At 38.6% G+C, this 144,179-nt stretch overlaps 7 protein-coding genes across 10 annotated transcripts in view; 3 read left to right on the top strand and 4 right to left on the bottom strand.

Moving 5' to 3' along the window:
* The window catches only part of LOC104215852 (protein NETWORKED 4A-like), a 4,353-nt gene extending 4,006 nt beyond the window's left edge, over positions 1 to 347 (top strand). Inside the window, exon 2 of the mRNA XM_009765777.2 lies at positions 1 to 347. This exon is cut by the window's left edge and continues 1,453 nt beyond it. Within this exon, the coding sequence (XP_009764079.1) occupies positions 1 to 190 (190 nt within the window). The 3' untranslated portion in view covers positions 191 to 347.
* A 21,768-nt stretch (positions 348 to 22,115) lies between these two features.
* Positions 22,116 to 27,644, top strand: LOC104211590 (protein ENHANCED DISEASE RESISTANCE 4-like). The gene is made up of 3 exons (XM_009760668.2): positions 22,116 to 22,464; positions 24,159 to 24,306; positions 24,744 to 27,644. The coding sequence occupies exons 2-3, from the start codon at positions 24,186 to 24,188 to the stop codon at positions 27,212 to 27,214; spliced, it is 2,592 nt and encodes an 863-aa protein (XP_009758970.1). The 5' UTR covers positions 22,116 to 22,464; positions 24,159 to 24,185; the 3' UTR covers positions 27,215 to 27,644.
* A 4,331-nt stretch (positions 27,645 to 31,975) lies between these two features.
* On the bottom strand, positions 31,976 to 38,327 carry LOC104211589 (uncharacterized aarF domain-containing protein kinase At5g05200, chloroplastic). Its single transcript, XM_009760667.2, has 11 exons — positions 38,175 to 38,327; positions 37,967 to 38,093; positions 36,956 to 37,098; positions 35,824 to 35,937; positions 35,356 to 35,544; positions 35,088 to 35,243; positions 34,231 to 34,496; positions 34,043 to 34,140; positions 33,081 to 33,259; positions 32,687 to 32,803; positions 31,976 to 32,358 (listed from the first exon to the last, which is right to left on the bottom strand). The coding sequence occupies exons 1-11, from the start codon at positions 38,238 to 38,240 to the stop codon at positions 32,185 to 32,187; spliced, it is 1,629 nt and encodes a 542-aa protein (XP_009758969.1). The 5' UTR covers positions 38,241 to 38,327; the 3' UTR covers positions 31,976 to 32,184.
* A 14,852-nt stretch (positions 38,328 to 53,179) lies between these two features.
* Positions 53,180 to 57,119, bottom strand: LOC138887827 (uncharacterized). Its single transcript, XM_070169615.1, has 4 exons — positions 57,030 to 57,119; positions 55,763 to 56,189; positions 55,473 to 55,690; positions 53,180 to 53,221 (listed from the first exon to the last, which is right to left on the bottom strand). Exons 1-4 carry the CDS (start codon positions 57,117 to 57,119, stop codon positions 53,180 to 53,182), a joined length of 777 nt encoding a protein of 258 aa, XP_070025716.1.
* Positions 57,120 to 78,839: 21,720 nt separating this feature from the next.
* LOC104230920 (uncharacterized) lies at positions 78,840 to 80,663 on the bottom strand. Its single transcript, XM_009783835.1, has 2 exons — positions 80,654 to 80,663; positions 78,840 to 79,264 (listed from the first exon to the last, which is right to left on the bottom strand). Exons 1-2 carry the CDS (start codon positions 80,661 to 80,663, stop codon positions 78,840 to 78,842), a joined length of 435 nt encoding a protein of 144 aa, XP_009782137.1.
* A 1,129-nt stretch (positions 80,664 to 81,792) lies between these two features.
* On the bottom strand, positions 81,793 to 83,617 carry LOC104230918 (uncharacterized). The gene is made up of 4 exons (XM_009783829.2): positions 83,406 to 83,617; positions 83,208 to 83,283; positions 82,945 to 83,071; positions 81,793 to 82,198 (listed from the first exon to the last, which is right to left on the bottom strand). The coding sequence occupies exons 1-4, from the start codon at positions 83,517 to 83,519 to the stop codon at positions 82,009 to 82,011; spliced, it is 507 nt and encodes a 168-aa protein (XP_009782131.1). The 5' UTR covers positions 83,520 to 83,617; the 3' UTR covers positions 81,793 to 82,008.
* Positions 83,618 to 84,676: 1,059 nt separating this feature from the next.
* LOC104230919 (uncharacterized) lies at positions 84,677 to 126,766 on the top strand. 4 transcript variants are annotated; one of them, XM_070170931.1, is made up of 20 exons: positions 84,677 to 84,762; positions 85,077 to 85,881; positions 85,969 to 86,175; positions 86,720 to 86,781; positions 87,374 to 87,863; positions 90,142 to 90,342; positions 103,090 to 103,345; positions 103,488 to 103,728; positions 103,801 to 103,970; positions 104,057 to 104,629; positions 105,916 to 106,082; positions 110,304 to 110,520; positions 110,672 to 110,875; positions 111,628 to 111,744; positions 111,926 to 112,168; positions 113,136 to 113,340; positions 115,558 to 115,763; positions 116,470 to 116,621; positions 125,394 to 125,658; positions 126,112 to 126,766. In XM_070170931.1, the coding sequence occupies exons 2-20, from the start codon at positions 85,079 to 85,081 to the stop codon at positions 126,373 to 126,375; spliced, it is 5,043 nt and encodes a 1,680-aa protein (XP_070027032.1). In that variant the 5' UTR covers positions 84,677 to 84,762; positions 85,077 to 85,078; the 3' UTR covers positions 126,376 to 126,766. The 4 variants fall into 4 exon arrangements, with proteins under 4 accessions (XP_070027032.1, XP_070027034.1, XP_070027035.1 ...); XM_070170932.1 differs by lacking the exon at positions 84,677 to 84,762 and adding an exon at positions 84,825 to 84,924; XM_070170933.1 differs by lacking the exon at positions 90,142 to 90,342.
* Positions 126,767 to 144,179: the final 17,413 nt, after the last annotated feature.

Below are 144,179 nucleotides of genomic sequence, written 5' to 3'. Positions count from 1 at the left end.
GGAATTAAGGCTAAGAGTGGAGGAGTTGCAGAAGGAAGTGGAGAGACAAACATTGGTAATCTCAGATAGAGCTGAGGAGAAAAGGGAGGCTATACGGCAACTATGTTTCTCACTGGAGCATTACAGAAGTGGATATCAAGAACTCCATGATTATTTGCAGCGTAGAAGGCATGCAATTATAGCTGCATAATTCACTTAATAGCCTCATTATTTGTTTACACCTTTATGCTTAAGAGTTTGGATTGTTTACATTTTATTATAGTTACCTTTGATGCATCGTGTTGTATTTATTATATGGGATGATTTTGTATTAATTATTAGATCAAATGTGGATGCTTCTTATAGTATTTAACTGAAAGTTCATGTCACTACTCGCTACCAGGGGGCACATTGTCATTGAGGGTAGAGTAAAGCAGAAATTTGAAGTTCCAAAATGCAAAACATACTAGAGCTGGAGCTGAATATATCATTTCTTCTCCTGTTTGCCTTTTCATATGTTGGTGGTGCTAACTGATCTGATAGTAATATACCTCAGCTTAGAGTACCGTACCCCTTAAATTAAGAATTACACGAGTTTTAACATATATCATGCTCCTATTAGCTATGCCAAAAAAAATTCTAGAGAGAAAATCATGATAAGTTTTTCGCCTTCTGTTGGTTTCCAGCAGCAAATAGAGTTGAATATATCATTGACTAAAGTGTTTTGTGTCTGTTTTAGGTTTGCTTGGCTCCCACTAGTCAAATTTTCTTCCAAAAAATAATCAGCTAGTGCTTGAACCAGAATTTTTGCAAGGGTGTTGACTTAGACTTTCTTGGTAGAAAAGACAATTTCTGTTTTAAGGGTTGACTAATTCCTTACTGAGTTTCATTCCTAAGGTGGTGTTTGACCATTTCAAGAAGTACATAGTCAACACGCTCCAATAATAACTCCAAGTAATTTGAGCATTAAATTGGTGGGAGAGTAGGTTCCTTTGGCTTCACCTTAATTATGTAGCAATATTTGCCACTGACAGATATTCAGTATGAAAATAAATGAATGATTGCTACTTGGAGGAGGAGAGGGATTTCTATATGAATTCTGCAGCTCAAATTTCGTGAACCAAAACAACTTGAGGCTCAAGTCTGCTTACTGTGGTCCATATATTTCGTTGTTATCAAAATAAATAAAAGAAGAAAAGGATAAACAAAGAAGCGAAGTGAACTTGAGCATTTGGAGAAAAAGATATATACGATCTATTCATGCCAAGTGTATGCAAATCTGTACACCAAAACTTTAGTTTATTTTTCTTAAGAATGTCTCTTGTTATAATTAACTACTCTTAAATCCAATATTCTCATTTACCCTTGATGACACAATTCTATAGGAAAGGCAAAATATGTTTAGGATCACAAGATTCAAAGGTACTTTTGAGTTTTGATATGTTATAGTATATATATTTAGTGTAAAATCACAAATTTAAAAGTTTTATTTACATTATTAAATTTGATGCGCAGTCAAACTAAAACATATAAAATAGAATGAAGGAGTATAATAGAGTATTGATTACCAATTAAGAAGACAATGAAAACAAATCCATCGAAATCAAGATGGGATTACGACATCAGAAAAGAGCTTAGTACTTGCAAACATAGGGTGATGTTATTAATGGAAAGAAAGACGGATTGATCATTTGTGTGTAGCCATTTGGAAATTTGTGCCATTCGAGTCCAAACGCTAAATTTGGAGGACAGTCAAAACTGAGAAAGGGGGTGAACTAGCTTCATCAAAAATTCAAAAGAGACGAAAATGTCGATGTTAATCATGTCTTGTTTCTTGTCTTTTTCGCCTTTCCTCGGTCGATTAGGGTGACAAATAACATGGGAAGTGTATGAGTCCAAATTTGACAACCACGACCATTACCAAGTAGGACAAGGAACGAGGTTATCATGATGCACCGTCTGGTGGTCGTCGTGGTGAAAGGCAACGATTGAGGGCAGTCAATCAATGCATAACATCCACAACAGTGTAAACTTAGTGGGAGACAGCAAGAATATGCCTTTCGAATATTCTCTATTTTGTACTTTCTAGGGTTTTTTGGGAGATTGTCCCTTATAAATAGGAAGAGTGAGTAAAGAAAAAGGAGAGACGGGAAAAAAGAAAAAAGAACACTTTGTAAAAGAATCCTCTGAGAGTGAATACAAAAGCAGTCTTGTTTATTTGAGAAGATAAAAAGATTCCCCAATCATCTCATATTTATTCCCTCTTTAACGCCGATTGCACCTTTCAAGCTTGATTGTGCATTTAAGTCTTCACATTTACGAGCATTCATTTGATTCCAACATATTTGTTACATCATTCATTTTGCTTACTCTCTCCATCGCTTGATCTAGATTTTATTGTGTTTAACTAAGATTGACCCCATCTTTATCATTATTTGTTTTAATCATAAAGGTTTTGACATCTTTCGGTCAAACAATTTGGCGCCGTCTGTGGGGATTTCTTTAGTTGAAATCATAGTTTCATATAGATCATAGAAAGGAATACATAGCCATCTTTTCCTAGCTTTGCATAAACTAACAATGGCAGGGAAAGGAGATGCGAGATTGAAAGTGATAGCAGATGTCACCGCCAACATTTTGAATACTATCAATGAAGACGACAGGGAGGACAATGAAAATGTGACGCCAAGCACTACGCTTAGGCGAAATGCTTCCCCCCCGAAAGCGTTATTGTTTCACGTGAAAAGAAAGCCTCCACGTCATTGACAGAAGAGGCTCCACTGGTGGTGAAAGGGTTACTGGAAGAATGGCTAACAAGCACTTGGAACAACATACTTGACAAACCCACCCAAAGGGAGAACAGGGATGTTGCACACGTAGAAATCACGACAGACACTGACGAGCAAGATGCCCTCCGAACTGGTAACACCCATACTATTGTTGATGCAGGTAGTGACGCGCTCACATCCATTCTAAAGAAAGTGGAGGAAATGGAAAATGAAAATAAGGCACTCCGTGACCAGCTGAAGGAGCATCAAGAAAGGGTTGATAAGATACCAGGCGCCCCAAAGTTGTTACCAAAACGAGACGTTGGCCGATTCATCGAACAACCATACAATGAGGAAGAAGCCCCCCATGCCATTCCTAAAACCTTCAAAATGCCACTGTACCTGAAGATATACGATGGTACTACAGACCCAGAAGATCATATCGTTCACTACGTCACAACGGTAAAAGGCAACAATCTTTCGAGAAAGCAAGTACTGTCGGTGCTACTGAAAAAGTTTGGCGAAACCCTGACAGGGGGAGCCCTAACCTGGCACTCACAACTACCGGCACGGTCAATAGCAACGTTCGAAGAAATGGTAGACAAGTTTATCACCGCCCATGCAGGGGCCAAAAAGGCAGAAGCCAGGGTAAACGACATATTCACCGTCAGGCAGACACCTGGCGAGGGACTCAGGGACTTCCTAGCCCGGTTTAACAGGGTGAGAATGAGCCTACCGAATGTATCGGAAGGGATGACGGTAGTAGCCTTTCAGAACAGATTGAGCAGAAACGGGTCAAGAGCAACCAGAAAGCTAGTAAGCAGATTCATGAAATATCCTCCCACCACTTGGGAAGAAATTCACAACGTCTATTGCGCCGAGGTGAGAGCCGATAAGGACGATCTTAATGGCCCAAACCAACGGCTGACATCAGTTCAAGTAGAGGCAAGGAAAGATCGACGCAATGATGGTCGAAGGGACCAACTGGGTCCCCGTCTCGATCGAGAGAGACACCAGCCCTACATCAGAGGAACCATCACCCCCCCCCCCCCCCCGTGGCACATGGATGGCCCTCCTCGACATACCACGACACCGCGAAATGAAAGAGGTGCTTCTACTTTTATCTGCTCACAATTTTTGTGTTTCTCCTTCAGAAATAGTGTATGCACTAGAGAAGCTCGACGTGAAGGTACAATGGCCGCAGAAGATGAAGTCCAATCTAAGTACTCGAAAATTAAATTACCTCTATGAATTTCACCGGGAACGGGGTCATAAAACTGAGGACTGCATAGGTCTACGGAAGGAGGTGGTGAGGATGCTAAATCAGGGACACCTGAGAGAACTGATGAGCGACCGAGGTCGAGCCAATTTCGCCCGCAGACGCGAGCAACACCAGGGACCTCCAGAACCACCTTCTCCAGCTCGCACCATACAAATGATCATTGGTGGAGGTGACGGGACAACAATCAACCATGTGAAATTCACCACTACACGCAAACTTAAATGGTCGATCACTTACGAACGGTATGACAACCTCGAAGATAGTATTGTCTTCGATAAGTTAGATACCGACGGTTTGTCTTTCCCCCACTACGATGCTTTAGTTATTACTTTATGCGTTGCAGATAGTGATGTAAAAAGAATAATGGTGGACGAAGGACGCGGCACGTGTATTATCCATCCTCGAGTCCTCGTACAGATAGGGCTCGAAGGTAAAATAATACCGCGCTTCATAACACTAACAAGTTTTAATAATGCAGTCAAATGAGCTTCAGGAGAAATAATGTTACCTGTCCTATCTAGGGGAGTCACCCTGGAAACAACGTTTCACATCATGGACTAAGACACAACCTACAACGCCATTATAGGGCAACTATGAATACACGTCATGCGAGCCATCCCGTCAAGTCTCTACCAGGTAATCAAGTTCCCTACTCCATGGGGAATATTTAACATACGAGGCGAACAACGCACCGCGCAAGAATGTTATCGCATCGCCCAAGATTGCGCACACACCCATCAACTAAAGGGAGCAAACGCGGAAGCATAACAATTAGCAGCGTCAGGAACCAAACCCGACGCGCAAACAGATGTTATCAAAGATCCTAAAATCATAGAGGCCGCCGACTCTACCATCGAGGATCTTGACCTCGTCTAACTAGATAGCAACGATTGCAAAAAAAAGGCCTATATCGGACATAATCTCTCAGAACCAGGTATATTCCATAAATTTTTAACTAACAATGCCGACATGTTTGCCTTCTCCCATTCAGATATGCTAGGCATTCCGAATGACATCGCCACGCATAAGCTGAATATCAACCCACTATATTTGTCGGTGCGACAGATGAGGAGAAAATTCAATACCGCAATAAATGAGACTGTCAGCGCTGAAGTCGATAAGCTACTCATCAACGGTTCTATCCGAGAATCGAAATATCCCCAATGGGTTACAGATGTAGTCATGGTAAAAAAGAAAAACGGGAAATGGCGGGTGTGCGTTGATTTCACAGACCTAAATAAGGCCTTCCCGAAAGATTCTTTTCCATTGCCCTATATCGACCAACTCATCGATGCAACAGCAGGGCACGAACTGCTAAGCTTTCTAGATTCGTATTTGGGTTACAACCAAATCCTCATGGAGAAAGAAGACCAGGAAAAAATCACTTTCATCACCCACCAGGGAACATACTGCTACAGAGTCATGCCATTCGGATTGAAGAATGGGGGGAAACATACCAGAGATTGATCACCAAAATGTTTAAAAACCAACTCGGCAAGAACGATGAAGGTTTACATCGATGATATGTTAGTCAAATCCAAAAAGAAAGAGGACCATATTGACTACCTTACAGAGGCCTTCAGCATATTAAGGTGGTATGAAATGAAGCTAAATCTCGAAAAATGAACCTTCGGCGTAACCTCGGCCAAATTCCTTGGTTTCTTGGTGTCACAGAGAGGCATTGAGGTCAATCCAGACCAGATCAAAGCCATCGAAGGAATACCCAAAATACTAACCAGCAAAAAACAGGTGCAAAAATTGACGGGCCGGATAGCCGCCCTGTCAAGGTGTTTATCACGGTCATCCAAAAAATGCCATAAATTCTTTAACGTACTAAGGAAGGACAACGGGCTTCAGTGGAATTCAGATTGCATCGAGACCTTGATAAAGCTAAAAGCGTACTTGTCCTCACCGCCACTACTCGCTAAAGCAGACCCCGGCGAACGTTTTCTGATCTACCTGGCCATCTCAGAGGTCGCAGTGAGTGTAGTTCTGGTCTGCGAAAACAAAGGAACACAATCCCCGATTTATTATATTAGCAAAACCTTGATTGACGCCGAAATGAGGTACCCCCACCTCGAGAAACTGACTCTGGCATTGTTCGTAGCTTCATGAAAGCTTAGACCATATTTTCAATGTCACCCTATATCGGTGGTGACAACCTTTCCCCTTAGAAGTATCTTGCATAAGCCCGAGCTGTCGGGAAGATTGGCCAAATAGGCCATAGAATTAAGTGAGCATGATATCACCTATCAACGGCGAACAACGATAAAATTGTAGGTGCTCGCTGACTTCGTCGCCGACTTCAGTGCCGAAATGCTACCCGAGGTCGAGCAAGAAGTGCTCCGCACCTCTCCTGATCAACCCGACCTCTGGGTCCTCTACACCGATGTCGTATCTAATGCGTCGGGATCTGGACTGGGACTCGTACTCGAAGTCCCTACGGGTGAAGTAATTTGTCAGTCCATACGGTGCCCTGATATGACTAACAACGAGGCCGAGTATGAGTCCGTAATTGCAGGATTGAAATTGGCCCTCAAATACGGTGCACGATGAGTCGTCCTCAGGTGCGACTCACAACTCATCGTTAATCAAGTTATTGGGACTTTCCAAATCAAGGAATAAAGGCTACAGAAATACCAAGCAGAAATCCATAAGCTACTACCAGAATTCGACGAATGCCAACTCGATCAGATACTGCGGGCACAGAACATCGAAGCAGATGGCCTCGCGAAACTAGCAGCAACAACCAAAACATCACCAAGGAAAATGTGTCACCATCCTCCACTCGTAAATAGACTAATTAGAGGTACATTCTATAGATTTAACTTGGGATTGGCGCAACCGTATCATGACATACTTGCAGGAAGGAACACAGTCCCACCAAACAAAAAGGAAGCCAAAAAGCTTCGAATGCAGGCAGCCAAATACAGTCTCATAAACAACGATCTTTACAAAAGGACGTTCGGCGACCCTTTGGCCAAGTGCCTGTGACCAAATCAAACAAGGCGTGTTCTCGAAGAAGTACACGAAGGTCATTGCGGTGCCCACATAGGCAACTAGGCCCTCGTTAGATGCCACATTCGGGCAGGATACTACTGGCCCACTATGAAAAAAGAAGCAGCGGAGTACATCAAGAAGTGTGAGCAATGCCAAAAGTATGCACCAATGATACACCAAGCGGGCGAGCTCCTACACTCCGTCACCTCACCATGGTCGTTCATCAAATGGGAAATAGACATTGTCAGACCTCTCCCGATGGGTCGAGGTAAGACACGTTTCCTTTTGGTTTTAACTGACTACTTTTCCAAATGGGTGGAAGCAGGTGCATTCGCCCAAATACGTGAACAGGAAGTCACCTCCTTCATATGGAAAAATATCATATGTCGTTTCGGCATCCCCAAAGAAATCAGCTGCGACAATGGACCTCAGTTCGTCAGAAGAAAGACGACCCAGTTCTTTGACAAATGGCGCATCAAGCAGATACTCTCCACGCCATACCATCCAGCTAGCAACGGTCAGGAAGAATCCTCCAACAAAATAATATTGAATATACTAAAGAAGAAGCTCGAGGACGCCAAAGGATTATGGCCGGAATTGCTACCGGAAGTATTATGGGCCTACCACACCATGTCTAAGACCAACACAGGTGAAATGCCATACTCATTAGTCTACGGGATTGACACCGTTATACCCGTTGAAATCGGAGAACCTAGCCTAAGATACTCCAACGAAAGTGGATCAAGCAACAACGAAAACAGAATATAGGACCTCGACAAAGTAGAGGAACAGAGAGATATGGTTCATGTAAGAATGGTCGCCCAAAAACAACAGGCGGAAAGGTACTACAACAAGAAAGCCAAAATACGTCCGCTCAAAGTCGGAGACTACGTCCTCAAGGCCAAAACACAAGCAGCCAAAGACCCAAAAGAAGGAAAATTGGGAACCAACTGGGACGGACCATATAAAATTACAGCGGCGACAAGTAAAAGGGAATTCCAACTAGAAACAATGGAGGAAAAACTACTACAGAACAACTGGAATATCACCCACCTCAAATATTTCCACTTCTGAAAAATGACGCCACCTAAGTCGTACTCTTTTTCCCTCACCTGGGTTTTGTCCTAATCGGGTTTTCACGGGGAGGATTTTAACGAGGCAATGAAGGGGACGTCTCAAAGTTCAAAGTATAATTTATCGCCCCGCCTGCCGATAATATCTCCAGGCCGAACAATGAAAGGACTAGATACAAGGAAACTTCTCCGATGTGTATGAAACTGACATGTACAATACTCCAATAAATGAAATAATGCAACATTTTAATCGAGCATTTCACTCTCCATTGATCTCCGCTCAAAATGAAGAGTTCAACCTCGTTCGAACTACAATGGGTTAACATTTCGACCAGCTCGAAATAACACCCCTACGGCCAACGGCCATCGCCAAAATGAAGAGTTCGACCTCGTTTGAACTATGACGGGTTAACATTTCGACCAGCTCAAAATAACACCCCTACATCCAAAGGCCATCGCCAAAATGAAGAGTTCGACCTCGTTCGAACTATGGCGGGTTAACATTTCGACCAGCTCAAAATAATACCTCTACGGCCAAGGGCCATCGCCAAAATGAAGAGTTCGACCTCGCTCTAACTACGACGGCTTAACATTTCGACCAGCTCGAAATAACACCCCTACGACAAAGGGCCATTGCCAAAATGGAGAGTTCAACCTCGTTCGAACTACGACGAGTAAACATTTCGACCAACTCAAAATAACACCCATACGTCCAAGGGCCATTACAAAAATGAAGAGTTCGATCTCGTTCGAACTACGACAGGTTAACATTTTAACCAACTTGAAATAACACCCCTACGGCCAAGGGTCATCACCATAGATATAAGTCTGTCTTCACTTGAACCACGACAGGATAACACTTCGACATTAGCTCGAAAATAACATCCCTATGGCTAAGGCCGTTACTAAAGGAAAAAGTTTGACATAAGTTCGACATCGCTCGAAACGCAATGGGTTAACATTTCGACAACTCAAGATAAGTACGACTATGACAAAGGTCATCGTCAAATAAACAAACACAACAAGAAAATGATTCAGAGGTACACAATAAAAAGTAACTGCTCTATTACAACTGTTATATTATAAAAGTTTTTACAAAGGGCTCAAGAACATCCCCACAAAAATAGCAAAGCAAAATAAATAAAACCAAGCCCTATGTCACATCACCCCTTGTGGCATACTCCTCAATGTACCAAGAATCGGAGGCGAGCTTGTCCGCATCACCGAAATCGACTTCGTCTCCGCCAGGCTTGCCGGGGTCATAACCACACGCCTCTTGAGCAGCACGTGCTTTAATACGAACCTTTCGGAGTTCTGCCTCAGATACTTTCCCATCAGCGTGAAAAGACTTATATACGTCAAGCTGGGCTTCGGCATAGACCCATAGCTCATATAATTCTCGAGGTACGACAGGGTCGGCCGAAGGATGGGAAGTAGAGGGTTGTGACTGTCATCGCACGTCCTCCGCCTTCATAGCAGCAACTTGTTCATTTAATGCGGACAACTCCACCTCCAGAACCGTTACCATCAACGTGTATGACGCCTTCAACGGCAGATGAAGCGCCACCCTCGACAGAGCGCGCAGATCCTCCTTCTTGGTATATTCCTTCGGTTCGGGGAGACCGTCCTGCCAAAATGGTATACGCCATAAAAATAGGCACCAGTGCCGTCTCTAATGCACCACTTCTGCTCTTTCCAGCATCAGTGGCAACTTTCTTCCCGAGTTCTACCCTCCTCTTTTTTCTCGATGGAGATTCATCCCCATTAGAGGGCTCATCCACGAGATGACAGACTGGTCGGGAGGATATCTCATCCCAAACAATCATGTCATGAGAAGGGTCTCTGGCCTGTATGGGTTGCACACGACCCCCTCGGACGGACTCAGCCAAGGTAAATTGCATCCCTGCTGATGCGATGACCTGGCAAAATGCAGGGACTGGGGCTGTCTTCCTGGAAGCCCTACGACATGTCACCACAAAGAGTCGTATCAATAAACGGCGACAAACGGCCAAAGGTCAGAACAAAAAAACATTTACCGGATGGAACCCTCGACCCAAAGCGTTTCATGTGTGCGCCTTGTAGCTGCATAGAAAGGTTACAAATAAGCACAAAGTTGGAAAGAATGAAAGTAAACGACAAATACCAACACCTACGGTTATGATTCCACCATTCCTGGAATCCGGTGGGGTCCAACACCAGATGCTCAATTCTAAAGAAGAAGTATTTATGCCAATATTTGCGACTTTCCCGGTCATCTGTCCCGACCACCAGCCCCTTGGTCCCACGATGCCTTGTGTATCATATCATAGTACCCCTGTGAAAACTATGGGAAAACAAGTGTAAAAGGTGATGAAGGCCGACTTCACACCCCGCCAACTCTGCGTACTTTGTCAATACCAGAAACATCTTGTACGTATACAGAGATAGCTGCACCGGGCAGACTTCATATAATCGATTGAATTCCTCTGCTAACGAAGAAGAAGGAAGGAATTGCTGATCACAAAAGGGTACACGTAAAAAGCACAATACCCCGGTCTGTGGACATCCACGAAGCCCCTCCCAGCCGGAACTAACTCGATATGAGAGGGAACGTTATACGTAGATCGTAGGTCATCTATGTGAGCCTGTTCAGTCTCGGAAACCACTGGAGCAGGAGAAGGGACGGGTTCCTTAAGAAAATCTTTTCGAGACATGGGGTTTCTCGGTAATATCTCCTCCATGATGGGAAAACTGTCCCCTTCTTCTATTGCCATATCTTTACCACCAGAGGGAGGTGCCATAAATAGCGGGGTGACTTCGGAAATATCTTTATATGACCGATGTGCTCTAGGCATCTCAATGGCAGAAGGTATATTGATAAAACACAGAGCAAAGAACGGTGAACGGAAAAAATGAGAAGAAAGATTACGAAAACAGAGCTGGAGATACGAAAAGAAATAGCTAAAGAAGACAACACATACACTATAGAGGAAATGACCAAAAGTTCTTGAAAGAACCAAACCTTCGTCTATTTATAAGGTTGTGTGGTGCCAGAATCGTATAGAAAAGCTGCCAGAGGCACCAAAACCAAAGTGGCAAGCCAATTGGTCTCTACCTCAAGAAGACGCGCAATGATGACGCACGTGGGAGTGGCATCATCTCCCGATATGTTATACTATCTGGAATACAGTGGAATGCATCACTCTTTCGTTAGTGATCAAACCATTACAACCTAACCACCAAATTTCTCCGCGGGTATGGGCGACGTTCGCTTATCAAGGACGCACAAGGCCGGGACCTCAAAAAGTAGAGGGACTAACTGTATGGGTCCAGATTTAGCAACCACGACCATGACCAAGTAGGACAAGGAACGAGGTTATCATAATGCACCGTCTGGTGGTCGTCGTGGTGAAAGGCAACGATTGAGGGCGGTCAGTCAATGCATGACATCCACAACAGTGTAAACTTAGTGGGAGACAACAAGAATATGCCTTTCGAATATTCTCTATGTTGTACTTTCTAGGGTTTTTTGGGAAATTGTCCCTTATAAATAGGAAGGGTGAGTAAGGAAAAGGGGGAAACGGGAAAAAAAAAGAACACTTTGTAAAAGAATCCTCTGAGAGTGAATACAAAAGAAGTCTTGTTCATTTGAGAAGATAAAAAGATTCGCCAATCATCTCATATTTATTCCCTCTTTAACGCCGATTGCACCTTTCAAGCTTGATTATGCATTTAAGTCTTCACATTTATGAGCATTCATTTGATTCAATCCGAAAGATATAACCCAAAAAGTGGTTTTCAAGGTCTAAGTAATAATTTTATATGACGGGCCACAAGCAACCGATTCAATCCGAAAGATATAAAATTTTGTTAATACAACGTGATAGAGAGGTGGAAAATAAATTCAATGACAGATAATATAATAAAAATAAATCAGAGAAGAAAGAATTCTTATTGAATGATCCTTGATAGGATAATGAGCCGAACAGAGCTTGAAGGGCCGAATTATGGCTAACTTGGGAGCAAGATGCTATGAATTACAATGTATAGAATTGTAGAGAAGAAAATTAGATTTTCCTGATGGTAGTAAAAGTATGTCTATTTATAGGGCTAAATCTAAGTAACTAACCTCCTTGAATTATGGGTCCATTATGAGCATTTACTCAATCCATCCATTACTTTTGGAAGACTTGTAACAGCTGTGTAAATGCTGGAATTCCGTAACTGATGAGTTAATTCCATAATTGATGAGTTAATTCCGTAATTAATGAGTCAATCGCGCGCCTGTTGAGTCAATCTTGTGCCTGTTGAGTCAATCCCATGCCTGTTGAGTCAATCTCATGCCTGTTGAGTCAATCTTGTGCATGTTGAGTCAATCTCGTAATTGATTGCCTTGTTCTGATCGTTACAATCATTTATTGTATTTATTAATAATTGATTTGTAACTGATGGTGTAATGATGGTAAATCCTATATAATCCGGGATTAATTTATTCCTTACTCATTTGTAATTATGAGATATTCTCCCGCGCCTGATCTGGACTATTTCATAATGATCAGTTTCGGGACTAACAGGCACGGTATGAGTATGTTCGGTCCCGGGGGTGTTTCACATATCATATTTACATGTCATTCTTCACTTTTCTTCAAACTTTACTAACACGTGTCGCCATTTAATAGACACACATGGCGAGTCTAATTTTCACTAATACAGATAGTCCTCCCACTTTCCGGTTACTCACTATGATGTGACCGGGAAGTGGAAGATTTTATCCTTTTCATCCTTGCCTCTGCCTCATTAAAAACCTTGCCAGAAAACCCAATAGGGACAAAAACCGGACAAAGGAAAAAAGAGTGCAGAATTTAGATATTCAGATGATAACCCCACCGCTTATATTCCTTTCGTCAATAATCGGTTGATTTACCCCTGTCTTGTTTCTGGGTTTGAAGACAAATCTTTGCCTTATGTTTGCAAAGTTTGATATATATATATATTCGGCTTTATTTTCTGCCTATTTTAATGTTTGGGTTTTGTTTCACCCTTTAACTTTGCATTAAAAATGCCTCAATGCTCCGTGACTTTTTTGAATAAGCACGAATTATAAAAGAGGGCCCTTTTATGAATGACACTTAATGAAGAAGACGTCTCAACTTTATAATGGTGTAAATATACAAAAGAGAGATAGGAATTTTCACATGTTTTCCTTTAACAATGTTTTGAAGAAAGTTTTTACATTTAACTTTCATAACATTTCACATGTGTTTGTGTATTGTCTATAACTCATTTTGCAACTGTTTTTTCTTTTAACAAATTCGATATAAGCTTGCACTCGTAAGTGTTTTTCTTTTGCAACAGTTTTTTTTGAATTAGTACAAGGAGATAACTATTTTTGTTTACAACAGTTTTAAAAATAAGGGTATGAATTTTTACCCATAACTATTTTTATTGATAACAGTTTTCAAATGAATACAAGGGTAATGCTTTTTCATCCGTAACTGTTTTCAGTTACAATAGTTTTTGAGTAATTACAAAGATGTGCATTTTTACCCGTAACTAATATTCTGCCTTTAACCTTTTTTGAAACATTCGTTTATATTTACGAATATGTTTTCAAAGGTTTTCGAGTCATGCTTGTGTTTTTGGCTCGTGACTTTGCTCTTAACTTTCGATTTGTTGGGTAGACCTTAGGCTTGACTTGAATTTTGATTTTTCTAGTCTTCTTTGCCTTCCATATATATAGTCCCCAAGTGTTAGAGCTTTGAAGTATGAAATCTCGAGCATTTGATTATTCCTTCCACGTGGTCCATTTCCTGAAAAGGAAAACATACGGGACTCGGAGGTATATATTTAGATGATGACTGCTTAACCCTCCCTCCCTTTTTTTTACCAAAAGGGTTGTAACCTAGACCGGTATTAATACAGTGTTCCTCGTGTCTTTCGAGTCTAATATCATCATTTGGTATTTTAGAGAATTTATCCGAGTACCAATTTTTTCTTGGCACTTTAAAAAAATTATTTGAGTGCTCATACTTAGTCTTTTAGACTTAAAATATATATTTGGATGCATCATTACATGTGCGATGTCTTAATGTTGCACCTTTGGGTGTCTAACTTTTATATGAAAGAGAGCTCTTTTATATACTTTAAACGCTATGAAGAGGACGTCTCCTTTTCAATCAGGCATAAAATAGGATCGATTGATCCGAGTAGACTTAGTCTGAGGGAATATTAATCCCGGTAGGATTTATAAGAGTATTGACCCCATTAAAATTTATGGGAGTATTGACCCCGGTAAGACATTGAGTTTGAGGGAGTATTGATCCCAAATAAATATATATCTTAGTAGATTTGTCCTGAAGAGACATTTAATCTGATTGGATTTTAAATCTAAATTGGAGTATATGAACATACTTCTAAGTAGAGAGGGACACATGTCCGAAATAATATTTGAGATTTACGGGATAATTGATCCGAGTCATAATACAATCAGCCATTAAGAAAGGCTTAGATATTTAGCTCAATTTTCTTGGGCTGCATAGTTTTCTTGGATTTGATCAATCGTTAAATCAATATTTTGCTCTGAGTCCCCAAGCTAATTTAAGCCCTGTAGCATATGCTTCATACTCGGCTTTGTTATTAGTAATAAAATAACTTTTATGAATTATCTAACTACTTTCCCTGGTAGGAATTAAGCATTTCCCCTAACTCGGGAAGTTTAGTACTTGTGGACCTAATTGTGTAGAAGGTCCAGATCCCGAGAATTATCCCAGAAATAACATGTTCGGGTAATATGTTCGAGCTAAAATTAATCATGAAATCTGCTAAATTTGTGATTTTATAGTCGTACGTGGTTGATAAACAATATCATATTCACTTAGTTCGACTACTCATTTAGCTAGCCTTCCTGACAGTTCATGTTTATGCAAAATATTGCGTAATGAAAATATAGTGACTATGGGAATTGAATGACATTAAAAATAAGGCCTTAGATTTAGGGAAACTACAATTAATGCCAACTTATCAAAATGTAGATATGTAGTTTCCGTATATAAGAGCATTTTATAATAGATAAGAGAATGTGTACCTTTATCTTCTTGAATTAAAATTGCATTTACCGAGACATCCGAGACAATTTGGTGTACTGGCAATCATCTTTCTCCTTGGAATTTTGAAAGTAATGATGCGTTGTTGTTAGATAGCAAGTTCAAATGATTCGACATTTCGAAATAAACCGATCTTTCAAAGATCTGTAATTTTATCTTTTATGATTTGACTCTAGTTTCTTCTTTTGCTTGGCCGGATTATACCGCGGGTCAATATTGAGCATATAAAACTTTTCCTCCGGTGGTACACCTGCTATGTTAGCATGGAGGCAAGCAAAGCAATTTTTGTTAGCATGTAAAAGTTTAATCACCTTACCTTTAAATTCGGTGTCGAGTCTCGACCAATGTAAACCTTCCTATTTGGGAAGTCAATGATAATTTCTAGTTCTTAAGCATTTGATCTCGTGGCTTTTGATGCCTTCGGTTCAATGATTGCTTCCGAAAATATTTGTATAATTGTCCAAGGTTATTAATGAACCTTCCTTCCTCGTGTCTATTCCATCCCGCAGTTATCTCTTCTTTTTCAGTTGTTAGGTGTGGTGTCTTTGTAAGCAATCTCGTGGGTGTTTTACCCATGTTCTTCCTATTCTTCATTCTTCTCCTGTGAAAATTTTCAATTTAGCAAGGTAATTCCTTGCTTGTTCGGGTAGAGCCGGATCTTTTCCAGCCCGTGAAGAAAATCTCGTATCTCTTTGCTCAGACCTGTTTTTAGATTTTTGCATTTAGATTCGAATCACCCAAGAATCACATCCACTTGATCCCGGACCTGTTTTGACTTTCAATTGAATGAACGTGTCTTCCTCTATTCGAAGCTTTGTATAATATCGAATGTAAAATTTTACTCCTCAGTTCCGGAAAGGTCCGACATTATTCTTTTGACTCCTTCAATCATATCTGGAATCACCTCAGTTTGGTTTTCGAACATGTTTTTGGACACTTATTACTGTCGATTTGACTTACCGTGTCTTCTTCTATTTAAATTCCGGTGTTGCAACGGTTATGCATATCATTCTTGCAGGATATATAGGAATTCCCGGAGGTGTTCTATCCGCTCGTTCCGTTCCTTGATCTGTTTCTGTAAGGTTAGAACTAAATTTTGCAAATTAAAATTACCTGGTGTATCTGAACCTCCTGTTTCGGAACTGTTTCGTACAGATCCGTTATAATCAGCTCTGGTACAGATAGTTGCGGTACCAATATATCGATGTACATTCTCTATTTTTCTCTGCTTGTTACTTACATATCATTATCATGGATATTCTTCCCTTTTTATTTTGCATGGTACGCCATCTCCAACTTGGTTGTCCTCAACTGTGTTGATTGGTAATTTTGGCCATGATGAAAGTTTAAATTGAAAACAAGCGAATATTAACAAAATTTGTTACTATCTTTGGATGAATAGCAAATTTGCTTGAGTTCCCGGTAACGGAACCAAACTGTTTAACCCAAAAAATGGTTTTCAAGGTCAAAACAATAATTTTATATGACGAGCCACAAGCAACCGATTTAATCCGAAAGATATAAAATTTTGTTAATACAACGTGATAGAGAGGTGGAAAATAAATTCAATGATAGATAATATAATAAAAATAAAGCAGAGAAGAAAGAATTCTTATTGAATGATCCTTGATAGGATAATGAGCCGAACAGAGCTTGAAGGGCCGAATTATGGCTAACTTGGGAGCAAGATGCTATGAATTACAATGTATAAAATTGTAGAGAAGAAAATTAGATTTCCCTGATGGTAGTAAAAGTATGTCTATTTATAGGGCTAAATCTAAGTAACTAGTCTCCTTGAATTATGGGTCCATTATGAGCATTTACTCAATCCATCCATTACTTTTGGAAGACTTGTAACAGCTGTGTAAATGCTGGAATTCCATAACTTATGAGTTAATTCCATAATTGATGAGTTAATTCCATAACTGATGAGTTAATTCCGTAATTAATGAGTTAATCGCGCGCCTGTTGAGTCAATCTCGTGCCTGTTGAGTCAATCCCGTGCCTGTTGAGTCAATCTCATACATGTTGAGTCAATCTTGTGCATGTTGAGTCAATCTCGTAATTGATTGCCTTGTTCAGACCGTTACAATCATTTATTGCATTTATTAATAATTGATTTTTAACTGATGGTGTAATGATGGTAAATCCCATATAATCCGGGATTAATTTATTCCTTACTCATTTGTAATTATGAGATATTCTCCCGCGTCTGATCTGGGCTATTTCATGATGATTAGTTTCGGGGCTAACAGGCACGGTATGAGTATGTTCGGTCCCGAGGGTGTTTCACATATCATATTTACATGTCATTCTTCACTTTTCTTCAAACTTTACTGATACGTGTCGCCATTTAATAGACCCACATGGCGAGTCTAATATTCACTAATACACTTTCTCCATCTCTTGATCTAGATTTTATTGTGTTTAACTAAGATTGACCTCATCTTTATCATTATTTGTTTTAATCATAAAGGTTTGACATCTTTTGTTCAAACAGGAAGAAAAAAGGTGTTCATTTGTCACCAATATGATTTTAACTGCATACAAATTGGATATGCCAATATTATTATAACTTACTAATTACTTAAATCTTAACAATGGGAGTAATAACTCATGTTAATGCCTAACTATTAAGCATGAGATTAACACCCTCGTTAAAAACCTCTTATTAAAATTCACAGTTCTACGACTAATAGCCCGTTTGGCCAAGCTGCAAAAATCAGCTTATTTTGAGAAGTGTTTTTTTCAAAAGTGCTTTTCTCAAAAGTACTTTTGGTGAGAAGCAGTTTGTGTTTGGCTAATTAGTTTGAAAAGCACTTCTGAGTAGCAATTAGTGTTTGACCAAGTTTTAAAAACTGCTTCTAAGTGTATTTTTCTCAAAAGTGCTTCTCAAAAAGTGCTTTTGGAGAGAAGCTACTTTTTTCTGCTTCTCCAAAACTGCTTCTGCTTCTCCTCAAAAATACTTTTTTTCCTCCTAGAAGCTTGGCCAAATACCTCAAATTGAGGCCAAAAGTGCTTTTGGCAAAAAAAAAAAAAATACTTTTGGCCAAAAATAAGCTTGGCCAAACAGGCTATAAATCTACTTATTTCCTATGATATTGAGTCCAAGTTGAGGTTAAGATTAAATGAGTGGGAAACAAAAATCAAGTTGTTTGGGTGACAATTAAAAAACACATAAAAATATTATGAATACCTAATGCATTAATCCTTTCAAACATCGTGCTTCAAAAGTTTTTATCCATAATATCCTCTAATAAGATCTCCATATATATACTAAAAGGTTGGACTACAACTCTACAGGAGACAAAGAAAAGCATGGAGCACTAATTCAATTACTTTAGTTATGTAACCATTTGAATCCAGTACTCTTAACGTGAAGCATAAATTTAGTATAAAAATTTACAGAAAAAAGCATAAAATTTACTAAAATTATACCAATAAAATAATAAATATAAACTCATAACATTAAAAATATAATATATTTAATATTAAGAGTATTAAATAATGAGCCAATAAAGTTTATATCTTGAATCCTCATCTCCTCTGATTAACCATTAAACAAGTAATTATCCTAACTTAATCTTGCCCCCAAAGTCAATTAAGTGGACAAGGATCGTCATGACAGCAAAAGCATGCTGTCATCCTCAAACTCTCATTTCTCTTGGCCAGACGGCAGAATCTTATTGGTTGAACTACATTCCAGGCTGGAGGTCGTTGGCTCAAACGCAGAGTCCCATTTACTGCTCACCGCTCTTTTTAAATTTTGGCCCCGTCCTATCAATTGGCTCGCCAAGTGGGGTCCATTTCTGTGGGATCCATTGCTGAGAGACCAAAAGTCGAAAAACTGTAAAAGATTAAGGCTGAATACACGTGGAGACACTTAAAGTTGGCACGATTTTTCATTTAGACACTTGAATTTATGGGTGTTTTTAATGAGCACGTACATTACATGAACTTTGTTCAAATTAGGAACTTCTTGCTGAGTTGGCATATAAAGTGAGTTTCACCCAATACAGGCACTTGAAGAGCCCAAAAAAAAGATTTTTTCTTCCTTTTTTTTTGTCTTTTTATTTTCCTTCTTCTTCTTCTTTATGTCCACCACCATTTCCACAATTTCCTCCTCCACTTTCACCATTTCCTTCTTTATCAGTATCACTACTCATATCCAATTGAAGACTCTCAGTTACCAGCTAGCTTAGGGATAGAACTCCAGGAGACACCAAATTTGTGATATAGTTACACAATTTCTCATTTTCTTTTGGTGACCATAATCCTTTCCTTAGCTTCTGCTTCACACAACAAGAATGACGCCCCATTTATTTGACTGTTGCAGCCTTAGAGTATTTCTGCATCTAGCTTTCAACAGTTACTACTTGTCTTATAGCTGAAAATTTCATCGCCACAAAATCCTCCGCCACCCTCCTCTTTAACCCCCATCGCCGAACCCTTCTTCTTCACCCTTTCCATCTCCAGCCGTCACTCTTCTCCAAGAGCAGCCCCCTATTGATTAAAATTAAAATGAGTCCGAGTTCTTTATTTCAAATCGAAACACCATTAATGGGGTCTTTAAAAAGCTTGAAGGTTTAAAATGAGTTACTTGATTTGATGAAAGTTTGTGAAATTAATGTTGGGGTTGCCTTCGGGTTGTATTGGGGAATCTTTAGATCAAGTTATAACAAATTTGGAGGAGTTTCTCTTAAAAGTTTGGATTAAAATCTTGGTTGGAACAAGAACATACATGAAGATAGTGAAGAACACCAAGAACACACATTAAATAGATTTAACATAGTTTTTTCTTTCTTTTTTAACTCAAAAAGATATATGTCCTCATTTTATTCGTCATTCGCCACATCAGTAGCGAGTGTATTGCACACACTTTGTAAGATTCACTAATAGTCAAAAGTGTGTCTAATTGAAACAAAGTTCGTGTAATGTACGTGCTCATTAGGAACACTCCTAAGTTCGGGTATCTAAATGAAAAATCGTGTCAACTTTAAGTGTCTCCGTATGCATTCAATGTGAAAAGGAAAAGGCAAAAGAGAAACTACTGTGAGCTTTACAGCTAGCGCTGGTTGGACCAACGACCGCCACGTGTAAAATTCAGGTTGCAAGATTTTAGCGCTTCGTCAACGACCATTTCATGCCGAGTTTTTATGAATTCCTCGCCGAGTTGGAACGTTGACTCAGTTGCAAAGCCTTCTCTTATCCTTACTTTTGTCCTTCCCCTCATTCTCTCTCTCTTTCTTATTTTTTGTGGGTTTCCAACACATGTTAGATATTCCTATTAGGCCCGTTTAAATCTAAATTATGCCGAAAAGTTTTATATTAGGGGTAAAATATTTCTTAACAAAATCGATTTTATACTCATGGTTCGAACCCGAAATTTTTGATTAAGGATGAAAGAATGCTTATCACTCCACCAAAACCATTTGTTGATCTCATTCTCTTATCGTTAACAAAGTAATTTCTTTCTCATTTTAATTTTTTCATTTGGAATTTGAGTTCTTTATTTAATGACTTGCTAAAAATATATAGATTAGCATTATAATCATATTGGCAGAAAAAACCTTCTTTTGTAGGCATTTGATTGGTAGATTTTAGCTTCTTGTTGATTTTTGGGTTCCAAAATTTTTATACCATCCACAAAATAGAAATTGAATAATAATTCCATGAAAATGAGGTGGTCCTAACACAGAGTTTTGCCAATTGTGGTATATATTTGTTTAGTTAATTAATAATGCAATCTTTAGATGAAACGAAAATGACTTGAGAGGCTATTTTCTAAATTAGGCCCTACACTCCCAAACAACACGTAGAAAAGTTGAATTAGGGCTCTTCTTAGCATTAATTTCTTCATTTTTCATTGACTGGATTTGGTGAAAAAGAAAAACATTACTATAACAATCATCTTTTAACTTTTAACTTAGCTAGCGCAAATATAAGAAAATTACTATTAATAAAGATGGGTATTAAAATTAGCGCAGAGAGATGGCTGATAAAAAATGTATATAAGTTATCTATAAATTAAAAATGGATTTCATTAATCAATATTTATAAATTTATCAGTGTAGATTTTTTTCTTTTAAAATCTTTTCGATCTTAAAGACATAAATTATGGCAATTCTTAAGTGCGAATGTGCAATGACCTCAAGCATGCATGATAAGAAAACATGGAATGATGGCTTTATTATAGCATCTCAATTTCTGATTAAAATAGGAAAAATGACATTGTATAGCCGCTGTAAAAATAATAGCCAAAAAAATATATATTGTATGTTTTATACAAAAATTAGACAAGTTTTATACACTTTTTCGGCTACAAGATGTAAATAGTTTCTGGCAAGGACTAAAAGTGATAATACCCCATTAAAATACTGGTCCATAACTACTTTTTTAGCTACAAAACCAAAAAGAAAATTAAGGAAAAGGAAGAAGTTGATCTTTTTGTTGTTAATTTTCTTTTATACACTGTTCAGTATCTATTTAGAACCTGATTAATTCAGATTCACGCCAACCTATTAAAGAGGAAAATATTTGTGACTAAAAAAATTATATTCCCACGATTCGAATCAGGAACTTCTAACGGAAGAGTTTGATCTTGAAATAAAAATTATTCTCTTTGTTCATTTTTAGTTGTCCACTTTTGACTTTGTATTCTCTTAAAGAAAAATAAATGAAATACATATTTTACAATTTTATTCATAATAATGATAGCATTTTTAAAAAAATTTAAAAAATAATTTGAGGAATGAATAGTTAATGATAATGGTAAAATATGAAAAATATATTTTTAATATAGTAAACAAGCAAAAGGGACGAAAAAAGTAAGTAATAAAAATAACTATGAAATGAAATAAAAATAAGAGGAAGGTCGTGGTATTATTATGTGTATAATAACATGGCACTTCACCTGTCTTACTATTCGGCTTTAAATATTTCATGAAACTAGGCGCCGACTCCAACTTCCTCTTTCCTTTATCTGTTATCTTGTTTCTTCTGTTCACAACAAAGAATTACTATTATACTTATGATTTTGCATACACACAGAAAGAAGAAAGATTTAAGTATTGGACAACAAAGGAAGAGAAAAACAGCGTCATATAAACGACTCGAGAATTGGACTTACGGGTTGACAAGCTTCTCTTACACGGCAGGGTAGACTTTTCTCTCCTCCCACAAAAGAAAAAGAAGAAAAGAAGAAGAAGGGTATTGATAATATTACAAGTAGAGCAATACTAAAGATCTACATAAATTTCTTACACCCAATTTCTTGCTAGGTTCGTATATCTCATTCCTCTGACTCATTTCTCTAATTCCCATCTTTGGTTTTTTAATATAATTAGTTTATGAGCAAAGTATATGAAATGGGTTGGGTATATGTGTTTTTTTTCACAATTTGTTTTGCTGCTGTTAAGCTTTTTCTAACTGTGGAGAAAAGGTATATATGTCTTGTTAATGAAGCCATTATTATGTGGCTTGGTGAGTTTCAGTTTTTATGATCTGGTAATGGTCTTTAATAGAGTGGCCTTCAATTGAATTTTGTGTGTGTGCGCGGTTTGCTCTACAAGCAATTTTGATCCTTGTAGATTACTAAGCTTGAATTTTCCTTCATAATTAGCTGCTATTAATTTTTTTTTGGGTTTAATTAAGAGTTTATAATAATCTGCATATATCATTCTTTTGTTTTGTTGAAAGTTGGTTTTATATCTTCTTTCTTCTTGAGTGCGAAGAGAAGGTACTATCACAGAGTAGCATATGCTGGTATAAATGTGAGCTATAAACCATCTATAGTACTATAGTAGTAGTATATATTAATCCTTGCTTTTCAACTTTATTAATTACCTGGTATCCTAGATTAATCAGGACCTTCACTTAACCAAAATGATCTCTGGTGTTGTATATTATTGTTTTAGCACGGTATTAACAACGGACTTTTCGAAAAAATTGAGCAGCTAATATTTTTAGGACTAAAATCTATTTGACAAATTGGGCTTTTCTTTAATCCATTATATCTTTCTGGTTAAAATCTTACAAAATGACTTCAGTTTATGGGTGCGATTGATTGTAAGAATTGATATGTTATTGGTTCATATTTATCAGATAAAATAACAGGAAGTTATGTTCAAACTTGCAGGATGTACTCGATGAATTTACATATTTTTCATTTTGTGTTGTCCTTGTCTCTGCTGTCCCTTTTAGCTAAAGAGTGACCATGTTGGTAATTACTATGTAGTTCCTCTGCACTCTCAAGAATCTCTTACTTGCTAGTACTATTTATGCCTCGTTAATATCTTGAAGACGGGCTTGTTTGTGTTTACAACTACAACATTAGGCATAGATGGAACATTATACCTGAAACTATGCGTACTGCCTATAAGGAAAAGGAGAAAATAAGAGAACCTTCTTCTCCTTGATATATTTGGGTTAAACAAGGTGTCTGACTTTTTTCTGTTTCATGAGAATGAGAGTTTTTCTGGATGCATAATGGCTAGCCTCTATTCTTTTTTTTTACCTATTTATTGAATTCAAAATGTTCCCTCGAGCTTTTTGCTGCTATATGCTACCATTTAATTTTCTGGATACTTGCAAGATCCATTCCTCCACTTTAATGAAATATTAGCTAATCGGTCCAAGTTATGGACTGTGTATTAGTCTGGTATTCTTGTTCTTATAGAAATTACTGAGTTCCTCTATCACTTTTTAGATGTATCTTCCAATCCCAGAAAAGGAAATTTGAAATATGAATCAACAATTTGAAAAAATTGAATTATTGCTAGTCTTCTGGGTTTATCTTGAACAGTAACACAATCATAATATCTATGACTCATAAAGTATTTGCTAAGAGCAAGAAAAAGAATGATCCAAGTCATTTCATTTGTCTGATTGTGTATCACAGTAACAATTCAAGTGGTTTCAGCTATGAGTGTTTACATTATGTGACAGATCTCTGATTCTCTACCACGTCTTGCAGTTTTGGTTGCTGCTAAACAGGAGTGATATGAGTAGTCAAATGAACACTAAAGTTCGGTTGGTTAGATGTCCCAAATGCCAGTTAGTTCTTCCGGAGTTAGCAGAGGTTCCTGTCTACAAGTGTGGGGGATGTGGCACAATTCTCCAAGGTAATTTTTCTTTCCATGTATATTTACAATTTTATTTGTTAATCGCAGTTCGGTAAGCTCCTATTATGTGATGGGTCCAGGAAAGAGTTAGACCATATTGGGTCTATTGTGTCAACCTTAGCTTGCATTTTTTACAGAAATTGCTTCCACGGCTTGAACCTACATGGCGACAACTCTTACATTGTCCAAGGTTATCATTCTATGTAAATACATATGGCGTCAGGAAAAGATCTAGTCACATATTCGCGCATCTCTTCTTTTCTTTTTCATTTATTTACTATTTTAGGGAGGGTGTGTTAGGTTTGCGTTAGGTTTGTGTTAGTTACGTCAATAGAATTAAATAACTAAATTTTACATGAGTGATTAATTCTCAAAAAAAGATGAGTGATTATGGTTTAAGTTGAAATGACTTTCTCACAAATTTATCTTGGATGCAGCTAAGAACAGGAAAAGAGCTCCAATAAAGAACAACGGACTTGATCAGAAAGAAATAAGCAGCGCAAGTGAAGAAGCTTCTCCTCCTTCGAATGGAGATGCTTCACTGAACGAGTCCGATCAAAGGGGTGCTGAAGACTGTAACAAGGATCTACCTCGACTGATAAATTCCCCCAATGAGCTTCCACGCTCTTCTGGGCTTAGCTGTCTTGAGAATGAAGATTCTTTATCCAAATCTGAAGAACATAAAAGAGATGAACACAGTTGTGCTTTGGACGAAAAGACAGAACGATATGAACACCAAAAAGAGTTCTCAGGAGGAGAAAACTTTTCCAATAGACTTTCTAGCTCAGGTCAACTTACTTGTGATGAATTGGGAAGTCCGATCGTTGAAGCCAAAGAAGATGCAGAGTGTTCAGCCATTGAAGAGAGAGAGCAACTGGAGCTGGATAAAGACACTGGATGTCCAACCCCTGAAACCAAACAAGATGCCGAAGGTTTAGCCCTTGAAGCGACGGAACAACTGGAATTGGATGAAGACAACTTCCTTGTGGATCACTGCACTGTAAATGATCAAAATGAAAGTGGAGTTAACCAAAAGAGGCTCAACTCCATGAGTTCTACTTATTTTGAATGTATCAACCACAGAGATGAGTTAGCCCGTGATGGCATTGAGAAGCAGTTATCTGTATGCTCTGACATGTACCAAAGTCTTTTGAATGAAAGCATCATAACAGACACTTTGATGTCTACTGATCATGAGCAGTTAGAGCAATTTCAAAAAGAGATTCCCTCAGGTTTTGACCGTATAAGCTCTATGGATACGTTAGAAAATTCTGAGCCTCCTGTTAATCTCAGAAATATGATCAAATCTCCAACACACAGAAGTTACTATGCTTACGATGGCAGTGCATCTTCATGTGATGAGGATGATCATTTACTTAATCAGTTCCATCAGCAACCTAAAAGAAAGTTTAGCTCTAGCGAGTTTCATTTGGATGATAGATGCCGAGTAAACAACACAATGAGCAGCGAGTCAAAGATAGTACAGAATGCGATGAACTTGTCCACAGCATTACCAGGAAGGAGACATCACGCTACAGCAGGGAGCAACTGGAGTCCTGACAAATGGCCTCCATCTAGGAAACATGGTCAGGCCTCCGGAAGTAGGATGAGATTGGACAAGGATGAGCAAACCACAGCATTTCCGTTTATTCCAACCAGTTCTCACACAGGACATAACCTTGGAAACCCTTCAAATTATCGGAATAATATGGCCCACAATTCTAGTCTTCATCCATCCAGAATTCCCTCAAATTCAGAACCAGACAAAATAGAATTGTTGAGAATGGTTTATGAACTTGAAGATCAATTGCGCCAGACACGCATTACTAAAAGTATGGCCAACAGACGGTTTTCTGCAGAGGTAACGAGGGCTGAAGAGTATACCCCCTTATACTATGATCAGTTTTTGGCAGATGGTGAAGTAAGTGCTGATTTGAACTATTCGAGATATCCTGTAAGATGCAGTCATGGAAAAGGCTGGCCGCAACAACGTAAAAGCTCCAGAATACCTTTTTCTGCAGAGGCTGCACATTACAGGCACCAAGCTGATTGCCTGTGTTTACACTGCTCCCCTCAGGTCCGGCATAGCTCAGAACAGTTGCATCCTTCAGTTTGCTATAACAAAGGTCGCCGGGTTGCCTATTCCAGCTGTAACTGTTGCAATCACCTCCAGTCTACTTCTTCAAGTCCTCAGCATTACTCAAGCTCCGAGTATTCCCGATGGGACCATGAGACAAAATCTGATGATAGGAGGTACAAAGATCATGAGATGAAGAAACTATACCTGCGAGAAAAATACTCAAAGATGCGTCATCTCCGACCAGTAGCTGGTGGAGCGCCAATAATTGCTTGTTACTATTGCAGCGAACTCCTACAGCTGCCTGCGGACTTTCTTTTTTCCAAAAGGAGATGCCATCAGCTTAGATGCAATTCTTGTAGAAAGGTTTTGAAGTTTTCTCTCCAAAACCAAACACATGTAGTCCCATTCTATGCAGAGGCTTTAGCTCCTCCACCAAGTGAGGTTGATGACAACACTGATGCTGTTGATCGACAGAATCTGGCATCCGCATATCATTTTAATTCTTGTCCGCATACTGATCCGATATCTTGTTCTGATGATTTGGGACCGTCTTTCTGCAGAAGTTGCTCTACTGAAGGGGAGTCTTCGTTACCTCCAATTCAACCTCTTGTAAGGAAATCTTTCAACAGAGAGATATCCTCTAGCAGTTCAGGTAGAAAAATGAAATCTGTTTTGAGGGAACCTCACAGGGAATCACCAGGGCGTTCGGCTAAGATGTCTAAGTGGGGAAAAGGAACTTCAGAAATTAAGGAAGTTCAACCATCTGGAGGCTCTCCCCTTCATCGGCTAATGGGTTATTCTTCGGCAAGTGAGGTCATACATTGGTGACTGGCTCAACTTTCAGGAAATGAACCAAGATTCAAAAAGAAAGATGCAGGTCATTAGGCAACAAAGTGCAAAAGATCCAGCAACTTTTATTAGATACTTAAATGTGAAGGGGTTTTCTTGGAACAGGTTTCTTGGTGGTAAAGATATACCTACAGAAGATGTTGAAACACAAACAATATTCCATTTAGGCTCATCCGTGTGAATATCCTGAGCAAGGAGATTATATCATTTCCTTATAGTTTTTATTTTTTAGTTTTTCACTTTCCACACTGTGTACAGGTGAACCAAAGTGGCAGCTTGTTGGTTATATAGCAATTTGAGGTGTTCATGGATAGAAGAGTCTGGTACTTTTTGATTTCCAGTTATTTGTGTGATGATAATGAATATGTATTTAGAATAAAGGACATATTCCTGAGTTTTTTTTTCTTTAGTTCTTTTTATCTTTAAGATTGCTTTCTTTTCCACTCCTCACCTTATTCTTTTGTAACTACAAAATGAGCTCGCAAAGACTTACTGGTTTGAATGTGAATTGTAGTAGGTTGCAGTTTGTCTCGTCTATAATTAATGATGGATCGCAGTCAGGTTTGGTGGTTCTTAGTTAGGACTGCCTGCCTAATTGGAACTGGATTTAGGACCAAATGGTTAAAAAATCATGGAAAACTCATAACATGCCATTTTTTGGGGGTTTTTCACTTTTAGCCCGCGCCAGAAACTATTTACATTTGGTAGCCGAAAAAGTGTATAAAATTTGTATAATTTTTAAATATAACATACAGTGTGTGTATATATATATATGAGATTCTTGAGCTTGTCAAATCATACCAGTTGAGTACTTTCATTACAAAAGTGGGTCATTCTTTTATCTTAGTTCCAAAATTTAGTTGATGTTTGATATAGGTAGTTGCATAACACCTTTGTCCTCTGTCGACCTGAACCATGATTACATGATACTCGAGCGATGGCTAGACAGCCTAGATATTACGCAGTTAGACTGCATTTCTCTAGTGAAACCAATGTGCTTAAGTGAACTAAAAATATAGTCTCATCTTATATTCCCGTGGCATGTCAAATTTGCTAGTTTGCCTCTGTGTAATTCTAGAAAAAATTGAATATTTAGCACTAGCTCCGTTTCTGTATGTGACACACTTTAATTTTTCAAGATCCAATATGTTCATATTTTTAGGATACCTGACTTCCTCATTGAAAATGAACCCTTGTGTTTGTGATTTAACACGATTGTAGGCATACAAAATTTATTGAATTTAAATTCAATAAGTAATTTGGATTATATTTTAAATATATTAGTCCAAATAAATATTTTGGGCTAATATAATTGGATTAATTATATATAAGTCCAATATTGTTGGGCTAGCCCATTTAATTGGGGTAAAGTGATGAACCCACTTCATTAAACCCAAGATGTCATCTTCCTAGAGGCACAGTTTGGTGCCACGTGTCAAATGATGTGGCGCGCCAAGTCAAGCGGAAGAGCCAATAGGACCATGCCACGTGTCAAAATGACAAGGCATGCCCAGTCACACTGAAAGGCCAATGAAATCGCGCCACGTGTGCAAGTGAATGTCCTGGCCAATCAAATGCGGCCATGTCACACTTCAATTTGATCGGAAATAGTTTGTTTTTATCATGACTCCTCCCTTCCACAACTATAAATAGGGGTCTTCGTAACTCAGAAAAGACACCAAAAGTTATAACAAGAAGCAAGAGGGAGCTCGTGGATCAAACGCTGCAGATTTCTCTAAAAGCTACAAGCATTCAAGTGTTCTAAAGATTAAAAGATCAAGACGGAGATTCAAGAACAAGCTTCAAGCCCTTGGATTAAAATACGTCAACATTCAAGAACAAGCTGCAAGCCCTTGGATTAAAAATACGTCAAGATCAAGATCAGGCCTCAAGCACTTAGATTAAAATAAAATAAAATTCAAGATCAAGCTCAAAGGCCCATGAATTTATTTATTATTGAAAAGAAGAATCAGAGGATTTATAGAGGTTGTAACACTCAAATATTTGAAATAAAATACTACAATTGTTGCGATATTTTCGGTCTTGATTTTATTTTCTCGACGCAAATTTATTTTGTTTGCAACAAATTTATGCAGAGAAAAATAAAACTGCAATCACAAATAACTATAAAGAAAAAAGGATTTTATTGATAAACATTGCAGGTTACAGCTCTATTTATCCCTTGATTCTTTCCTTCGATTTTTATTCCACGTGATTCGAGGGCCTTAACAGCGTATTTCTCGAACGTAGGACTTTTAGCAAGACTTATTTGGCATGTCTTTGATCTCTTAATGAATATTCCGAGATATTCATGGAATTTTGGAGATCTCACATCTGATCTCTTTGTGCATATTCCGAGAGTTTATGGAATTGTTGAGATCCTCTTTGAAGGACATATGTAGCCTTATTTATAGGCATGAATTAGGGTTTGGGTGGAGTAGCCACTAAGTAACCCTAATAGACTCCTAATATTTCAAGAGTTATCTTGAATTTAGGATTTTTCTTGATCTGTTAAAATTTCAGTATCTACAAATGCACCTTACTTCAAGGTTTGTCGAGGTGTAGGCTTGCTAAAACTTGAAGACGACACTTGAAGTACCCAACCATCACAATAGATAATCTTGCAACTTGAAGTTTTTGATTTGCAGGAGGAAGAGATGAAGGGCATGACTGGTCCCACTGGGCGTGCCAATTTGTTTGTAACAAATTTATGCAGAGAAAAATAAAACTGCAATCACAAGCAACTATAAAGAAAAAAGGATTTTATTGATAAACATTGTAGGTTACACCTCTGTTTATCCCTTGATTCTTCCCTCCGATTTATTCCACGTGATTCGAGGGCCTTAACGGCGTATTTCTCGAACGTAGGACTTTTAGCAAGACATATTCGACATGTCTTTGATCTCTTAATGAATATTCCAAGAATTTCATGGAATTTCGGAGATCTCACATTTGATCTCTTTGTGCATATTCCGAGAGTTTATGGAATTGTTGAGATCCTCTTTGAAGGACATATGTAGCCTTATTTATAGGCATGAATTAGGATTTGGGTGGAGTAGCCACTAAGTAATTCTAATAGATTCCTAATATTTCAAGAGTTGTCTTGAATTTAGGATTTCTCTTGATCTGTTAAAATTTCAGTATCTACAACGATATAATCGTTTTTCGGAAGTAAGATACAGAGATTCACACAACTAGGAAATTAAAATGCAAGGGATTGATGAAAGTTTAAAATTATTTCCAAAGATTGGCAAATTCTTAGAAATTGTGGTAAAATAGACAATCTTTGTCTAGAAAGCAGCAAGTGGCGTGGCTTAAAATGAGGGCAATGTAGCATATGTGGAATTGAGGCATCAAGCTCCATTGGTCTAATGTTTTCAAACAGGTAGTTGTTATGAAGTTCTCTTTCAATCTGTTTGTCGAGTTCTTGAAATTTCTAATATCAGTATTGGTATTGATTAAGGGCATGTTTTATAGAGCGGTAGTTAGACCGGTCATGTTATATAGGGTTGAGTGTTGGCCAGTCAAGAATTCTCATATCCAGAATATGAAAGTACTAGAGATGAGAATGCTGAGATGGATGTGTGGGCACACTAGACTAGATAAGATTAGGAATAAAGATATTCGGGAGAAGATGGGCGTGGCTCCAATAGAAGACAAGATGCGGGAAGCGAGGCTTAGATGGTTTCGGCACGTGCGGAGGAGAAGTCAAGATGCCCCGGTTAGGAGGTGACGGTTGGCTTTGACGGGTACGAGAAGAGGTAGAGGGCGACCTAAGAAGTATTGGGGTGAGGTGATCAGGCAAGACATGACGCGACTTCAGATTTCCGAGGACATGGCTCTAGATAGAAAGGTGTGGAGGTCGAATATTAGGGTTGATGGTTAGGAGGGAGTCGAGTGTTTTTCTTTCTTCGTATCGGGGGTGGGGCTAGCCTGTTAGAGTGTTGTCTTTGATTATTAGTGGTGCAAGTTTGTGTCCACACTATTTTTCCCTTTTTTTATATAGTACAGTGGCTCTATTACTGGTTGTTGTTGTTGTTTTTCCATCTAGTTTCTGTTTCCTACGATGCTTATATTATCTTTATGATTTTTGTTGTTGTCACAAATTCTATTGTCTATTTTCGTCTTCTTGAGCTGAGGGTCTATCGGAAACAGCCTATCTACCCCTCCGGGGTAGGGGTGTACATTCTACCCTCTCCAGACCCCACTTGTGGGATTCTACTGGGTTGTTGTTGTTGTGTGTGTGTATACATATATTTTTCGGCTATTATTTTGAGAACGGCTATGCAGTGTCATTTTTCTCTCTTTTTTTTTCTTTTTCTTAGCCCGGTGCACTAAGCTCCCACCATGTGCGGAGTCCGGGGAAGGGCCGGACCACGATGGTCTATTGTACGCAGTCTTACCCTGCATTTTTGCAAGAGGTTGTTTCCACTGCTTGAACTCGTGACCTCCTGGTCACATGGAAATAACATGGCAATAACTTTACAAGTTACGCCATGACTCCCCTTCCATAACCTGCCATTATAAAAAATAAAAATAAAAATTATATAAAGAACAAACAACCTTGTAAGCTACATTCGCATCATCTTGAGGCACTTTCATCAAAAACCATGGAAGTTAACCGATTGGTAATGCAAGGATATCTGAATATGAAATGTCCTTGTTGCAAAGAAACCGAAGGGACTTAATATAGAACTGACAACCGTTCACTGTCCGTTGAAAAGGTCTAAATGTTTAGAGTTGATCAGTAACATTAGTGTATCAGCTTCTTTCATCCCCAAAAAGAGGGTATATGTCAACCAGCAGTTTACACGATGCTATTAAAATATGATAGATACAATGATTTTGTCCTCTATTGTGTAAAGTTGGTGTCAAAGTTTGGTATTATATACAGTATACTATAAAATCTCAGGACGTGCAACAATTTCTTGGGTTGCGACTTACAATTATCATTGGTATATGTTCCTTTGTCTTCGATCAGAGACAAGCTTTATCCTCCGATCTCGGTACATGTTCATATTTGGAGCTAACAATCTGGTGTATCGGTCAAAATAGAGAAGTTGCTTCAACAGAAGTGCAAACTCACGAGGAAATTTCAATCCGTAAGATTCACTAACTCTAACCTGCAAATATTGAAGAGAAAGGATCAGCTTTACAAAGACTAGGTGGGAAATAACAGCAAAAAAGTTTCTAGAATAAGAAATGAAACTCTTTTTCATTTCACATCCGATCAACTTAGTATTAGGACATTCTTGAGTACCAGAGAAAGAAGAAGAATAGGAGGGTATTGATCGTTCTAGACATAAGGCAGTTCCATGATTTTTATTAATCACGCAAACACAGAAAAGTGATAGGGTTTCTGATTTTAGTTATGTCATAATTTTGAAGCACAATGCCACAACTGTAGAAACGAAAATGTATAGTTTAATACTAGAGCTAAAATTGCTTTACCACGTCCACAAATAGAGCATTCATCTGCCTCTCATCAAATACTACATTGGCAGCGACAGCGGTTGCATTTGTATTTGTGTCCCTTGCAGCAGCAACAATGATTTCTGTATCCAAATCCTGTGTAGAAATAAAATATGGGTCAGAAAATGAAGCTCAGTCCAATGAAATCAAGATTTTGTAAGACTAATAACTTCTATTTCCCAGAAGAGCTTCCTCTCTCTTATCTTTTTACTTGTCAAGGATTTCTAACAAAGAGAGTTCTATAACAAGACAGCCATCCTATCCGAACCCAAGGACAAGTATATACAGGAACCTTAAGAGTAGACAAGTCAAACAGCAGTATCTACAACTTTCATCAGAATCTACAGAATTTATACTGGATATCATATTTTACCTGAATTGACAAAAATATTTTCTCCAAGTCGCTCGCAAAAGCCTTTGAATCCACATCCTTTCCAGTAGCACCCATGTCAATTAGAGCAGATGCCATCGACTCATAATCTTCAATTGCTATAGATTGCAGAAATACTTCCATAGCAGCCCATGTCTTTGGAGATATACGACCAACAATTCCTGCATTGAAAATCCTTAATTATTTTATATTTCCATTTGATTGGAAAAACTGTTAACAGGGAAGTTCTAACTCACTTGGAATGCCCATTTTTCGATATTTAACTTAAATTAGCATCCCACAACCCGACCATAGGAAAAACTTAATGTAGAGTCAGCACAAGATCAAGTGGTTAAATAAATCAAACTAGGTGGAAATAACATTCTCATTGGAAAACTAGAGCTAAATAACCTATTAAAGCTTGATCAGAAAAGAGACACAACGCAAGTTTTCTGAATCCTTAATTAAGAAAAAGAACACACGACAACCAGTCAGCAGTTTCTCAATCAGCAAATGAGTCAGAAATTGCTTTGCTATCCAAGTTGATAAACTATTTGCAGCAAAAGTAGTTGGTGCTCCTAAGACTGCATTTCATTTATAGAGATATAAGCTTTTACAAAACATAACGTAGATAATAATATAGTAAGAACTTTGTGCAAAAATGGGTGTCTTGCTACATGGCAATTTAAACAATTATCCACTTAACTAAGCAGAATATCCGCTAGGTCATAAGTTCTATTTCTAGTGCATTTTCCTTCTTGCCTTTATCTGACAACTATTCTCTTGCACTTTATTTCTTTTAAATGATTCTCACGATGGCCTTGGGCTCAGATTAAAAAAAAAAAAAAGAATTATATATACTAGGAAGAAACACATAAAATTATGAAGTAGCTGACAACATTTGCCAAACCTAGTAGCCAAAAATGCCCAAAAGAAGGAAGGAAAGAGACGAGATGTATGGGTACCGAAGTCAAGGAACCCAATACGCCCATCACGTAGTTGCCACAAATTGCCAGCATGTACATCTGCGTGGAAGGATTCACAGGCGAGCAGACTTCCGAACCTGCATATGGGCCAAAGAAATCGAACTCTGCTGGTCAGAATAAACTGAACAAAAAAGCCAAACAGACTAAAACAAGAAAAGAAGTCTTACCAAACATTTAGGGCAGTAATAAGACTGGTCTCAGGACTAGAAACCAGTGACTTAATGGAGTCTAAGTCCGTCAAAGGAACTCCATATAGCCTCTCCATTGTCAGAACACGCTTAGTACTACATAGAGGGTAGACTTTTGGAGCAGTGGCCTGCTTAGTAAGTCCCATGGCTTCTAAATACCTCTTGAATGACTCAACATTTGCAGCCTCCTTCTTGAAGTCAACTTCTTCTAGCATTGATTCTCGTATATCTTTGACAATGGCAACCTGTATAAAAGTTGCATGTTAGGAAACAAAAGCTTGACGCCATTACTTTGGGGCGGGATGGTGAGGAAGAGAGACAAATACAAAAGCAAAAATGTTATTTATACGGAAACATGCTCCAGTGTCCACAAGTTCACAACAACTAGTCATCAAAATTGAAATAGAGCAGCAAAGCAATAAATAACAATTAGAACCACAAAGAAGTATGATTCGAAAAATAGTAGTATGAAAGAAATAGATGCAACAGAACCATAGCTTCGACCTATTGGCAAAATCTATAGAACATTGCAATATGACAATGTATAATCCGACCAATGAGCTAAAAGGATTTAAATTGGACAGGTTTAAATTTGAGTTATGATGTCAGAGATGCCCATTGCTTTAGTTTAAGAAGCTTTGCCAGAAAGTAGTATATGTGTTTCAAGAACCACTGCTCCAAAATCTAAAAGATGGTTGCAGGGGAGTGCTTCTTAAGAAGTTCAGAATTAGTTTTATGTATTAATCAAAAGATAACTAGAGTACAAATTCTAGAGGAAAAAATAATCATATCAGCAGCCCCAGTAAATTGTTAAAAACTTATATGCATTATTATACCAGAGATGCACGGCTTAGATCAGGACTCAAAAACTCCAGGATACGTGCTACAATGTACACAAAGTTCAGATCTGCTACCAAAATATCTTCGATTCCAGGTTTCAAAACCTTTATCACTACATCCTCTCCTGTGCCTCTTATCCTTGCACCATGCACCTGGAGATTTAGCATAGTTGAGCCATTTAAGAGATCAACTGATAAAACATTGTAGGAATGGAATCATCAAATGTAATAAAATGCAAGATACTGAAGGAAAAAAATCATGAACCTGAGCAATTGATGCAGAGGCAAGTGGTGTGGGATCAATATACTCAAACACGGTATCAATTGGTCTGCCTAGTTCCTCACGCAAGATTGTTTGGATCTCTTCAAAAGGAACTGCAGGAGCCCTGTCAAAACAGTACTGGAATTCTTGAACATACTCTGGTGGAAACAACGTGGGTGCGGAGGCAATAAACTGCAAATGGTATGATAATATGTTAAAAATATAAGCCGTGTGTCATAGTCATGTAAATGAAAGAGTATGACAATACGTGAGTGGGTGTAATTTCAATAAAGGAATAACTTTAGCATCGCTATAAAAATAACGAAGGCACACCCAGAGAGAGAGAGAGAGAGAGAGAGAGAGAGAGAGAGCTAACTTTTTACATCACAGGGACCTCATTAAAGTAATGTTCAGTTGCAATAAACACTTCTCACCTCAAAGGGAACTAAGATGATCTTGTGTCATGCTTACCTGACCTAATTTGATGTAAGTTGCACCCATGCGTTCAAACAATTTCCTCAAATATAGGGGAGATAATAGCCCAAGCTGCAGCTGAGTTGGTAGTCCCGTGGATGAGTTTGCTGTCTAAAAAGTAAAACAAAATTAAATTAAAGAAAATGGCACCTGTTAAGAGTCTAAATCTATGGAAGCACTTAGGGGTCGTTTGGTAGGAGGTATTAGAAAAAATAATGCAAACATTAGCTTTATGCATTACTAATACTTTGTTTGGTACATTTTTTCAACATGTGTATAACTAATACTTGTATTAGTTATACATCATACTTGGTATTATCCTATGTATAAGTAATGCATAGAAAACCATGGTATTAGTAATATCAAGGCTATTAATACATGCATTAGTATGGTTAAAGACAAAATTGTCCTTAAAGTCCCTTAAGGCTAGAGAATATGGAGGGCATTTTTGTAAACAACTATTTTTCTTACAAATTATGCAATACATTATAATTTTAATACACCACACCAAACAATAGATAAGAAATAATATCTGCATAACTAATGCTTGCATTACTAACACATGCATTACTAATACACCTTATTCCGCACTATTCTTATACACCCTACCAAACGACCCCTTAGTGTATTAGATTATTGGGAAAGACAAGTCAAAGAGAACAAGCAAATTCTCTTTTTTCCCTTTTTGTTGTGGAGATATCTGGTAACTCTAAAACAAACCCCAGCAACTTTAGTAAATAAATTTTGGATGTCCTCTGACCAGTAGGATAACTGCAATGCAAAGTCACCAAAATCTGGAAATGATAAACTTTTCTTAAAAGTATTAGGTACAAGTTGCCTTAGTGTGGTTCTGAAAGCTCAAGGAGTTTGACCAGAGAAGCTTCGCAATAGAAATGACTACGACCAGAGCTGGTACATGATTTTACCACACAAGTCTAAAAGTATTATACATTTAATAGTGATTTAGTTCAGAACACCATGCACCATATTGAGACTTGGGAAACAGCATACATTCAACTGTGAATTACCCCTCGTTGACAAAACAAAACAACACCATAAAATCCTTTTACTAATTACTTATATTAAAATGTTTTTATCAACTATTAGGGCAGAGTATATCAGCTGTTACCTTAGATACGTCTTGCAGCCACTCGCTGCCTACTCCAACTACAGCTTGGACACCCTGAGCTAGCCTTAAGACTCCACGAGGACCTGTGTTTAGAGATGTTTGGACAATATCCTCCACAAGTTTGGGCAAGTTCTCTAGACGATCTACCAGATAAGGGGGGAAAAAACAATTTGAGTTAAGCTCAATAATGACAGAAATTACCAAATTATATAACTAAGCTATTTAAGAATACTTGAAATGCAAAGCATCTTCCAAATGCTCGCTGTCTTCATAGCCTATAAGAAAGGTGCCAAACTGATGTCGTTTTCTTAATGATAGCCGAGTTATAACACCTAAAAACTTTGCCAAAATCAAAAGTCGGAACAATCCCAAACAAAAGGCATCAGGACTGACTACTGCAAATTAATAGAGTAAAGTAGCAAAGTTCAATATATCATACTCTCTTTCTTTTAGGGTAATTCTTTCTATGATAATTGACAACATAATCCCAATCAAGAAACTCATAAACTCGTACTTTCTTATGTAATTTTGCCCCTCAATTACAAAGATGCCAGCAGCTTCATCATGCAACTGCCTTAGGGCTCGTTTGGTACGAGGGATAATTAATCCAAGGATTAAATTTGAGATGAGTTCATCCCATGTTTGGTTGGGATAAAATCGCGGCATAACTAATACCGGGATTATAGTGTTAATTTTATCCCTATGGGAGGATGGGATAACAATCATGGGACAATTAACCCTGGGATAACTTGTTTCTCAACCAAATGACCCCTTAGAGTCCCATTAAATAAAGAGAGAAGCTTTTTGACAGAAACTTGTAATTCTGCTACTAATCAATTGGGCAAAATCCCTCTTTTGATCATACTAACTGTATTCATTATCATTATTTAGATAGCATGCTTGACTAATGACTTGATTATATTTTTTTTTTCCTTGTGGGAATTGGAAAGGGAATTGAACAGCTTATAAAATGAAATAGGGGAAAAATCAAGAGAGCAGAAAAAGAAGTACCTTGAAGACGAGTGGTAAATAGATCCTGAGCCTGTGAATAACGAGCATAAATTCGCAAAAAATTGGGACGATGATTCCCATAATAACCAATGTTTCTTGGTCTACCTGTGACGCTTACAATTGGCAACTGCAACAAAATTCAATTTTTATTCTCAAGAATAGTGAGACTCAAAATCTTGAGGATACCCACATGGTAAAAGAAGCAAACCTGAGAGTGGGGGAGTAGTGGTAAGCGGCCATGAGAGACGCCCCTTAACACTGTAACTACTGCCATTTCCCCTTTTCCTTGGAACTCGATCTTCACAATTCTTTGTTAGCTAATTAATTAGTACAAGTAAATTACTTATTACGTGGGAAAATGATGTAGTATGTGATAACTTACTGTACACAATTTTTTCATAGTTTACGTCCTGTAAATATCTGGGATAGAAACAGTGAAAGATAGGAGGCCACGTAGCATTTCCTCACAGGTTTAACACCTGATTTTTGTTTTCTCTTTCCTATTTTTTAATTTTGTACCTAGGGGTATTTACGGTTGACTATTGGTTCAATTTTTACCCAAAAAAATTTGTGTCGGTTTGTTAAAAATATGCAACCTTATAATCTTATAGGCTTTTTTTTGTTTAGCTTGTAAAGTTGATGTCATGTGATCGGAAGGTCACGGGCAGAGGCGGACCCAGGATTTAAGCGTCGCAGGGGCACTACCGCCTTTAGATATGTCATTATCAGCGGCAAAGTTTGACGTGCTAATTCTTTGAAAATATAATGACTATGATACATATCATGAAAATACAAATTCAATATTTACTAACATAACTAATTTGGTACTAACATAACATTATCCGCTCATATTTGAACTCGTTGTATTTGTATATGCAAACCGTGCAAAGTTTGAACTTAAATGTGTAAATTCTTGTATAGAATATCCCAATGTGAATCTAGCTAATTAGATTTAATTAGTTAAATGATTAGGTATCACTAATTAGATTTGAGAAAGTATATATCTTGATGATGCATAGAAAATCGTAAGCCACATGCAAATTTCCATATGGAAAACACATAAGAAATTATCCAAGTTATTTTGCATTTTATCATGAAAAGGTGAACTTTATTGATAATTATGGGGATCCAACTATACTCTCATTCTTGTAAAAAACAAGGGATATGTTTAACTTCCCCTCCATGCGTAGTTCTTTAATTTACCTCTTTAGATTTTCCTAATAAATGAATAGGAGATAAACTTTTAAAGAAAGAGAAAGTTCTAAGCAAGGAGGAATTTTAAAAAGAATAAATAAATTAATACTACACTAATTCAAAAAAGATAAAAGAAAAAAAAATAAACTAGTTGACTACTAATGGAGTAATAGTGTTTAACCAAAAAATAAAATTTTAGTCAAAGCTAGAATTTAGAAGAACACGAGTTACTGATAATCAAAAGAATGTATAAAAGGAAGTAATTTAGGTAGCAAGAGAGTAATCAAGAGAAAAACAAGTAAACCAAAGTTTATTTCAATAGTGTTCTGTGTCCTTACAATTGATTAGATATCTCCCTTTTATAAATATCTTGGAGATATACGTTTTGCCCAAATCATAATGAGGTTATTATGAGTAATTAAAGACATTGAATGCTATGTTACATAATCATTACATTCAATACAAATTCTCTAACGTATTCCACATTTAATGCTTATTAAATGCCGTATCTGCACTCTTTTCTATTGTTAGATTCATTCCTTTTGATTCTCGGACATAAATGACTTAGATAGGTAGGGGCGCTGAGTTATTTGAATAACTGTCCGTGCCTCTTCCTCTGTCATTTGTTCGTATCTGTTGCAACTCGTGCCTCTTGGCTAGTTGTAATTCTTTGACCATTTGACTAGTCTACGTGTCTCGACACGTCACCTTTATAATTAAATACTCCTTCCGTTTCAATTTATGTGAACCCATTTGACTGGACACGGAGTTTAAGAAAAGAGAGAAGACTTTTGAATTTGTGGTGTAAAATGAGGCACATATATTTTGTGTGGCTATAAATCATTGCATAAAAGTAAATTGTTTCCAAATAAGGAAAGGGGTCATTCTTTTTGGCACGGGCCAAAAAGGAAATAGGTTCACATAAATTGAAACGGAGGGAGTACAATTTTTTCCAATACAGATAGTCCCCTCACTTTCTATTTATTCATCAGTTGAATATTTGGGAAGTGGATTTCATTAAAAGAGAATTTTTGTCACCATTAATGCTATAACAAAATTGACGCTTCAATTGTCGCTTCCATTTAATGCTCCGTACACGTGTCATTTTTCCATTGGTTCTGTAGTTTTGCAACCCTTTTCAAGGCTTTTTTTACAGCTTCACTATTCACAAAGTGCCAGTTATCATTATTATGGTCCTTCCATTACTGCACTTTTACCTTTGGTGGTTGCTTATTAATATAAATATAACTTCTTTCCTTGTCTTTTACCACATAAAGCTTATTGAACACTTAATTCCTCAAATCTCAGTTCACTTCTTCCTCGCATTATTCTTCTTTGTCATGTCTTCACCAAACCCTAACCCTAGGAGAGTTCTCATTGTTGATACCTTCCCCAATTCCCCCATTAGGCATAGAAGGGGAGGTAGGCTTCGTAGCTTAGGGTCTACTCGTGGTGGTGGTTCGTCTATACTTTCTCCTAGTTCTGGTCCTTCTTCTAGAACCAGAGGTTCCCTTTCTCACAAATCTTCTTCTAGGGGTAAAGAACCTTCTGAACCATTACGTGAGCCTTTAGTGGAGGAGATAGTCCCTGCAGAACTATCTTTTTATCATGATAGGGAATCTCTTAGAAACCAGGTTTCCGCTTTAGATTGTGTTGATGCTTACCCCACTCAAATTACAGAAGTTTTGACTCTTGTAGTTCGCAAAGATTGCCATTGGAGTAATGATTTTCCCATTATTATCCCTAATCCAAATCAGAGAATTACTTCTTACTTGACTGGGTTCTCTTTTGTTTATACATACTCTTTCACTTTAGGGTTCAAACCAGCTATTGACCCAGTCATTCTTGAATTTTTCCATTTCTTTAATGTCTGTTTGGGTTAAATTAGCCCAATCATGTGGAGGATTGTTGCCTATTTGAGGCATTTAACCAATATGGCTGACGTTTCCTTTACTTTCCCTCACATGATTCATCTTTACTCCCCTAGGCTTTTCCGTAATGGCGTTTTTACCCTAGTGGCCAGGAGTAAGAGGGTTTTGGTGAGCCCTGAAGATGACAAGGACCGTGGCTGGTATGCCCGATTTGTTGTTGCCCCCCACTGTTGGCTTAGTGGGTGAGGATAACGTTTCCTTCCCTGAGAAGTGGAATTTTGCAGGTAAGTCTTTTATCCTTCTCGTGCCTTTTTTCTTCAAGTTTATCAACTTCTCTAATTTTGCCCTTTTTTTAGCAACCATGGGAGTTGTGGAGGATATTCCCAATTTTCGTGGTTGGGTAGATAAATTGTTGAAAACCGCATCAATAGATGGTAGGTCTTGGAGAACACTTTCTAACCGTTACGGTTGGAAAGTAAAGAATCATGGTAAGAGTTTTTATTTCATCTTTCACGCATATATATATATATATATATATATATATATATATTTCTTTATTGCTCTAACTCCCATCCTTCTTTTTATCAGAATTTGCTATTCGAGGAGTTACTGCTGAAGCAGTTGCGGCCTCTCGTGTCTCTTCGGGAACCCATACTCCTTTGGGGACCCGTATCTCTTTAGAAAGAGCCCGAGAAATAGTCTTGGGTTCTTCTTCTGCGAAAAGGAAAGCTGTTGAAGAGGAAGACTCTGAAGAAGAGGAAGATGGGGGCTCCCTAGTGATGAGGCCACGAGCTAGGAGACGCATCGTCTCTGATGATGAAGCTGGAGTTTCCCCTCGTCTTTCTATTTCTCTTACCGAACCTGTTGAAACCCCAGTAATAATTCCTGACGATGACGTCACTCCTCATGATACCCGTGAGTCTATTGATCAACTTTTCATCAGTGGTTTTGGTAGTGGAAGTTTAGGGCCTGTTTTAGATGAAATACCCTTATCTTCTTTTTCAACTCTCGTGCCTGTGATTCCTTCCTTACCAGGCCCAGCTGTTTCTGTTCCTTCTTCTACTGTTCCTCCTTTGACAATTCCCCCTCCTATCGTTCATCATACGGAAGTGGGCTCTTCAAGTAGAAGTGTCGCTATGAGGAGGGTAACTATTGAAGTTCCTGCTAATAGTAGCCTTTTGAGGAAGTCAGGTCAGGCAGATGTATGGCTGGAGCCTTTAATTGGCCCAATTGAAAAAGCAAAGCTGGAGAGCCATAGTTCCCTGACTCTAATGAATGATATCGTGCATGCCACTTTGAAGGTATTTTCCTTCTCTCCCTTCTTTACTTTGTAAATTTTTTTTATCTTTGGGATTTTTATTTCCCTTCCTTTTTTAGGCCAATCTTATCGACAGAGAAATGATGAACAGAATCCCCCTCTTGGAGAAGGTAGCACATGATTCAGAGAAGATAGCACGTGATTCTCAGTTAGAGGCGATCAATTGGAAGGAATAATTTGAGAGTGCACAAATTGATATGGAATATTTACAAGAGAGCAAGAGTACATTAGAGCAAAAGGTGCGGGCTTTAACTTCAGAGTTAGCGATTGTAAAAGCTTCCTCAAGCCAAGCAGAAAAAGAAAAAGAACGTTTCGAATCCTCCTTCTCAGAGCAACTATCTAAGGCCAGTGAAGAGAACAGAGAGTTGAAGGCTCTTTTGAGTCAAAAGAAGTTTACGCTGGGGAGCTCGTGCAAAGCTTAACTCAAGCACAAGAAGACCTTCGAGTCTCTACTGATAAGGTGTGTGCTTTAGAGAGCTCCCATGCCTCTCTTCAAGCTTTTTATAACTCCGCCTTGGCTGAAAATGAAGAGCTAAAGAATGAGATTGCTGATTGGGAAAAGGATTATGAGATCCTTGAAGAAACATCTGTTGTTGAGGTAAGTTGGGCATTTTTGAATTCACGTCGTGATACCCTAATTGAAGCTGGCCAAGAAAACTTCAACCTGGAGTCGGAGTTAGCTAAGATCAATGAAACCATTGAAAAAGCTCAGCAAAAGCATGACTTCCCTTCTCCCGTGGTTGAAGTTCCCGTGAATGTTGAAGCTGATACGGGTATCCCAATTCTTTCAAGCCCAATCGAGCCTGTTGCTGCAAGTAAAGTTGAAACCGTATCTGTTGATGTACCTGCCCAAATTGAGCCCGCTGCTATTGATGCTCCTGCTTCAGTTCCACAAACTTCTCAGTGACCAGTTTTAATCATTTGAATGATTTTGTTTTTGTTTTTATTTTGAAAAATTGTAATCAAACCTTTAGCTTCATTTGAGGGTTGGTTTTGGAAACGCAAGTCCCCAAGTCTTTTATGGAGCAATTTGTATAAACAATTTCATAGTTTTATGACTAAGTTCGTACTTAGTCTTCAGTTTTTAAGTATTAAGAAGTTTTTCATGTTATTATCTTAAACTTCTGTCTGCTTTATTCTTGCCTTTATTTTTAAGGACTTATAGAATAATTTGCATTTTTGTTCTTCGAAAATGCTTCTGTTAATCTCATGACTAACTAATTTAAACATGAGTTTTATAAAAGAGGGCCCTTTTATATTTCAACACTTAATGAAGAAGACGTCTCAACTTCATAATGGTGTTATCATACGATAAAAGAAATAGGAACACACATGTTTCTTTGAAATAACTTTGACAAGTTTTGAATAATACTTTACATGTATTTGAATTACATCTATAACTTTCTCGTAACTATTTTTCTTGTAACAGATTTTTACAAAAGAAGAATAATAGACACGGGGTTTTTCTTTATAACCCGTTTTAGTACATAGCCTTTACCCTAACTATAGTGAGGTTTTTCTTTGGCCATAGCTCGTGGCTCCATCTCGTGACTTTGTGACTTTTACTCTGCACTTGACTCTTTTAGGATTGATTTTTCTTCAATCTTCTTTGCCTTCTTTATACACATGTCTGTGTATATTATGTAGTCCCCCAAGTGTTTGAGTGTTGAAGTATGAAGCCTCGAGCACTTGATAGTTTCTCTCATTTGGTCCTTTTCCTGAAAAGGAAAAACATACGGGACTCGGAGGTGCGATTATAGATGAAGACTGCTTAACCCATTTGAATTTCTATCAAAATAATTGTAACCCTAGGCCAGGAATTTTAGGTTATTCCGTGTGCCTTATAGGTCGTGATTCATCATTTAGTACGGATTAGCTTTTTGCCTATCATCTAAAATCATTAGTAAAATTTTAACAATTTAAAAATTAAATTTAAAATGGTGACCTGACCGTGGGTATTCCTTAGAAATAGTATCTCTTCAAATGAACAACATTCCAATGTGAAGGTAGTATCTTGCCATCCATTGTCTCCAGTTTATATGCTCCCTTTCCTGCAATATCACGAACTCTATAGGGTCCTTCCCATGTTGGACTTAATTTACCCGCGTTAGCTGCCTTTGTAGATTGAAAAACCTTTTTAAGCACGAAGTCCCCCACTTTGAAGAATTTGAGGCGTGCTTTTCGGTTGTAATATCGTTCTATGACTTGCTTTTGTGCTGCCATTCTTATTAATGCAGCTTCTCTCCTCCCCTCGAGTAAATCTAGATTGACCCGCATCTCCTCGTCATTTGATTCTTGTGTCGCTTGTGTGAACCGTGTACTTGGTTCCCCTATCTCAACTGGAATTAAAGCCTCAGCTCCATAAACCAATGAAAACGGTGTTTCTCTTGTACTTGTTTTTGCAGTTGTGCGATATGCTCATAAAACTCTAGGTAACACTTCAGGCCAGTTACCTTTTTATTCCTCTAATTATTTCTTTAAATTATTAATAATAACCTTGTTTGTTGATTCTGCTTGCCCATTACCCACCGGATGATAAGGTGTAGACGTAATCCTTTTAATTTGCCAACTTTGAAAGAATTCTGTGATTTGAGCTCCAATAATTTGAGGGCCATTATCACACACGATCTCCTTTGGTACACCGAATCGGCATATGATATTCCGCAAATAAAATCTTTGACTTCCTTTTCTCACACCTGTTTAAATGCTCCTGCCTCCACCCATTTAGTAAAATAATCAGTGAGTACGAGCAGAAACTTTACCTGTCCTTTTGCTTGTTATAATGGACCCACGATATCCATTTCCCATTTCATAAATGGCCATGGCGCAATGACCGGATGTAATAACTCCGCAGGTCTATGCATATTGTTACCGTACCTTTGACATTTATCACATTTGACCACGAAAATTTCTGCTTCTTCTTCCATTTTAGGCCAGTAATAACCTGCCATAATTAAGGTTCTTACCAATGACCTTCCTCCTACGTGATTACCGCAATGTCCCTCGTGTATTTCTTTCATTACATACTCCATTTGCGAAGGTCTGAGGCATCTTGCTAAGGGACCACCGAACATTTTACGATATAAATTGCCTTGCTTTAAGAAGTACTGAACAGCCTTCTTTCGAAGCGCATGAGCTTTTTTCTTATCATCAGGGACGGTACCATACTGCAAAAAATCAACAATCTCGTTCCTCCAATCCCAAGTTAAATTATTAAAATTTACCTCATTCTTATCAGGATCGATAACTGAATGAAATAAATGTATAACTGAGGTGTTTGCATCGCTTGCCACATCAGCTGCAGATGCGAGATTAGCTAGGGCGTCCGCTTCAACATTTTCATCCCTTGGTATTTGTATAACTTTCCAGGTTTGAAATTGCTTTATCAATTCACGTACCTTTTCTAAGTATTGTTGCATCCTTGCTTCCCTAGCTGTATAAGTCCCCAGCATTTGATTAACCACAAGTTGCGAATCACTCTTGATTATAATCTGATTTATGCCAAGCTCTCGTGTCAATTCTAGACCTGCAATCACAACCTCATACTCCGCTTTATTGTTAGTTATGGAGTGACATTTAATAGCTTGTCGAATGGTTTCACCCGTAGGTAGTACCAAGACAATCCCTAAACCTGCACCTTTTACATTAGATGAGCCATCAGTGAATAAAGTCCAAGTTCTCGGGTTAGCTCCATTGAATACCTGTAATTCTTTTTCTGCTTCTAATTGCATCCCCTGGCTAAAATCAGCCACGAAATCAGCTAACACTTGTGTTTTATAGCAGTTCTAGTTGGTATGTGATTTCGTATTCACTTAACTCTATTGCCCACTTAGCTAACCTACTTGATAACTCATGCTTATGTAATATATTACGTAACGGGTAGGCAGTTACTACAACGATAGGATGACACTGAAAGTAAGGTCTTAACTTTCTAGATGTCATGATTAATGCAAGTGCAATTTTTTCTAACTGAGGATACTGCGTCTCTGTATCTAACAAAGATTTACTAACATAATAGATAGGGGATTGTTTACCTTGTTCTTTTCGGACCAAAACAGCGCTTATCGCAACTTCCAAAACAGCAAGATAAATGAGTAGTCTTTCCCCAGCCTTTGGTTTTGCCAACAAAGGTGGATTTGATAAGTACATTTTCAAATTCCTGAGTGCCTGTTGACATTCCTCATTCCATTCAAAATGATCCGGCTTCTTAAGGGCTGAGAAGAATTTAAAACACTTCTCTAATGATTTAGAAATGAATCTTCCCAAGGCTGCAATTCTCCATGTTAATCTTTGAACTACTTTCTTGTTTGAAAGTATATCAGGGATTTCTTCAATGGCCTTAATCTATGCAGGATTCACTTCAATACCACGGTTAGAAACAAGAAAACCCAAAAACTTACCTGATGCAACGCCAAATGCACATTTTTCGGGATTTAACTTCATATTAAATTTGCGTAAAATTGAAAATGTGTCAGATAAGTGTGATATGTGATCTTTTGAATACTGAGTTTTAACAAGCATATCATCTATATATACCTCCATAGTCTTTTCTAAATGCTCTTGAAACATTTTGGTAACTAACCTCTGATACGTTGCACGTGCATTCTTTAGACCAAAGGGCATTACTTTAAAACAGTAAGTCCCCCTATCTGTTATGAATGAAGTTTTTCCTTCATCTCCTGGATCCATTTTAATCTGATTATAACCTGAATATGCATCTAAAAAACTTAATAGTTCGTGACCTGCAGTTGCATCAATCAATTGATCTATGTGTGGTAGTAGAAAAGAATCTTTAGGGTAGGCTTTATTAAGATCTGTGTAATCTACACAAACCCTCCACTTACCGTTGTTCTTTGGAATGACAATAGTGTCACCTAACCAGTTAGGATACTTTACCTCACGAATGGAACCAATTTTTAGCAATTTTTGGACTTCTTCTTGAATCACCTGATTCTTGAAAGTTCCTTGCTTTCTTTTCTTTTGCTTGATAGGAGGGTATTATGAACCTTCATATAGTTCATGAGTCATCACCTCTGGTGGTATTCCTGTCATGTCATAGTGGGACCAAGTAAAGCAGTCCACGTTAGTTTTCAAAAATTCAATTAACTTACCTCTCATACCTTGGCTAAGATTGGCTCCAACATAGACTTTTTTATCAGGCCATTGAGCAAATAACACGACAGGCTCTAATTCTTCTATTGTTGTTTTGATATTTTCATTCTCTTCTAGTTCTTAAATGGTATCAAGCCTTGAATCTACACCTGTTTGCCCTTCTTCAGTTGAGGTTTGTGTTGTGGTGTCCTCAACTTCCTTCTGTGATTGCTATTTACCTTTATTTCTCGTGCTTGTATCTGCAACAGAGTTGATAGCCCTGGCTGTATGTGGATCTCCACGAATTTGACAGATTCCCCATGGCGATGGAAATTTAATAACTTGATACAAGGTTGAAGGAACAACATCCATTTCGTGGATCCATGGTCTCCCAAGAATCATGTTGTAAGCTATCTCCATATCTACCACCTGGAACTTTGTATCTTTGACGACTCCTTCAGCGAATGTGGTGAGTGTTACCTCTCCTTTCATGAGGACACTAGAATTATCAAATCCAGATAGAGTATGCGCCTTTGGTAACACTTTATCTTCAGCTTGTATCTCACGTAATACTCTTAGCAAAATAATGTTCACGGAACTACCTGGATCAATCAAAACTCGTTTCACATTAGTATCATGTACAATTAAAGATATTACCAGTGCGTCGTTATGAGAGGTTAATACGACATCTGCATTTGCGTCATTGAATGTAATGTTGTCTTCCTCTAAAACATTCTGCATCCGTTTCCATTGGGTAATTGTTACTTTGGAAATTGTGTTAGCTGCGGTATATGATATACCATTGACGTCTTTACCCCCACTTATAACGTTGACAGTTCTTTTGAGAGAAGGTGGTTTTGGAGGTTCCTGCCTATTCTTCATGTAAGCTTGCTTGCCTTTCTCACTGAACAACTCAGTAAGATATCCTTGTTTTAATAAATGATCAACGTCACTTTGTAAAAATCAGCAATCTGTTGTTTTGTGTCCGTGGTCATTATGAAACTCGCACCAATGGTCAGGGTTGCGCCTGTTTAGATTCAATCTCATTTCCTTTGGCCATCGAACCTTATCTCCCATGCTTCTCAAAACAACTACGAGCTCGGAGGTGCTGACGTTAAAGTTGTAACCACCAAATCTCGCTTTTAAAATTCTATCATCATCTCGTGACTCATAGTTGTTTCGCTCGTTCCTGAATCTTGATGAAGAACCTGATTCTCTGTTTCTTGATCTATGATCGTACCTATTATCCTGCTTTGACCATGAGTCCTTTCCCGCAGGTCCCATGTAAGGCTCGTACCTGTTTTTACCAGATCTTTTTTCGGTCTCCGCACGTCTCGAACTTACCTTTTCTTCTTTTTGAAATCGTGGAACAGTATCTTCCTCAATCCTCAGCTTCGTGCTATACCTATTATAAACATCATTCCACGTTGTAGCTGGGAATTCTCGAAGGCTTTCCTTGAGTCTCCTCGTAGCTTCCGAGCTTTTTTCATTCAAATTACTTGTGAATGTTGCCCCGTTGTCAGGTACACATGGCAATGTCATTCTTTCACGTTGAAATCTGTCCACAAATTCTCTAAGCAGTTCCGAGTTCCCTTGATTGATTTTGAAATATCCTCCATTCTTTTCTCTACTTTTTGAGCTCCCGAGTGTGTTTTGATGAAAGAATCTGCAAGCTCAGCAAAACAATTTATAAAATTTTCGGGTAAAAGAGAATACTATCACACCTCCTTTTTCCTAACACCCCGGGAAGGGTGTATATAAGGGAGTTTTTACAATTAAAGTGACAATCGGAACGGGATTATTTATCAAAAATTCTTTTTTTTTCTTTTATCAAAAATTCAGAGTCGCCACTTGGGATAATTTTATGGTGTCCCAAGTCACCAGTTCAAATCCCGAACCGAGGAAAAGATTGACTCTGTATTACAGTCCGCGAACACAGAAATCCAGGTAAGGAATTCTGTTAACCCGGGGGAAGGTGTTAGGCATCCCTGGATTCCGTAGTTCTAGCACGGTCGCTTAACTATTATCATTTGCCTATTATCTGATTTTAATATATTTTGAACCTATGTGCATTTTAACTTTAAAACCGCTTTTTATTATTTTAAGGAAGATTTCAACATCATCTAGAACGCGTCTTTGGACCTCGCCACATGAAATGCACCCGCAGTCCGAGACACATTTTGTTCAACGTTATTAAATTTGGATTTGGGTCACATGAAATGCACACCCGAGTTTAGGAAGGTAAGTTATTAAAGTAACACACCTAAAGCAACTATGCGTTTGCAAATTTGCAAAGGCCATGGAAATTTACTAAATGTCTCGCCTCGAATTCTAAGGATCAACACAAGATTAATTAAATGAGGGCCATGCAATTGAGATTTTGTTCGGCATGGCACACCTCGAATAACCCAAAGGTTTCTAAATTAAAACAAGAGGGCCATAAACTCTTTTTGTTTTACATGGCACACCTCCAATAATTAAACTAACTAAATAAGACTTAAAGAAATTATAATTAGTCCTAAGTTAATGCTCAAACTCAAATTATTAATCACAGGGCCAACATTAAGTGAGGCCCAATCTATTTTTCAATTTTTTTTTCAAAGCTTGGGCTTGCAGCAGCAGATCAACAACCAGATCCAATGGAACAGTAACCCAGAAAACCAAACAGCTTCAAACCAGGCTCTTAAATCCCCAGAATCAAACCATTTTCAGCTAGGTGTAGGGATTTGAAATGCTTCAAGAACTCTAGCTAACAGAGAAGATCAGGAACCCTAGACTAGGTAGGATTTGAGCTATTTTAAACAGAGAAATGTCAAGAATCTGAATGTTAATTCAGAGTTTTTCAAGTCTTTCATCCGTTTCAGTTTTTGCAGGATTTTTTTATCTTTTCCTCTCCGCCTTGAATAGCAAGTCTTGGTGATTTTATAGGCAAGACATTAGGGCAGCTTAAAGATATCAGTCTTTGCATTTTGCCCCTTTTCAATTTTGGTTTTAGCTCACATACCCTAATATAAAATTCAGAATTTCAAAATAGTCCCAAACCCCCTTTCCTGGAAGCTTCCTATTCAGCTACTACGTATTCCCTCACCTAGATATCCTAATTTGACCCTCGAAACTCTGTTAATTACCCCCCAGTAACTCAAATGGGTTATGGGTCAAGTTGACCCAATGGTTTAACTAGGTTAACAAGCTGCCCTTCTTTTGCAAATGGGTCAGACCTAGAGCCCAAACAGCTAAATAAACTCAACCCAATCAGTAACAAAAGAAAACACAAATGATTTCCAAAACCTAAACTAACTGACTGATTATCTAACACAAACATGCAAGGAATCAGCTAAATTATTAAATCAGAATAACCTAATTATACTAATGAGGCTAACATAAAAAGGGAGTCAGAAACTTAACTATAACATTGATAAAAACTCAACAAGAAAACATTAATAAGTTTTCAACCAGAGAAAAGGAGAAGAAAAGAAGAGGAATGAAAAGTGAATAAAATCCACGAATGGACACAAAGATAGATAGAAACTCACCAATCGAACTCGAAGTTACACTTGATGCCCTGATTCACACGAAACTGATGCTAATCACTTGTTCTCTGTTAAGAACAAACGAACAACATCAGTTTTGTAGTGAATCAACCTTTTAGTCATGAAAAACAAAGGCTTGAGTCGATGCATGCCACCAGATTTGACAGGAATTGGTTTTGAACTTTTAGGGCTCGAACTCGGATTTAAAATTTGAGACGTTCTAGAAAGATTCGAGGGAAGTGGGGATTTGGAACAAGGGGTCATGGTGGTTATGTGGTGTAAAGATGGGGTGGTTTGGGAACGACGCCGCCGGCAACCAGCGGTGGAAATTAGGGCGGCGTCTCTAGGGTTTGGTTGTAGACTAAGAGGCTGAGGGGGTTCTGAGGGGGTAGGGTCAATTTCGGACAGTTATATATGGAGAGTGGGCGAGTTGGGGTCCATTGGATCGAAAAACATCGACGGCTTGGATTGAAGCTAACATGAACGGTGTCGTTTTGGGTTGAGAGGTGGGGGATCGGGTAATAGGGCGGGTTTGGGCCGGATTGGGGCAGGTTTGGACGGGTTTTGCATTGGGCCTGGGAAGGATCAATTACTTAGCCCAAAATTCTTCATTCTTTCCTTTTTCTTATTTCAAATCAATTTTCCAAAACTTCTTTTCTTCTTCATTTTTTCCAAAATTAAATTAAAATCTAAATTAAATCCTAAAACCTAATTAACCTATCACAAACACTAATTAAACCTAAATACTAATTATTACAATTAATTAAATAAGCAAAAATTAAAAGAAAAACTACTCAAAAATCAAAATCAAAATTAAAAAGCAAATTAAACTATTTTTTGTGATTTTTTCTATTTCTATGAAACCATTAATTACTAACAAATGCAAAGTCAAATGCTAAATGCAAATGCAACCTATATTTTTGTATTTTTTATTAATTTAAATAAAAATAAACACGCACAAACAAATACAAACAATTAACAGAAAATGCCCCAAAAAATCCACAAAATTGCAAACAATGGAAAGATTATTTTGTTTTGAATTTATGGGAGTAATTCTTATAGGGCAAAAATCACGTGCTCACAGCTGCCCCTCTTTGCTCGGAAACACGTAGAGTTTTCGTGCAAAGATAAAGTGAGCGAATACGAGCAATTTTTGCCGGTTTGAATACTCCGTGTGAAGCATTTTTTGAAAGATTTGATCGCACCCTGCTTCTGAGGTTGCCTACATATCCCTGATTATAAAGGAATCAGGTCAGTGTAGTTCGGGAAGTTTTGGTAGTTGGGACTACCATGAAGCTGTGATTTCACTGTTGTTGTTGCTGCTACTACTGCTTACTGAACCCCTTATTACACCATGACAAAATAAAAGGAAGCTAGACTAAACTATGATCTATGAATTACAAAAATCCTATCTATATCTTCAAACTTGATCTTGTGATTCTTGTTGCCTTGCTGACTTGTATTCTCCCGGTGAAGTCCCTTTGTTGCCGATTTGAATTGTAATCTAAGATGCTTTCCCTTTTCTCCAGGTGGACGCCTGATTGCTAAACTTTGAACTGTATTCCCGTGCTCTCCAGGTGGGCGCCTGATTCCTGAACTTGAATTGTATTCCCGTGCTCTCCAGATGGGCGCCTGACTGCTGAACTTGAATTGTATTCCCTTGATCACCAGGTGGGCGCCTGATTGCTGAACTTGAATTGTATTCCCGTGCTCTCCAGGTGGGCGCCTGATTGTTGAACTTGAATTGTATTCCTGTGCTCTCCAGGTGGGCGCCTGACTGCTGAACTTGAACTGATTCCTGTGCTCTCCAGGTGGGCGCTTGACTGTTGAACTTGAATTGTATTCTCTATGTTCTCCAAGTGGGTACCCGATTTCAACAAAAAATAGACAAAACAAAGAAAATTTTCTGCCCAGTTTGGTAGCTGGGCATATATGTGAGTGTTAAACTGAATCATGTTACCAAACATTATCAAGAATTTAAAAGCTAGATCCCGTTATCCAGGAGGGACCTGACAACTCCTATTTAAACGACAATTTTAAAGCTAAATTATGTCTTCTGAAGGTATATCTTATTCTAAGTCTTGTTATCCTAGCAAGTTTTAAAACTACATCCCATTATCCAGGAGGACCCTGAAAACTCTTAATTAAACGACAATTTTAAATCTAAGTTATATCTTCTGGAGGTATTACTTCAACTACATCTTGTTATCTAAGAAAGTATTAAAGCTACATCCCATTCTCCAGGAGGGTCCTGAAAATCAAAAATCAAGTTTTATCCTAAGAGTGACAATTTTTAAGGCTGAATTATACTTCCTTATAGTAGAACTTACGTTAAATCTTGTTATTTAGAGGAAACCTTAAAACCACATCCCATTATCCAGGAGGGTCCTGAAAATCAAAATCAAGTCTTATTTTAAGCGTGACAATTTTTACGGCTGAATTATACCACCCTACAACAGAACTTACGTCAAATCTTATTATCTAATGGAAATCTTAAAGTTAGGTCCCATTATTCAAGAGGGTCCTGAAAACTCTTAATTGAATCCTATCTCCAATATGCGAACTTTAAAACCATTTTATATTCTTTGGGGTACATTTATGCTAGATTTTGCTACTCATGATTGTTTTGAATTTTAAACTAGGGCCCATTTTTTAGGAGGGTCCTGAAAATTTACAGTCAAACCTGTCTGATGCTTGCCTTTTCTTACGGTAGGTTTCTCCAAACAATCGAAATTTTCTGCCCCTGTTTCAATCAAAGAAAAATCTTGTCAGTTTAAAATGTGGTGGTTAGTTTGTGGCATTCTTGATGAAAATGACCTCCCCGCTGTCGTGCTTTGTTTTGACTGACTTCTCCTGAACTGGCCAAGAACCGCTTGATTTCCCGACTAACTTTCAAACCCCATGACATTGGATGACCCGAGTGTTCTTTACCCAAACCGTTGTGTTACATCTCTACCCCATCTGTTTGAACCTCTGCATTTCCCACGAAATTGCCAAACCATTTCACCGATGGAACTCCCTCTGACCTTTATACCCCATTTCATATCATACTATCTCCAGCAATGCCTTGGCCGCCTTGTGCCTTGTGCAACTTTGGAAGTTGGGAGTAAGCTTTGAAATTCCTTCTTATTTGCTTAAACAAAACTGACATTGGGAACATCTTAGAGAAATAAACCCAAAAGAAATGAAATGCAATGACCCTGAGAGTTAAGGATAAAGAAAAATCCAAAACTGGATGACTTGCTAGAAAGGAAAAAAAGGAAAGAGACTTATCTGAGTGGAACGGCTGGTACCAATGATCATGACATGCATTTCGGATTAATCGACCCAATCTGTCCCACCAATCAATTTTCAGTTTCCATACTTTGTTCCGAGATCTTCAAAACCCAATTTCTTTGCCAAAACCCTGACCTTGTTTGACCTGCGGTGCCCTGAAGGGTTTTCACCGACAGACCTCTCTCATTTGTTCATATCTCAACTCACTTTCGCCTCAAGGTGTCCGTGGAGGTTTTCACCAATAAGACTCTCTCATTATTATTTCTCTCATCTCCCGTCGCCTTACGGTGCCCGTGAGGGTTTTCACCAATAAGACTCTCTCATTTTTCATTTTCTTGCTTGGACCAGAGTGTTGCCCCTGATATGAATCACCTCTACTTGCTCGATTTGGCATCTCTAGAAGACTGATCAGAAGGTCTTTCTTTGGACCGTAACATGGGCTTTTGGATAGGGTTAAAAAGAAAGGATATCAAAGGCTCAAAAAAATTCATATGGGTTCAAAATTACAACTTTTGGGAACCAAATTTTCTCACAACAATCACAAATTCTGCCCCAGTTTCCTTGCTTGGGGACTTTTAGATTTTTGTTTTGATGAGACCGAACCATGAGGCTGCCTACGTATCCTTAAAAGGAATCAGGTCGAACGTAGTTCATGACATAGAAATTGCTTTGTTGTTATGATTTTCTCTTTTCTCTTTCTTTTCTCTTCCTTTTATTCCTTTCTTTTCTCTTTTTTTTTCTTTCTGTTGTTTTTTTTATTCTTTTCGCTTCTCTTTTTTTTCCTTTTTCTTTTTCATTCTTTTCTTTATTTTTTCATTCTTTTCTTTTACTTATCTTTTGCCCTCGCGTTTCTGAATTTTGTCACTGATTCCAAAAGAGGGGCATGAAAGGAAATAAATAAGGCTCAAAGGGGTAACAAAGGATAAAATGTTTAGATAGCAGAACAAAATGCCTTCGTCATTCCAATCTTTAAAACATGCCAAGTACAAACAAACACAATTTAACCAAAGAAATCATACATAATATCTTTTGACCGCATCAGAATTGATGGCCATTTCTACATATTTGTCTTCTACATCTGTTAAATACAAATCACCATTGGACAACACTCTCGTCACGATGAACGACCCCTGCCAATTTGGGGCGAACTTATCTTTTGCTTCAGCCTGATGTGGAAGGATACGTTTCAATACTTGCTGACCCAGTTCAAACTTTCGTGGACGCACCTTCTTGTCATATGCTCTATCAATTCTTTGTTGGTACAACTGGCCATGACACACTTCCGCCAATCTTTTCTCATCAATCAAGCTCAATTGCTCCAGGAAAGTTTTGACCCATTCATCATCATCAATTCCGGCCTCAGTGACAATCCGAAAGGACGGGATTTCAACTTCCACGGGTATTACTACTTCAGTGATATATACTAATAAATAAGGAGTTGCCCCTGCTGAAGTACGAACAGTAGTGCGATAACCCAACAATGCAAAAGGCAGCTTCTCATGCCATGGCCTGGAACCTTCCACCATTTTCCGAAGTATCTTCTTTATATTCTTGTTGGCCGCCTCAACTGCTCTGTTTGCCTTGGGGCAGTAAGGGGTGGAATTGCGATGTGTAATCTTGAACTGCTGACATACCTCTTTCATCAGATGACTATTAAGATTAGCCCCATTGTCTGTAATGATCACCTTTGGTATCCCAAATCGACAAATGATATTTGAGTGCACAAAATCAACCACCTCTTTCTTAGTTACAGATTTGAATGTTTTAGCCTCTATCCACTTGGTGAAATAGTCGATGGCCACTAGAATGAACCTGTGCCCATTTGATGCTGATGGCTCAATTGACCCAATGACATCCATGCCCCACGTAACAAAAGGACACGGTACAGACATTGTGTGCAATTCAGATGGTGGAGAATGAATCAAATCTCCATGCACTTGGCACTGATGACATTTGCGCACGAAACTGATACAATCTCGCTCCATAGTGAGCCAATAATAACCTGCTCGGAGAATCTTCTTTGCCAGCACGTACCCACTCATATGCGATCCACAGACTCCAGAATGTACTTCGGTCATGATAGTTGTGGCCTGCCTAACATCTATGCATCTCAACAATTCAAGATCCGGAGTCCTTTTGTATAAAACCCCTCCGCTGAAGAACAATCTGCTCGCCAACCGCCGAATTGTTCTCTTTTGATCGCCTGTGGCTTGTACCGGATACACCCCCATCCTGATATATTCCTTGATATCATGAAACCAAGGCTCTCCATCAAGTTCTTCTTCTACCACATTACAGTAAGCATGCTGATCATGGACCTGAATATGCAACGGGTCAACATAAGCCTTATCCGAATGATGTAACATTGATGCCAAGGTAGACAAAGCATCGGCAACTTCGTTATGGATCCTTGGAATATGCCTGAACTTTACTGATCGAAACCATTGACAAAGATCATGCAAACATTGTCAGTACGGTATGAGTTTCAAATCTCGTGTTTCCTATTCCCCTTGAATCTGGTGCACCAGAAGGTCCGAGTCCCCCAAGACCAAAACTTCCTGGACACCCATGTCTACAGCTAACCTCAAGCCTAAAATGCATGCCTCGTACTTAGACATGTTGTTAGTACAGTAGAAACGAAGCTGAGCCGTAACAGGGTAGTGATGTCCTGTTTCAGAAATCAATACAGCTCCTATCCCAACACCTTTGATGTTAGCATCTCCATCAAAGAAAAATTTCCAACCTGGCTATCCAACTTGTTCCAACTCGTCAATGTGCATTACCTCTTCATCGGGGAAGTAAGTCTTCAAAGGCTCATATTCTTCATCCACTGGGTTCTCAGCCAAATAGTCGGCCAATGCCTGGGCTTTCATCGTAGTCCGGGTCACATAAACGATGTCAAATTCTGTGAGCAGAATATGCCACTTTACGAGCCTTCCTGTGGGCATAGGCTTCTGAAAGATATACTTTAATGGATCCAAACGAGAGATGAGGTAAGTAGTGTAAGATGACAAATAATGCTTCAGCTTCTGTGCCACCTAAGTTAGGGCACAACATGTCCTTTCCAGGTGAGTGTTCTTAACCTCGTAAGATGTGAACTTCTTGCTGAGATAATAGATGGCCTGCTCTTTCCTGCCGGTGATATCATGCTGACCTAACACGCAACCAAACGAATTATCCAAAACCGTCAAATATAGAATCAAAGGTCTCCCCGGTTCTGGTGGCACCAACACATGTGGGTTTGACAAATACCCCTTTATCTTATCAAATGCTTCTTGACACTCATCTGTCCACTTGACCGCAGCATCTTTCTTCAACAGTTTGAAGATAGGCTCACAAGTTGTCGTAGGCTGAGCAATAAACCTGCTGATGTAATTCAACCTCCCTAATAGACTCATTACTTCAGTCTTGTTCCTTGGAGGTGGTAATTCTTGGATAACTTTAATCTTTCATGGGTCCAATTCAATACCTCGGTGGCTGACTATGAATCCCAATAATTTTCTAGATGGCACATCGAATGCGCATTTTGCAGGATTGAGCTTAAGATTGTACTTGCAAAGCCTTTGGAAGAATTTTCTCAAATAACTAACATGATCAGACTGCTTTCTAGACTTTATGATTACATCATCCACATAAACCTCGATCTCCTTGTGTATCATGTCGTGGAATATGATTGTCATTGCCCTCATGTAAGTTGCCCCAGCATTTTTCAAACCGAAAGGCATGACCCTATAGCAGTATGTTCTCCATGGTGTGATGAATGTCGTATTCTCCGCATCTTCCTCATCCATTAAGATCTGATGATAGCCCGCATGACATTCCACAAAAGCCCAAGCTCATGTTTGGCACAATTGTCAATCAGAATGTGGATATTTGGAAGTGGGAAGTTGTCCTTGGGACTCGCCTTGTTGAGATCACGGTAATCAACACACAATCTGGTCTTGCCATCCTTATTTGGCACAGGTACTACATTATCTAACCAAGTGGGATATTAAGTGACCCGAATGACCTTTGCATCGAACTGCTTGGTGACCTCTTCTTTGATCTTCACACTCATATCAGTTTTTAATTTCCTCAACTTCTGCTTGACAGGAGGGAATGCCGCGTTAGTAGACAATTTGTGAACCACCAAGTCAGTGCTTAAACCCGGCATATCGTCATATGACCATGCAAAGAGGTCTTTGTACTCAAGTAACGCTTTAATTATCTCCTCCCTGAGTTGAGGTTCAAGATGGACACTTATCTTAGTTTCTCTGATATTATCTAGGTCCCCCAAATTGATTGCTTCTGTATCACTCAGGTTAGGCTTGGGTTTTTCTTCAAAATGGCTTAATTCTTTACTAATCTCTTCAAAGACCTCATCCTTATCATATTCCGATTCATCATCACACTCTGTTTCTTGAATTACTATTTCAGAATTAGATTGGCTTTTAAGACCGGGTCGAAGATTCCTCATGCATGTCATGTTATTGAAACCAGCATAAAAAGAACTGTACAAAGAAGAAAAGAAAACAAAAATAAAACTGTCAGGAGTGAGGAAAAAGGGAAATTGCATTTCATTGAAATTAAAAGATAACAAGGTTTATACATCCAAACGGACGGAACATAGAATCTGAATTACAACCCTAGAATAATCTAGATAAACTGAAAGAAAATCAAAGCAAACTACCAAAACTCCTTCCTGGTGGGGAGAGGAGTAGCTTCTCAATTGTTAATCTTTGCATTTGGCTCAACAAATTGCACATCCGCCTTGCTAGAACCCTCTCCAGCTTCCACCATGGTCACATCATCGAATAACTTCTCGAACCTTTCAATCAACTCTTTATCAGGACCAACCACAGAACTGGGAACTGTTGTTACTGGGCGTTTCTTGGTGCCAGGCCTGACAAATGATCTGGAGAGCCGTGGGATGGGCTTTGGGAGGACCCATGCCCTCTGTTTCAACTTTCTGGCTCTTTTTATGTCCGCAATTGTGGGATTGAACCCCAAACCAAATGTATCCAAGTTTTTAGGGAGAGACACCGGCTGTATGATACCTTGAAGAGATGCACCCAAACCTTTGCCCGGTACAAAACCATTTTTCAACATTTCAACGGCTACTATGACTGATGCAGCAGCTACCCTCGGAGTTGGAACGCACTTCCCTTATGGAATTTTCTCTACCGATACCGTGTCAAAAACCTGATAAACCCATGGCCCCTTGTCGTCTTCAAACTCTATGAATGGAACAATGGCATAACTGAGAACACATAAATTGTCTTCGCCGTGCACAACAATTTCCTGTCTATCCCATTCAAACTTGACCATTTGATGCAGAGTAGACGAGACCGCTTTGGCAGCATGAATCCAGGGTCGACCTAACAGCAGATTGTAAGAAACAGCCACATCGAGCACCTGGAATTCCATGGTAAATTCAATTGGCCCTATTGTAAGATCAAACACTATGTCCCCGACTGAATCTTTGCCTCCGCCATCAAATCCCCGAACGCAGATATTGTTCTTGTGAATTCTCTCATCCTCCACTTTCAACTTGTTTAAGGTGGAGAGAGGGAAAATGTTGGCGTTGGAACCATTGTTGATCAACACTCGAGTAACCACGGAATCTTCGCACTTTACCGTAAGATAAAGGGCCCTAGTGTGCTCAGTGCCCTCTACGGGCAAACTCATCATCAGTAAAAGTGACTCGGTTTACCTCAAATATCTTGTTAGCTATCTTTTCCAAGTGGTTTACTGAGATTTTGCCAGGAACATGGGCCTCATTCAGGATCTTCATCAAAGCCCAACAGTGCTCGTCTGAATGGATCAATAATGACAATAGTGAAATCTGATCCACTGTCTTCCTCAACTACTCCACAATGGAATAGTCCTACACTTTCATCTTTCTCAAAAATTCCTCTACTTCTTCCTCGGTCACAGCTTTCTTCACCAGCACTGGGTTATCTTTGGAAATCTTAGCTTTTTTCAACTCTTCGGGGGCAAAGCATCTCCCCGATCGAGTCAAACCATGGGTCTCACAAACTTCTTCTTTAACCTCCTTCCCTTTGTAAGTCACTGTCACTCGTTCATAATTCCACGGGACAGCTTTGCTATTGACTATTGGTAATTGGGTGACAGGTTTGATAATTACAAGATCTGTGCGAGCACCCTCTACAATTATGACAGGCTTGTTCGCCACCCCTGGTACCACCACTTTTGCTCTTTCTTGTTTTATTGACATATCACTTGGGGTCCCCTTCTTGGCTACTGCAGATGGTTCACTGTTTGCCCTGCTCAACCGGATCACTGATTTCTCACTTGTTGGTTTTTCAACCGGCTTGACTTCACTGGACCGAATCATTATGACAGTCTGTGAAGGCTTCTTGGGCTCCCCTCCCCTATGCACTATCTTGATCATATTAGTCTCGGTATGGGCCGAAAATGGGTTCTGGTTGATATTGGGCGCCTCCGGAGCTTGGACCTCAATCCGATTAGTATCAATGAGCTCTTGAATAGCTGTTTTCAATTGCATGCACTTCTATGTGTCATGCCCTGGAGCACCAGAACAATATTCGCAACTCACAGAGTGATCAAGATTCCTCGGGGGAGGGTTTGGTAGTTTTGGCTCGATCGGACTCAGCATACCCAATTGTCTCAACCTATGGAACAAACTGGTATAGGATTCTCCCAATGGAGTGAAAGTTTTCTTCTTTTGCAACCTCTCGTTCTTAAATGCTTGGTTGGGCCGGAAACCTGATCCAAGAGGGTTCTGGTAGGCTCTTAGGGGTGGATAGGCATTTTGTAGAGCTGGGTATGTATTTTGTGGGACTGGCGCACGCCATTGTGCGTGGGCCGGAAGTTGGTTGTATGTTTGTGCATGGTGGACAGAAAAATAAGGGTCTGGTGGTGGGTAGTAGTATTGGGGTGGATTATACGGGGTATGGGGGTAGGTTTGGTGGTGGGAACGAGGCTGATGATAGTGGTGAGGTGAACCCCTGGGTCCGAACCAAGCTCCTGAATCAATCATTGCTACATCCTCTTTCTTCTTCTTTCCAATTACCCCTAGTTCCGCTTTGAATGGCCTGGGTGGTTTCCTTAATACCGAATAGCTCATGATTTTGTTTGTCTTGAGCCCTTCTTCTACCATACCGCCCATCTTTACCACTTCATTGAAGGACTTTCCTATAGTTGATACCAGATGACCGTAATAAGTAGGTTCTAAGGCCTACATAAAATAATCCACCATTTCACTTTCTTTCATTGGAGGGTCAACCCTTGCTGCCTGCTCTCTCCACCTAAAACCATACTCCCTGAAACTCTCATTGTGCTTTTTCTCAAGTTTCTTCAAAGACAGATGATCCGAAATAATCTCGAGATTGTACTGGAAGTGGCAAGCAAATGCCTGGGCTAGATCATCCCATGTGTACCATCTTCCGTGATCCTGCCGAGTGTACCACTCCAGCGCCGAACCACTCAGACTTTGACTGAAATATGCCATTAGCAACTCATCTTTCCCGCCAGCTCCTCTTATTTTGCTACAGAAACCTCTCAAATGCGCCACTGGATCACTATGCCCATCATACAAATTAAACTTGGGCATCTTAAACCCTGCCGACAATTGCACGTCTGGAAATAGACATAGATCTTTGTAAGCCACACTTACTTGACCTCCCAACCCCCGCATGTCTCTGAATGACTGTTCCAGGCTTTTAACTTTCCTGAACATCTCCTCCTGTTCGGGATTTTTAGATGGTTTTTCTGTTTCTATAGGGAGGTCAAAATGAGGAGTGTAGGAATAGGGTTCGGGAACCTTGAAAGTGGGCTCCGGGGAGTAATATTGGTTATTGTGAGTCTGGAATAGAGGCTCACTGGAGGATCGGTGTAATGCAGCAGGTGGGGGTGCCACAAAAACATGAGTGACTGGTGGAGGAGGGTACAAGACTTGTTTGGGTGGTGGAGCTTGCGATGTATGGGAAGTGGTGTCGTAACATTGTTGGTAGAGGGAAAAGGCCGGAGATGAGTTCACAGTGGGAAGTTCCTGGGTTTGAGCCAATAGTGGGATAAAAGCAGGGTTGGTGGGGTAAACTGGCGGTGGGTGCCCTTTTGCACATGCTTGGTACATTTCAGCCATCTGCTGCTTCAGCTTATACAACTCATCTTTCAGATTAACCTCCGATTCTTCCATCTCTTTTGACGGATCAACAATACTTGCCTCAAGTTCCTGGTTGGCCATGTTCAACTTGTTTTTGGACCGGGTGTTGTAGGAGTGAGTTGCCAGAATGCCAATCAAACTAACCACCTACCTGAACTATTATTTCATCAATAACAAACTTGTTAGCGATTAGGGCTTTAACAGATAAGCAACCGCACATTTGAGGAGTGAATGCACCTAAGCAGTTAACCATTTCTATTATGCATTTGATCGGCTGCTTGCGTCATCCCGGCTTTTCCTTATTTCCATTTGCAACTTCTCTTTTCTCTTTTTTTTTTCTCTTTTTCATTCTTGCCTTTCCTTGCTTGGTCTCTCTTTGTTTTTATTCTTTCATGTCTTTTTCTTGTTCTGCCATTGTTCCCTCCCTATGGTTTCTTATTTTTCTCTCTTTTCTTTTCTTGTTTTTCCTCTTTTTTTTTTCTTTTGGTTATGGTCGAATCCTATGGATATTGCCTACGTATCATGACCCCGCATGAATCAAACCGAGCGTAGTTCTTGGAGATAAGTGTAAAAATAAGTAATGAAATATTTTGGGATTTTCAAATCTTTTCCATAAAATAAAATAGTTTTGATTACAAACATTCATTCTACCAAATTATAAAATTAACAGACTGGAAAAGGAAAATTAACAGACTCTGACTCAAAACAAGACCAACAGACTCTGACAGAAAGGTGAAAACAACAGACTCGAGAACCAACTAACAGACTCCAATAAAAGAAACTATAGACTCGCAAACAGACTAACAGACTCCAATGAAAATCATGAATACATTAATGCCTCAAATGCTCATGGGGCCCGCGGGACATCATTCGGTCTCGCCATGGGCCTATATGCAAGATCCCTTTGAAGACTTTCCAAATCAGTCATTATCTGTCGGACAAATGTCATCACTGCCGCGAAGAAAGTGGTGCGAGTCATATCCTCACATGCTTGGCATTTCACAACAATGTAGTAGGCAATGGCTCTGACACGCTCTCGGATTCTACCCTTTTCCTGAAGCAGACGCCCGACCTATTGATTCCGGGCTTCTAACAGCTGAGTGTCATGGAAATGTTGATTTTGCAACTGTTACATTTCTTCCTCCATCCGAGCCATCAAATTATAACAATGTTCCCTATCAGCTTTAAAGTCCTTGGCCTGCTTGGCTGCCTCATTCTCGAGGGTAGTCATTTTTCTCTTCAGGATGGTGATTGTCCCTTCATACTTTCTTTTCATTTGTTGTACAAACTGTGCTCGCTCTCCCACCTTCTTTGCCCATTGTGCCCGAACTTTTGCTAGACTGGCCTCAGACTTTTCCAGGTCATCTTGACACTCAAGGGCTTTCTTTTTCAGACTGCTTATAAGCCTTTCATCCGCTCGACTTCTTTCTGGGCTTCTAGCAGCAATTTTCATCTTCCGGATTTGAGCTTTGAGGGCTTCATTTTCCTGAGTTAGTTTTTTCTTTTTCCCCTCATCTGCGACGGCTTGCAAACTATTTTCAAACTAAAGGTCCATGACTTGCCTTTCCAGCCTGCTTATGGTGGCTCGGTACTCATTTTCTTTGGTCAACCAGTCCCATTGCACCTGTGCTTCGTCGGTAAATTCTTGGACATGGGGTTTCTTTGCGGGCCTTTCGGGCTCATGATGAACATGGGATCTTTTACCATACCAAGCAGTATAACTAGGTTCCATCTCGCCTCTGGATAAATCTCGTACTTGAGTTCTAGGCTCTAAGAATCTGCACTGATGCCAAATCCGACGCACTTTTTCTTCTAGAAAAGCGGCTTTTGGTTCCAACTCAATAACCTGCCGACTCAAATCCTCATCGTGTGGGATGGTCTGCTATCGGCCTAACTGACGTAGAACTCGATGCGGAGCATAAGGCTGGATACTCCGAAGACCCATTAACAGCAGAAAACAGACCTCAGCCGACATATAAATTGCTTCACTGTCCGAGAGCCACCCGAATGTCCATTCAATCTTATTTGCAGTCAAAGATCTCAAATAAGCATGCCATGCTTCCGTACCATCCAGGAACTCATAACCCTCTACCTGTTTTTCATGTTTTTCAATGCACTCGAGGCCAGTCATACCACAATTCAAGTATCCAGGACGGTGGCAAAGGTGTTCCTCCATCCATAATTGTAACAGCATATTGCACCCTTCGAAGAACTTTCCCCCTTCTCGACAAAGGGTCAGAGCTCGGTAAATTTCTGCCAAAATCATTAGCACTATGGTCCCATTTACCTTTTTCATCATAAAGTCGGCTATCCCTACGAGTCCCTACTCTATGTTCCCGTCTTTTCTGGGGCAAATCAAAGTACCCAGGAACGCCATTATAAAAGCTAATACTCTCCAAGATTCCCACTTGTCTTGGTTTCCCGTGTGAGTAAGACCGGTATCTGGCGTCTCGAAGTCACGGGAATTCCCGTAACATCGGTACAAAAAATAGAAGGTACAGAATCCTTTGGCCAAATTTCCGTCTCGGATGTCCCGACTGATGCTTAACAAGTCCAAAAATTTGTGAGGGGTTACTGTTCTAGGTGCTACCAGGTATTGATTTCTAAGATTCCCCTCGAAACCGGCGTAGCTTGCTATCTCTTCCAGTGTAGGAGTTACCTCAAAATCGGCAAAGTGGAATACATTATGTGTTGGGTCCCAAAATGGTATCAAGGCCTCAATTATGTCCTTTCTCGGCTTAACCTTCAAGAGCCCGACAAGACCACCCAATGCTTTTGTCACAACTTTTCTGCTATTGTCCCCCAAATCATGCCACCATATATGTAACTCCAACGAGATCTCTTCACGGACTGAGAAAGGTTCATTTTGAATTGTGCTCATCCTGCACATTTATTAAGGTGATTTTAATTAAAAAACAAATTATGACTCAAGAAAAATGGCCATTTTTTTTTTCAAAATTTTCACAAAAATATCCGCCTTTACCAATACGGCCTTTAGCACTCCGAAAATGAAGATTTTAAGGCTGTGTTCGCTAACCAGCAAAAACCTTAAAAAATGACCAAAGGTGGCTTTTCTTGCAAAAACGGCCTTCCGGCGCCCTTTGGGGGACATTCGGCTATTTTAGACAAGAATGGCATCACCTTACTTATTTGCAATAAAATTAAAATTTTTGTTCTTTTGGGCTATTTTTGCAAAAGGAAAGTTGGACCCGATGGGGGTTGCCTATGTATCTCACACCCTGTGAGAATCAAACTGGCGTAGTTCGGGCAAATAAAATAAAATAAAACCAACTATTTTTCAAAACAAAACCTTTTTTTTTTCATTTTTCTCAAAAATTTCGGTAGAGTTTCAGTACCATTTGAACATTGGTTTTTCCAAAACAGGTTATTTAACTCACTTAACCCTCACATTGCTATTCTCTTTTTCCAACTTTCTCCCATTATTCAAAAGCCGGTCAACATACAAATCCAAATCAAATAAATGCACAAGTAGCAAGTAAGATGCACCAGGATGGTATTTTCATTTTTTTGGTACACCTATCCTAGATAGACCCAACCCCTGTGTTGAGTCTCTAAAGTCAAATGCACGTGATGCAAGCAAACGTTCCTACTAGGGATACGACATGAAGTCTTGTTATACTAGGTTTGAAACCTGAGTTTATTGTTCTAGACCTGGCTTACCCGAGCGGACAACTCGAGCCGAGGGGCAGCGTACCGGGAATACAGAAGCTTCACCGGCTTTGCAACTTGTCCGAACCTCGTTCTAAAATTTGGGATATGACTCTAGCAGAAGAGAAGTCACACGAAGTGCACACTTCTCCATGATTTAGAAGACTCATAGAGAGGAAGGGTTTCGTAGCAGTTTATATACAGTTCATAGAATATCAAAGCGGTAAAGCAATATTTAGCACATTAGGGCCAAACATGTAACAAAATCAGATAATAAATGAAGCCAACTATAACAATTCATCTAAGCTTGAATTCTGAACCCTGAACCAGAGATTCTGGGTTCTGTTCCCCAGCAGAGTCGCTAGAGCTGTCACACCTCCTTTTTCCTACCACCCCGGGAAGGGTGTATATAAGGGAGTTTTTCCAATTAAAGTGACAATCGAAACGGGATTCTTTATCAAAAATTCAGAGTCGCCACTTGGGATAATTTTATGGTGTCCCAAGCCACCAGTTCAAATCCCGAACCGAGGAAAAGATTGACTCTGTATTACAGTCCGCAAACATAGAAATCCGGGTAAGGAATTCTGTTAACCCGGGGGAAGATGTTAGGCATCCCTGGATTCCGTGGTTCTATCATGGTCGCTTAACTGTTATCATTGGCCTATTATCTGATTTTAATACATTTTGAACCTATGTGCATTTTAACTTTAAAACCGCTTTTTATTATTTTAAGGAATATTTCAACGTCATCTAAAACGCGTCTTTGGACCTCGCCACATGAAATGCACTCGCAGTCCGAGACACATTTTGTTCAACGTTATTAAGATTTGGATTTGGGTCACATGAAATTCACACCCGAGTTTAGGAAGGTACGTTATTAAAGTAACACACCTAAAGCAACTACTCGTTTGCAACTTTGCGAAGGCCATGGAAATTTGCTAAATGGCCCGCCTCGAATTCTAAGGATCAACACAAGATTAATTAAATGAGGGTCATGCAATTGAGATTTTGTTCGGCATGACACACCTCAAATAACCCAAAGGTTTCTAAATTAAAACAAGAGGGCCATAAACTATTTCTGTTTAACATGGCACACCTCCAATAATTAAACTAACTAAATAAGACTTAAAGAAATTATAATTAGTCCTAAGTTAATGCTCAAACTCAAATTATTAATCTCAGGGCCAGCATTAAGCGAGGCCCAATCTATTTTTCAATTTTTTTTCAAAGCTTGGGCCTAGCTCAAGGCCCAATAACCAACTGCCAAGACAAGCGTGGGGGGGGGCATGGTTGGGCTTTCCATGAAGCCCAAATTGAGAGCTTAACGCAAAAGAAGAAGCTTGGTGCATATGGCTCCATGCTGATAGCCACCTTAATGCTATTACATTTGAGGTAACAATTCCTCATCCATACAATTTCCGGCTTTGAAACAAATATTGACACTCATGGTGCATATGCGAATCACGTTCGGAGGTCAAAACATGCATTAAAATTCCCAATTACGTTAATAAAGCCTTTGTACAAGTTGCCCATCATTTTGACAAGACTACATGGCCCTGAACTTTCTAAGAAAACCAAGTGCAAACATTAAAACCAAACTCAAAGGTTCTCAAATCTGATTTTAATCTCAAGTTTTGTTTAGAACCTTTCAAACGTTAAGGATCCTATGCATGAATATGGACAGTACTAAGTTATGAGCTCCCTAAAATCAATAGACCAAGTTTCAAGCTATGCTTAAGTGAATTTAAACACATGATGTATGGAAAACTAGACCCAACCGAGATTTCAACAATCCCAAACATAAATGATCTGAACTAACAGACATACAAATCATGGCCACACTCAAATCCCAACCAACTTACAATCAAGCTAAAGCACCAAAGCCTTTGGTTAATACGCATACCTAACATCTAATACATTGCTGAATTGAATACATTCAAAACAGAACCCACATTTAATCTTAAGATATAAGTGTATTACTGATTACATGATTAGCTACACATAAGAAAACTTGGCTAGAAGGAGGCAAGAAACACAATGCAACAAACTTAAAGGAGAGAAACTGATAGAGCCACAGAAAAATCCCTTTCGTCAACTGGAATTCACATCTTCATACAATAGCCTAAAATAGACATCAATTCCATTCATGGTTCAAATGAAATACCTGGGAAACAAAAGGAGACAAGGAGAAATGAGGATTCAATAAAATAGCAGCAGCAGATCAACAACCAGATCCAATGGAACAGTAACCCAGACCAAACAACTTCAAACCAGGCTCTTAAATCCCCAGAATCAAACCATTTTCAGCTAGGTATAGGAATTTGAAATGCTTCAAGAACTCTAGCTAACATAGATGATCAGGAACCCTAGACTAGGCAGGATTTGAGCTATTTTAAACAGAGAAATGTCAAGAATCTGAATGTTAATTCATAGTTTTTCAAGTCTTCCAGCCGTTTCAGTTTTTGCAGGATTTTTTTATCTCTTCCTCTCCGCCTTAAATAGCAAGTCTTGGTGCCTTTATAGGCAAGGCATTAGGGCAGCTTAAAGATACCAGTCTTTGCATTTTACCCCCTTTTCAATTTTGGTTTTAGCTCACATACCCCTAATATAAAATTCAGAATTTCAAAATAGTCCCAAACCCCCTTTCCCGGAAGCTTCCTATTCAGCTACTATAGATTCCCTCACCTAGATATCCTAATTTGACCCTCAAAACTCTGTTAATTACCCCCTAGGAACTCAAATGGGTTATGGGTCAAGTTGACCTAATGGTTTAACTAGGTTAACGGGCTACCCTTCTTTTGCAAATGGGTCAGACCTAGAGCCCAAACAGCTAAATAAACTCAACCCAATTAGTAACAAAAGAAAACACAAACTATTTCCAAAACCTAAACTAACTGACTGATTAACTAACACAAACAAGCAAGGAATCAGCTAAATTATTAAATCAGAATAACCTAATTATACTAATGAGGCTAACATAAAAAGGGAGATACTCAGAAACTTAACTATAACATTGATAAAAACTCGACAAGAAAACATTAATAAGTTTTCAACCAGAGAAAAGAAGAAGAAAAGAAGAGGGATGAAAAGTGAATAAAAACCACGAATGGACACAAAGATAGAGAGAAACTCACCAATCGAACTCGAAGTTACACTTGATGCCCTGATTCACACGAAACCGATGCTAATCACTTGTTTTCTGTTAAGAACAAACGAACAACATCAGTTTTGTAGTGAATCAACCTTTTAGTCATGAAAAACAAAGGCTTGAGTCGATGCATGCCACCAGATTTGACAGGAATTGGTTTTGAACTTTTAGGGCTCGAACTCAGATTTACAATTTGAGACGTTCTAGCAAGATTCGAGAGAAACGGAGTGGGGATTTGGAACAAGGGGGTCATGGTGGTTATGTGGTGTAAAGATGGGGTGGTTTGGGAACGGCGTCGCCGACATCCAGTGGTGGAAACTAGGGCGGCGTCTCTAGGGTTTGGTTGTAGATGAAGAGACTGAGGGGGTTCTGAGGGGGTAGGGTCCGTTTTGGACAGTTATATACGGAGAGTGGGCGAGTTGGGGTCCGTTGGATCGAAGAACATCGACGGCCTGGATTGAAGCTAACATGAACAGTGTCGTTTTGGGTTGAGAGGTGGGGGACCGGGTAATGGGGCGGGTTTGGGCCGGATTGGGGCAGGTTTGGATGGGTTTTGCATTGGGCCTGGGGAAGGATCAATTACTTAGCCCAAAATTCTTCATTCTTTCCTTTTTCTTATTTCAAATCAATTTTCCAAAATGTCTTTTCTTCTTCATTTTTTTCCAAAATTAAATTAAAATCTAAATTAAATCCTAAAACCTAATTAACCTATCACAAACACTAATTAAACCTAAATACTAATTATCACAATTAATTAAATAAGCAAAATTAAAAGAAAAACTACTCAAAAATCAAAATCAAAATTAAAAAGCAAATTAAACTATTTTTTGTGATTTTCCCCATTTCTATGAAACCATTAATTACTAAAAAATGCAAAGTCAAATCCTAAATGCAAATGCAACTTATATTTTTGTATTTTTCATTAATTTAAATAAAAATAAACACGCACAAACAAATGCAAACAATTGACAGAAAATGCCCCAAAAAATCCACAAAATTGCAAACAATGGAAAAATTATTTTGTTTTGAATTTATGAGAGTAATTCTTATAGGGCAAAAATCACGTGCTCACAAATACCATGTTAGCGCTCCTTTGGTGAGCGTTTCACCAAATGTTTTGACTAATACTGATTCAATCTCCTGCTTAGTCAAATCGTTGCCTTTTACGCCCGTTGTGAATGCAGTCACATGATCTCGTGAGTCTATTGTTCCATCATATTTTGGAATATCAGGCATTTTGAACTTTTTTAGAATTGGGAGTGGAGCAGCACTTGGCTTCCAGGGTTGTTGCGAATATCTATCCATATCTACCCTTTTTATTATGGGCGACACCCCGGGTATCTGCTCTATGCGCTCACTTTGCTCCTTGAGTTGTTTCTTCAAGGTTAGTACTAAATTTTGTAAATCAGAATTAATTACATTACCTGGTTCTCTCTCCTGTGATTCACTGGGAGTTCCACCACTGCCTGAGTTAATTAGCCCGGAATGAGGGTTTTCCAAAGTATTATTATTTGGAGTAGGTGTGGGTGTTGCAACAGGTAACTGGTTAACAAGTGTCTCAACAGCTTTGTTGACCTGATCATCAATTAATTTCTGCAAAGCTTTATCAACAGCTTCAGCATTTTCAAATTGAGCATGCTCGTTTATTTGAGACCCATCAGAAGTACCCTCACGAGATTGTCGTGGAGTAGGAACTTGAGTATTAATATTCTGTGGATCTCCCTGATTTTGTTGGTTTCCTTGAGTGTTGTCATTGGTGTTCGACATAATTGATGCAACAAGGAAAGTTAAATGAAAAGAAAATAGATTATCAGTTTTTCGGTAACGGAACCAATTTGTTTAACCAAAAAATAAAATTTTAGTCAAAGCTAGAATTTAGAAGAACACGAGTTACTGATAATCAAAAGAATGTATAAAAGGAAGTAATTTAGGTAGCAAGAGAGTAATCAAGAGAAAAACAAGTAAACCAAAGTTTATTCCAATAGTGTTCCGTGTCCTTACAATTGATCATATATCTCCCTTTTATAGATATCTTGGAGATATACGTTTTGCCCAAATCATAATGAGGCTATTATGAGTAATTAAAGACATTGAATGCTACGTTACATAATCATTACATTCAATACAAATTCTCTAACGTATTCCACATTTAATGCCTATTAAATGTCGTATCTGCACTCTTTTCTATTGTCAGATTCATTCCTTTTGATTCTCGGACATAAATGACTTAGATAGGTACGGACGCTGAGTTATTTGAATAACTACCCGTGCCTTTTCCTCTGCCATTTGTTCGTATCTGTTGCAACTCGTGCCTCTTGGCTAGTTGTAATTCTTTGACCATTTGACCAGTCTACGTGTCTCGACACGTCACCTTTATATTTAAATACAATTTTTCTCAATACAAATAGTAAGGTAACAAAAAGGAAGTAGTAAGTATCGATGAATTAAGAATAAGTAACCAAAAAAAGAAGAAGAAACAAAGAAGAATTTTTAAAAAAAGGTACTTTGCAGCAGATAAGGTTCGACCCCAGGTACATAGGCACAGGAGCAAACTTCCACTGTCTGCTAATACCAGTACGCCCGCGCAACATTTCTGTTTTTAGGGGGGGCCAAGGGAAATATATAAGGAGTCCTCACCATATAGATAAATGTATATTATACATATATACATGGTTTTTGCAGAGGCTAACGGGGTCCCGTGACTCTTCAACCCCTAATGTAGGTTCGCCTCTACTCACGGGTTCAAGTCGTGGAAACTGTTTCTTGCAGAAATGCAAGGTAAGGTTGCGTACTATAGACCCTTGTGGTCCGACCCTTCCCCGGACCCTGAGCATAGCAGAAGCTTAGTGCACCGGGCTGCCCTTTATATTGCTTTCAAACTCATCTAACATTTGATTTGTTGGAATTTATTAAGAGAGTGATTCAAAATTTAATGTGTCAATTGATAAGGTGCAACTCTTTTGTGAAAAGATGCATCTAATATTTTAGGACAAATCTTAAAAGATGTATCTAATCCTTTTAAAAGGATGCATCTCTTTGTGAAAAGGTATATTCACTCTCTATAGATACCTATCCTATTTGCAGCAAATCAATCACTTTAAACCCTTAATTCTTTGGCTTATCATTTGTTCTTCCAAAGTCTCATGTTAGTATTTTACTGAATTCCTACAAAGCAGCTGAAAAATTTAAAAGTTTGCACGTTATAAGATTTTCTGAGTGATTCGTTGTATATTAGGAGTAGAACGTCACTTTGCTATTTGCACAAATATAGTGACGGACGGAGATCTACTCTCGTGCCTCGAACCAACATTCTATCTCTTTCTTTGTTATGTTATTAATTGTTACGTCTTTTAGTTGATTAAATGTTCTTCTTCTTAGAGTTTCCATCTCTAATAATTTCCAACATGATTGTCTTGAATTATGAAAAATGTTCTTTTCAAAAGAAATATTGTCATCTACTTTGTACAACTACTACGTCACATAGTTTTATACTCAAGAAAACACTGAAGAATGATTCAAAGAATGACTCTTCAATATAAAACATTTGCTATGAATATTTTGTTTTCCATAAAAACATTTTCCTCCATATATACCAAAGTACCTGTAAAAGTATGAAACAACGTTGTAAAATAGGACGCTTTGAAAAACTCCTAGAGAAAATGTTCTCCCGACACCTAAATTTCTTATTAGCATCGTCGATCCTCAAAGTTCGATATGCAATTCTGGATTCCTGAAAAGTTCTTTTTGTTGAAATTCGAATACATGTACAGAGCCAGCGCAGCGAAAATTAAACAAGGAACGTACCTTCAACCATAATTGTTCAAGTGTTGTGGAATCGCCTTGTAAAAGCTTTGACAGAAAACCTAGGGAGCCTTCTAGCCTGTGTCTAGCGTAGGATGCCAGACTGATGGAGTCACAAGCATATTTATAGGTAGGCTAGGGACTCTTAGGCAAATACTTTAGCCCTAGGGACTTATCCTAGGGACTCCTAATATATGGTAATTTCTTTCCATCAAAGAAACTACCATATATGCATAACTACAGAATATTATCTGATATATTATTTCCTTTGGGAGACAAGGTAAATAATTTATTACCTTATATGTGGTTCACGCTAGAAGTCTCTAGAAGAGGCGGTTATTTCTAACATTCTCTCACTTGGCCCACATACTAAAATCAGATAATCCTTTATGAGAGATAAACATATAATATGGTCATAAACTTTATCATTCAACTAAAAGTTATGCAACAACCACTTTAACTAGAATATATTATTACACGAATCATGGCGGTCATGTTTTTTAAACAAACACTTCCTTCCATGTATTATAATGCACAATATATTCTAACAAAGCGTCTAACAACTTTACGAATGAACCTAATATAAGTCATTCAGAGTCCAACTTTATTGATCCAATGATCATAAGTAATACATGAACCAAAAATGTGCATTGTCATGTATATCAAAATAAACATAATGTCTAGACAAACTGTTAGAGAGCAAAGCAAGACTAAATTGAGCTACTAAGCCCCATATGGGTTACATGATCCTTGAAAATATTAGCCGGCAGACCTTTAGTCATAGGATCAGCAATCATTAAAGTAGTACTAACATGCTCAAAATTCACATCTAGCTTCTTCACATAGTCTCTAACCATCAAGTACTTTATGCATATGTGCTTGCTTCGGCTGCCACTTCTATTATTCTTAGAAAATAAAACTGCAGCTGAATTGTCACAAAAAATTCTCAATGGCCTTGAAATGGAATCGACAATCCTATGACCGGAAATAAAGTTTTTCAACCATAATGCCAGTGATGTAGCTTCATACATGCTATAAATTCAGCTTCCATTGTGGATGTTGCAACAATGGTCTGCTTGACACTTCTCCAAGACACAGCACCTCCAGCAAGAAGGAAAATGTATCCTGAAGTAGATTTACCAGTGTCTTTGCATCCACCCAGATCAGAGTCTGAATATCCAATCACATCCAATGAGTCAGAACATTTGTATGTGAGCTTAAAATCCTTGGTTCCTTGCAAATATCTCAAGACCCTTTTACCAGCTTTTTAATGGTCAAAACCAGGGTTACTTTGATATCTGCCAAGCATTCCTACCGCAAAAGCAATATCAGGTCTAGTACAGACCTGAGCATACATAAGACTCCCAACAAGGGAAGCATAGGGAATGTCTTTCATTTGCTCCTTTTCCAATGCATTTTGTGGACATTGATTCAATGAGAATTTGTCACCTTTAATTATGGGTGCTGCTATAGGTGAACAGTTCTTTATCCCGAATCTTTCCAGAATTCTTTCAATGTATGTAGGCCTTTTGAGACAGTCCAAGTAATCTTTGAGATCTGTCTCTGTGAATCTCTATGTCAATGACATAAGAGGCTTCACCCATATCCTTCATCTCAAAATTCTGGATAAGGAACTGTTTAGTCTCGTGCAACAATCTCAAATCACTACTTGCAAGCAAAATATCATCCACATATAGGACTAGAAAAATATATTTGCTCCCACGTATCTTAAGGTATATACACTGATCAATGATATTCTCCGTAAATCCAAATGAAGAAACAACATTATGAACTTTAATATACCATTGGAGGGAAGCCTGCTTTAGCCCATAAATGGATTTATTCAACTTGCAAACAATGTGACTTTTGTCCTTATCACAAAATCCTTCAGGCTGACTCATGTATACTTCCTCTTCAAGATCTCCATTCAGTAAAACAGTTTTCACATCCATTTGATGTAACTCTAAATCAAAATGAGCTACTAATGCCATGATTATTCTCAATGAATCCTTCTTTGATACTGGAGAGAAGGTTTTATGGTAATCAATGCCTTCCCTTTGAGTAAAACCCTTGGCTACATGACTTTATATCGTTCGATATTACCCGATGAGTCTCTTTTAGTTTTAAAGACCCACTTGGAACCTATGGTGGAGGATCCCTTTGGTAATTCGACGAGATCCCAGACTTTGTTTTTAGCCATAAATTCTAACTCTTCTTTCATGACATCGTACCAAAGTGTGGAGTTTTCTCCACTCATGGCTTGTGAAAACAAGCATGGATCATCTTTTAGTGCAATATCATAATCAGACTCTTGGAGATATACAACATAGTCGCTAGAAATTGCTGATTTTCGAATTCTTGAGGATTTTCTCACTCCCACTGGTTCAGACACTTCTTCAGTAGGTTCAGGTAAAGCGGGTTGATCTTCATGTGGCTCTTCAAATGGTGGTGGCTCTTGAACTTATTGTTGTTCAGATAATTCATGAGAATTTTTCTGAGCAACATTCAAGTTCCCAATGTATAAAGGTATCACAGGTGGTTCCCTTATTTCTTCCAATTCCACCCTTTGAGTCAAACCACTCCCACTTTCTTCATATTCCCCAAGAAATTTAGCGTTTCTAGCTTCAATAATTTTAGGAGAATGAGAAGGACAATAAAACCTAAATCCCTTAGAGTTAACTGCATAGCCTATAAAATAACCGCTTATTATTCTTTCATCCAACTTTTTTAGTTGTGGGTTATAACCCCTCACTTCAGTTGGACATCCCCAAACGTGTAAATGATTTAAACTAGGTTTCCATTCTTTCCATAACTCAAAAGGCGTCTTGGGGACAACCTTGGATAGAACCCTATCTAAAATATACACAACGATTTTTAAGGTTTCACTCCATGAGGATAAAGGTAAAACTTGATATGCTAATCATGCTTCTTACCATGTCCATTAATGTCCGATTCCTTCTTTCTACTACACCATTTTGTTGTGGTGTTCCTGGCATGGTATATTGAGCAATTATACCTTCACTTTCAAGGAACTCAGCAAATGGACCCTTAACTTGTCCTTTATCTGTGTACCTACCATAATATTTTCCACCCCTATTAGATCTTAAAATTTTGATCTGAGCACCAGTTTGTTTCTCTTCTTCTGTTTTTGTAAACTTTAAAAGCATCAAGTGCTTCTGATTTGTTAAACAGAAAATAGAGATACATATATCTTGAATATTCATCAATAAACGAGATAAAATATTTCTCACCATTCAAGCAAGGGGTAGGAAAAGGTTCACATATATCTGTATGTATGATCTCAAGTAATTGAAAACTCCTTTTGGCACCTTTAGTTGATTTGTTGGTCTGCTTACCCTTTATGCAGTCCACACAAGTCCCAAAATCAGAAAAATCAAGAGCTTTTAGAACTCCGTCATTAACCAACCTTTTGACTCTATCAATAAAGATGTGTCCCAATCTCTTGTGCCAAAGACTAGATGAGTTCTCATTGATAATACATCGCTTAATGCCAATTTCTTTATCATGTAAAGTTAAAACATTGCATTCAAATGTGGGGTCTAGATCAAGTTTATAAAAATTTCCATTCAAATTTCCAAAATCAATAACTTTATTATCTTTCAAAAGTTTCACAGAAGGATAATGAAAATTCAAATCATATCCACTAATCGATAGTCTTGAAAGAGAAATTAAATTTCTAGAATATTTTGGAACATAAAAAGTATTTTCTAAATCTAAGTGAAAACCATCCATCAAAATGAGCTTATAAGTCCCCGCGTCTTCCACACGTGAACGCGTCCTATTGCCAGAATAGACATATTGTTCACTTCCTATCGGCTTCCTCTGAGTTAGAAAGCCCTGCATGATTTTGGCAATGTGAATTGTATCACCAGAATCAATTCACCATGTATTATCAGAAACTTCAGTAAAATTAGATTCATAACATACAAAGGTAAAATTACCTTTCTTCTCAAGCCATTTCTTGTATTTCAGGCAATCATTCTTCCAGTGTCCCTTCTTCTTACAGAAACGACAAGCATCTTTGTCAAAGGTGCTTTTCTTCTTCATGGGAACACTTTTGCCCTTCTTTGTATTTCTCTTACCATGAGTCACCATATTAACACTTTCAGGTATCTCATGCTTCAACCTCTCTTCTTCTTGAACACACATGGTCAAAAGTTTATTGATTGACCATTTATCCTTATGTGTGTTGTAAGAAATCTTGAACGGACCATAATCCGCAGGAAGGGAGTTGAGAATGAAATGCACAAGAAATGGTTCAGACATATCCACCTCAAGGGACTTGAAATTAGCAGCAATGTCTCTCATCTCCATAATGTGCTCACGCACTGTACGACTGATAACTTAGGGTTTTTACGTGTTTATGCCCCTACTTGCCTATGCTTTGAGTATAAATTGATACAAAGTAGTCCCAAAATGCTCACAAGTTGTGCTTGATTACAGGTTTGATCGACAAAGTGACGAAATGTCAAAGATCGGCTCAAAAAGGAGTGAAACCTGCTCAAGTATCAAAGACCAAGAGAATTGAAGAAGAAAGGGCCTAGTGCGGACCGCGTAACAGTGACCGCGGCCGCACTAGGAGGTTCAGAAACATGACATATTCTGGCTTAAATTCACGCGGCCGCGGTAGGATTTTTGCGGTCCACGGTGAAGCTTCGCGGCCGCACTCCTGCTTTGTGCGGTCCGCGTTCATAAGGTTCAGAGAAGGGCACTTTTGATCACGCGGTCCGCGGTCACGACTGCGCGGATCGCGCCAGTTGCCATTGCGGCCGCGGTACACTTCCACGCGGTTCGCGTCCCCTAGTTCAAGTTATCAAACAGTTGAAGTCCAAGAGCCAGTGCGGCCGCAGTCCGTTCTGTGCGGCCCGCACTGACCCCGCAGGGGTATTTTTGTCCAATTTTTTCAGCCTAGTATAAATAGAACATTATACTATTATTAGGTATCAGTTTTTATCTGGGAACTGGAGACGAAAGCTGCGTTTGGTGTTGTAGCCATTTTTGGCATATTTTGCTTCCCATTAACAATAGATTAGTGTAGTTTCTTCTTAGTAGTTAATTAATATGTTTAGTTCTTCATCTATTTCTTCAGTTTCTTCTTTAATTATGTGTAGCTAAACCCATTAGCTAGGGTTGTGGCTCAACCCTAGTGTGGGTAATTGATGGGGTTGCCATCTAGGGTTAGATTGATATTGAGCGTTTGCTATTTGGGTTGATTTTATGTTTTTATTCAAGAATTGGTGGTTGCAAACGCTGATTCAAGCTTAGTGGGTTTAACTCTTCTTGAGAAAGAGAGTCTATGACCCCAAAATTGACTCAACAAGAAATTGGGATGGACCCATGAGAAATGGTAGTCCCAATTAACGGGTTAAATTTCGAGAGAATAATCACCCTACTTGAACCCTAGTTGCTTGGTCTCATTGGCCTATCCAATTGGTCTCGAGAGAGTCAATTGGACAAAATCACTCTCTCTACTGAGAGGTGTGAGAGTGAGTGCAATTGTGCAACGGTTTCAGCATAATCCCCAAATATGTCAGTCTATCCTTAGTAACATCTACCCGTTAATTAGCCACCTAGGTGATACTACGACCCTAGTGCTCTTCTTCCCATTAATTACAACTTACCAATATTCTCCTAGCATAATTTAGCTTTAATCCTTAGTTTTATAATAGTGGTTATAAATACAAAAACTCAAAAAATGTTTGAAGTGACATTAGAAGCACAACCGCAACTCTAGGCTAGACAGAAAATACAACTCTACTACTAGCTCCCAGTGGAAATTCGATCTCGGACCTCTATTCGGGTAAAAGCTATTGCGACCCGCTCTTCCTACCATAGTGTAGTGTCGAGTCGGCAACGATCACGACTTCTGTCGAAAGTCATACTTGAGAGCCTCTTCGTAAGGGTGCTGACGAATGCCTTGTCAGAGCTTACGAATTGTTCATCAATAAACTTCATGTAAGCTTTGACCTTATCGCTATTAGGGATAAAACCCCTAATGCTTTGTCTTATATGAGATTTTATGAGCATTAAACTTAAGCGATTAAATCGCTCCCACCGCTCATAATTAGCCTTAGCAACTGGCGTACTTGATTCCGTAGGAATAGGTGGTTCATCCACACGGAGTGCCAGGTCTAGATTCGAGCACCCCAAAGTGAGAAGGACTTTCTCCTTCCATTCAGTATAATTGTCACCAGAAAGCATTGGAATTCGAGCATTCTCATTAAAAATAGCGGTAGGAAAAGCTGTAAATACTGCAAAACAAGGATAAACATACATAAGCTATGAAGTACAATCCATCAAAGGTGAATCGCGTAAAATACCGATTCTAAGTAAATTTTAGACCCTCCTGTGGGCAAAGGTTGCAACCCATGCATAGAATTTACTTTATTTTATTAGACTAGTAAACCATGATATACAAAAATTAATCCGTACTTGTGGGCATAAGATTATTTTCAACTTAAAGGTTTACTATCTCATTTCAATTAATCTCAACAAAATAGTTACCTCCATGTAGGGCTGAGTTACTATTTTAATAAGATAACTAGACTAAAAAAATGTCATTGTAACTTTTAATCACTAAACTTTATGTGATTAAATAACTTAATTTCTTTTATATTAAGTACTCAAGATGCTGTGGCCACTCCTAAGTACATCACATAAAAGAAAACTCAAATGACATCTCAAAATAATTAACTGTAATTAATCAACTTAAACAAGATGTTGATTAGCTTTTGAATAGGCATACTGGATATAACCATAGCGTTATATAATACTCCAAGGTAAATTCTTATAATTAATATTATAAGAACATAAAACAGTAGTATAGTCGTATAACATAATTTTGTTTAAATTATGTAACTACTCCCTTTCTCATAATTTAAAGACAAAAACCAAACAGATCTGGTAAAATATATGAGATGGGAACCTTCCGTGCATTAGATAGAATCATGGGCTTTATAACGTACACAAACGTGATAACCAAAAGCATTTATGATCATCATAACTTTTAGTGTAACAAGGTACGAAAACTTATAGTAAGCACTAACTTGAACCAGACTCTGTTACTATAAACACAAAACATCCCATTATATTTTGGTTACCAATGAATTAAATATTCTTCTTAATTGATTAGAGAATATATATGAAACTCCATGATATTACAAATCGGCAAGGTAAACGTCAGAAACGACACAACCTGCAAAAACCATTATTAGAAAAATAGTGGTTGATATTATCACTTCAAAATAGGAAAGGACAAAATTAGAATTCAAGGTTTCAAGGATTGAACAAAAGTTCAATATTCTTTTAAAGAGATGTTCTGTGTCTGTGTTGTATCAACGCCGACTAACATCGTTACATTACAATGCAAACCCAAAAACACATGATGCGATGCAGATTCAAGTCTTAAGTTAAAATTTCGAACAACAGATCCTTATCGAACTTCTAATGTGTTTTTCTTAAATACCACAGACGACACGCAAACAACAATCCGCCGGCAGATATACATAGAATTCAAATATTTTCGTAATCAAGAGCAATAAATACCGAACAACACGGCTAAAGGTAAACTCTGATACCACATGTTGAAATTCGAATACATATACAGAGCCAGCGCAGCGGAAATTAAACAAGGAACGTACCTTCAGCCATAATTGTTCACGTGTTGTGGAATCACCTTGTAAAAGCTTTGACAGAAAACTTAGGAGCCTTCTAGCCTGTGCCTATCGTGGGATGCCAGACTGATGGAGTCACAAGCGTATTTATAGGCATGCTAGGGATTCTTAGGCAAATACTTTAGCCCCAGGGACTTCTCCATAAATTATAATTACCCTAGGGACTCCTAATATATGGTAATTTCTTTTCATCAAAGAAACTACCATATATGCATAACTACAAAATATATCATTTCCTTTAGGAGACAAGGTAAATAATTTATTACCTTATATGTGGGCCACACTAGAAGTTTCTAGAAGAGACGGTTATTTCTAACAATTTTAACTAATACTAATGTAAGTTTGAGAATCTGCTACTTACATTCAAGGCATAATCTTTCTTTTATTTTTATTAATAATTTCATGGAAGATCCAGGATTCCAGGCTAAAGCACGTAAACAACCAGTCATGAAGAAAATCTGGAAAAATATATTTCCGTGTCCTTTTCTTTAACTTTCCAGTTTCCACTTGGCCAAGGATTAGATTGGACATAATTCTTAAGATTAAACAGAACTCAAGGATGTTGTAAAATTGAAATGAATACTCAAAAATTGCAATTCCGTTGTTTTCTATCCATGCCCTTTTTCCTGAAGTGTGTATCATCACTGGGATGCCATCACGACTGTTCTTTCTAGTGTTTTTCTGAGCAGGGAGCAGCTAAACCATAAATAAATTCATTAAGAAAGAAGACATAATAAAGAGATGGTGTTGGTCCTGTGATCCTCCCCACCTACTTTTGGTCTCACAAGTTTACCAAGTTTAGTTCAAAGATATCTCATCATATTTGTGAATCTTTCCTGGTATAATAGAAACTTAAAACATTTTAAATGTTCTATTGCTAACCCCTCCAACCTCTTCCTCCCTTTAATATAGTAGAAAGTTTCTACAATCCGAAGTAGCAATTGCTACATATATAGAAACCCTTGCATCATAATTTTTCCAACACAAGGCGTAAAAGCTAATCGACCTTGCTACTTGCTCATTCACCTTAAATCAGGAGGCAATTCCACTAAGTATGCCTATGCATATTTATACTAATATAGAAGAACATCACATCAAACATAGCATTCCAGCAAACAGATTTTAGAAAATTTAAATGTGGAACTTCAGAAGTTTACTCATTCCAGATGTGGGCTTGACATATTAACCACTAACAGACATTGATTCAATAGCAAGCAGATTTACAATCAATAGCATCCAAAGATAGCAATGTCTTTACAACCAACTTCATTCGCAAAAATGAAGGCATCATTTATGGTGCCATGAATGCCCAAAAGCATGGATCAGGAATCAGTATCTGAATCAGATTCTGTCTCGGACTCCTGTTGAAATGGATTTAGTCTGTTTGTATTGGCTTCTAAGGGAGGGAGTCCATCATCATCACTTGAGTCTTCATTCTCATCCATCTGGGTATTATCTGATTGCGTATGCTGTTTTGAACTCTCTACTGCTGTGGATTTGAAGACCTCTGGCCTGCACAGAGTATTGCATACTTAAGAAATTTCTGAACGAAAACCATTTGGGGGGAGGGGAGCAGTACACCATGGTAGGAGAAAAGCATTCCGATGTAGACTCTCGCAACCAATCAGACAACACGCTCAGAGGATTGATGACGGGAGGTAGTATGATAAAATAAGTTCACTTAGGGGTGGTGTCTCCAAAAATCTACCAACTATTTGCATATATGCATGGGGAGTATACAGACCAATCTATCAATTACGATAGCATGTTCAAGCATAAATGTCCAACTATGTGAAATCAAGGCTTAGTAAAACACACACTCAGCAGAGTAGTTACTGAGAGGCTTTTTTTCTAAGCCGATTGACATATGCTGTAACGAAACAACCTAGGGACTTACTATAAGAAGGTCAAGATCTATTCTTCAGGTAGATGTAAAACCACAAAAATTCGAAATGGAGTAGACCCCTACAGCCAACTTGACAGTTAAAAAGCCAAATATCATAGCTTCTGTTTCCAGACATCAGTGATCAGTTTTCAATCTCAATATCCTTTGTAAATGTTCGAGCTGCAAGTTCACAAGTTATAACTAATGTATCCATTTCCAATAGAGATTTACATCAATAGGCTCATCGAGCAGTATGACCCTACTCTTTTCCTTTCCCAATCAAGAACAGATTTTTATAAGGAATAATCTCCTCCCCCTTTCATTAAAACTAAAAAAGGGCGAAAAAATAGGTGCTTGAATTATAGAGTCTCACCATTCAGGTGACTTTTGAAGCACACGAACTTGTTCATAATAGAGTACCTGCGTAACAACACATCCCACTTTTCTACCTGACTCAACAGCTTCCTCTCTTCCTCTCTCATCAACCACAACAAAATTGCCTATTCATTGAGGAAAAAGATACAAAACACGAAGGAAAACACTCACATTATTCATTCAATGACAAAAATAAAGGCATGAAATCAACAACCATAATAAATCCCCCAAAAATTTAGGATAGGAAATACCAAAGCAAACCTCTTTTTATCCACATGCTTTTCTGAAATTTAGCTGGAAATATTGCTATTGATGTTTCACCTTTCGCATCCATCACCTTCAAAATTGAAAAAAAAAAAAACTAAAAATTTCAGTATCAATTCATACAAAAAACAAAACAAGTACTCCAGAACACACACACAAAAAGAAGAAGGAAGAAATGAGTACGATTTTTCATACTTTAATAAGGTTGGAACCTCGAAGGTCCACAACCTGCATAATGCTTTGCCCTTGTTGAAGAGTGAAAAATTCTTCTTCAACAGCCCTCTTCAAATTCTTCCTTCCCCCTCTCATTTTTTCTCCGATTTTGATTTTTGAGACCCTTCTTCGATCTTTTTTCTTGCCCAATTGGAAACACACTGCAAAACCCTAAGCCCCAGTTCAGTTTGTTTATTTTACTGGGAAATTTTATCAAAAATGACCCCTTAAGTTTTGGGTGGGTTTAAAGTAGACCTTTAAATATACTCCTTAGTACTTTTAGTTCTATAATTTTGTAGGTGAATGTTTTTTTCTCCATCGATTTATATAACAAACGTACTTTTAGTTTGTAAAAAGTGAATATTTTTTGTCTCCATCAATTATTTAACAAAATTTCCACTGTATTTAATAGAAATCGTGAAAAATATTAAAAGTTTCTTAGCAAACTACAAAAACAATATTTTTATGAGTTGTCTCAATAGTGACCGACTTTATTTTATTAGTTGTATATTAGTGACTTATTTGTTAGTTGTCTGTGTATGGACTGCTATCGTATTCAAAGGCGAGGGGCTCGTCAACAGATCTCAATGATCACAATAGGATTTATGACTTCAACAACTTTAGATTTGGTTCGTCCAAGTCTTATCGTGAAACACAAAAAATTGCATCAAGTACAAAATAGAGCAAAGATAACAAAACTTACACCTAAAAGAATTGCATCAAACATAAAAATTAGACCAAAATAGTAAAAATTGTACCTTCAAATAGCGACGACGACAACAACATACCTAGTATTAGCCAATATCATTGGGGGTAGTGTGTACGCAGACCTTTCACCTACCTTGTGAAGGTAGAGACACTATTTTCACTAGACCCTCGGCTCAGAAAAATATAAGCATCACATTAATTAAAAGATAGACAATGAGGGACAATACAAAAAAAACCATATAAAAACAGCATAGAAACAACATGATAATAAGATGATCAAAATAAAAGAAAATGACGGATAGTCATAGAAACTTAATACCAACAGAATTCGAGTGCGCGTACTAATCCTACACCAATATATAGTAGACCATTTTGTTATTCTTGTTTCTTTTACCAGTCCTTATTTTTAAAATTTGAAATGACCAGAATATCCTCAGAGGGTAGCAACACAGGCGGTCACTAGAGATAGACGACAGACGCTAACAAGACAGTCGATTATATTCAAGATTTTTGTGAACAGTGCCGTCACTTTAGCCGTTTATGTTCTCCCAATACGGAAACAAATCAATCAAAGGTTTCGAACCTTCTCTTACAACTCGAAGCTCAACGTTTCTACTCGCGGGAATTTGAGGTTTCACTATTTGTCCCTTTCAGTTATTTTTTCAATTTTCTACAAGGTTTCCCGCAGAAATTATGTACTAGCTTATTTCACTTTAAAAAAAAAAAAAACTTATTCAACTGCTATCAGTTTTCTGAGAAGCCATTGAATTATGTAACTCTTTGTTCCCTTAGCGTGAGTAGCTCACTCAAGTTCATTTTACAACTCTTCAATTGTCATTGCTATGTGTACAGATTCTTGGCTATTATTAGAAATAAGACGTAAAGGATTAACTATTAAGTATCTTATAATCACATTGCTCTTTTGTATTTATGTACTTTTTACAGCAATGGGTCGAAGGAAATCTAAGCCAAATCGTTCGGTAGGAATTTTGGAAGGAGAAGTTCCTAATGGGCAATTAAACGGAAAAACGGATGCTGAAACTGCAAAAAAAGATGAGTCTTTTGAAGTCGACGTGCCATTTTTTGTTGAAATTGATAGGTCTAATTGGTTATCTGATGAACATATGGATATTTCTGAAATTGTTTTATCTGACTTGAATGTTAGTGAAGAGTTTGGTCATTATGTATTAGATGAGGAGTTTTGCCGGGATTCGAGGTATATGTTGAGGTTTAGGGTGAGTAATGTTAATGAGTATCTTAGTAGGATAAAGTTAGGTCATTGGCCTGTATTATCTGCTAGTAGTATATGTTTGGAAATTGTAGTGAAAAAGGAGGAGGAGGGTTTGGAGGAAAATGTTGTGTTGGTGGAGGGAAATTTCGATGGACCTGATGAAGGTATATCAGGGCTAGTCCATTTGGCTAGTTTGAAATTCTTGACGTTGAGGCTTGTTACGGGGCATATTGTTCCAAGTTGTTTAGCATCTATACGGTTGAGGGTGGAGATTTTAAAAAGTGCATTTGACGCGTGTGAGTCACTTCTTGATACATCCAGACAGCTATGGAAAAAGAGCATGATGCATGTGATGGCTTGGCTACGTCCAGAGGTTGTGACTTCAGAGGCTAGATATGGATACGAGGTGGCAGCGCATTCGGATGTTGGTCTAGCTTCAGGGCTGGCTGAAAGTTCTGCTTCAAGGAAATGTTCTAGGTTTGATGTAGCTAGTTTCTATGAAGCTATTAAGCCATCAAAGTGAGTGTTTGACATAAAGTTTATATTTAGGTAGGCTATGCTACAAATTTCCTCATACTTGGCTTGCATTCATGATATTTCCTGTAGGGAGGAGCCAATGCTGGATGATAACCTCCCTGGTTTGCTTCCTAAGCTTAGACCTTACCAGCGTCGTGCAGCTTATTGGATGGTGCGGAGGGAGAAAAGAAATTTTGATGGCTCTTTGCAAAGCAAAACAAATCACTTTATTTCTCCTATATGTATGCGACTGAGTTTAATTGACACCTCTATGACAATATATTACAATCCATTTTGGTATGTTTCTCTCTCTTTAATGAACAGAATGTTACCATCAGATTCACTGAATTGACCATCCTTTGAAGTATTTTTCATCCATGGTTCATCCAATAGATCCCCTTGTGGTGAAATGGACACTTACAACTGTTGGCACTAACTGAATTTGGTTTTGCTATCTTGCGTTTTATGAATTCAAAAGGTAGGCGATCAGTTTATCGTCATTTTCTGTTCTTTGGATTGGGATGTGACTTGTTATCTACATCCCTAATTCCTGGACAAGAATCCATTGGTCCCCCCTTTTTTGAAAAAGGTCGCATGAACGGAAAATTTCATTCTTCCTGATGGCTGGGATCATTATTGATTGGTTCTTCTTCCTTTTTTTCCGTAGCTCACAGCTATATTGTTCTTAATTCAAGCATAAGGAGTCAAAAATTGAAAAAGAACTTTTTTGGATTTAACTGATATCTCCCTTAAATATCTCTTTTGTTAAGTTATATTGGTCATACATTTTAACCACTTAGGCAGAGTTATCTAATGATCAGTTTCTGATGTTACTTTTCAGTGGAAATGTATCCTTGCATCCAGAGATCCCCCCACCAGTTGTTCCTGGTGGTATTTTAGCTGGTAAGTGAAATGACTGTTCATCCTTGATCCACCATTTTATGTTATTGCTTTCTGTCCTTTAACAATTTCATTTTGTATCCCTTGGTGCTGAAAATGTGTTGGACGCCATAGAATCTTTTCTAGGATAGATAGGATCAATGGATCATGCGGTATCTTTGCCTTTTTTTTTTCCTGCTGGCTGATCCTCTATTCGTATCTAAGCACCTTCTTGGTGCTGTTAATTAATGGAATTTACCTTACTGATTAAAAAATGTGGATATTATTTACTGTCTGACATGTGATTGCTTTCAGTAAAAACACGTCCCGTTGCTTTCAAAGAGGTCTTTTTTCCCCTTCAATTTTTCTTTTTGATTGAAACACTTTCCTCATATTTAATTACCTTATCATTGAGTTATTAAGGGATGCTTTGCTTATTTTCTGATATAATTTTCCGTATAAGTAATTGGTGCATGCTCGAATGTTTCAATATATATGATGTTAGGCAATTCTCCAAATATTACGTACCTCAACTGTTAACAATGCCTTTTGGCAATTTAGTCATTGAAAGCCTTACTTCGTTTGGGTTGCTTCTTCTGTTATTGTCATATTGCAGATGAGATGGGGCTGGGAAAAACTGTTGAGCTGCTTGCTTGTATCTTTGGACATCAGGTGCCATCATCTTGTGTTGGCAATTTTACTGGTGAATTGCTGTGTGATGAGGGTCAGAAAAATAGTCTGAAAAGACTGAAAAGAGAGCGTGTTGAGTGTATATGTGGTTCTGTGAGTGAAAGCATCAGATATAAAGGATTGTGGGTTCAGTGTGATGTTTGTGATGCGTGGCTACATGCAGATTGTGTCGGCTACTCTCCTAAAAAGAAATATGCAAAATGCGAAGCAATCTTAAATGGACAGCAGTCAACTGTCAATATGTGCAAGCGAGCTAAACGCAAAAACAATGTTAAAATAGTTGAGATGGAAGGCGGCTATATCTGCGAACAGTGCTCAGAACTGATCCAAGCTACTGTAGCGCCGGTTGCCACAGGTGCAACTCTTATAGTGTGTCCAGCTCCTATATTGCCCCAGTGGCATGCTGAAATTGTTCGGTATTCTTACTTGTCCTTTCATTTTCCCTTACTCCATTTCGAACATGTCATTTATTCATGTTACCCTCCTGAATTACATCTTTTTCCTTTGATTTCCTCCCAATAGAGTATGGTTCATGGAAGGTAGAACCATATATAAAACAGTTGACACAGATGCTAACAACCAAAAAAGTTTGTATATGCATGTATTTTTGGTCATCAGGAAGAGCTTTTTGTTATGTTTTGCTCGGTAGATGTTTCATTGGAAAATTTTTACTCTCTTGATATCATGTTCAGAGCTCCTTGTTATTAGAGAGTTTAAAGTGTGGAATGGTTTTAACCGAGAGGCAGTAGAGTATAGTTAAATTTTTTGTCTTGAATCAGTTTGCAGATATGCACTAGTATATTTTTTTGAAAAGGTAACAAATCCAACATATTAATTGAATCATCAGCACAAAATTTGAGATATGCACTAGTATATGTTTTTCATAATTTGTTGTTGTTTTTTGACTTTTAGTTGCTTTATTCTCCCGGCTTTACTTCAGTATATGTTCAGTTAGTGAATTAAACAGCCATTTGATATCCCTACATCCTCGCACTAGAGCTTGGGCAGCTTTCTTGTCCTCTCTCTTGATGTCACCCTTTCCTTTCTTGAATCATTCTCTGGGATTTCCGGTCAGGACAAATCATACTCCAGTTCTTTTGATTATAGCTGTCATCTGATGAATATTGTCCACAACATCTAGGCTTAGTGTTGAGCACCTATAATCCTATTGTGCAACATTATGGCTGGAGTTGTTTCTGGACCTTGAATTATGAGATGGTGGGTGGTAATGGCAAACTGCAATCTCTGTATTACAACAAAACTGTGTCTAGTCATTTCTCATATTGGTATATTACTGATAATTTTTCACCCTTCATGTTCAGAGCGATATTATTAATGATTTTAAAGGATGTAATTGTGTTAAACTATGCTTACTGAGTTTGAAACCTTGAGGCAATAGTCTATAGTAAATTTATTGGCTTGAATTATAGTTTGTAGGTAAGCGCCACTAGATGCTTTTCATATATTACTGGTGTGTTGTTTTAGTTGCTTTGTTCTCATGGCATTACTTGATTATATGTTCGGTCAGTTAATAAAACAACCATTTGATATCCATGCATCCTCGTATTAGAGCTTGGGCAGCTTAGTGATCCTGTCTCATTATGTCTCGCTTTCCTTCCTTGGATCGTTCTCTCCTGCAATCAATTCAGGGCATATCATGCTCCAGAGTTCTCTCCTCCAATCACTTCAGGACGCAGACTTCTTCTTGTATCACAGATGTCATGTGATGGAAATTGTCCGCAACATTTAGTCTACGTATTCACGGTGAGTGTTGAGCGTCTGTAATCCTGTTATGCAATATCATGGCTGGAGTTGTCTTGGACCCTGAACTATGAGATACTGGGTGGTAACAGCAGACTGCATCCTGTGTATTTTGACAATTCTGTCTGGTTATATAACTGATTATATGGACTGATAAAGATCTTAAGCTTAACTGAAATCTAAGTGTTACAAATTGGTGTACTGCTCATTATCAGTGGTATGCATAACAAAAGTTCTGCTATTGAACTTCGCCACATAAATGAAGGTGAATTTAGAAATTGTAGCCCGTACAAAGTGTTTTTTTTTGCTACTGATTTTATGGACTTGTTAGAATCGTATGTTATGTATTAATGTAATCTATACAAGTCTAGACTTTTGTATAACTGTCAGTATCATCTTGGTACTTAAATTTGAATAAAAGCTTCTATACCACTGTTAAAAAAAATGAAGATCCCCTGAAAATTTGGAAAGAGTAGATCTAAAATCTCCTATTTAGATGACCAGTTGTTGATACAAGAAAAGTAATCACTGATAATAAAGGGCTAGTTGGTCTGATGTGGTTGATCTTTTTGAATCCAATTTTGTGCTTTAGTTGTCTTGTAGATAACTCAGTCAAGCTTTCTTCCTTTTCCTGTTTCCTGAACTTATGGGAGTGACCAGAGGAAACTGTGAAAGAAGGGATTTTGTTTCCTTTTGCCTATTGCTTGGCTTGTACATTCTCTTCTTGAGGGGGGCATTACTCTGCTCCCTAATGTACTCTCCTCTTATGATGACTAGGAGCAGGTTGTTTTCCATGACAATATGAAATAGGTTTAGTGCTAGTTTTCTTGCCTTTCTTGGCCACATTATGCTCAAAATAATTCCAGTCTTTTTTGAATGCTTATTCAAATTGTGTATCTTGATTGCTTACCCAACATTCCTTCCTATTGCTAGTCATACAAATCCTGGTGCGCTGAAAACATGCATTTATGAAGGCGTGGGGACTAGCTCTTTATCACAGACGCCCTTGCCAGATATAAATGAGCTTCTTAGTGCCGACATCGTTTTGACAACTTATGACGTACTGAAAGAGGACTTATCACACGACTCTGACAGGCATGAAGGTGATCGTCGAGCTATGAGATTTGAGAAAAGGTTCCCTTCAGCCTGCAATTTCCTTTTTCTTTTTTATGATTTTGCTTGGATAGAGAGTCGTCTTAAGGTGGAAGTGCTGCTTTTGCTGACTTTCTGTTGGTTCTTAATGCTGAAATCAAGGCATCACGGCAGACTCCTACATGATGCTACAGCTTAAAAAAATTGATGCTGGAGTCTAGCTCCAGAAATGTTACTGGTTCTGTTATTAAATCGAAAAGTATGTTTTATAGATCTCCGACCTTGTCGGTCCTTACCGGGGAAGAATTCTCCTTCTCTTTGAGTGACCTAAATTCAAGGGAGTTCTATCGGTTTGGTTATAGAGAGACATGGTTTGTGATGTTGCTTTTTGTTGTTAGTTCCTGAATATGTTCATATTATTATTGTAAAGGTGACAAATGCTCCCTTTTTTGCTTCTTATACACTATCTGGCTGGTGACTGTCCCCCAGTACCTATCCTTTATTTGCTGTGTGATAACTTCTGAAAAGTATTTGACTGACTATTGCTGGGACCAGGTTATTGGGTCTGAAACTGTGTATGGTAGGCATGCTGGTTGTATTTTCTTAATTTCGTCCATCTCTTTATTTCCTTAATTTTCTTTTTCTTATCAAACTTATTAACTTCATTGCTTAACATTTGATGATAATGACCATGGATGTGTGATCGCTAATGATCATGGATGTGCATTAATGATGCAACTGGTGCTTTTTGCCCCTTTTCCAGGCTGATGTGAACTCCAAAAATATAGCATGAAGTTTTACAGCTTATACATTTTGTTTAAATACTTGAGGCTTTTACTGTGAGGAGATACATGGAATTTTTTGGACACACGATAAATTGTATCCATGTTTTTCCTTTATGTTTAGGCTAAGTTGCGTGGACTCTTCGATTTTGGTGCTGTCCCCGTCCCGATACGAGACGGGGACGGGAGCGGGAGCGGGATACGTCCCGGATACGGTCAACTGACTTCGGACACTTTGACCGGAGTCCATCGACAAATTTGGGAGAAAAATTGAGATTTTGATTTCTCAAAATAAAAAATAAAACAGATTTAGGAGAATGAAAGAATAATGTCCATCTTGGAGAATGAAAGATTGAATTCTACAATATTCATGTAAGTTTTTCACAGAATATCTCTCAAAGTTTATAATATTTTTATAGCTCTATTTTTTTATTAGCCGAATCCCCGTACCCGTATCCATATCCGGATCCGCACCCCCAAATCTTAAAATTTAGGTTTTGCCGAATCCGATACTCGGATCTGTTCCCGTATCGGATACCCGCACCCGACTCCAAGCAACTTAGTGTTTAGGGGATGTCTGAAGCCATTATATTCAAATATCCTTTTGTACTTTTTTTCTTCTTATCTTTGGATCCTTGGTGGAAAATAAAGTAATGCTCTAGCGGAGTATACCTGTAAAAACAAAAAAATGGATTAAAAAAATGCTCTCAGGCACATTCCCCAAGGATGCTCTCTTTCCTACTTCCTAGGATTGTAGAACTATTCTTTCTGGTGTACCTTCTCATCAGAATCCTCCTGTTCTCTGATTAAAATTCATTTTGTTCTTTTTTTAGTTAAAATCCTTTACTCATCCATACTAACGTGAAAATCTTGCAATGAGGGAGAACAACATCATCTATTTTGCAGTGGGCTTCAAGTCATATGAAATTGTGAGATGCTCATCAAATGCTGAAGAATGGTACGAATGGACAGAACGAGGAAGGAACCTAATTGGAAGGACTACATTCAGCAGGAAGACGTTGGTGTGGTTGTGCGAAAATTTAAAGGAAGCATCGAAGATGAAGGGAAACTATGTGAAAAGATGGAAAACCAAGGATCATAACTCAGAAATATTCTGTGCGAGGAACTACAACAAACATGGTCGTTATATAACTATCATTAGGGTCCAAGGCAGGGGGAGGTAAGTTATTATTGTTCCAGAGGTGGCATTCAATGCACGATGGTTAGATATTGCAGCAAAAATTGAAAGGTTCATTAATAGCGGGGTACGGAGGAATGTCATTAATGCTCCCAAAATCATTGAGGAAGGTCTTCTTTACTCAAACACAGTGAGAAATCATAAATGGGCAAGCAGAGAAATGAATGAAGCGGCGGTCCAACAAGAAGGAGACACCATATGCATCTCAGGTGATTTAACACACAACGATTTGTTAGGCAGGTGCTTGGTGGGGTTCATCCCAGAAGAAAGTTCCAAAATTACAACTTTATCGGAGATTCGTAGATGGGCATCTAATTCTTGGAAGCAAGCACATGGAACCAATATTTATGAGATGGACCAGAATCGGTTTCTTTTCGAATTCTCTTCGAAATTAATCGCTGACCATGTATTGAGAAGCGCCTGATATTGGAAGAAACACAAAGTTAAGCTTCAATGGTGGAATCCGATGGTGGGGTCAGTTCCAAGTAATAAGACGATGAACCATGCATGGATTAGACTAGTAGGGCTTCCGTTACATCTATGGTCCTAAAAAGTATTCAAAGAAGTTGGGGAGTTTTGTGGTGGATGGATTCAAACTGAGGAGGAGACGAAACTAAAAAATCACTTGAAATGGGCAAGAATAAAGGTTAGAGGAGATGGATCCGCAGTCCCAAAAGCAGTGAAGATAGAATTTGAAGGGGTAGTCTTCGAGATCCAGATCTGGTGTGAAGCGCCGGTGAGAACGTACATCGGTGCAAATGGAGAAGACAGTCGTTTGAACCAACGGGTAATAGAGGACAAGTAGATGTCAGGGGGAGGGGCTCAATGTTATAAAGTTATGACGGGACACATGGGGAGCTCGAAACAAGTACAACCTATCCCTAAAAAGTAATGTGACCAGCCACGTGACTCTTTAGTCATATCTAACAAGGCCACTCAACAATATAACTTAAAAGAATTGGGCCCAGATTTTTTGGCCCAATTTATGTCTGAAGAAAAGGCATTTAAATTGCCCAATACAAAGACCAGGCCAAATCCATTTAATGAAGAGGTAACAGCTATACACATTGAACATTCTGTGAGAAATCAAATAACCACTTACGCATTGGAGCCCAGGAACAACAAAAACAACGACAACACAGAAGAAGAGGAAGAAAAGAGGGACGATGATGGAGATAAGGAAAATCAACAAGAAGCTATTCTTGGGGATAATGCTATGTCGATTATTGCTGAGCACGAAGGGAAGGGAGATGATCGGACTACAACAACATGCACATGCAATCAAAAGAATCTGATATGTTTGTGGACTGGGCAATTGAAGAAGCAATGCCTCTAAACCATCAAAGCTTAGAGGTAGAAGAAGATCTGGAATTTGAGGCATCGATTTGGGTGCATCAGAATATCATCAGATTGAGCAAAGAATTTGGGGTGGATTTTAATGGGTGCGAGAGAGAGGCACTGGAGCTTTTCATGAAAATTGACAACAGAAGGCAAGCAAACAAAGGGAAAGAAGTTACAGGTGGTTCAGACTCCAAAGAAAAAAGGATTCAAAGAGCTGAAAGGTCTGGATATTAGAAGTAATTTTTAGAGTAATGGAACGAGAAGTAGGGAGGGATGTATTATCAGTCATAGCCAATGTGAGTGAACATTATATCATGGAATGTTAGGGGACTTAATAGAGTTAGAAAAAGGAGATTGATTAAAAGTTTGATACTCAGTTGGAAGGCAGAGATTTTTTGTTTCCAAGAATCTAAAATAGAAGGGGATATCAGGGAGATAGTAAAAGAATTATGGGGTAATAGATGGGTGAAATTTGCATAACTAGAAGCTAGTGGGACTAAATGGGTTATTGTAGTAATGTGGGATGGTAGAATATGGAAAGAGGAAGTATGTTGTGTGGGAGCACATACAATTACCTGTAAATTTTCAGGTAAGACTCAGGAATACACATGTCATCTTTCAGTTGTGTATACTCCTAATGATAGAAGAAAGAGAGAGGAAGTTTGGTGGGAGCTGGCAGGTGCAAAAGGTCTCTTTAGTAGACCTTGGGTGGTATGTGGGGACTTGAAAATGTTGGTTTATGTTTAGTTAACAATGGCATGCTGAAAATGTTGGTTTATGTTTAGTCAACAATGGCATGCCAATTGGAAGAGTTGGTGGAAAGAGTTGGTGTGGATGCTAGGAGGAAGCTTCCTCCTTTGATGTCACCCATGACATCAAGAGGAGGTAGTTTGATGTCACCAATGACATCAAGAGGAGGTCTTTACCTCTATAAATAGATGCACTCCTTCACTTGTAGAAATCATCCCAAAATAATACAATACATTGTAGTGAGTAGAGAGTTAAGAGAGAAATTCTCTTAAGTGTAATTGGGAAATCTCCCCTTCCTTTGTTAATATTAAAAGGGCAATTGTTCTCTGGTGGACGTAGGATTATTTTGATCCGAACCACGTTAAATCTTGTGTTCTTTCTTTTACGTTTCCGCTAACAATTGGTATCAGAGCGACAGGATTCTTTAACGATCCAAGGAGAAAGAACAAGCAAATATGAGTTCCATGAAGTTTGAAATTGATAGATTCAATGGACGCAACAACTTCAATATCTGGAAGATCCAGATGATGGCGTTACTGCGGAGGGAAGGTTCAATCCATGCTATTGACGGAAAGTATCCTACGGATATATCAGCTCCCGACAAGGAGAAGATTGAAGGGGATGCATTGAGTGCAATCCAACTATCCCTTGCACCTAACGTGCTTTGTGAAGTGAGTACGGGTACCGAAGAGACGGCCAAACAGTTGTGGGAAAAGCTAGAAGGGCTATACCAAGACCGATCAGTGACAACAAGAATGTTGTTACAACGGCGTCTTCACACATTTAAGATGGGGTCAGGTACTTCGTTACAAGATCATTTAGATGCGTTTAATAAACTTGTCATGGACTTACAGATTGCAGGAATTAAAAGGGAGGAGGAGACGCTTGCATGTGCTTTGCTATTTTCATTGACTTCAGGATATCGTGATATTGAGAATTCAATGATGTATAGCAAGGAGCCTATCAAGCTTGAGCAAGTGCGGCAGACACTTAACTCTAGTGATGTGCGGAGGCACATTGAAGGAGATAGAGATGACCAGGCAAGTGGCCTCTTTGTAAGAGGCCGGACTAGCCAACAGGGAAAGACCAAATCAAAGCACAGATCAAAGTCTCGTGTGAACAAGAAGAATACAGAGTGTTGGGGTTGTGGCAAGAAGGGGCACTTTGAACGAGATTGCCCAATGTCAAAGTCCAAGGAAAAGGCGAGTGCATCTACAGTTGAACAGGTACATAATTTTGATAATGATTATGTACTAACAACATCGTGTAATAATAATAGTAGTTATGAAAACAAATGGGTGTTAGACTCTGCTTGTACTCTGCATATGACGTTCCGAAAAGACTGGTTTAGCAGCTACGAGAAAAGTGGAGGAACCGTAGTAATGGGCAATAATGCAACTTGTGCAATAGTTGGCATTGGCTCAGTTCGGGTTCGCTGCCATGATGGAATCGTGAGGACTATTACACAAGTCCGTCATGTTCCTGATCTGAAGAAGAATTTGATCTCCTTGGGTACTCTGGATGAACAAGGCTACAGGTACATGAGCGAAGCAGGAACTATGAAGGTGACTAAAGGTTCTTTAGTCATGCTGAAAGGCAAGCTGGAGAACGGCCTTTACACATTGGCCGGAAGCACCATTGTTGGCTCTGCAAATGCATCTACAGTGCAGTTATCTAATGATGACAAGGCAAGACTATGGCACATGAGACTGGGTCATATGAGCGCACGTGGACTGGAGATGTTGAGCAATCGTAAACTTTTGGAAGGTGAGAAGATCAGCACGCTTGACTTCTGTGAGCACTGCGTTCTAGGGAAGCAGAAGAAGGTCAGCTTCAGCACTGGCAAACACAAGACAAGAGGAGTGCTAGACTACATCCATTCAGATTTATGGGGTCCTTCTAAACTTCCATCGAAGGGCGGAAAGAGGTATCTTCTCATTTTTATTGATGATTTCTCACGAAAGGTTTGGGTGTATTTTTTGAAGGCAAAAAGTGATGCTTTTGAAGCATTTAAAGAGTGGAAGATTTTGGTTGAAAATCAAATGGAGCGGAAAATCAAGTATCTTCGCACAGACAATGGCTTGGAGTTTTGCAATGAAGAGTTTAATGAATTCTGCAAGGTTCATGGGATCTCAAGACATAGGACTGTCAGGCATACCCCACAGCAGAATGGAGTTGCCGAGAGAATGAACAGAACTCTTCTTGAAAAGGCTCGTTGTATGCTCCTACAAGCCAAAATGTCCAAAGTATTTTGGGCTGAAGCAGTTCACACTGCTGCTCATATTGTCAATCGATCTCCAGCATCGGCAATTGACTTTAAGACTCCGAATGAGGTATGGTCAGGTGAACCCTCTAACTATTCATACTTACGAGTATTTGGGTGTCCAGCTTATTATCACGTTAATGAAGGAAAGCTTGAACCAAGGGCTAAGAAGGCCATATTCGTAGGGTATGTGGATGGAGTAAAAGGGTACAAACTTTGGTGTTTGTCTTTACTCAAATTTATAGTTAGTAGAGATGTCACCTTCGATGAATCCTCTATACTTGATCCCCGTAAAGTTTCCGTGGAGTTTTCAGGAAACAAGAACAACGAGCAGGTGGAGCTTCCGGTGGAGCTTGCCAAGGAAAAGGATCAAGAGACTCAGGTTAAAGATGAGTCAGAAGATGTAGGCGTTGAAGAACTTGCTGTCAATGAACCATACACAATTGCGAAGGGGAGGGAGAAGAGGCAGACACGAGAACCGGAACGCCTTATAAATCAAGCAAACTTGATTGCATATGCGTTCGTAGCTGCACAAGAAGAGATTAAAGATCTGGAGCCCTCCTCGTATATTGAAGCAACTTCTTGCAAGGATGCCGCACAATGGCGGTTAGCCATGACTGAAGAGATGGAGTCTCTTCACAAGAATCAGACATGGGTCTTAGTGAAAAGACAAAAGGGGAAGAGGACAGTTGGATGCAAGTGGGTCTACCGAAAGAAAGAGGGAATTCCTGAAGTGGAAGATGCTAGGTTCAAGGCGAGATTGGTTGCAAAAGGTTTCAGCCAAAAGGAGGGAATTGACTACAATGAGATTTTCTCTCCGGTCGTGAAGCATAGCTCAATTCGCGTGCTACTAGCATTGGTTGCACAATTTGACTTGGAGCTTCAACAGCTTGATGTCAAAACTGCTTTCTTACACGGTGATCTAGAAGAGACAATCTATATGGATCAACCTGAAGGTTTCCTAGCTGAGGGAAAAGAAGATCACGTATGCCAACTAAAGAAGTCTTTGTATGGTTTGAAGCAATCCCCTAGACAGTGGTACAAGAGGTTTGATGCATTCATGACTACACATGAATTCTCAAGGAGTGCATTTGATAGTTGTGTGTATCACAAGAAGATGTCTGGTAACTCAATGATTTATTTACTGTTGTATGTTGATGATATGCTTATTGCTGCTAACAACATTACAGAGATAAATGCTTTGAAGAAACTATTGAGTAAGGAATTTGACATGAAGGATTTAGGAGCTGCAAAGAAAATCCTTGGTATGGAGATTTCAAGAGAAGACGATGTTGTACATCTTTCTCAGAAGAGGTATATTGAAAGGGTTCTCGAGAGATTCAATATGCAAACGTGCAAGCCTGTAAGTACACCATTAGCTCCTCATTTTAAACTTTCAGAGTCACAAATGCCTCAGTCCGAGGATGAGGTGGAGCATATGTCAAAGATTCCTTATGCCAGTGCAGTTGGTAGTATTATGTATGCTATGGTATGCACACGTCCAGATATTGCTCAATCTGTAAGTGTGGTAAGTAGATACATGTCCAACCCAGGAAAGAGGCATTGGGAAGCTGTCAAGTGGATATTGAGATATCTCAAAGGAGCTTCTGGTGTTGGTCTTACCTTTCGAAAAAGTGGTACAGGTATTTCAATTCTCGGTTATGTGGATTCTGACTATGCAGGAGATCTTGACAGAAGAAGGTCCACAACTGGATACATCTTTACCCTCGTTGGCAGTGCCGTCAGTTGGAAGTCGACTTTGCAGTCGATTGTCGCTTTGTCTACGACAGAAGCAGAATACATGGCAGCAGCGGAGGCGGTAAAGGAAGCTATCTGGTTGAAAAGTTTAGTAGCGGAATTGAGTTTGGTTCAGCTGGAATCAACTCTTAGATGTGATAGTCAGAGTGCTATTCATCTAATGAAAAATCAGAGATTTCATGAGCGCACTAAACACATTGATGTCAGATTTCATTTTATTCGAGATGTTATTGATGAGGGAACTATCAAGGTCGTGAAGGTTATCACAGACGATAATGCTGCAGACATGTTGACCAAGATAGTCCCGCTCGCTAAGTTTGCACACTGCAAGGACTTGGCGGGGGTGTGCATCAACTGATGCAACTCCGAAGAGAACAGTTGCTAGGTGGAGGTGGTATGTTCAACAATGGTTTGATTCTTCTTGTTTCTTACAACGGGGTTGCCCAGTAAGCTTAGAAGTTTTGGCCAGAGTTGTTCACACGCTCGAAACGCAAACCAAGGTGGAGATTGAAAATGTTGGTTTATGTTTAGTTAACAATGGCATGCTGAAAATGTTGGTTTATGTTTAGTCAACAATGGCATGCCAATTGGAAGAGTTGGTGGAAAGAGTTGGTGTGGATGCTAGGAGGAAGCTTCCTCCTTTGATGTCACCCATGACATCAAGAGGAGGTAGTTTGATGTCACCAATGACATCAAGAGGAGGTCTTTACCTCTATAAATAGATGCACTCCTTCACTTGTAGAAATCATCCCAAAATAATACAATACATTGTAGTGAGTAGAGAGTTAAGAGAGAAATTCTCTTAAGTGTAATTGGGAAATCTCCCCTTCCTTTGTTAATATTAAAAGGGCAATTGTTCTCTGGTGGACGTAGGATTATTTTGATCCGAACCACGTTAAATCTTGTGTTCTTTCTTTTACGTTTCCGCTAACAATTGGTATCAGAGCGACAGGATTCTTTAACGATCCAAGGAGAAAGAACAAGCAAATATGAGTTCCATGAAGTTTGAAATTGATAGATTCAATGGACGCAACAACTTCAATATCTGGAAGATCCAGATGATGGCGTTACTGCGGAGGGAAAGGTGACAAACATGTAATAGCAGTTAGACTGGATAGATTCTTGATTTCTGCTGACTAGAATGAAGACTTTAGAAACATAAAACAATCGTTGATGCATAGAGTTACTTCAGACCATTCCCCACTGATGCTTCAATGTGGTAGTTGGGATCCAGTCAAATCATACTTTAAGTTTGAGAACTGGTGGTTGAGTTTTCAAATGTTATTGAAGACATGGAACTTGTAGACATCCAACTATCAGGAGGTGAGTACACATGGAGAAAAGGTGACAGACATATAATAGTAGCTAGACTGGATAGATTCTTGATGTCTGCTGACTGGAATGCAGACTTTAGAAATATAAAACAATCATTGCTCCATAGAGTTACTTCAGACCATTCCCCACTGATGCTTCAATGTGGTAGTTGGGATCCAGCCAAATCATACTTTAAGTTTGAGAACTGGTGACTGCAGACTGAAGGATTCAAAGATAGAATACAAGAATGGTGGAATTCTTTCACCTGTGAAGGAAGGCCTGATTTCATTCTAGCTTTTAAACTTAAAGCCTTGAAGGCAAAGCTTAAAGAATGGAGCAAAACTTTTCAAGGCAACTTAGCATTGCAGAAAGCAAGTATCCTCAGCCAACTTGTAGAGTTGGAAGAGTTACATAACCAAAGGAGCTTGACAGAGGAGGAAATATTCACAAAAACTTCATTGTCCATGGAGTTTGAGGAGATTGCAAACCATGAAGAAATAGCATGGAGACAGAGATCCAGGGTCCTTTGGTTAAAAGAGGGAGACAAGAACACCAAGTTCTTCTACAGAATAGCTAATGCTCACCGGAGATATAATAATATTGATCAGTTGATAGTAGAAGGGGAATCTTTGCAGAATCCTGAAGATATCAAGAGGGAGGTTATCAGATTTTACCAAAACCTCTACACAGAAGAAGAGGAGTGGAGGCCATAAGGTACCATCAGAAACAGCCATATGATTACACCAGAAGATAACTTAATGCTACAGAGCCCATTTGGAGAACATGAGATATGGAATAGTGTAAAGGCATGTGCTGGAGACAAAGCACCTGACCCAGATGGATTCTCAATGGCCTTCTTCATTAATTGCTGGGATGTGGTCAAAAAAGAAACGGTAGCTGTTGTTCAGAACTGTTATGACCAAGGAATATTTGAAAAGAGCCTTAATGCTATTTTTGTGGCTTTGATTCCTAAGAAGGTGGGGGCCAAAGAACTGAGAGACTTCAGACCTATCAGTTTGATAGGCAGTATATACAAGATTATTTCCAAGTTATTGATTGAGAGGCTCAAGAAGGTGGTCAACAAACTGGTGGATGCTCAACATATGGCATTCATAAAGGCAGACAAATCATGGATGCTGTCCTAATTGCTAATGAATGTATTGATATAAGGAAAACAAGCAAGGAACCTGGGATACTATGCAAGCTGGATATAGAGAAAGCATATGATCATCTGAACTAGAACTTTCTACTTGAAACCCTCAGGAAAATAGGCTTTGGTGGAAGATGGATTAGCTGGATAAAATTCTGCATCTCTACTGTGAGCTTTTCAGTACTTATTAATGGAGCACCAGCCGGTTTTTTTTCCTTCTCTGAGGGGTCTGAAACAAGGGGATCCCCTTTCCCCTTTCCTATTCATTATTGCCATGGAAGAATTGAATGGTATGCTGAAAAGAGCTCAGACAAACAATTGGATCAGGTGCTTCAAGGTGAATTGTAGGGCTGATAGCAACATGATGATTTCCCACTTGCAGTATGCCGATGACACTTTGGTGTTTTGTGAAGCTAATAGAGAACAACTGAAAGCTATGTTGCGCGGACTCTCCAAAATGTAGCCGCACCCGTGTCGGATCGTTCAAAAGTGCACTACTTTTGGAGGATCCGACACGTATCCGGCCACATTTTCGGAGAGTCCGAGCAACATAGACTGAAATTTCTAAGGGTGATCTTCATTCTTTTTGAAGCCACTTCTGGGCTACACATAAATTGGCACAAAAGTTCCATTTATCTAGTCAATGAGGTAATGGAGCTACAAAGTCTTGCTGATATTCTTGGTGGGAATGTAGGTGAATTGCCTACTGTATATTTGGGGATGCCATTGGGAGCCAAGAGCAAATCAAAAGGAATTTGGAATGGTGTGCTGGAAAAGTGTGAAAAGAAACTAGCAAACTGGAAGAATCAATATCTATCTATGGGGGGTAGACTAACCTTGATTAACTCTGTACTTGATGCCATGCCTACTTATATGATGTCTCTATTTCCAATTCCAGTTAATGTAGTAAAGAGAATTGATGCATTAAGAAGAAATTTCTTATGGGAAGACAACAATGAGAAGAAGAAATTCCATCTGGTTAAATGGAACTCTCTTACTACTAGCAAGAAGACGGGGGGATTGGGAATCAAAAACCTGAGAGTTCAGAATCAGAGTTTTATGATGAAGTGGCTATGGAAATTTGCGGTAGATGAGTAATCACTGTGGAGAGAGGTCATTAGGGAGAAGTATGGAATGGAAGGAAAATGTACAACAAAACCAGTGAGAAGTCCTTATGGTGTCAGTTTGTGGAAGTCAATTAGGAATTTGTGCCAAAAGTGATTAATAAATCCAAGTTCAAAGTAGGAAATGATATGAAGATCTCTTTGTGGGATGACAATTGGCTAGGCCAAGGACCTTTGAAGCTACTCTTTCCTGACATATATACCTTGCATCAACAACAACAAGCAACATTAGATGAGGCATGGACTAATCAAGGTTGGAATCTTACCTTCAGAAGACCTCTAAATGATTGGGAGATTGACAGAGTAATTGAGTTTTACAATACTTTGGAGCTATTCAGTGGAATCAACTCTAATCAAGATCTCATCATATGTTCTAGCTTGCTGGAATAAAGAGGGCAACCTTTCTAGTTATAAAGAGAGATGGAGAATTGTCCCAACCTGCATATGGTGGACAATTTGGGAAGAGAGAAATCAGAGATGTTTTGAAGACAAAGAGATGTTTTGAAGACAAGTCCAGTAACATCCGGAAGACAAAGATGAAATGTTTAGCTCTTTTCTATTTTTGGTGTAAAGGAAAGTTTTTGGAGGATCATGAATCCATTTTTGATGTTCTAGATTCCTTGTGAGAAGACCAAGGATTATAAGTCTTTTTATTTCTTTTTGGGCACTCCTTTTGTAATTATGGGTGACTTCACAAATTTAGTGAAGACTATATTTTAATATACAAATATGTTACCTTCTCAAAAAAACAAAAATAAAGTAATGCTCTCAAAAAACACTTATGATATGTGTTTAAAGGATCATAGATATGTGTTTGGTTCATGGCATGATTTCCAGGCAATCTCGCTTGAAAGTAAGGTAAACTGTCCAGGCTAACAGATCCTTGAAAAGGTGATTGTGTACATATTTCTGGCGTGGAGCTTTCCGTCTGTAAAGATATTCTCGAGTAATGATCTTAGCTGGTTTTTCCGTCTTTTGACCTTGTTATCTAAGACCAATTTATCGCTAGGAAATCTAACCAGATTGCTGCTTTGGTCTTCTTATATCTCATTTTTTGGCTTTCAGCTGTTTCCAGATCGAGGATAACTCTGTGGCGTTTCATGTTGCAGATATCCTGTTATACCTACTCTACTAACCAGAATATTATGGTGGAGGATATGTCTGGATGAAGCTCAAATGGTGGAGACTAATGCTGCTGCTGCAACTGAAATGGCACTAAGACTACATGGAGTTCATCGGTGGTGCATTACAGGGACTCCCATACAAAGGAAACTTGATGACTTGTTTGGTCTTTTGAGATTCCTCAATGCAAGTCCTTTTAATATTTTTAGGTGGTGGACCGATATTATACGTGATCCTTATGAGGTTTGTGGTCTGGTCATTCTTAAGCAAACATTGAATGTATTATTTATGCAATTGACGCTTATAAGTTCCCCTTCTCTTCTCTTTCTATCCTCTTCTCCCCTCGTTATTGCTCTATCTCAGATATATCTTTTTTGCTTTCCAGAAGGGAGATTCCAGAGCGATGGCTTTCACACATGATTTCTTTAAGCACCTAATGTGGAGGTCATCAAAGATGAATGTTGCTGATGAACTGCAGCTTCCGCCTCAAGAAGAGTGTGTCTCTTGGCTTTCTCTTTCACCAATTGAAGAGCACTTTTATCAAAGGCAGCATGAGACTTGTGTGAATGACGCTCGTGAGCTTATTGAAAGTTTCAAAAATGATATATACAAGAGAAAAGCACCTGGTGGATATATATCTTCTTTTCAATCATAGTATTAGCGAAAGCAATGTGTTCTGAGATTTACTTCCATTGCAGGTTTCCAGTTGGAGGACGCTGCATCAGATGTTGTTATCACAAATATAGAGGCTGCCAAGCTCTTTAACTCACTTCTAAAACTACGCCAAGCCTGTTGCCACCCCCAGGTGGGGAGTTCTGGGTTGCGATCACTACAACAGTCTCCCATGACTATGGAGGAGATTCTGTCGGTATGTTATTATTCAGGATCAGAAAACTGTTATTTTCTTAAAAGCTGTTGCCAGTCAAATGCGTATATAAGAGGTACTTTCTGTAGGTTCTGGTGACTAAGACTAAGGTAGAAGGAGAGGAAGCCCTCCGGAGATTAGTTGTTGCATTAAATGCACTGGCCGGTATTGCTATAATTAATCAAAATTATTCTCAAGCCGTATCATTGTACCAAGAAGCACTCGCTTTAGCAGAAGACCATTCCGAGGATTTCCGGTTGGATCCCTTGTTAAACATTCATATTACTCATAATCTTGCTGAGATACTCCCACTCACTTCTGACAGTTCGAAAAAGCTTGAATCTGCACCTGGAAGCCCTAGAGATAAAGTATCCAACATGGAAGATGCTGGACAAAGTGATAAAGGTGCTCTACACGGGGAAGACAAAATTAAGGAAGAAAGCATTTTAGTCGCTAGCTCTTGCGATCCATCCAACTTAATGTCAAATTCACTGGCAAAAGATTATGTTGACGAAAAATCTGAGACTAAGTTAAAGTTGTCCACATGTACAAGTTATGAATCATTGAGAACAGCATGTGAAAATTTGAAGAAAAAATTCTTATCCGTGTTTAGTTTGAAGCTGGCAGGGGCCCAACAAGAGTTCAAAAAGTCATATGATCAGGTAAATATTCATGACAGGCCTTCATAGATGTGGAAAACCTTTGGCTATACTTATTGTGTTGAACAGACCTGATTTTGCATAGAAGATGTCCGTAATTGTTTAAGGATACTGTTTAATATTTGCTCTTCTTGGATGCATCTGTCAGATAACTGAGCTCTTAGATGAGAGGGAACTATCTAACTAGGAATGTGCAAGAAAAGGTGTTGAGACAGTTTTATATTCACACTTCCTGGCTCTCACAGATATTCAGCCTGCAAGGTGGAGACAGTGAAAAAAGAAACTCTCTGTTCCAGCCAACAGCTGAAAATTGAAAAAGAAAATATCTATTTCAACCAACAACTTAATCTTTTATGCAAAGACGGAATTTTAGAGGACAATCCATATAGACAAGCTATACAACATCCTTTTCACATTAACACAAAGACTCTAATAATTGTGTAGTATTTCAAAATTAGATGTTTGATCTGTCACATTCAGGAAGTATCTTAAAAAGTGTGTAGAGTTCTCTTAGTCATTCTGGTTTTTCTCGTTCTTGTTGCTTTTCAATTCCCAAACTCTAAGACAATTATATAGCAAAAGGAAAATCTAATTAGGTCAATATTTAAGCTTCTTGAAACTAGCTAATAAGTGGGCAGCATGGGCAGAGTGTGTTGGTCAAAAAGAAAGGAGAATCTTCGGTTTGCTCTTCAATGTGCATATAATATGAAACTGACTGGTTGACAATAGAATACCTTAAAGTAGGGAACATACTGATTATTCTTCTGCATAGACAAGGTAATGAGCTTTCGCATGTCCATTTTACTATCTTGGTGACTAAATAATCAAAATTTTCTGGATAATACTATTGTTCAATAGTGAAGTGCACAAATAAAATGTCAAGGTCACAATTTACTTGACTATATTTGTTTCGCTTAGTTACTAGTTACTACTTATAATTCTCTCATCTGTCTCTCGCTCTATTTAGGAGGTGTAGACTGCCTAATTTGGCATCAATAGACTAGAAGTATCTAATTTTAGTGACAGTTTTAGAGTTATGAGACCAATTAGTCCAGGTGTTCTTAGAAGACGGTTTTGACATTTGTCTACAATCAGGATATGAGCTACTAAACTCAAAGTGCTTGGGATGTCTTGAGATGATTATTTATGTATTTATTGGATCAGTAAATTATGGGATGTCTACAGTTTAGACCCCTCAACTGTTTTTCTATTTCTTTTTGTACTTGGTCTCTGTGTCTATACAGGCTTTGCAATTTCCATTTACATTCTTTTATGTCCTATATTTGAAGGTATGTAACGCATTTAGTGATAGAAAGAACCAGTATTCTGCTTGGTGGTTGGAAGTTTTACATCATATTGAGCAAAACAAGGACTCCTCAAATGAATTGATCAGGAAAATAGGAGAAGCTGTGTCTGGGACGCTAAACACCTCTAGGGCATCAAAAGTTGCTTCCTGGTTAGTGATGGATTTATTCTTTACTCTATAGTCTTTTCTTATCCATCAAAATAATTTGCTATCATTATTGTTTGATGACAATAGTTGAGAAAGACATTTGAATTAGCATTACTATTGCAATATATGAATAGTTACAATTTCTTGCATCTTTGCTGGATTTTTCCTTGTTATCAAATCTGCAGTTGTTTTATATGTAAATAAGCGTCATAGTTTCTTTCGAACTAGTTTTTCCTTTTCCTGGAATCATCTTCTCTAGTGTGGTCCTATTTGGTACAATGGTTGGGTAGCACATAAATTGTTTTGTTCAATCAGTAGCTAAAGTTTTGTTTGCTAACATCCGGTAACGCATACATGCTGTAAATGCTGAACAAATGTAGTGATTGCTCATATTGTTTCCAATTTGTGTCAGACGCCTCACCCTTATTGTTAGAGATCAAAGAAAGTAAGCGGACTTTCAAGGTTGATCTCTGCACCCTTGTACAATGACATGTATATAGTTTGGCAGTGACAGAAGCACAGTATAAGCTTCACTTTTGTGTTGAAGTCGTAAGTGCAACGGATCTGTTTGTGGCAGTGAGGCCTAACGTATGGTGTCAAAGTAGGTAAGAGTTCAAAAAAAGAGAAAAGAAAGTAGATCACAGTTATGGCATTACTTTTTGAGCAAGTGACATATGAGCCACTTGTAAGGTTGAGCACAGGACATGGCTTCACCTTGTGCTTTAGTTGCATGAAGAATGCTGTTGTTGAGGAAGGGCTTGCAAACATAAGGGCTCGTAAATATAATGTAGTTGTACGGCTGGGTGAGGACCATTGAGGCCTGTCACAAGTTGCACTGATGGGTCCCCAAAATAGCTAGTTAACTCACATTTATCCACAGGCCCAGCGTGTAAAGATATGGCTCCACTACAGTCTACATGCTTTTTTTTTTGGAAGGTGAGAAAATCAAGCAGCTGCAGTAGCACTTCAATAGGAATTATACCAATAGATCTTTTTTCTTTTTGCAGTAACCATGAAGCTCAAAGATGTAGGAAAAAATTACCCAAAATAGTCTCTAAACTATGCGGTTTCACCAAAATGGTCTATAATGTATAAGGGGTGAAGCACTAATGATCCTCCAAGAGTATACATTTAATCAAAACCTATGGATACCATCTATGTCTAACAGCACAAATTAGAGAAGTCAAAAAATCATCCTTTAACTTTGCTTCTTCACTCAAATAGTTCCTACTATAAGGAGGACTTATAGTTCTCCAAGTTCTCGAAATTGGTGCACGTGTAGTCAAAGGCAACGGGAATTTCTAGGATTGTTTCTCCTCTATAAACCCAAACTAAGAGAATGTGATAACAATTCAACTCAGGAACAAGAAATTAATGGAAAGCAATTAAAGGGATAGAAGATGGACACAAAGTTTGATAAAAAACTAGCAATAACTAGAATTAAACAACCTTAATCACCTCTAGAAAAATCAAACAAAGCACCTATACTATTAGGATCCTCAAGAGATTAGAACTCCTGCAAATCCTAGGGCAAGTCATAGAAGCAATTAAGATATAATCTAAGAAAATACTCACCAGTGTTCATAACCAAAAACTCGATATCAATATTCTTCAAAAGCTAAGAGAAAATGAACTGATCTTAGAGTATTTATACTCTAACTAACTATTACACTAGTTGCCCAAAATAACGACTGAAAGGGCTTAAAATGTCATTAAATGTTGGTTCCGTCCTAGCTCCATTTGACTCCACGAATGCCCTCCGTCTTCCTGGTCTGGGAATATTCCCGCTTCCTTTCGTCTCCATGGTTGCCATTTGTGGAGGGGCGGTCTGCTCGACTCCATGAAGGCGTTTCATCTCCCCAAAACCTGGGACGAAGGCCTTTCATCTCTACGAAGCTGGGACAAGGGCCTTTCATCTCGACGAATCTGGGTAGCTTCCAGAAGCCGTTCAAGGCATTCTTGTGTGCTTCCTTGCCCCAATTTCCTGATCTTCCCTCCACTCTAAAATTGTATAGCATGAAGTGGACTTTCCAAAGGGTCATTAAAAGTTTCCCACTTCATCAAGAACAATCCAAGTGCTTGTAGCTCCTTTTTTTTTTTTTTATGAAGTTAGAGACTTTCGATAAAGGATCAAGAAGATGCATATAAAAAGAGAATACAAGTAAATAGAGTGTGACTGCTCATGAATAACAACAAAAATCCTATGTTAAAACTAAGGAGCGGACACAGTTCAAAAAATGATCACAACTAGATACAGGTGCCTGATTGAGCCAAGTAAAAAGATTAATTAAACATTTAGCTTTAAGAATATGGTTTGGAGTTGATATCCCACTCTGTTATTCCTTTTGGTCCATATGCACCAAAAAATAGAAGCAGGTAGCAAAAGCCAAGTTCTTTTGATAGATTTGCCAACTCTCCATGAACACCGGCTTTCATAGGCATCTTTATTACTATTAGGCATGACCTAGGCTAGTCCAAAAATTGAGAGGAACATTCTCCACATATCTGCTGCAACTGCCCAATGGAGAAAAGAATGCCTCACACTTCTGCCTCCAAGCGCTTGTAGCTCCTTTGTTTAACTTTCTAGTGAAGGGCCTTGTAGGTGTAGGTATGGGACGGAGTGATCAGAGACAAACCTCAGTGGAGACATTTGTGAGCAACGAATGAGTTTCAGCTGAAAAAATGAAGGAGAAATCATGCCGTTTGAATGTAAAAGAAACCTTCCGAAGCTTCAAGAAGTTTGAATATATCGTATATGGACGAGCTTCTGTTGCACATGTTTGTTATGTTAAATGTAGACCTATTCCGTGGGGTAAAGTAGGGGAGAAGGAAGAGGAGCAACGAAGTGGTTGGTTAGACAGAGAAGTGAGGCGGAGAGGCAACGGTTGTATTTGCTGCAAAAGTATGTACATCTGTAGCAAATACCAAAAATTTCAGACGGTATCCCAAACCTACTCCTGTAGGGCATTATACTAACATTGATTCAGCATCATCTACATATTTACGCCAAAACAAAAAATAACAAAACACAATTCATTTTGATCTTTTGGCTTGGTTTGTCTTCAAAACGTCTTGAGTTCCTTCCTTTCCAAATTGTCCACCATATGCATGCAGAGATGGTACTCCGCCATTTTGTTTGTCTTTTAGTCATCCCTGACCCGTTCCAGCAACTCAGCAGTTCATAAGTTTTATCAGGCATCACCCAATAAATTCCCAATGTGTTTAGAAATAGTTTTTCTAGCTGGTTTGTAAATTGACAGTGCAAGAATAGTGGTCCAATAGTTTTCTGCCTTTTCTCCACATTGATAGCACCTTGCAAGTTGCAACATAATTGGATGCTTTCTGCAAAATTTTCTTGTGTTAGACATGCTTCCTTAATTACTAACCATGTAATAAATGCAACTTTGTCATCCATATCTTCTTCTGTTCTAAGAAGTCCTCTTGCTTTACCTATCAAAAAAGAGAAAGAAATCCGCTTGCTTCAGTTAGAAGCTAATTTTGTTCTACTTAACTCTTTTGAAGACCATAGAAGATGAGAGTTATGCGATTCAAGGAAATTATAGTATGTTTGGATCTTAGCCGGCATAGAAAATCAAGAGATCTTTTTTATTTGCTTATACTTTTGAAGAAAGAAAGAAAAAAAATTCCACTTTCGTATAGATAGTTGATCTGATTTTTTAGAAGCTCAATACCTTCATGAAAAAATCTTTTTAGAAGCTCAATTGTGAACACTGTAATTTTGGGCACCATCTTGATGTATCGTCAATGAGGTATATCATAGAAAACCATCCTACTATTGTATGTATTTCGGTTAATACTATAGAAATGCATAATCTACCAGATACTTTCTTTAGAGAATGAGTAGTTTATGGCTTTTGAACATGAAGTGGTTCTTCTACGTTTTTCTTCTCAAAAACGGCGTTGATCATACTTTTGGGCATATATAATATTCGTGCTCTCTGAATGCTCCTTTTTGCTCCTTTCTAGTGTTTTCTTGTGGTTTTGGGGTTGGGGACCCATTATTGGCTCCTCATAAGAAAATCAGCTTTCCTCTTTTATCATTAAAATCAAAAAGAAATCAGCTTTCTTTTGTTCTTTTTTTAAGTATTTCCATGTTTATAAGTGTGTCCTTTCAATTGTTATTTCAGGAGGTAGAAATACCAATCTTTTTGTTACTAATCATTTTGCTAATAATATACTTTCTGACATTGTTATTTGGTACAGTTTCCGCAGCATAACTGCTTTGAAGATTTATATTCAGAGTGGCTTAGATTCATTGGAAAGTTCAAGGGAATCTTTACTTGTTAAGCTTTTTGAAATTGACAAGACAATGGGCAATCCTAGGAAGGGGGATATTGCTCGTGTTAGATACTGTCCGGAATGCTATGCTGATGCCGATGGGGTATTATGTGTTCACTGCGAACTAAATGACTTGTTCCAGGTCTGATTTTCTTGTATCTTTTTTCTTCCTTTTTTTTTTTTTGACTACTGAAGTTATCCTGTAAGGTAACTAAATATTGTGACGTGTATCATATTTAGAATTTTCTCCAGGTTATTGTGGCTTAGTGATATTGTTATTGTACTTTCTCCAGGTTTATGAGGCCAGACTTTTTCGTCTTAACAAGGGAAAGCGTGGAGAGGTGATTACATCTGCCGAGGAGGCTGTAGATCTGCAGAAGAAGAAGTCTGCACTGAATCGTTTCTATACAACTCTAACCCGAACAGACAAGAATTCAGGTTCAGCTACTGCAGAATATGAAGATTTTGGAAAGAAGAGGGACTTAGAGGACATTATGGTGCGTAATGATAATATAATGCTTATGCCGAAAAGAATGATTGTTTTCGCTTTGGCTATAGCAGCAGCCTTTGCGCTTCTGCCTTTCTGTCAAGTTCTTATATAGACTGCCAAAGACTGGAAGAAGTTAAAAGCTCTTGTCAAATTTTGTCGGACTGTGGTGTTCATAGTAATATAGAATATGTTGAGCCAAAGACTGGAAGAAGCTAGAGCTATATCCAATAATTAAATGTGGTTATAACTACTCTAATGAAGGCAACAGAGTTTGGTTATTTACTTCTGTTATTCCTCTTTCACCTTCTCTGGTGAGATTGCTGTTAGTGGTGCTCAGCCTGAGTGGTTTCCCTTTTACCTTGAATGACTTGGTCCGAACCTCTCACATCCACCCTGTAGTAACAAAGTACATATTTATCAAGAATCATGTATTTCATGGAGAGAGATTCTGCTACAGACTTCTTTGAATTGCAAGAAAAGATAGTTAATACTTAATACTATCATGTCAACTTAAATGCGTCGCATCTTCCACACATTCTGAATTTACAATTGCAAATTGAGTTCCCCAATATAATACATACGAACATTTCTGTATCTTTTGACTGGTGTGATATGGAAAATTTAGATTTCAGATTTGAGCATTAGTTGGGTGTAATTTCTCATTCTTTGGTTCTCTGTTTCCTGTCATTAGTCAGGATAAGACCTGCATAGTTCGAAGCTTTGACATAGGCAATCCTTAATGATTGTGCAATTTAATAGGTGTCGAAAGCTCCATCTGATTTGGAAGTAGTGTTGGGCCTTATTAAAAGCAACTCCCGGGGCCTATTAGATGCTGAAGGTGTATTGGCAGCCAAAAAGCAGCTGCAGCTTCTTGAGGTATCTCCAAATCAATGCCCTTGTTAGAACAGTTGTCTTTTTTATTTGATTTTCCGTTGGAGATTCCATTCATATGGTCTATTAAAGTCTGTTCAAGAGAAATACTTCACGACCAGCATCTTGACGACATGAATACATGTGTATCTTTATGTAAGGTATTTCACTCTATAGTTCTTTGTAGGGGATGCGAAAGGAGTATGCGCAAGCAAGGCTCCTGTCGACAGCTCAAGCACATGTTCTACGTGCTCATGATGAGATTATGATGGCAACTTCTCGACTACGCCTAAAAAAGGATGAGAATGACAAATCTATTGATGCCTTAGATCAAGGAGAATTAGATGCAGCCAATGCTGAATGGTCTAGCGAAAAGTTTTTCTTTTTATCTTCTTTATCAAGAACAAAGGGACAACTTCGCTACTTGAAGGTAACAACAGAAGGTTCAGAGTTTTCCTATGTTTAATATGAATTGTTATGAAATTCAGGAAAAGTCACCTGGATGTGTATTCATATCATGCTTCGGTCTTAGACATTACTGGAACTCTGCATTTTGCAATTAAACCAGTTTGGTCTAAGAATTAATCCCAGTCAGTTTGTTGTCTAATCAAAGAAGCAACTCGAGTGGTTGGAGTTCTAAATTATCATCAAGTTAGTGCAACATTTAGTGATGAGACAATTGACTTTTGAGAATGCTGTCATTTAGGCACTGATAGATTAGGTAGATTAGGTCAATCTATGTTGCATTTCAAGGAGAGACAGATCCCTTTCCCAGTTCTATATCAAAGGCTTAGGACATTGAAAATATGGTGCAACTGTGAGTGTTCTTTTTGATAGATGGTGACTAGTGAATGCCAAGTAATGCATCATGTCTCTCTTATGGTACATCTTTGAATTTTGGTAGGTTTGTGATTGCTGATAAAGCTCCAAATTTAGCAACATTTCTGACATTTCGCACAAAAACACGAGCTTCCTTTCTCTTGATTCTAGAAAATAAGTTAGATACTCCTGATGTTGCCACAATATTCTGTTCCTAAATGGTCCTGAAATGTACCTAGAAGAAGAAAAGGTCGAAGACACTTGAGTCTATGTTTGTGCATGTATTTCTTTTGGCTTGTGGAACCCCCCCCCCCCCCCCTCTTCCCCTTCCCCTTTTGCTTTTAAGATTTTAGAGGCGGATACAGGCATTTTCCATCTTTAGTTACTCTTTTCTCTGATATACGAAGAGAAAGCCAACTTACTAGTGACTTTGGATGTCTAATTGTTCGGCAGTAGAGTCATATAAAGCGGCATCTCCCCTTCATGTGTCAAGTTTACAAACAACTGCTTCTTATCTGCATTAGGTGTTCGAACTGATTATGTGTGTTCACAGTCCTGTGGATGTTAATCTTTCACAGGGTTTGGTTCAATCTAAACAAAATAATCATTGTGCAAGTAGTGAAAATTCAACTATAGCTCAAGCCACAATGGACTCACCGGCCCATGCAGAAGAAAAAACGGAATACCAAGCTAGAACAGAGGAACATACATGCCCTGTTTGTCAAGAGAAGCTCAATAACCAAAAGATGGTTTTCCAATGTGGGCATGTCATTTGTTGTAAATGTAAGTTTCTAATCATCTGGTATCCCTCTTTTCAGCTTCAAGTCACTGTAATTGTAAATGTACTATTTTATACTACTTATTTGTACTTATCAATAGTAAAATTTGCTGAACCTTGGTTTATAAATGCTGTAGCTGGAACGCTGTAAGTTATAATTATATGCACTTCATATTACGATTCAAGAAACTGAACTTTCTCCTTGATAAAATGTACATGATAATTCAAGGACTCGACCAAATAGCATATGCCAAGAAAATGGGATTTCTCACTATTCTAATATAAGATAATTATTGTTTTAATAAGCTTAGTACATATACTTAACTATTTTTCTTCATTTGCTCCTTTTCCTTCTTTATTGATAGAGTGAGTATCTTCCACCTTAGTCGATGACAATTTGATTAAGAAGATTATCCCTCCTTGAGCAAATGAAAAACAACATTATACTATGATTTGTAAAATAGACATGCTTCTAAAGTATTCTGGGGTGGAATATTTGCATATCGTGGGTTGATATTAGTTAAAAGCTGTTATTTTCACTTTGAAAGTATGGAAGCTGTTCTTTGTTTCTACACTGTCAATATACACAGCTATAACACCTCAGTCTCAAAGTAGTTGAGATCGGCTGTATGAATCCTCTATGTCCACTCCATTTTATAGCCTGTTTGGCCAAGCTTCAAAAATAAGCTTATTTTGAGAAGTGCTTTTTCTCTAAAGTACTTTTGGTGAGAAGCAGTTTTTGTTTGGCTAATTTAATTGAAAAGCACTTCTGGGCAGCAATTAGTGCTTGGCCATGCTTTTGAAAAAGTGCTTCTAAGTGTATTTTTCTCAAAAGTGCTTTTGGGGAGAAGCTACTTTTTTCTGCTTCTCCTAAACTGCTTCTGCTTCTACTCAAAAGTACTTTTTTTCTTCTAAAAGCTTGGCCAAACACTTCAACTTTGAAAAAAAAACACTTCTTAAAGGAAAAAAAGTCCTTTTGGCTTTGGAGAAGCTTGGCCAAACAGGCTACTATTATCATTCAAATACTCAATAATTTCTTCTCTGAGGCAATTTAGAGGTTCACTGACTAAAGATCCTCTAAATCTCATGCTTGTCCCCACAATGACATAGAAATCTCTAGACAAATTAAAAACACTTCTGCCAAACACCGGAGTTAATGTGAGTGTACCAACACAACTAAACTTTAATCCCAACTAGTTAGTGTCGTCCGTGTCAATCTTTTTCTTCCATTTTGTTTTGCTCTTCGTTAGGTTTGCACTGATTCCAAGAGATTGTAGGTGACTGTTATCTAAAGCAGTCTCCAGAACATTGTTGAAATAGGTTTCGGTCACCCAAGTCTCGTCCGAGTTTATTGCAATTCATATTGGTCAACTTGGAACTTTAGTCAACCTTAGGGAACTATGAGACTGGTAAGCATGTGAGGCACTAGATTCTTTAGTTTGCATGAAACCAACAAAGAATGCAACTTTTTGGTTCTGCAGTTCTGCTTGTAAGAGGATTTTGAGTTCTGTGGAAGTCTCTATGATTTACAGTACTCAAGAAAGGTCAACTATCACAAATGGAGTGAGACGCTGGAAGAAAGTTTTCTCCGGGACATGCTACTGAGCTGAAGCTAATGCGCCATCGCGCTGACTTTGGAGGAGAGGGAACTAATGACAATAAAAGAATTAGTTTTTTTCTTATAAGAATTCTGATATCATGTGCGATATAAGAGGAGATTGGGAGGACACATGAAGTGTCTTATGCTTAGGAATATAGATACTTTATATAATACACATTTACATGCTTTAGATGTGAGACGCTATCACAAGTCTATGTTTATTTACTCGTGTGACTATATGTAATCTGACAACCTAATTTTACAGTTGATATGCCAATCTTATCTGCTCATTTTTTGTACTTCACATTCGTGTGAAGTAATTTTGTTCCTACTATCTGTTTTATCCTAATGTGCTTTTCTGTTTTTATTTTGGGTGCCCCTCAAATAGAGGGGCTTTGAGGGTTGCAGGAAAGAAAAGAGAGGATAACCTTCTGATTTCCCTACAGACAACGTCTGAGTTAACCACAGCTTTGGCAATCTATTTTTTCTTTTGGGTCGTAGAGAGTTGCAAAACCTGCATATCCATGTAGCTTTAACTCAATAAAAAGCTATAACATTCATTTGTTATGCAAGGAATGCTAAGGGTGGATACTATGCTTTAACTTTGATGGTTGCATTTCAGGTCTGTTTGCAATGACAGAGAAAAGATTAGCCCTCCATGGGAAGCCTCAAGTTAACTGGTTAATGTGCCCAACTTGTAGACAGCATACTGACTGCAGGAATATTGCTTATGCTGATGACAGTCAGAATAAGTCTTATCCATCTTCTTCTATTGTCTCTGAAAATTCTGAAGCATCTGTAAATGTCCGAGGTTCATATAGCACAAAGGTACTCCTTACTTTCATCCTCAGGATTCGAATTATATTTATCATTTAACTGTAATTTCCTAACAACTTCTGCCCCAATATTGTTTCATCTACTCCCTTCTCCCCCATATTAGATGACTTAGTCTTAATATTGCAAAAATTAGGAGTAAAATATTCGTATAATTTATTTTATAAAATTTGATAAACAAGTGATTAAGATAATGATTTGAAATGTGAAGACTAAAGAAGGAAAATTAGTTTTCAAATTAAATAATGTAGATTAGTATAATATACATCAGATTAGATGTTGTGTGTGTGTGGGTGGGGGTGGGGGGGAGGAGGGTGAGATTCTGCTATTTAAGAAATTGTATCAAGTATCTTGGGACAAAAACAAGTGCTTGGTAGACGGAGAGCCAACTAACTTGTTTTGAGTAAAATATGTCAAATCATTGCATATTGTCGCAGTTTTGATTAGCTTTACTTTTAATACATAATGCCTCAACCAAACTGCACTTGAACCGAATATGGAACTGAGTCATTCGTTTAGTGGCAGCGGGAAATTATGTATGTAACAACAATTTTTTTTTTTTTTGACCTTGGAAGCAGATACAGTATTCCCAGTAAGTTATACTAGTACAATTTATGCCTCATTATATTTTAAACAGTAGAAGAGGTACTTCCTTTAGTTGTTGTGCATTTTCAATTAATTGATGGAAGTTGTATTCTAGATTGAAGCTGTCACCAGGAGAATTTTATGGATCACTTCCTCGAACCTAGCAGCAAAGGTTCTAGTCTTTAGCAGTTGGAATGACGTGCTTGATGTGTTAGAGCATGCGTTTGCAGCTAACAACATAACTTTTGTGCGGATGAAAGGAGGAAGGTAATAATTTGCTTGTAGTCATTCTTGTTTGGTTCTTTTGAAGTTCAAAAGTATATGCTTTCCTTGGAACAAAAGCGAACACTTATTCTTCCTGATATGAGCAACCATGTGATTGATTCATATTTTCCTGCATTACAAGCTCTCAGGCACACTCCCCGAGGAGCCTGAGTACAAGAATTTTTAGCTTTCCATGAACACCAGTAGACAGCCCTCGAAATTCCGACCACTCCACTGAAATTTTTCCGACGAAGCAGCCTCCACGCGCCGCCACGCGCGGCACTTTCCGGCGACCTAGTCACCACGCGCCGGGCGCGTGAGCCAATTTCCGGCAGCTTTTCAAAATTTTTTTTTGGACAGCTTCCTGTACTGCTAATTCCGACCAGATCGGTACAATTTTTTTAGATTTCCGACGACTTTTATTTTTCCAGGAGTGGGAAACCTCTGTTTTAGCCCAAATTTCAGTTTCTTTTACCTCAACAGCTCAACTGTGATGACCATCAAATACTCCTTATAATTTCCATAACCTGAACAGCTGGGTTGTACAATATGGGAGACAACCGGATTTATTTTAACGCAGGATTCAAATCTTTTAACATCACCAGATGGAATTCCAACAAAGAGGTATGGTTCGAATGGGTGGAGAGAAGTCGCAGCATGATGAGACGTTCATCCATGGGCAGAAAGGTAATGGAATGGATTTGTTTTGTACTTAAAGAAGCTTCGACAGATCAAATGAATTTAGTGAAGCGATGGAAGTACAAGGAACATATGACAGAACATTTCTGTACCAGGAAATTCAACGTTCATGGAAGATACATGAGCATTCTGTCACTGAAGGGAAAAGGGAGGTCTGTTATTATAATTCCAGAGTTAGCTTTGAGTGCAGGTTGGAAAGACATAGCGGCTAAGATAGAAAGATTCATACATCAGACCCCCAAAATGAATCCCATAGCCCCACCTAGAATCACTGTGGACAACTACCCTTATGTCAAAGCAATCAAGGAGAGTAAATGACAATCCAATACCCTTCGAGAGGCAAAGGTCAGCATAAACAATGGAGATATCTCTGTTGTGGAACCGACAGGTAGCGAGGATTCTGGTTTACTAAAAAGACGCATTGTCGGGTTTTTTGGGAAAGAAATCAATGAGAGACCCACTTTAGCAGACATAAGGCGATGGGCTAGTGCGTCATGGAACAAAGCATATGGAGTAAACATGTATGAAATGACAGACAACATGTTTCTTTTTGAATTTCCAAACAGATTCATGGCGGAGCAGATTATGCAAGGAGAATGGAGTTGGAAAAAGTTCAAGCTTCATCTGGAATGGTGGAGTCATACTGCTGGATGCATTCCAAACTCACAAATCGAGGAAACATGCTGGATTAGAGCCATGGGGATTCCTTTACATCTATGGTCACAAAAGATCTTCAAAGAAATAGGAGATCTCTGTGGGGGATGGATAGCTACTGAAGAAGAAACTGATCTCAAAATCATCTTAAGTGGGCAAAAATTAAAATTGTTGGTGATGGCAGAAAGACTCCCAATGAGGTTGGGATTGAAAGAGACAGTATCAAATTTTTCATCCCAATCTGGGCTGAAAGACGGACAAGATATGAGCTGAAGATGCAAGAAAACGAACAATGTTTTGAAATAGAGAGATATTTGAACAATCAAGTGGGGTGCACCATATTGCAAAACACTGATAAAGGAAAGGCAAGTGTGCAACTTACACAAGGTTCGAGTTTGATGAATCAGAGCAGTAAAGTGACAAACAACGAGCTGAAATCCTATGACTCCGACTTGGCTGCACAAGTCATTTTTAATGATCTCTCGTGTGAGTTTTCTGATGATATTAGGCTGAAGCCTTGTATTGAGAAAATGGGAGGACCTTCTTACCTGGGGGCAAAAGAGTCCACTCCAGGGGATCCAATCCCCAATGAAAACCTTGAAAGTATGCCAAAGGCAACACTTAACAGTTGCAGTCAGCCAGAAGGTGGAGCAGAGATAGCAAGACTGGAACAAAAGGCAGGGGAGCAGAGCATAAACACAAATATGGGAGAAGATCAAGTTGGAAGTGCTTTGGAACAACTAAAGCACTTTAGCTCTCTATCCAAGATTGGGAAATCGAGGAGGTGAATCCTATAGCAGTTCAGCAACACAATCCATTAATAGATAAAGACATGGATGCAACACTATGGGTCCATCAAAATATGATCAAATTGGGGAAAATGTTTGGAGTAGATTTTCAAGGCCATGAAGAAGAAGCATTGGAGTTGTTAATGCAAATTGACAGTTGCAGACAGGTTAGAAGGGTGGAGACAGAGTTTGGAGGTGAAGAAACAAAGATTCAAAGGATCACTGGAATTAAAAGGTTTAACTTCGTTTGATGTCAAATTCAAGAGTGACGGGAAAAGGAGTAGGGAAGAGATCTATCAATCATTTCAATATGAAGATCAAAGTAATTTCCTGGAATGTAAGGGGATTAAATGACAAGAAGAAAAGAGAGATCATAAAAAGTCAAGTGCAGAACTGGAGCGCAGACATTATATGCATGCAAGAGACAAAAGTGGAGAGGGATATCAAGGAAAAATCAGTCAAATATGAGGTGGTAGATGGGTGAGGTATGCAAGATTAGAAGCTAGCGGCACGAGAGGGGGGATTTTGTTATTATGGGATTGCAGAGTATGGAAAGGGGAGGTGTTACAGACTGGTGCATACACTTTGACTTGCAAGTTCGAGGCTCTTTTACAGAATTTTCAATGTCACATAACAGGAGTGTATGCCCCAAATTGTAGAATAGAAAGGAAAATAGTATGGAGAGAAATTGGTGCAGTGAGGGGATTGATGGAAGGTCCTTGGGCGGTTTGTGGCGATTTTAACGTTACAAGGTACCCTTCTGAAAAACGGGAATGTTCAAGGAGGTCCAAAGCGATGGTGGAATTCTCGGATTTCATAGAACATATGGAGTTGATAGATCTACGACTTGAAGGAGGCTACTATACTTGGTTCAAAGGGGACAATCATACAACCGCTTCAAGAATTGATAGATTTCTCATTTCAGAAGAATGGGATGAAAGCTTCAGAAACATCAAGCAAACTATCCAACAAAGGTTGATTTCGGACCATTCACCTGTGGCTCTATACTGTGGTGCGTGGGAACAAGCTAAATCATACTTTAAGTTTGAAAATTGGTGGCTGAATGTGGAAGGTTTTGATGACAGAATTAGAGACTGGTGGACATCTTTTGAATTCTCAGGAAGACCAGATTACATTTTAGCTTGCAAGTTAAAAGCTCTCAAGGGCAAGCTAAAAGAATGGAGCAGAGTTTATGAAGGTAATTTGGGACTGCAAAAATCAAAATTGCTAAGTCAACTAGTAGATTTTGAGACAACACAACAACTAAGAGCGTTGACAGAGGAGGAATCAGTGAGGAAAGCAGCTACTCTAATGGAGATTGAGGAACAACTCAAGAATGAAGAAATTGTATGGAGACAAAAATCAAGAGCTCTGTTGCTCAAAGAAGGGGACAGGAATACAAAATTTTTCCATCGCACTGCAAATGCACACAAGAGAAACAACAACATTGATCAACTAATGATTCGACATGAAGTAGTCGAGGATCCAGACAGAATACAGATTGAGATAACTGAATTCTACAAGGAGTTATACAAAGAACCTGAAGAGTGGAGACCAACGGTCAATTTCGAAAATAGCTCAAGAATTTCTGAATCAAAAAGGTAGTTTTTACAGAGTAACTTTGAGGAATAAGAAGTTTTGACCTGTCTGAAGATGTGTGCAGGTGACAAGGCCCCAGGTCCGGATGGATACACAATGGGTTTTTTCAGAAAGTGTTGGGACATTTTGAAGGAAGACATCATGGCGGCCTTCAACAACTTCCATTCTCAGGAGATGTTTGAGAAAAGCTTCAATGCAACATATATAGCTTTGATTCCAAAGAAGACAGGTGCGAAAGAATTGAGAGATTTCAGACCGATCAGTCTGATAGGGAGCTTCTACAAATTGCTCTCAAAAGTCTTAACCGAAAGACTTAAGAGGGTGGTAGGGAAAATTGTCGATGCTCAACAAATGACTTTCATCAAAGGAAGACAAATAATAGATGCAGTGTTGATTGCCAACGAAGCTGTGGATTCAAGAATAAAAAAGAAAGAACCTGAAATCTTATGCAAATTAGATATTGAGAAGGCCTATGATCATGTAAATTGGAGCTTCCTACTCAGAATGTTAGAACTAATGGGTTTTGGGCAGAAATGGAATAGATGGATGAAATTTTGCATATCTACTGTAAAATTCTCCATTCTCATAAATGGATCTCCTAAAGGTTTTTTCCATTCACACAGAGGTCTAAGACAAGGTGATCCTTTATCTCCCTTTCTATTCATTATAGCCATGGAAGGATTGAACAACATGATCAAAACGGGTAAAGTCAGTGGATGGGTTAAAGGTTTTGAGGTAAACAGGAGTGGGGCAAACAATCTAGAGATCACACATCTCCAATATGCTGATGATACTCTAGTCTTCTGTGATGCCGAAAAGGACCAACTTAGATTCCTAAGAATCATTTTGGTCTTATTTGAGAGAGTCTCAGGATTACACGTCAACTGGAGAAAGAGCAATATTTTTCCCATTAATGAAGTTAACAACATGGAGCAACTGACACAGATATTGGGAGGAGAAGTTGGGTCCCTACCAACTGTTTACCTTGGGATGCCTCTTGGTGCAAGATCCAAATCAAAAGAAATCTGGAATTCAGTCATAGAAAAGTGTGAGAAGAAGCTGTCAAGATGGAAATCACAATACCTATCATTGGGGGGCAAGCTAGTTCTAATCAACTCAGTATTAGACTCACTTCCTACTTATATGATGTCTTTGTTCCCAATTCCAGCAGGCATTTTACAGAGATTGGACAAACTCCGAAGATCATTCCTTTGGCAAGGTAATAAGGAGAAAAAGGTCTTCCATTTAGTTAAATGGAAGACACTCACAATGGATAAAAAACAAGGTGGTTTAGGAATAAGGAATTTGAAGAATCATAGCAAGGCTCTTAGAATGAAATGGTTATGGAAGTACTCTCAAGAACCCCAATCTTTATGGGGCAAAGTGATCAAAGCAAAGTATGGTGAGGAAAATAACTGGGTGTCAAAAAAAGTCAGAACATCATATGGAGTAAGTGTGTGGAAATCCATCAGAGAACTTTGGCCTATAATGAAGAATCACTCCTCCATAAGAGTGAACAACGGAAGGAACACATCATTCTGGAATGATAACTGGTTAGGAAACGGAAGCTTAAAGGAAAGATACCCCGATATGTTTGGTTTAGCACAAAACCAGCATAAGACAGTAGCTGATATGAGGAGTCATCAAGGATGGGAAATCGCTCTAAGAAGACAGTTGAATGACTGGGAGATAACAAGATTAGCTGACCTTTACAAAGAGTTGGAAGCATTTAAAGGATTACAGGAAGGTTTTGATTCACTTTGGTGGAAGAGGCACAACAGAGGGGTTTACCGGGTGAAGGATGCATATAAGATTTTGAATCATAATAATCAACAGGTGGACCCATGGCCTTGGAAACATATATGGAAAACAAAGATTCCATACAAGGTAGCTTGCTTCACTTGGCTACTAGCAAAGGAGGCGGTATTAACCCAGGATAATCTCATAAAAGGGGAATTTCTCTGTGCTCAAGATGTTTTCTGTGCGGGGAAAATGCTGAAACTGTCACACATTTGTTTCTACATTGCAAGATTACAGACCAACTATGGAAAATCTTTATTAGTCTTGAGGGTATTTCATGGTCAATGCCATACAGGCTTAAATATGTCCTTTATAGCTGGGAAGAAGTTGGAGCTGAAGCAACTAGTAGAGATAGATGGAGGACTGTCCCGGCTTGTATCTGGTGGACAGTTTGGAGGGAAAGAAACGCGAGATGTTTTGAAGATAGAAGCAATCCAGTGCAGAAGATCAAACTCAATTGTATTCTTCTTTTTTGTTTTTGGTGCAAACAGATTTACATAGAAGATACATTGACAATCATAGACATACTAGGATTTTGCTAGGTCTCGAATTAGAACATCTACTAATTCTCTTCATGTAAATTTGGTTTTCAGTGCAACCTATGTACTGATGTTTTTAATATATACAATAGTTACCAATTCAAAAAAAAAAATGTTTATGATAACAGCACGTATCTTTGAGGATGACATGCCTTTACTTCAGCATAGGATCTAGCCGTGAAACTCTAAACTGGTAATGATTATCGTATCTTGCATAAATAAATTCCTATGCAAAAAGTTCTCCTATCTCGTGGAACCTCTCCAGGTTGTATCCTGATCTTTACAGTCCTATACATGTGAAATAATATAATTGATTATTAGAGAAATATGTAGCATAATGGTCTTAGGCTAATCAATCATTGTTTAAAATGTTGGTTGGAAGATTATATTCTTTCATATGGTATACAAGCCAAACTATAAGTCCACTCTCTTGCCTGAAAGTCCTCTATGATCTTTGGCTATCCAATTCCAACCTGTTGTATTAAGGTTTTGAGTCTTCCTTCCAGTCCATAAGAGGATATTGCCTGTGGAAATCAATTTTGCTCGTTACTTCCAATTCCCCGGACAGAAGATACTATAAATTTTATAAGGATCAAGTTCCTTCTCTAAATATGATCTAAGCAAAAACTAGGAACCTGATTCATCCTTTTTCATCCTAAGGGACCATCTTTAATGTTCCATACTTGAGTTAATGTATCAAAGAGCAAGTTTCTACTATATAATAAATAACTCTTGTGAGAATCTGGGAACGGTCATGCTAAAATATCCAATTTGTACCAAACAACTCACATTGCGGAAGTGTGGTTTTTCCACATACTTGATGTAGTAAATCAGCTAAACCTTCAGACTGTCTTCTCAACTTTGATGATGAAGATGGCCCAGAACTAGCATTAATCCACTCTTGCTCTTCTGCTTCTGCTTCTGCATACTCCTACTCCTTCTGTCCAATTTATGTGATGCACTTTCTTTTTTATCCTGTCCTAAAAGGAATGATCCTTTATATAGCTAGAAACAATTTGACTTTAAAATTCTCATTTTACCCTTAATGAGATGATCTATAGTCTTTACAAATATAACCTGGCTTTTAAGTCCAGGATCGATCCCACAGAGAGCTCAGGACTAGTTTTAGCTGGTTTAATTATTGAGTAAACTAAGTTGAACGATTACCAACTAATGTTTTTTTAATTATGATTAAAGATTTACTACTATTAAAAATATGTGGAGTAGAAGTCAATTAATAAAAGGCCTAGGATCATGAATTCCCCAGTTATTGGAATGAAATAGCAACCACTTCTCTATGGATCTCGTCTGATTATTTTTACTGATCGTGAGTCACTAGATTATCGCTAGAACTTCCCAATTACTAGCGCAACAATTTCCTCAAATTACTCTCCCAAGTTAATTCAAGGATTCCTGTAAGCCAGCTCACAAAAGATCACAATAAGATTGAATTGTTCCTAATTATAGTCTTTAGATCAAACTAATTAATACCTTAATTAATCTGAAATGTTATTGTTCAACTAACACCAATCTTGAAATTCCTTTCCCAAGTTTTGGTCAAGAATCTAGGGCACATTCAATTGAGAGCTCTTCAATCAAACACAAGAAATTCATTGTTGAAACAAATAAAAACAGATTCAGGCCTATTTATCAAGAAGCAGCCAAATAGTTCACCCAATAAAAGGTTCCATCAAACTCTAGATAAAGGAATAAGGACACGAGCCAATATCATTCTACTCAAAAACCCAAAGTTAGATAACAAGAGAGAATCCATAGAAGAAGAAAATAAGAAAAGTTCATGAAAAACCCTTTAGATCTTCAGTTAGAATGGACTTGAGGCTTTTCCAAGCTGATCTTGTTTCAACAATGGTGATCTCTTGTCTTCCATGTCGAGATGCGGCTGAAAATAGGCTAGGAAGCATTTGTGTGCTAAAATTTATGTGTGGACAAAACAAGCCCTCAGAGTATAAGCCTAGAATTTTCGCATGCGCGCCATACCCCCCGGGACTTATTCAGTTTCTTCAAATCTTCAAATTCAATCCAAAAATCTTCCTTCTTTTTTAAAAAAAATAAATAATTGTGATGTCCGGACCAGCTTGCGCGTGCCTCGGCTAATTCTATGGGATACCTTCCACCTCCCACCAACAACAGGTACCAGGTAACTCTGTCCACCAAGGCTTGGACAAATGGAAAGAAATCACCTAGTGCTTTTGCCTCCGTTGGGATTTGAACGTGAGACCTTCTGGTTCTGACCCACTTCATTGACCACTACGCCACATCGTTGGGGTGCAAATCTCCCTAATTGCCTCCTTTTACCTTGTTGGCTTTCTAATCATTAAATCAATATTTAAGCCAAATCAGGTATTTTTAACAGCTAAAACAATCTGAGGACATTAAAGTGGAAAATAATTGATACTAAAACATAGATAAATATGCCAAATATCAATAATCGATGACATAGTCTGGATCAGCTCAGGAATTGTATCTTACTTATGAAACTATTATGATTTTAAGCAGTGTTGGGCATCATATGAAAACTAATAGTTGGAACGAAGTCGCCACATTCTTAGTTCATTCCAAAAATCCGTGAAGGAAGCAGATCTTGGTTTTATGGTTTAACATTTCCTGTTGCATGTTTCAGAATTTGCCATGAATCATCAGTTTCAAATTTTGAACTTATAGTACTGAGTCCACAGGAAAGCACATGTTGCCATCAGCCAGTTCAGAGGCCTTAACAGCAATGTCAAAGAAACTGGCAAAAGACATGCGGGGCACCCAGAAACCAGATCCATTCAAGTGTTGTTGCTCCTAATCCAACATGGAGCCAATGGCCTCAATCTTCTGGAAGCCCAGCATGTTATACTTGTTGAACCACTGCTGAATCCTGCAGCAGAAGCACAAGCCATTGGCAGGGTGCATCGAATTGGGCAGGCACATAAGACTCTTGTTCATCGTTTTATAGTATGTCTCTCTATTCTAACCTTCGTTAATATTGAGTTGGGAGTCTGAATCTAACTCTGTATGGAAACAGTTTTGTGTCTAAAATTCGTGGTATGATGACTGACCTAAAACTTGTACTTGCGTTGTTTTCCAGTTGAGCTGTCTGTCATTTTAAATATAACCTAAATCTCCTACTAACAACATGAATCTTGAATGAATGTGTCACCTCCATTCATATGCAAAAAGTTAATGAAACTTAAAACTGCTGAAGTGACTTTGGATGGAGACCTATTTCGGTCTTTTGATATGAATTTAAAGCTTGTGTTGGTGAGATGACCTATATTTATCTGTGCACTGGATGCTTCCAGGGATTCTTTGTTATACTTTTATCAACCTATTTTTGCTACATAGTATCCTGCAGAGGGGATTATTCATAACTCTCTTTTTTTGTTGGTTTCTATAATAAAATAATAGGTGAAAGACACAGTTGAGGAGAGCTTATATAAGTTGAATAAGAGCAGGAATCTCGGTTCACTTGTTAGTGGCAACAGAAAGAATCAAGATCAGCCCGTTTTGACACTAAGAGATGTTGAATCCTTATTCAGGGTGGCACCTTCCACTGATGATAAGGCAACTGGGAGCTTGACGCATTTGCCACCTTCTGTTGCTGCTGCTATAGCTGCTGAGAGGAGGCTTAATGAACGGACATCTTGTCAAGAGCCACCAGAGAACTGCTGAATTTACAAAAATTGTGCTGTTAAGGAACAACTAGGAGTCCACGACATGATCCTCTTTCAGTCTTATTTCGATGTGTATCCCCATGCAGGACCGGAATAAAGGATTCATTGATTATCATGACATCCATTAGCAGCCAAAGCAGTGGAATGTGCTGGAGAGAGTGACTGTTGCTGCTGGCAAATTTCCAGTAGTCAGCTCATTTGTCATAATTATTTTGTATATAGTGATTCCCTTGATTCTCTTGTACAGTCTGTATAATAATCGCTTAGCACACCAGGTATAACAGTTAGATTTTGTTGTATGCTTTTTTCAACCAGTCTATTGAGCAGTGTCATCACAGCAGTGAAAAGAATAACCATAGTTTTACAACTTTGGTGGCATTAGTATTAAACTGCTGAAAGATCAAAACTCTTGCAAGTAATACTCCACATTCACTAAAATCGCAGCAATCTAAGCAAGTCAGAACAACATTTCCTCATCATTTTCAAAAGACAGCAACATTAGTTAAACCCCGCAGCAGTTTTTGTTTCAAATTCTCAATCTCACAAGGTGCTCTCATCTAAATTTACCTCTAGTTGGGAAATTCAAGTATGTATAATGGTGGTGTTCACGGTTTGGTTAAAAATTGACCCAGACCGAAAATCGATTCAAACGGCTAAATATTTTTTTTTGGGTTTGGCTTTGGTTTGAATATGAATTTTTGAAAGCTGACAGTTTTTTATTTGGTTTGATTTGATAAAAAAGCAAAGCGAAGAAAAAATCGAACCAGATCCACAAATTATATTCACAATTTTATATATACTATATTAAAAGTGAGAAGCCCTAAAGTCAAAAGTTAAATATATCTACAATCTGCAAAATATTAAAAGCATGAAGCTCTTAAGTTAAAAGTCAAATTACAAAATTACCCTTCTCTTATTAAATATTTTTTTTTAAACCCTAAAAATAAACTGCTACACGCGACTGTCTGAAGCGTCCCCTATTGCGCTTGAACTTCGCTCTAAATCTTCCCAACAGTTGCACCATTTAATTTCTTTCTCTTTAAAAATGAGAACCCCCATGGCAAGTTTCCATCAATCATTGCACTTCTCTGTTAAATTTTTCCAACAGGTTTTAGAAAGACCCATAGTGTCACACGTGCATCTCCTAATGAGCAACTATCGGTTAATTGTTTTTTATTTTATTATATTATTTGTCTTTTTTTTTTTTTTGGATATTGATGGTACAAGTTGTTAGGAGAATTGCATAATGAGTTAGAAATTTTGTCATCCAAACCAACAAACATTAAGGTAAGATATTTATTTTTAATTGTTTTTCATTGGACGTTCTTATTTTGGTAAAAGATGATTGAAAAAGGAAGGAATTTGGCATTGGGTGGTTAAAGGTCTATCTATATCTCTTCAAGTAATTTGTTATTTTGATTTCTTAGCATGTTCTTTTTCTAACAAGTTCTGTGTAATAATTTATGTGTTTGGCTACTTAATGATACTAATTTTGGTTGATAATTTTCATTGATTTGGAATAATCATGGACAATTTTATTGAGATGATTGTTATTAAACTTGTGCCTCGAGTACTCATTGATTTACATTCTTCAAGAAGGTTACTCATTGAAACATAAGAAGTATCAAGAAAGTTTAGATCATTTTTTCTAACCTATGGCGAAGAATGAATCTAGCTTAATACTCCTAACAAATAAGGTAATATATACACTTGTTTTTTATATTATCGTCCATTAATAAATATATCATCCGCTAAGAGTATTCTTTTCAAACATAAATATTGTCGAAGGCCATCAACGGAATATCATAAATTTTTAAATTCTAACTCATCATGTTAGTTAAGTAGGTTACCATATCTTCCAAATAGTTCAAATTTGCCATTAATATTAAAGTTTAAGAGTAAGGATTGGCCACAGCTTCAACTTGGGGTCGCTTTGAGAAAATATGTTCCAGCAAAATATGTGTGTTATATAAAGTTAGCTAAATGAATCAAAATATGTGTTAATACCTCTGAATTATTGAGATGATTGTTATTAAACTTGTGCCTCGAGTATTTACTCATTGATTCCTCGAGTTTTTACTTATTGATTTACATTCTTCACTCATAGTCATAATGAAGTGATTTGAAGTTTTATAATTAAAATGCACCTTGGTCTCTTATAGACCTATACTGCTGATCGATTGAATTGTGATTTGGTTGCCGAACAATCTAAACTGAAGGTTACAAAGTAGAGGTTTGGTTATGACATTAGTTTCTATAATTATTTTGTTTTCATGGTTTTTGTTGTTATAGTATTGTTATTACTTTTACTATGATGATAATTATTGCAATGGACATTTAATCATTAAAATTTTTAGGGTAAATACTGACAAAGTTGAGGAGGTTTTACTTGACAATGGAGTAGTTTGGCCTAAGTTCGCCTTTTTTCAAACTTTTGAGTTTGTTTCGAACAAACATTTAAGATTTGATATTTGTTCGAAAAGAACTTTCATTTGAAAAATATTTTTATTTTCCTTAGAGATTTAATATTGATTCAATGTAAAATTGTTTACCTCTCTTCTAACAGATTACCTCGATGACTCACTCACACAACGGGTAATGTAATATGTTTACTAATTAATCAGAAACATTTCAAACAAGAATGTTCCTCACAATAGAAAGCACATAATCTATCTTACTTTAATTACTATTATACTTAGAATGTTACTATTGTTATGCAAATTTAATTTATTCGGTTGATGCGATAGGAGATTTAATTAATTATGATTTCTCCAATGTTACATGAATTCTTTATTTCTCTAAAGTGGTCGGAGGAATAAAGTTATTGTTGGAGTTATTGCATTTTATTTCATCTTATACATTAATGTGGTTAAAGCTCTTCCCTAGAATTAGGCATTCACCTTCATATTGTTGGGTTCCTGAGAGTAGAGATTTTTGAAAGCTAATCTTATTTATTTGATTATCACAATATTTTAGCTCATATAGGTAACATACAGATAATATACAGCTAAATTCAAGAGTCATCTTTGAATCTTTCAAATAACATGGGCTCATTCTCTGTCATAAGAGTTAAATTCCTAAGCCTAAATGGCATTGCTATTGCACTTGCTTCCCTAGATCTATTCTTTTTGTCGTAATCAACCAATAGTCATATACCTCTGCTCAATTTTTTCTTGCTTTCTTGTATTACTCATTGTTAAATTTTTGTTCTTTGGCACAGCTATTGCCAATTCTATTAAAAAATTTCTTGCTTTATTGTACCACGCTTGTTAATTGTGTTCTTTGGCACAACTGTTGTCAATTCTATCAAATTATGGAGTTACTGATGTCACAACCTATGCATCAATATTTTTAATTGTTGTACCTGTAATTAATCTTATTGGAACATGTCTTTGTATAACTTAAGTGAAACAACACAACTTGCACATGTAATGAAGAAGCTTTTTTTATGATCAATTGTTTAAATGTGTTACAACATGTTCTCACTCAGGTGCTGCTTAGTTGGCTGCCAATATGTTAAAAGAACTTGCATCTATATTTTAGTTTCTTTGTGAATGACCAGTTTCTCAACTGGGATCCAAACAATCGTATCAAAGTTAGAATCGTATCAAAGTTAGAACCGTATCTGCCAGAGCCTATGACCCCTTATTCGTGCACAACGATAAGCCCTTGACCAGGATTTTCTTTTAATTGTCCATTTTTTATATTCTCCATTGTTACGATTAGTCTGTCACCGGGTGATAAATCGTAATTGTATACCCTTTACCTTGACAAATAATTATTTCTGAATTTTACAACCGATAGTCCGATACTCTTGTATAGGTGAATGAACAGAATTGCCAAAGATGTTCGCCAATAAATGTTATAACCAAGTGGATGACGGGTGTGTTCGACCCACTCGTGAAGAGCTGGAGAATTTACAATAAGAGTCTCAGCCATGATATAGCAACCAAAACAAATGGAAGAAACATACACGAGGAATATCGTCAATAAGGAAGTATAATAGGTGAGATACACCATATGTTTGTACCTTACTAAATCAAATTAACTAAAAAGAATCACATTGAGATCTAACTAAACTTTGATTATTTATCTTCATAGATTTAAAGGGCATCCAATCATCTTGACCCCGACAAACAAGTCACAATATGATGATCTACGTTGAATGTTCGCATAAACAAATACTTTATTCATTCACGAAAATTTTATTTGAAATTTTATATTTTTAATATCGATACAAATTATAAAATTTTGTATTATATAGCTTGACATACACGTGCAACGCACGTACCGAGAAACTAGTACTATATTAAAAGTGAGAAGCCCTTAAGTCAAAAGTTAAATTACTAAAATACCCCTCCTTATCTACTAACCTAACCCATTTAATTTAAATATTAAAAATTAAAAAATTACAAATAGATGCAAGTGACAGACGCCTACTTTTAACGCCCAAGCAAGCAACGTTTCATATGTCCCTTCTTTAAGATACATTTCCATGCACAAGCCTCCATTTATAATCTATTTAACTATTCTTATTTTCCGTAATTTTGTAAAGTCCTCTTTATATGAATAACATAGTAGATAATTTTAAGTTATGACTATGTTACTTATTTCTCCAAATTGTTATCAACCACAGAGTTCAAAATTCAATTCTAAAGGTAGTATGATTGGCGTAGACTTCTAGTTAATTTGGAGGTCTAAATGTTATAGAGTAAATCTAACTGCGTTTGCTGCTTATGCCCTTGAATTGGGATGATAAACATGATTTTCTAAAAATATTTCGTTATTTTTGCTTTAGTGATCTTCTTTTCGTTTTTGGTGAGTATTGGAACAAGGAACATATCATTGCATCTGCACTCCTTTATTTGTGTACGTACTCTCCGTTTATTACTAAATCATCTTCAAGAAAACCTTTCTTAATATACCTTTGTTACCACGTCAGTCCTGAAGTTCGAGATTGCATTTTTTTAGCCTTAAGGGTAGGTTTCTACACGAATTATCCTAAACAAGCGTCTTTATTTAAAGTCCTAAATTCTTAGATAATTAAGGTGAAAATGTGAAGAAAAAATATGATTTAAAGAAGTTTTCTTCGTACCATTGCTTCTTGCAGGTCTGACAAATTTATTCTTTTGTTTGTCAGCACCAAAAATATATATATGACTGAGCAATGAAAATATTAATAACTCGAACAAGTTTAGTAAGAGGCTAAAATTCAAGTCACCATGCAAATTTTAGTCCTATAATATTAATTAACAAGAAATAACGTCATTTTAAATTTGTATTATATTTTTTACTTATTTATATTATTTTTATTAATGACATCAGCTACTGGTTAAAGATTTTAAAGTGGGTAAAGATCCAAACAACATTTTTTCTAATCATGTAGAAAAGTGAGGATTTCTCTGAACCAAATATTTAATATTATTTCATAAAAGCAGGAACCCTCAAATATAAAAATTAAATTACATATATATTGCCCTTTTTAAAACCTAATGACCCTAATTAAAGAAAAAAATTCACGCTGAAGCAGCCACCTTTATGCGAACGGATGTGTTTCTTCAGAGAAGAAGTTGTGCCCTTCAGAAAAGTTGCATTATTTAAACTTACCGGTCCCAATTATGAATTTTATACCTCCAATTGTTCAATAAAAATTTACGTATTTAAACTTCCTTGACTGTACATCTTTCTGGCATCTTTTAGCATCTGGTGCTCTATTCTTATTTCGACGTTGCTGCTTCATATTCAGTGTAGCTTGGGCTTTGCACAGGTGAATCACTATCTGCCAATTTAATTCACATAAGTTTGGTAGAATATTTTGTTGCTTAGTTCACTAATGTTATTATTGCCTTATCTTGATTTCATTGATAGATGTTGTGAGCCTGACTTTGATAATTATTGTTTTTCGACTATGTGTAATTTTGGAATGGCTTCTTTCGGTTGGTATATCTTGCTTTAGTTTCATTAGTCTTGAGATATTGTGGTTTTGGTGCTGTACAATTTTCTATTTACATAAATTAGTCCCTGAAACCTTATCAAATCAATTAAGTATTGAAGAATTGGACTCTCTTGCTTCAACCGGTATTGAAAATGTATGACCTATTTGGACGAACAACGCAACACTAAAATTCATCATTTTTGCAAATGTATTAGTAATTCTTGCTACAACTTTCTTTTATCTAAGCCCCATTTGATTTGTTTTCAAAGCCTTAATATAAGTTCTAATTAGTTAAATGCCGTAGAGAAAGGAGAGTTTCATGTTGTGACAATGCTAATGTGAAGAAAAGACCACAGTCACCCTAAGGAAGATATTAAGCTCTTTGATTATTTTGAAAAATAAGAAATATAGCACTTGATATATATATCGAATTTTATTAATTTGATGAGATTTGAACTTTAACACTTATTGATGTATAATAAATGTTACTTATAGATGCATATGATGAAACTGGAGATTGCACATGACATGTTGTGACGACCCAACCCGGATTGGTCGAATCGAATCCGCAATGATTTTAGTAAGGTTTGAGACACTTAGTCTCTTTTGAGGAAGCTTAAGTTGGAAAAGTCAACTGGATGTTGACTTATGTGTTAGAGGGCTCGGATGTGAGTTCCGATGGTTCGGATAGTTTTGGGAGGTGATTTGGGACTTAGGAGCACGATCAGAATGAGTTTTAGAGGTTCGGAGTAGATTTAGGCTTGAATTGGCGAAGTTGATATTTTGGTGATTTCCGGTTGGTAGATGAGATTTTGATATAGGGGTCGGAATGGAATTCTGAGAGTTGCAATAGTTCCGTTGTATCATTTAGGATGTGTGTGCAAAATTTCAGGTCATTCGGACGTGGTTTGGTTTGGTTTGGTTTTTTATCAAAAGCGTAATTTAGAAGATTTTGAAATTCTTAGGCTTGAATCCGATACGAATTTGGTGTTTCGATGTTGTTTTGAGCATTCCGAAGGTTGGAACAAGTTTAATGAGGTTATGAGATATGTTGGTATGTTTGGTTGAGGTCCCGGGAGCCTCGGGTGAGTTTCGGGTGATCAATCGGACCATTTTATGAAGTTTGGAATTGCAGAAATCTGCTGCTCAGTGTTGCAGACAATTGACCTTCGTGTTCGCGAGAGGGCAGCCACGATCGCAAAGGGTTAGCTGGAGAAGGCTGATACTTCGGCCTTCGCGAGGTAAGCTCCACGTTCGCATAGAGGAAATTGGCCAGCTGGGTTTTGAGGTGTTTTGTTCATCGTGTTCGCGGGTGAGGGACCGAGTTCGCAAAGGGTCAAGCTGATGAGCCATCGCATTCGCGATGGGCATGTCGCGTTCGCATAGAGGATTTTTGGTCAAAGTTATTTTTGTGCTTCTCGAACGCGATGCGTTGACCGCGTTCGCAAAGAAGAATTTCAGGCATGGGCAGAAGGTTTAAAAGATTGTCTTGTCCGCGAATGTGGGGTTTATTTCTTCCATTATTGGTCGTTTTTGGAGCTATTTGAAGGGGATTGAAGAGGGATTCAAGGGGAATCACTTGGAGGTAAGATTCTTGGACTTAAAACTCGATTCTAATGTGAATTTCACTTAAATAATCATGGAAATTAAGCCAAAAATTTAAGAACTAGGGCTTGGAAACTTAGACCTTTGCTTGAGGATTTGAAGGACCATTTGAAGTCGGATTTCAGAACTTTTAATATGTATGAACTCGTAGGGAGATAAGGAACCTATTGATGTAAAAATTATTGAATTCCGAGACGTGGGCCTAGGGGTCGGGTTTTGGTAATTTCAGGATTTGTGTCGTATTTTGATTATTTTAGCTTGGGCTTCATTGCCTGAGCATATTTTGACGTCCTCGTTCTGATTTTGGATAGATTCGACGCGAGTGGAGGCCGATTCGAGGGGCAAAGGCATCGCGAGCTAGAGATTTGACCGGTTCGAGGTTAGTAATGATTGTAAATAATGTTCTGAGGGTATGAAACCTCGGACTTGCACATCGTTGTGCTATATTGAGGTGACACACATGCTTGATGACGAGTGTGGGGTCATGCACTGTTGGGAATTGTGACTTAGTCCGTCCCGAATGACTATTTTACCATGTATTTGACTGAAATCTATTTGCTAGCATCATGATTTGGGATGAAAGCCATATTTGGGCCTTGTGCCAACTATTTGAACCTTTTAGGGATTTTTGCTGGTATTTCCTCACTGTTTTGACTTTATACTTGAACTCAATCATGTTATATTTCACTATTTTCGTACTTAGCCGTGTTTACTCTGTTTTAACACTTACATGATCTTTTAAATGATATTTTTGGGCTGAGAATCATGTTTTACTATTGCCCGAGTGGCTTATGAGGATTTTGACTGAGTAAGGCCGAGGGCCTATATTGTGAGAAAATATTTGATACTAATTATGAGGCCGATGGCCTGAGATATGTACGCCACGAGGTGGCTTGATTGATATGAGGCCGAAGGCCTAGTGATGATGCCACGAGGTGGCTTGATATTGTGCTTGGGCCGTAAGGGGCCCCTCCAGGAGTCTGTACACACCCAGTGAGCGCGGGTACCTATTGTGATGTGAGATTGAGCCCGAGGGGCTGGTATTGTTCTATGTGATTGCCCGAGGAGCGGGTTTGTTGATACAATGCCCGAGGGGCGAACCTTTATGTGTTTATTTTTTTTCTTAATTTCTTGTCAATTACCCTGCTTAATTGTTGAAAAAAGGCTTTTCATGAAGTTAAATTTGAGTTAAAGGATTTTTACCTATCTTTCACTGGTTTACTATTTTTTTATGGTTTTACTGCTTCATTATATCATGCTTTTGTGCCTTACGTGATTTTCTGCTTTCAGTCTTTATTTATGATTATTACTCACTGAGTTGGAGTACTCACTTTACTCCCTGCACCCTATGTGCAGATTCAGGCGTATCTGGTCCCGCTCCCGAGTGCTGATCATTCCTGTATCAGGCGGATCCGAGGAGTCTCTAGGTAGTTGTTGGCGTTCGCAACCCGGAGCTATTCCCTATCTTACTTCTTCATGTTCTTGGTTTTCTGTATTAAGCTCTGTAGTTTGATTCGGTGTATTCCGTCTTGTTAGATGCTCATGACTAGTGACACCCCGATATCGGGTTGTGTTGGGTTATTTTCCGCGAATTATGCTATTATCTGTTAACTTTGGATTATCTTATCATGATTTAGATTTATTTCTTATAGTTTAACTGTTAATAATTGGATATGGGAAGTGTCGGTTGGCCTTATCTTCACGAGAAGCGCCATTATGATTGGGTCCGATTTTAGGGTCGTGACACGTGTACATTAAAATAGGAAAAGTAAAGCATGAGTATTTCAAAAAAGAGCAATTAACCTTGAGAAGACAATTATTTAACAGTACAATTGATATTATTATGGTTGAAGGACATAAAGAAGAAAAAGTTGATCAAAGAATGCTGCTTCTGAAATCGGCTATTGGAGCAATAAAATTTAATTGAAATTGTGATGGCTAAAGCGGAAATAGAGTTTGTTAGAGAGCCTTGTTATGACGAGGAAGATGCAAACCCGAAATTAAAGAAGATAAAGAACACCAAATTTTAACGTGGAAAACCCTTCAAATCGAAGGTAAAAACCACGGGATCACAAAGATCCAAAAAGCTCCACTATAACAATAAGAGGGTTACAAAAGTTCTCCAAATTGGCTACACAACAAGTGCCAAACACGGAGCAACAATAGCAACAAGAGCAACAACTAATCAATTGAAGAAAGAGTATAATCTACAAAAATGAAGTTGCTGTTCAAGGCTCGAAATGAGATGTTACGAGCTTCCAAATCCGATCTTCACCGTTCAAATCAAAGATAACGATGTATCAAACAATCAGTAAAACTTTCAGCCCGATCCAACGGTTAACGAATTGGTAACAGTGATTTGAATATTGTCTGGTCGAAATAAAATCTGCAGCAAAACAAATATTTTTTCTTCTCTCTTCTCTCTTGATGAAAGCTCTCTCAAAAACCACTCTTATGTGCTTAAGTCTTTCAAAGACTTGTATCAATTAGCATAGAATAATTCTCCAAGATTGTCCTATTTATAGATAATGAGTGGTGCTTTCTCTTAAAGCCAAAACCCTCTCAAAATAGGAATAAACCGAATCCAATTGCGAATAGGATTGAAAACCAAAGAGAATAGTATTAGGTCATTGGGCCTTTGGCTGGACAACATGGGCATGAGCCCAACAAACTCCCTATCCAGCCAAGGAGCCAAATGTGTCTTTAAGTAGAGGAACTATTGATAGGCTTCATGCCTGCCAATTTTTTACAAAATTCATGTTTATCGGCAACCACCGCCTTTGTCAGCATATCCAAAGGATTTTCATCATTATGTATCTTCTCAACCTCAAATAATTTCTCTTCCACGACCATTCTTATCCAATGATACTTTCTATTTATATGTTTAGTCTTAGAATGAAAAGTGGAGTGCTTGGTGAGGCAGATAGCACTCTGGTTATCACAAAATAAGATGTACCTTGGCTGCTCAAAGCCAAGATCATTAATAAACTCCTTCATCCATAATAGTTCTTTGGCACCTTCTGTGACAACAATATATTCGGCTTCTGTGGTGGATAGAGCTATGCACTTCTGTAGTCTAGATTGCCAAGAAGCAACTCCCCCTGCAAAAGTGATCAAATAACCGGAAGTGGATCTTGAATTATCAAGATTGCCTCCTAAATCAGAGTCTGTGTAACTAGCAAGTTCAGGCTTGCCATTGCCAAAGCACAACTTCAAATCTGTAGTACCTTTCAAATACCTTAATATCCATTTTACTGCATCCCAATGTTCTTTTCTAGGATTAGAAAGGAATCTACTAACAGTACCAACGACATGTACAATATCTGGTCTAGTGCAAACCATTGAATACATCAAGCTACCAACAGCAGAAGAGTAAGGAATACGAGACATCTCCTTTTTCTCTTCATCAGTAGATGGACTCTGACTAATACTCAATTTGAAGTGTTTAGCAAGAGGAGTACTAACCACTTTTGCATCTGTCATATTGAACCTCTTGAGTACCTTCTCAATGTATTGCTTTTGGGACAGAAATAACTCATTTCTATCTCTGTGTCAGTGGATTTGAATGCCCAAGATTTTCTTTGCTGGCCCCAAGTCCTTCATCGCAAATGATTTGCTCAACTGCTTTTTAAGGATTGCAATTCTGAATTTATTCTTGCCAACAATAAGCATGTCATCTACATAAAACAATAAAGTAATAAAATCATCATCAGAGAACTTCTGGAAGAATACACAGTGGTCTGAAGAAGTTTTCTTGTACCCTTGTTCTTCTATGACAGATTCAAACTTCAAATACCATTGCCTTGGAGCTTGTTTCAATCCATACAGGCTCTTTTCCAATTTGCAGACATAATTCTTTTCCCTTAGTTACAAAACCCTCAGGTTGCTCCATATAAATCTCCTCATCTAAATCATTATGAAGAAAAGCAGTCTTGACATCCATCTGCTCAACCTCTAAATCTAGACTTGCAGCTAAGCCTAGAACCACACGAATAGAAGACATCTTCACAATAGGGGAGAAAATTTCATCAAAGTCAACTCCCTTCTTCTGGCCAAAACCTTTAACAACTAACCTTGCCTTGTATCTAGGCGCAGAGGTATGGTTATCTTGCTTTATTCTGAATATCCATTTGTTAGATAAAGCTCTCTTACCTTTCGGTAATTTCACTAACTCATATATGCCATTCTCATGGAGCGACTTCATCTTATCTTCCATCGCTTCGATCCACTGATCTTTGTGAGTATATTGCATGGATTCATCATAATTCTCAGGTTCTCCCATGCCAGTCAAAAGTACATACTCATCAGGAGGATAGCGCATGGATTTTTGCTTCTCCCTTGTAAATCTTCTAAGAGAGGTTTCAGGAGCATTCGAAGTAGTTACCTGTGCAGGAATTGGTTTCTGATCAACCACAACTTCATCAACTGGAGCATCCATAAACATCTACACCATGATGATCATTTTGATCTTGATCATTATCTCCATCACTGTTTTGGGTTCCTTCATGTGCAATAGGTGCCTTAGCAATTGAAACTGGATCAATATCAACTAAGCTCTCATTATTCTGAGAATCTATCTTCTCAACTTTGTCAATATCTTCAATAGTTTGGTCTTCAAAGAATATTGCATCACGACTTCTAATAAGTTTATTGTCAACTGGATCATAAAAACGATACCCAAATGCATCTTGACCATAACCGATAAAGATGCACTGCTTAGTTTTGACATCCAGTTTCGATCTCTCATCTTTAGGAACATGCACACAAGCTTTACACCCAAAAACTCCCAGGTGATCATAAGAAACATCTTTGGCAAACCAAACTCTGTCTGGGACATCACCATCCAAAGCAACTACAGGAGACAAATTGATAACATAGGCAACAGTGTTAAGTTCTTCCGCCCAAAATGTATTTGGAAGTTTAGCCTCTGAAAGTAAGCATCTAACTCTCTCAACTAGAGTTCTATTCATCCTCTCTGCCAAACCATTCAATTGAGGTTTCTTGGGTGGAGTTTTCTGATGACGAATTCCTTTTTCCTTGCAATAGTTATCAAAGGGACCACAATATTCACCACCATTGTCAATGCGAATACAATTTAATTTCTTCCCCGTTTGTCTCTCAGCTAAGGCCTGAAATTCCTTAAATACGCTAAGTGCTTGATCTTTAGATTTTAAAGGATACACTCAGAGCTTACGAGAATGATCATAAATAAAGGTCACAAAGTAAAGTGCACCACCTTTTGACTTTACTCTAAAAGGACCACATAAATCAGAGTATACTAGCTCCAATAAATTGGGGTTTCTTGAGGGAGGATGGCTATGAATGGAAACCCTTTTCTGTTTGCCAGCTAAACGATGTATGCAACTTTTCACCTTTGCTTGTTTCACTCCAGAAAGCAAACTTTTCTTAGCCAAATACGTAATCCCCCTCTCACTCATATGACTCAATCTTCGATGCCACAATTCTGACAAAGTATCACTTTCCACCAGATTTATTGAGTCATTAAGAATAGAGCCTTGTGTCACATATAAATAACCAGACTTGACTCCTCAAGCCACTACTAACGAGCCCTTGGTGAGCTTCCATTGGCCATTAAAGAGGGTATTATGGTAACCTTCATCATCTAATCTTCCTGCGGAGACAAATTGAAAGGAAAGTCTGGAGCATGCTTGACATCTTGAAGAACTAACGTTGAACCATTATTAGTTTTCAAACAAACTGTGCCAACACCAAACACCTTAACTTCACTGGCATTTCCCATCTTTAACACTCCAAAATCAACAGGAGTATAAGATGAGAAAAAGTCTTTTCTTGGTGTGACATGTGAGGTAGCTCCAAAATCTATTATCCAGCTCGTCTCATGGGATACCAAATTGATGACATTTTCATTATAAGCAAAAAGAAGGTCATCTCGAACAATAGCAGCAACATTGTTTTCATTATTTTCAACTTTCTTTCCTTCTCTAATGTCTTGCATTAACTTGCGGCAAAACCTTTTGATATGTCCTTTCTTGCCACAGTGGTTGCATGTAATATGTCATGGGCTGCTTTCCAGACACGCACCATGACCCCTTGGCCGCGCCCCATGGCGGCCTAGCAAGCCTCACAATGCCTAGCGCCATGGTCGGCCCCGTGGTCTTGGCTGCGCCAAGTGACAAGCGCGCATGTGCCTCTGTCGCCCCACCGATGCCTCTCGCCAGCGCCCAAGGGCTGGCCATTGACAACAGCGCCGCGCGCCCTGACAATGCCGCGCGCGCAGATCCTGATGCCTCGCCAGCGCCCAGCTGCAGGCCCATTCCAACATCACCTCGCGCACAGACCCTAATGCCTAGCACCAGCGCCCAGCCTCAGGCCAGCACATCAAGTGTCGCGCGCGCCCACAGCAACGCGCGCGCAGACCCGCAAGACAAAGATGCTGCCATCGGACTTAGTTTTTCCTTGTAATAATCTAAGTCCTTTTCATTGTAATCATAGACTAGTTTTCATCATTTTCATTTCAGTGTGCTTCTACAGCTTTATTAGGACTAGTCTTGTAATGTTGGTTTATTTTTTTTAAGCATTATTAAGGGGGACCAAACAATCAAACATTTTCAAGCAAGCATTTTCTGGTGTCTCTCCCCCTCGACACCGCATCATTGTAATCAGCATTTTCATTCATCAATAAAATCATCATCATCATTCAAAACCCAATTCTCTCTCAAGCTTCCGCAATTGCCCACGACATTGGTTTTCCCGCACGGCACTGACAATCTAGTCTAGCGTGCGGCGAGGACCTCATTGGCGGACAGCAACCGCACTGACATCGGTTGCTTAGCCTTACGTTGCCCTTCCAAAGATCATCAGGAAGGCGTTGCGTAACAGTTGGTATCAGAGCCTAGGCTCGACATCGGACGAGGGAACATTTGCCATCATCACCATTTCTGACCATGGTGAATCATGGGGAGCGTCTAGCATCCCTAGAAGAGACGGTTGACCGATTACGACCCATCGTGGATACGGTGCCTGATCAAAACAACAACCTAGTGCAAAGGTTGGACGACCTGGACCGCCGAATGCGGCAGGCCGAAAATGACATTGCAAACATCAGTCGTGATGCTGACGACGACCGACAAACGGCAGCCATCAAAACTGCCAATATTCATGGCAAATTTGAGGACCTCCAACAGGAGCGTGCCGACGATTTAGCCCATCAGCAACATGAGGCAGACAGACTAACTGCCATGCAGCAAACCATAAACGACTTGACTGACAAGCTCAACGTTGTCAATGCTGCCTTACAGAGCCTACTTCGAGAAGGCGACCATCACATCAGGGGTGCAGCAAACCTCACCCCCATTCCACAAAAGCTTAAGATACCGGAGCCAAAGCCATACGACGGATCCCGGGATGCTAAAGAAGTGGAAAACTTCATCTTCGACATCGAACAATACTTCGATGCCGTGGGCCATTTGGAGGAATCCAAAAAGGTAGCGACTGCTGCCATGTATCTTCAGGGCGATGCCAAACTTTGGTGGCGGGTCAAACACGAAGCCATCAAGGCCGGTGAAGATACTCTTCAGACATGGGACGAATTGAAGGTAGCCATACGCCTGCAGTTCTTTCCCGAAAATGTGGAATACAATGCAAGGAGAAAGCTACGGGACCTCCGCCACACCAGATCAGTGAGGGAGTACGTGCGCGAATTCTCCGCACTCATGCTAAACATACGCGACATGGGGGACAAAGACAAACTCTTCGCATTCATAGAAGGTTTGAAACCTCATGCCCGTATGGAACTACAGCGACAACGGGTAGACACCCTGCCCAAGGCCATTCAAGCTGCAGAATGCCTTGGCGATTATCATTTGGGAACTCAGAACGACAGGCCCCAGCCGTCTGTCCGAGGGGGATTCAACGGGCACCATCCCAGCAATGGTGGCCCAAGCAAAAGTGGGGGAGATCGGAGTGCATCCAAAACTAAGACTCCTCCCTCCAACAGCAACAGTGTTGCATCCATCAACAACAATCAGGGGAGAAAGCCTCCCTCAGAATGCCGTCATTGCGGTGGGGCACATTGGAACAATGAATGCCCAAACATCAAGGTCAATGCTCATCAGACTGTCGAGGATGAGACAGATGCATCAGACACATCTGAAGACAACCAGGTAGGCGCCTTCAATGCAATTGTTGGCTCTATCCCTCATGCCTTAGCGGGGACCAGTGCATGTCCTCCTAAGAAAACATCAGTCCCGATCACCAGGAAAGGGAAAGAAAAGATGGACGAAGGACCTCCTAAGCAAGCGAGGACCCTAATGTTCGTCGAATTGAAAGTGAACGGCAAGCCCCTTCACGCATTGATAGACACGGGTGCCACCCATAACTACTTGTCATCAACGCAAGTAGAGCGCCTAGGTCTTGTGGTACAAAAGAGCAAAGGCCGCGTCAAGGCTATCAACTCACCACCTCAGACATTGGGTGGAACAGCTACAAATGTCCCAGTGAAACTTGGCCCATACAAAGGAAGCATCGACCTGCGCATCGCAATCATAGATGACTTCGACATCATAGTGGGTTTGGAGTTCATGAGGCAAACCAACACCATACCGGTACCATATGCCAACATGCTCCTGATGATGGGAGAAAAAGGGGCCAAGCCCTGCACCATACCATGTTTTCCCATAAAGATGGCCGCTGAAAACATCTCGGCCATGCAGTTGGAGAAGGTAGTCGACAGACATGAACCCCTGGTTCCGACTACCCTTCGCAGCAACAATCAGTCATCATGTCATCGACCTCAAAAGACTAGTGACGCTCCTCATCGTGTGAAGACTTGTCAGCCATGCCACAAGGACAAGTCGGATCACTCATCACAGACGGGACCCTCGCAGCCATTACATGTCCCTCAGTGACCATGGGAAAGTGTTTCCCTCAGGTTCATCACGGGATTGCCCCAAGTCGGCAATCTTGCATCCATCATGGTTGTCATAGATCAGTTCTCAGACTATGCAACTTTCATAGCAGCCCCGCAAAACATCTCAGCAGAAGATACAGCTCGACTCTTCTTCTCGCACATTGTCAAACATTGGGGCCTGCCCAAAAACATTGTTAGTAGGCGCGACTCACGCTTCACTAGCAACTTTTGGACCCATCTCTTCAGGTGCTTTGGGTCAACATTGAGTCACAACACAGACATCCATCCACCATCGGATGGCCAGACAGACCGGTTCGATGACATGCTGGAGGAATATCTCCGCAACTTCGCAACCGGATCACAGAAGCATTGGGTGAAGCTCCTGGATGCTGCTCAACTGTGTTTCAATTCTCAAAAGAGCCATCATACAAACAAGAGCCCTTTTGAAATTGTTACCGGACAGCAACCGCTTCTCCCGCAAACGGTGAATGCCTCAACCATGCCGAAATCTCCTCGAGCTGCCAACTTCTCGAGCGAATGGGAGCGCAACATGGAGATAGTGCGGAGCTATCTCATCAGGGCCCAAGAGCGGGCAAAAAGGTTCACCGAACAAAAGCGTTGCTTTTCCCAACATCAACCAGGGGACAAAGTAATGCTACGCATCCCAAAGCAGTACTTGTTTGCAGAAAGGACCCATGACCCTCGCCTGCAACAAAAATACATCGGGCCCCTGTCCATTGAAAAACGCATTGGGGAGTCCACATACCAGGTAAAAACTCCATCCTGGTGGAAGATCCATCCAGTCTTCCATGTCAGCCGCATGAAATCATTGCTTCGCTACAACAGCAAGCTCAAACAACAGAGGGGCGCAGACCTCCCATCCAACAACCATCAGAAACATCATCATCATCATCATCATCATCATCATCATAAGGCTCCGAGGACGGCGCCAACTCAGGTGGGGGAGAATGTCATGGGCTGCTTTCCAGACACGCCCCATGACCCCTTGGCCGCGCCCCATGGCGGCCTAGCAAGCCTCACAATGCCTAGTGCCATGGTCGGCCCCATGGTCTTGGCTGCGCCAAGTGACAAGCGCGCATGTGCCTCTGTCACCCCACCGATGCCTCTCGCTAGCGCCCAAGGGCTGGCCATTAACAACAGCGCCGCGCGCCCTGACAATGCCGCGCGCACAGATCCTGATGCCTCGCCAGCGCCCAGCTGCAGGCCCATTCCAACTGCGCCTCGCGCACAGACCCTGATGCCTAGAACCAGCGCCCAGCCTCAGGCCAGCACATCAAGTGTCGCGCGCGCCCACAACAACGCGCGCGCAGACCCTGACCCGCAAGACAAAGATGCTGCCATCGGACTTAGT

This window comes from Nicotiana sylvestris, chromosome 3 (genome assembly GCF_000393655.2).
Source record: "Nicotiana sylvestris chromosome 3, ASM39365v2, whole genome shotgun sequence".
In the NCBI taxonomy this organism is placed as follows: Eukaryota; Viridiplantae; Streptophyta; class Magnoliopsida; order Solanales; family Solanaceae; genus Nicotiana; species Nicotiana sylvestris.
This window is presented reverse-complemented; position numbering and strand designations above follow the sequence as displayed.

Excerpts from the sequence above, each read along its gene's own strand:
- LOC104211590 (XM_009760668.2), top strand. The coding sequence starts at position 24,186 with ATGAGTAGTCAAATGAACACTAAAGTTCGGTTGGTTAGATGTCCCAAA. Across the intron at positions 24,307-24,743 it reads ATGTGGCACAATTCTCCAAG|CTAAGAACAGGAAAAGAGCT; the intron begins GTAATTTTTCTT and ends TCTTGGATGCAG.
- LOC138887827 (XM_070169615.1), bottom strand. The coding sequence starts at position 57,119 with ATGAAAGCCCAGGCATTGGCCGACTATTTGGCTGAGAACCCAGTGGAT. Across the intron at positions 55,691-55,762 it reads ACTTCGGAAAATGGTGGAAG|GGGCAACTCCTTATTTATTA; the intron begins GTTCCAGGCCAT and ends GTACTTCAGCAG. Across the intron at positions 53,222-55,472 it reads ATAGAGCATATGACAAGAAG|GACCCTCCTGGAGAATGGGA; the intron begins GTGCGTCCACGA and ends TTTGATTTTCAG.
- LOC104230919 (XM_070170931.1), top strand. The coding sequence starts at position 85,079 with ATGGGTCGAAGGAAATCTAAGCCAAATCGTTCGGTAGGAATTTTGGAA. Across the intron at positions 86,176-86,719 it reads ATATATTACAATCCATTTTG|TGGAAATGTATCCTTGCATC; the intron begins GTATGTTTCTCT and ends GTTACTTTTCAG. Across the intron at positions 103,971-104,056 it reads CTATGGAGGAGATTCTGTCG|GTTCTGGTGACTAAGACTAA; the intron begins GTATGTTATTAT and ends TACTTTCTGTAG.
- LOC104230918 (XM_009783829.2), bottom strand. The coding sequence starts at position 83,519 with ATGAGAGGGGGAAGGAAGAATTTGAAGAGGGCTGTTGAAGAAGAATTT. Across the intron at positions 83,072-83,207 it reads AAGCATGTGGATAAAAAGAG|GCAATTTTGTTGTGGTTGAT; the intron begins GTTTGCTTTGGT and ends CTCAATGAATAG. Across the intron at positions 82,199-82,944 it reads CTTCAAAAGTCACCTGAATG|GCCAGAGGTCTTCAAATCCA; the intron begins GTGAGACTCTAT and ends TACTCTGTGCAG.
- LOC104211589 (XM_009760667.2), bottom strand. The coding sequence starts at position 38,240 with ATGGCAGTAGTTACAGTGTTAAGGGGCGTCTCTCATGGCCGCTTACCA. Across the intron at positions 35,244-35,355 it reads CCTCTGCATCAATTGCTCAG|GTGCATGGTGCAAGGATAAG; the intron begins GTTCATGATTTT and ends CTAAATCTCCAG. Across the intron at positions 32,359-32,686 it reads ATGCTCTATTTGTGGACGTG|GTTAGAGTTAGTGAATCTTA; the intron begins GTAAAGCAATTT and ends CAATATTTGCAG.